General features: G+C 41.9%; 1 protein-coding gene across 4 annotated transcripts; it reads left to right on the top strand.

Moving 5' to 3' along the window:
- Positions 1 to 44,578: 44,578 nt before the first annotated feature.
- On the top strand, positions 44,579 to 114,634 carry WSCD1 (WSC domain sialate O sulfotransferase 1). Of its 4 annotated transcripts, none has more exons than XM_087926247.1 (10): positions 44,818 to 45,168; positions 45,351 to 45,444; positions 67,596 to 68,291; positions 83,799 to 83,913; positions 86,569 to 86,753; positions 90,667 to 90,788; positions 105,687 to 105,864; positions 108,606 to 108,770; positions 112,563 to 112,763; positions 113,777 to 114,634. In XM_087926247.1, the coding sequence occupies exons 3-10, from the start codon at positions 67,865 to 67,867 to the stop codon at positions 114,127 to 114,129; spliced, it is 1,746 nt and encodes a 581-aa protein (XP_087782373.1). In that variant the 5' UTR covers positions 44,818 to 45,168; positions 45,351 to 45,444; positions 67,596 to 67,864; the 3' UTR covers positions 114,130 to 114,634. The 4 variants fall into 4 exon arrangements, with proteins under 4 accessions (XP_026566080.2, XP_087782379.1, XP_087782373.1 ...); XM_087926244.1 differs by lacking the exon at positions 45,351 to 45,444 and adding an exon at positions 45,890 to 45,986; XM_026710295.2 differs by lacking the exon at positions 45,351 to 45,444 and having other exon boundaries at positions 44,579 to 45,168.
- Positions 114,635 to 144,179: the final 29,545 nt, after the last annotated feature.

Consider the following 144,179-nt stretch of genomic DNA (forward strand, 5'->3'; position numbering starts at 1 on the left):
ATTTCTTTCAGTGGGAATCCCATACATCAGGACTTCTTTCGAAACTGCTATTTTATTGTAGAAAGTTAGAACCCACCCCTCTCATAGAAGAATGAAATATTTTGAAAAATATTTTTAAAAGGCAGAATATTATTGGATGAGAAATGGAGAAACATGTTTTTTAAAGCAGCCCCCACCTTTCTTAATAGACCTCAGCAGATGTCAGCAGTTAAGAGATAAAGAGCTTATTAAAAGAAGCCAAGTATTTAGGTAGCTCTATTCATAGGCAAAAATTTCCTGCAGCAAGGTCTGAACAAAGTAGCTCTCAGCTACAATAGGAATTGTCGAAAGCTCCTTCATTGCATCATCATCATCTCAGAGCACACCAAACTTTGACCAAACTTAGCTCAGATAACCTATAGAGCCAGCTATGACCCCTACACAGCCAATAGAACACATGTTCTTGCACAGGAACAGGAAGCTCAAGTGCAAAGCCCAAGAGAAGGTATAACACCCCCACCGCGCTCAACCCCACGTGGTCAGTACCTAGAATCGCATGTGCTTGGTGGTTCTGCTTCATCAATAAATGGACCCCCTTTCCAATCAGCCTCCAGCCTCCATTTTATCTCCACTGCCTTTCTCCCAGCTTGGAACTGAACCAGATCGATATTCCTCCCACACTATATATACATTTATGTTGTGACTGGAGGGATTGACCCTGCTGGGAGTTTTGATTCTGATGCCTCTGAAGATGAAAGGTTTGAGCCTGCTGTGAATGTGGAGTCTGAGGTATCAGAGGACACAGATGTGAGCCAGGAGGATGAGAGAGTGTCGGAGAGACAGTCCTCTCCAGAACCTTCTACTTCATTCATGCCTCGGATGTCAGCAGCTGATCCACAGAATGAACCAGAGGCTTCGAGTGAGGAAGAGACTGACGGATGTTGGCTTGATGCTAGGACTAGAAGAAGATTGAAACGTCAATCACAATCTGAAAGGAGACATCAAGCCAGGCATTAATTAGAGAGACTGACACGCCCATCCAGGGGATTTAAGGAGGCGTGCTGGCTCTCAATCTTTGCTTGGAGCAAAGTGCTTTTTGGATTCGGAAGAATACATTTGAAGTGGCTGTCGTGATTTATGGACAGTTCAGACTTGCCAGACAGATTCCAGGAAGACTGCCAAGGACTGTGAAAACAGAAGCAGTTAACTCATTTGGGTCTGGTTTTGTTTTGCTTGAATATTTGAACTCTGGAACTTTGGATTCTCACCTGTGGATACAGGTGAGACATAACACATTTATATAATATAAAACTAACTTTAGAACATAAAACTTAGAATAATAGTGTTATTCTTAAGCCTGCAAAGAAAGAGTTGAAGACATAGAACATAGAAATTCAGAGTTGGAAGGATCCTTGGAGGTCTTCTAGTCTAACTCCCTGCTCAGGCAGGAGATCTTATATCATTCTAGACAGATGGCTGTCCAGTCCCTCCTTGAAAACCTCCATTGATGGAGCAGCCACAACTTCTGGAAAAAATAAAAAAGTTGCAACATCTTTTCAGAGATGTGATCCAAGCGCCTAGCTGTTTCTGCTTTTACCTTGATTGTGAATTGATCATCCTTATATTTGCCTCCTTAGTGAATATTCTTGCAAGTTACCTTGGTATATTTTGTGAGCATGTATTAATATAAACCAGCTGGAAGGGAAATACACAAATGGAAGGGCTTTCAAAAGTCTCCTTTGAAATGGCAAAGGATTTCCTCCATTACACACAAACACACATAAAAGCAGCTCCTGGCATATTCCAGGAAGAGGTTCATTAACTTTTTAGCTTTTCACTTTAAAAACTTTAGATTGGATTCATGCATTTTCTTACTTGGGCACTACTATCTTGGCCCTTGTCAATGGCCTGAATTTAATTCTGGAACAGAAGCACAGCTGGTTGAAGCCGAAGTGCTCATGGCTGGGCTATCCACCCCAAAAATCAATCTGTTTCATTCAATCTGTTGGGGAAAAAACCTTTTTTTCTAGGAGGGAGTATATCATTCTTTCTAGAATATAGTCTGTGGTTATCAAATAGTGTCCAAATTTGTGAGCAGTTTATACCTGCTAAGACCACACTTGGAATATTGCATCAAGTTTTGGTCACCACGATATAAAAAAAGATATTGAGAATCTGGAAAGAGTGCAGAGAAGAGCAACAAAAATGGTTAGGGGTCTGGAGGCAAAAACATATGAAGAACAATTGCAGAAATTGTGTATGTCTAGTTTAATGACAAGAAGGACTAAGGGTGACATTATAGCTGGGTTCCAATATCTAAGCGGCTGCCACAAAAAAGAGGAGGGGGCCAACCTACTCTCCAAAGCACCTGAAGGCAGAATGAGAAGCAATGGATAGAAAGTAATGAAGCAACCTAGAACTAAAGAGAAATTTCCTGACAGAACGATTGATCAGTGGAACTACTTGCCTCCAGAAGTTGTGAATGCTCCAACACTGGAGGCTTTTAAGAAGAGATGGGACAATCATTTGTCTGAAATGTTATAAGGTTTCCTGCTTTAGGAGGGAGTTGGACTCTTCCAACTTCGAATGTTTATATTCTATGTTGTCTTCAACTCTTTCTTTGCAGGCTTAAGTCTCTCAAATCTGCAGCTCTTTAATTCACTCTTGAACTAAATTAAAGAAATTGCATGGCACGTTTTGAAATGAGGTGAGAAGGCCAGACAGGAAGGCTGCAGAGCTATAAAAAGACATATAACCCAACACATGTGAACACAGCAAAGCAAACAAACTGATTTTTAGCACCCCCTTCCTCATGGGTACACAGGCTAACTGTCGTAAAATTAACAAATGACTTGGAACTACGACGACACAAAATCATTACAATTAATTTATTCCATAATATAGAACATCGGATTTGGGGTGGGTGGTGAACATAGTTGTTGCAAATATACACTTGAAGTCCTTTTTACTTTTTACATGCATCACATATAAAAGAAGGACAGGGTAGACATTTCATTATCTACTTTACTTTGTTTATTTATCAAATGTATATGGCCGCCCATTGCACACAAGGTGATTCTGTGCTGAGACTTAAGGGTCTTCCTTGGATTCAGCAATTGGCTTCAATTAGTTTGGCTGAAATTGGTCTTGTCTTTTCAGTTTCCCATAGGGTGGCAGGGGAAAAAAAACAACTAAAATATATGCAAATATTAAACTCTCTTATGACTTTGGGTGGGAGATCCAAGAGATGGAGCAAAATAACTCATTAAGTTTGAATAGGGCAGTAACATTAATATAATGTAATTATGTATAGCTCCCCAAAACACTGTTGCTTTTCAATGTATTCCATAGAATCATGGAATTTAATGATTGGGAGTTTTCAAATCAAAAAGTCCAACCCCTCAACAGTTCAACTTTTGATTAGGAGCCAGTGAAAGTTCATTAGAAGATGGACAGTCGTATACATATTCTAAATAAATAAACCCCTGCTTAGTGCAGGAATTCACTTCTATGTTTTATCTAGTCATCCAGCCTTAAAGTTCTTCAGGGGATAGTAATTGTGTGAAGTGATAGTACTGCACTGCATGGTAAGACCACATTTTGAATATTGGGTCCAATTTTGGTCAGATCTTGAGACTCCACAAAGAGGGCAGAAAAGGGAAACATGATTAGGGGGGCTGGAGGCTAAACCATATGATGAATGGTTGCAGGAGCTAGGTATGTTTAGTCTAATGATTTAGAGGTGACATGATAGCAATCTTCCAATATTTGAGGGGCTGTCACAGAGAGGAGCACAGAGCACTTGAGAACAAGACAAGAGGTAACGGATAGAAGCTTAACAAGGAGGAATCCAGCCTAGAATTAAGGAGAAATTTCCTGTCAGTGAGAACAATTCATCAGTGGGATTAATTGCCTCCAGAAGTTGTGGGTGCTCTAACTGTGATGACCCGTAGTCTCGCAAAATAACCCAAAATATACATTAAAGTCCGGTAAGGCCTTCAACTTAACTTCACTGTTTTATTAGGCACAGTTTAAAGTCACAAAAAGTAAATAATGAGGCAAAAAGAAAACCAAAACAAACCCCATTGACGAGACTTCTGAAGCAAGCCAAGATAATTAATCATAAACTCCAGGAAAATAACTGAGAAAAGTCCATGGGAAGAACGCCAGCAAAGATAAACCTCTTTCAAGGTGAACACTAAATTGACTCCTGCAAATTCTAACTGCACAGTTGCAAACTTATATACATAGCTCCCACCTGCAAGCCACGAGGAGGATCATGGTAATCTCCTGAGTAGACCTTGCTTTTCCCTGATCCTCTCTTCCCTGCGTGACCTAGCATGGATAGGGGATGGGCCTGGATCCTCCTCTGACTGCTCAGCTGGCCTCTGCCCTTCCCCAACCTCCTGCACCACCTCTGGAGCCACACTCCCACTCCCTGTTGGCTGTTCCTCCTCTTCCTCAGAGTCAGACTCCACCAGGGGCATGACACCAACATTGGAAGTTTTAAAGAAGAGATTGGGCAAACATTTGCCCAGAATGGTATAGGTCCGTCATGGCGAACCTATGGCACTTGTGCCACAGGTGGTACGCAGAGCCATTTGTGTCGACATGCGAGCTGCAGGCAAACTTATCTCTCTGCCCATGTGCATGCCTCACAGCTGATTTTCAGCTGGTTTGAGGCCTTTTTCAGCCTCTCAAAGGCTTGAGGAAGGCTTCTTCAGGCTTCTACAAGCTTTGTAGGCCGAAATCTAGCCTCGTTTCATCACTTCTGTTATGTCCTGAGGACTCTAGGAGTTCTCACCCAGGTCCACTCACTTTGTGTGGGCGTTATTACCCTTTTCCTCATTGGTTGATTCCCCCCAGCAGCCAGCTATAAAAGCAGGCTGCGGGGTCCAACCAGTCGCTGATTGCTGCGAGCCAGTTCCAGGCGTGGCAAGCACGGTCAGCCCTTTATTGTTATAATAAAGTATTGTTGCACTCATGCTCTGGTTCAGCCTCTCATTGCTCAAACTTAACTCTGGCGACGAAGGTGGGATGGCTACCAGAGGCACCATGCAACCGCTGAGTCACTAGTCACCAATCCGCTACCCAGAGAGAGCGATCGGCCGACTACAAGAGAAACGCTGACCGCAGCCAGAGAGAGCGGCCAGCCCGACAAAAAGAGCGAATGTTGATCCGCAGCCAGAGAGAGCGGTCTGGTTCAATAGTTAGAAGCATCTGTAGCCGCTTGTTAGCCCAGCTACGGGTAAAGCGAAGCGCTGCGAGCCGCAGTCGCTCAGTATTAGGCGCGAAATTCAAACGGGTGTCATTTGAATTTCAAACCAAGAGAGACACAGCACAGCGCTGTAGTAAGTCACTAACGCCCACGCTGGCGCGAATCTAGACACCTCCAACGGCTAACAGCCAACGTGGTTAACCCAGAGAGAAAGAGAGGATAGCAAAAAACCCTCTCCAGAGCTGATTTCACTTGCAACCCATGAGCGCCCGTTGTCCCCAGAGAGATTTTTTCCACAGGTAGCCCAGCCGCTCCCAGCACCATGAGTTCCAACCCAGTATTCCCGGCGTTCAAGCCAGACGAAGAGAAGTGGGAATCGTATAAGAACCGCTTCAACCATTACATCGATGCGGTCGGCCTGGCAGATGCGGGAGAGCATCGGAAAAATCCTATTTCCTAATCTACTGCGGAGCCACCATTTACAATACTGCCGCAGCACTCGTAGCTCCTAGAGAGTTGAAAAACGTCCCGTGGTCTGAGTTGCTTGAGATCCTCACTAACCACTACGCTCCCAGGCCTTCACAGATCGCCAGGAGGTTCACTTTTCGTATGAGGAAGCAATCGAGTAAGGAGACCATCAATCAATATATGGCCGCCCTCAGAACAGCAGCTCTGCACTGCGGGTTTGGAACATACCTGGAGGACATGCTCCTCGATCAATTAGTTTGTGGGGTCAAGGACCTCAACCTACAGAGGCGCCTTCTAGCAAAAAAGACCTCAACCTCGCACAAGCGGTCGAGGAGGCCCTGGCAGCCGAGCTGGCAATGAACTCAGCCACCGAAATACAGGGCCCAAGCGCCAAGCTGGCATCGTTCCCAGTCCATTCCGAGGAGGTAGTAGCAGAGGAAACCCTCAACGACGAAAACGATGTCCACCGCCTCGCCACGACAAACGGCCGCAGGTAGGGGGCCAAACAAGAAAACACCGGTCCACCCAAGCACATCACACTGTGCCTATCCTGTGGGGATCGCATCAAAGGGCCACCTGCAAGTTTAAAGGAGCCACCTGTAACAACTGCCATAAAAGGGGGCACATCGCGAGAGTCTGCCAAACCCTCCAAAGCGCTGCACACAGACTCCCTCCCTCGCACTCGGGACCTCAGAGGCAAGTATTAAACTGTCGCACGCACCGCCTTGCCAAGCGTACTTGCCACACTGTTAGTAAAATTTCTCTCTCGTTTCCCTAGAAGGTAAACCGTGCCTCATGGAGGTTGACACAGGGTCAGCGCTCTCAATAATTTCGTGGAACACCCTCAAGAGACTCCACCCCAGCCTATCTACCACTCGGCTTCAAAGATGCGAGTTCGGCCTGAAGGACTACCAGGGGAAGACCATTCCTGTGATCGGCAGAGGCAAGTTTTTTGTCAGTTTTAGAACTTTTAAAGGTCACCTACCTCTAGTGGTAGTTAATGGCAATTTACCCACCTTATTGGGGCTTGATTGGTTTCCCCACCTCGGCCTAGGGCTAACAGGAGTCCATGCTGTCTCAACCTTAGACACTGACTCCTTATTCGCTGATTTCGCAGATGTGTTCAGCGAAGAGCTGGGGTGTTATAACGGAACCCCCATCTCATTCACAGTTGACCCCCAGGCAGTCCCAATCAGACTAAAACCGCGTAGAGTCCCATATGCTATTCAACCAAAACTAGACGCTGAATTAGATAAACTATTAAAACAAGGGGTCATAGAGCCAACAGATTTCGCCAAGTGGGAGACGCCATCGTCACACCCTCAAAAAGATGGTAGCCTGAGAATTTGCTCGGACTACAAGACAACAATCAACAATCAATAAATATTTACAAGTTAGCGCCTACCCTGTGCCCGTCATTCAGCACTTATTGCACACATTCGAGGCCGGGCAGTATTTTCGCTAAATTGGACATGTCTCAAGCGTATCAGCAGTTCCCTGTTGATAACCAAACAGCGGAACTCCAGACCATCGTCACGCACAGGGTGCCTTCCGATGCAAGCGTCTCCAATTTGGCGTAAGTGTTGCCCCAGGGATTTTTCAGTCCCTCATGGAACGGATTTTACAGGGCCTCCCTGGTGTAGTACCCTACTTCGACGACATCTTGGTCTCGGCCAGGACAGACCCCAACTTTTCCAGAGAGTGCGAGCAGTGTTAGAGAGGTTCAGACAGCATGGCCTCAAGTTAAAAAAAAAAAAATGCGCCATTGCCACTAGACAGGTGGACTTTCTGGGTTATAAAATTGACGCCTCTGGCATTCACCCCCTGGAGTCCAAGGTCAGGGCAATCCACGAGGCTCCCACTCCAACCTCCAAAACGGAGCTGCAAGCCTTCTTGGGGCTGCTGAACTTTACGCATCCTTCTTGCCCCACAAAGCCTCAGTAGCCGAACCCCTTCACAGATTATTGGACAAACAGTCACCATGGCACTGGGGGCACAAAGAAGACCAGGCGTTTAACGCCGCCAAATCACTACTCACGTCAGAGGCGGTGCTTATCCACCGACCCTAACCTTCCTTTAGTACTGGCAGCAGACGCATCCCCTTTTGGAATTGGGGCGGTCCTTAGTCACAGACTTCCCAATGGCGCCGAGGCTCCCATCGCCTTTTTCTCAAGAACGCTCTCGGCCACGGAACGCAATTACAGCCAGATCGACAAGGAAGCCCTAGCAGCTGTTGCGGCCGTGAAAAAGTTTCACGAATTCCTTTTTGGCCATTCTTTCGAACTGGTTACGGACCATAAGCCCCTCCTGGGCCTACTGGCCGGGGACAAACAGACCCCTCAGGTCCTTTCCCCTAGAATGACAAGGTGGACACTATTCCTAGCGGCCTACTCCTACAAACTTATCCACCGCCCAGGCAAAACACTGTCCCATGCCGACGCTCTCAGTCGCTGCCCTTACCCGCTCCAGCTGAAGACCCCGCTCCTGTCAACGCCATTTTCGAGATCACCCAGTTGGACCTGCCCATCACCGCCCTTGACATCGCCGCCAAAACCAAGGCAGACCAAACGCTCGCCCAGGTGCTCGACTGGGTGAGGAGGGGTGGCCAGGTGGCATCGTTGATAACAAATTAACTCCATTTAAGACTCGCATGCAGGAGCTGTCAAGTTTGCAGGGTTGTCTACTATGGGGCACTCGAGTGGCCATTCCGACCTCGCTGCGTACCCGAGTCCTGGAGGCGTTGCATGAAGGACACCCTGGCATCGTGAGAATGAAAGCATTAGCACGCAGCTACGTATGGTGGCCGGGTCTAGACGAGGACATTGTCAATTGGGTAAGTTCCTGCAACATCTGTCAGGAATCCTGTCCTGCTCCCCCATTGCCACCCCTACCAGATGGGAGAGCGCCAGCGCCCTTGGTCTAGAATCCATATCGATCTGGCCGGCCCCTTGCATGGGAAGATGTTCCTAGTGGTCGTGGATGCTTATTCCAAATGGATTGATGTAGCACAGCTATCCACGACCACCACACTAGCAATCACCAACGCGTGTTAATGCGCCTGTTAGTTACGCACGGGCTACCCGACTCCATCGTCTCCGATAATGGCCCACAGTTCGCATCTATAGAGTTCAGCCGTTTTGCTGCCAACCTGGGCATCCGCCATATTTTCACAGCCCCATTTCACCCTGCCAGTAATGGGTTGGCGGAAAGAGCCGTCAGGACCACCAAAGAAGCCCTCGCCAGGTTCAGCAGGGATGACTGGCACCACAAACTCTCACGGTTCCTGATGAGCCAGCACTCAACCCCTGTTCAGTCACCAATAAGTCCCCAGCGGAGCTCCTGATGGGCCGGCGCCTGAGGACTGTATTGGACAGACTTCACCCACATTACTGCTCTGACTCTCCCCTTGCTTCCACTTCGGGGTTAGACATTTTATGTTACAGGAGCCTGTATTCGCGAGGAATTTCGCTGGGACCCACTATGGATGCCAGGCGTGGTCATCGCCGTCACCGGGCCAAGATCGTATAGGGTCAGGCTGGAGGATGGTCGCATCTGGAGGAGGCACATAGACCAACTGCGGAGGCGCCACAGCACCCTTGCCAGCAGAAATCCAGAATCACCAGACGAAGGGGAACTGCCTCATCCGCCTCTCAGCCTCATCGCACCCAACGTCCAGTCCGCACCAACAGCCGTTCCGGTCAGCCCGAACTCGGACAACGGCGCCCGAGAGTTGACCAGCCTGATCCAGCCCAAGGGAACTCGCCCCAGTATCCAACCCCGTGAGTCCCGAGGATGCCCAATCCGATGAGCGCGTTGGCGACACACTGCCGCTCAACCGTCACAGACTGATTCTGAACAGACAGACAATGCTCCTGAGCTGCGCCGCTCTGGGCGCCAACACAACCCCGTCTACCTCAAGGACTATGCATGTTCGCATCTGGGGGAAGGGGTGTTATGTCCTGAGGACTCTAGGAGTTCTCACCCAGGTCCACTCACTTTGTGTGGGCGTTATTACCCTTTCCTCATTGGTTGATTCCCCCAGCAGCCAGCTATAAAAGCAGGCTGCGGGGTCCAACCAGTCGCTGATTGCTGCGAGCCAGTTCCAGGCGTGGCAAGCACGGTCAGCCCTTTATTGTTATAATAAAGTATTGTTGCACTCATGCTCTGGTTCAGCCTCTCATTGCTCAAACTTAACAACTTCCTGTTTTTCTGAAAATACCGGAAGTGATGGAACAGGGTTAGTTTTCGGCCTACAAAACCTGCAGAAGCCTTCCTCAAGACTTTGGGAGGCTAAAAAAGCCTCAAACCGGCCAAAAATCAGCTGTGAGGTGCAGTGCAGGTAAGGGGGCAGCAGGGGGGTGGGATTGCATGCGCATATGTAGGGTGCATGAGGGGGTGCGCATTGCCTTCTGGGTGCTGGCACATGAGCATGAGCGTGCAAGCACACGCACAATTTTTGGCACAGGAGCCTAAAAGGTTTAGCCACCACTGGTATAGGTTCTTCTGCTTGAGTAGAGAAGTGGACTAGAAGACCTCCAAGGTCCCTTGCAACTCTGTTATTCTGTAAGTCTTAAAAGAGCCCACCACTTCCCAAAGCAAACTATTCCACCATTGGACTCCTCCTGATATTATTATTATTATTATTATTATTATTATTATTATTATTATTATTATTATTATTATTATTATTTTGTAATTAATCAAGGTCAAAGTCTCTTGTTTCTTGTCTTGCTTTCTGGAACCACTCAGAACTAAACACCGACACTGAACACTTTCTAAAAGCTCTTGAAATACTTGCAGGCAGCTACCATGTTTTCCAGCAGTGTTATCTTCCTCTTGCTAAGCATGCCTCCAGCTGTTACTTACAATTATTTTCTTCTACTCTCTCATCTTCTGTTTTGCTGTCTTCTGGACATGCTCCAGGTTGTCAACGTCTGTCCCAGATATGCAAATCCGAAACTGAGTGCTGTATTCTAAAAGCTCTACCTTAAATTAGTTTATATAAGTGCACATAGATTTCTACGTGTATTAGTTTGCATCCTGAAAGGATGTGGATTTATAAGCGTGGCCCGACTTATATGATTCAGTTCATTATTCCTCACCACTTTCAACCAAACTGTTTAACAGCACATTGGTGCCTGTAATAAAAGACAAATGCAATTTTAGGAAGTATCCAAAGACATTTTACACTTCTCAAATCATGGAAGAAATAGACTTGTGGGGCCCTTGGTGCTTCCTGAGTTTGATCATTTGCTTGCAGACATTTCATTATCTAACCGAATAACAAGTTCGGTGCTGCTGTTGTTATCTAGTTGAGTAAGGAAACATCTGCAAGATAACAATCAATTTCAGAAAGCACCAATTATTCCATTGTTTAACCTTGACCTACATATATTCTCTCCTATTAGAAATACAGCTGCTTTATTCTGCCTGGAGCAGATCCCACCCCAAGTCAAAATAATTAAAATAAGCCCAAAGAAGGGCAGTGAGGCTGATCAGGGACTGTAGACAAATGAAAAAGATTGAAGATGTAATTCTCCATGAGAAGAAAAGAGCAAGAATGGATATAATGGTATTGTTCCAAAGCACCTGAAGGCAAGATGAGAAACAATGGATGAAAACAAGGGGAGAAGCAACCTGGAATTAAGGAGAAACTTCCAAACAGTGAGAACAATTAACCAGTAGAACAGCTGGCCTTCAGAAGTTGTGGGTGCTTCATAACTGGACAGTCCCTTGTCTCAAATGGTGTAGGGTCTCCTGCTTAACGAGGGAGTTGGACTAGAAGACCTTCAAGATCCCTTCCAGCTCTATCTTGATTGATCCAAAAGACTGTTCTCTATCGCTCCACAATGCAGAGTGTGGAATAATGGATGTAAATTAGAGGAAAGCAGGTTGAACATCAGCGAACAATGTCCTAACAGTAAATCCAATCTGACAGTGAAACCAGTGGCTCAGTTGTGGGTTTGTCTTCACTGGTGGTAGTGGATAGACAGCCATCTCTCTCTGAGATGCATTTATAAGGATTGCTGTACTGAGCCGCATGACCTAGATGGCTCCTTTCACTTCTTTGATTCTATGACCAGGATCATAGAAAAATTCAGAAAAAAATACCCTCAAAAGAAGAGAAAATACTCTCAAAAGAAGAACATATGTAGTTCTAGATTGAACTGTGGAGTCCTTGGTGATCTCTGAGCTTCGTTGATCCATTTATACCTTTATTATTTGTAGAATAACTCAAGGCAACAAACATATCCAACTCACCTTCCTCCTGCTGTTTTCCCCACACCCAGAACCCTGTGAGTGGGTTGGGCTGAGAGAGAGAGTGATTTGCTCAAAGTTGACCAGCTGGCTTCCATGGCTAAAACAGATCTTGAACTCACAGTCTCTTCCTTTCTACCCTGTTTCTCCAACAATACAGCCTCCTCCAATAGGAAGTCCCAGCATGTTTTATAGGCATGAAATGAAATTAAGCCCCTCTCCCCAAATTAAGGCCGTGCTGCCTGCGTTGACCCCGATACGAAGTGCCCCACCAACGCCGAGGTCAACATCCAAGCTGTCGCCGCCCACCCACCCGAAGATGCAAGGGGGGGGGGAATTAAGTCACCCCCGAAAAGACAGCCTAGCCATTTTGGGGGGCTCAAACAAAAAAGACCCGACCTTATTATATGAGAAACATGGTAGCATGGTGGCCTCAGTGGTGCAGTGGTTAGAGAATGCAATACTTCAGGCTACTGCTGCTGACTGCCAGCTGCCTGCAATTTGGCAGTTCAAATCTCACCAGGCTCAAGATTGATTCAGCCTTCCATCCTTCTGAGGTGGGTAAAACGAGGACCCAGAATTGTTGGAGGCAACACGCTGACTCTGTAAACTGCTTAGAGAGGGCTGTAAAAGCACTGTAGAGCAGTATATAAGTCTAAGTGCTATGGCTATGATACCTTAACCACTAGACTCAACCGGCTCTCTTATTACTTGACTAGATAACATCATCAGCTTTGATAACATTATCTAGTTGGGTAATGAAGGGTCTGCAAGCCAACAACCAAGCTCAGAGAGCATCAAAGACCCTGCAGAAAATATTCCGTGTATGTTCTCTAAACACTTGTGCTTGCCTGGATGTATTTCAGTTGAGTAGGAATGTAAAAGAAAGAACTGGACTCGACATATTAACATAGCAAGGAAAAACAGGGGAAAAAAATGAAGAGCAGTATCACCACATTCCTAAAATAAACACTGAAGCATCCGGAAGATGAGATTGAAAAAGTCAGATCTATAAAGCAAACATACTTGCAAGTACATAAAAGAACACAGCTTGACATACTGCTTGCTTGAAAAATTTGGCTAGAAAACATTTGGGCAGATGCTTAATACATGTAAAAGATTTTTTTTTTAGCCTCCCCATATTCCCTTTGTGCTAGAAAGGCTCTATGCCGAAGTACAGCTGTTCATTGTACCTATTTTTAATTGAGCTGTTATGTATATAACTGCGCTGATTGATGTTTTTTGTCACCGTCCCTGATGGAAGGAGAGCTACATCGCCATTCTGCCCCGCTATGGAAGGTTTTATTGTTGATCACAGCATGCGATGTATCAACAAAACAAAACAAAACAAAAAAGGAAGTAGCAGACTTGTAGATGCAAAGAGGAATACAATTCCATTTTTGGCATATTGATTTAGGAGCTGGAAAAATGAAAAGAAAGAAAGAAAGAAAGAAAGAAAGAAAGAAAGAAAGAAAGAAAGAAAGAAAGAAAGAAAGAAAGAAAGAAAGAAAGAAAACAACAACCAGAATCTAGAACAGGGATGTCAAACTCAAGGCCTGGGGCCCACTGGGTGCTTAGATCTGGCGCACAGGGCCACCCTAGAAACAGTGAAGGATCGGCCCGTGGTGCCTGCAGCCCTCCTGAGCTCCATTTTCACTGGCAGATGGTTGCAATAGGCCATAGCAGCTGATTAGAACTAGATAAGGATCAATGGAATTCAAGAAAGGTTGGATTTAGACCATTTGTGGGAATGTAATGACTCTAGGCTGCTGACTTGCTTAACTCTCCCACCAAGCTCCGCCTGCTCTTCTCCTACAATTGGTGGCAAGATTGCTATATGCCCAAAGATGGAAAGAAGGCTACCTAACCAATATTGGAAACAAAGATTTTGAAATTAATGAAACTGTTTGAGATGGCAAAACTGACTATTTTGCTTAGAGAAAATAATTTGGTTAAATTTTATGTGGCATGGAGGCCATAGTTAGTTTTCTTGCAAGATAAAGAGACTGAATCAACTTTTGATTCTGAGATTAGATTGGGTTTGACTAGAGAAATATTGTACCTTCTTAAATATAAAGTTGTCAACATTTGATAATTTACTCTGTTAAATGAAATTACAAAAAGTACATTTTATGAATATTATTTTTTAAATATTCTGACAGTATTTTAAGATACTTTATAGATTGTTGTTATTTGTTTAAACTTAGGAAGAGGTGGTTGCATTGTTAATATATCTTTGCAGAAAGAAAAGCTTTCGTAATATTTGTTTGATGCATACTTTTTTTGTCACCTTTCTTTTTTATTCCCTTTCACCTTTATGTTAGTTTTTAAATGTTTGACGTTGAAATCTAACAAAGCTATTTTATGTGTATATCTATATAAAAGAAATGTTTCTTTTACCTCTCTCACAAGGTTAAATATTGGAGTCATCTATTAAAGTTTTTTTCCTGAGAGTTTCAATTCACAGGATGGCTTTACACAATAGGCTGTAGAATTGATTGCCATCAAAAGCAAGGACAGATATTTCTTTACTTCATTTTAAAAGGTAGTTTTATGGAGGACTGAGCGATCAGGTTGACTATTTCAGAATCATGGGCAACATCCCTTAAACTCTAGGTTCTGGGGTTCAACAGTGGAAGATGAAGATTAACAGATTAACTAGTTGGAAGGGATCTTGTAGGTCATCTAGTCCAACCCCCTGCCCAAGCAGGAGACACTACACTATTTCTGACAAATGGCAGAAGTAATACGCTGCATCTCCTTTATCTTTTATTTTCAATGTCAATCTATCCATCTCTGCACAATCCAATATTTTCTGAATTATATTTTCATCTGATGGCGTGTTCTCATTTTTCCAATATTGTGCAAATACAATTCCAATCTCTTCTTGAAAACTTCCAGTGATGAAAATCCCACAACTTCTGAAGGCAACTTCTGTTCCATTGGTTGATTGTTCTCAGTGTCAGAAAATTTCTCCTTATTTCTAGGTTGAATCTCTCTTTGATCAGTTTCCATCCAGTATTCCTTGTCTGGCCTTCAGGTGCCTTAGAAAATAGCTTGACCCCTTCCTCCTCTCTGTGGCAGCCCCTCAAGTATTGGAAGACTGCTGTTATGTCTCCCCTGTTCCATTTCTTTATAATGGAAGATCCCCTGGAAATGACACCTATCTTGATGAAAGAAATAGAACAATATGAAAAGGTGGCAGGGTTAAAAAATTAATAAAGAAAAAACAAAAGTGATAACAAAAAACTGTACAAATGAACAAAAGGAAGAACTAACAAAGAGATTAGGGATACAGGTGGTAAATAAAGTAAAATATCTGGCTGACAGCTAGGTACTCATCAATTAAAAAAGATAATTATGATAAATTAACAATCCAAATATTTAAAGACTTAGATAATTGGGCTAAATTATAAATATCTCTATTAGGTCGTATTGCAATAGTAAAAATAAATATTTTGCTAAAATTGTTCTTATTTCAGACAGTGCCAATCAAGTTGGAAAAAAGCTTTTTTGAAGAACTAAATAAACATATATCCAAATTTATATGGCAAGGGAAAAAACCCAGAATAAAATATAAATTATTACAGGATGATAGAAAGAAAGGAGGCTTTGGTCTTCCAGATTTCAAAACATACTACTATGCTGCAATAGCAACCTGGCTTAAAGGCTGGGTTAATTTGATAAATAAAAGGATCTTAACGTTCAAATTTGATCTCCAACTTGGATGGCATGCATTTATGTGGGATGGAAAGAGTAAACACCACTTGTACTTTCAAAGGCATTATATAAGGAATGTGTTACTAAATATTTAGGAAAAGATAAAAAAAATACATTACTGTAAGGCCCCACTGTGGTTATCTACAATGGAGGCAGTTACACATCCAAACATTTTAGATTTTGATAATATTGTAAGATATAAAGATCTATTACTTCAAACTGGAGAGTTAAAGGGAAGGAATCAAATACAAATTCAAGGAAAAGAGATAGCATGGCGGCCCTGTGCACAGATACAATTGCATTACAAAAAAGATAAAGAACAAGAAAATAGCTTGACCCCTTCCTGTCTGTGACAGCCCCTCAAATATTGGAAGACTGGTATTATGTCTGTTCCATTTCTTTACTAGACTAGCCATGCCCAGTTCCTGTAACTGTTCTTCATATGTTTTAGTCTCCAGTCCCCTAATCATCTTGGTTGCTCTTTTCTGCACTCATTCTAGAGTCTCAACATCTTTTTATAGTATGGTGACCAAAACTGGATGCAGTATTCTAGGTGTGGTCTTACTAAGGCTCTATAGAGTGGTATTAGTACCTCACTTGATCTTGATTGTATCCCTCTGTGAATGCAATTTAAGATTGTACTGGCTTTTGGTTTTCTTATTCTTGTTTGTGAGTATCCCAACCGCATCTGACTGGGACATCAATGTGTCATGAACCAATAGGGCTTTTGTTATATCCCATCAATGTATGTGTATGTCAAATCTGCAAGATGGCAGATGTGGCATCACAACCCATGACCCATCCCTTCTGTTCATATGGCAATGTCACCCACATTGGTGGAGTTTAATCACAATGTCACACTGGACATTTGCAAATTTTTCATCGCCTTCCAATTATCCTTAGAGGAATCAGTGCAACTACATGGGAACGGAGTCTTGGAAAGGGGTGGGTTGTGATAACAAGAAATGAATTCTGTGTGAATAATAGGATGACGCCTACTCTAGTTCATGGTTCACTTTGTAGTGCTTTTCAGTTGAGATAGTATTAGCACTTAGACATATACCATCTTACAGTCCTTTACAGCACTCTCTGGGTGGTTTACAGTGTCAGCATATTGTCCCTAACAATCTGGGTCCTCATTTACTGACCTCAGAAGGATGGGAGGTTGAACTCCAGGCTGTGAGTAGAGTTTGCCTGCAATCTGCATTCTAACCACTGTGCCATCAGGGCTCCCAGATAGGAACTGGAATCTTTTATTGGTTGTGATGAACTGCACACTTGGAGAAGCAGTGGGGGAGAATTTTGGCAACACAGAGTATTGTCAGAGAGAGTTTCAGATTAAGAGACTGCAATCGCAAATTAGATGGGGCAGGGAGGAAGAGTTTCAAGTAGCCACACCCCAGAATCAGGATATATCTAGTAAGTTAGGTTATAGCTTTAATCTGGCAAGAATCTGCCCACTCGGTGTAAGCAAAGAAAGGGCGGAACTTGATTGTACTTTGCTGTGTCATCTCTGGATTTGGGCCTGAGAGTAGCCCAAACTGAAGCTTCCACTTACTCTGATAAGCTAAGTGACCTCATAATCTGAGCCATGGTGGTGCAGTGGTTAGAGTGCAGTACTGCAGGCTGCCTGCTGGCTGTCTGCAATTTGGCAGTTCAAATCTCACCAGGCTCAAGGTTGACTCAGCCTTCCATCCTTCCGAGGTGGGTAAAAATAAGGAGCCAGATTGTTGGGTGAAATATGCTGACTCTGTAAACCGCTTAGAGTGGGCTGACAAGTACTGTGACAAATACTGTGAAGCAGTCTAAGTGCTATTGCTATTGCTATAGTGAGAGGTGGTTCAACAGTGGGACATCAGGAGTTCTGTTCCTCCACAAAGAACCATCACTAATAACATACGTTCCCATACCCAGGAGAGCATTTGGTGCATCAAAAATCCCATAAGAAAAATGGTATGTTGGATGAATGAGAAAAGCTTCCTCAAGTTCCTCACAGCCAACAGGCACACACACACACACACACACACACACACACACACACACACAACACTAGGGCTTCATGAAGATGATTCTTAAGGGCTGGAAGCCTCTATCCAGAATCTTCTCTCCTGAATTCATAACTCTATGATGGTTTGAAGTTGTCCACGAGGAAACCGCTGGCTCACTTTTTGTTCGGTGTGCTTTTATTGATTTAATCTTGAATGAAGGAGCTGTTCCATTTATGAATTGCCTGTTTTATAACATGCAATATTTTATAACATTTGTCCCAAGATACGTCCCTCTTAATCATCTAATGGCCTTTAAATATCTTTGGCTATTCCCTCCTTTTAACTTCGGGATCAATCTTTTAATTCATCACCAGAATGTATATTATTTAGCTGTTTGTTTACTCGGCTGGTTTCACAGACCATAGCAATTTTGTACTTGTCATTGTCACTTTGTGATTGCATTTCTAGCTGACATCTGAATTTGGTAAGAAGGCAGAATATAACTTCTGATAATCAAGCATTATTATTATTATTTTTTGTACTATTGGTAGGGACTGACCTGGGGTGGCTCTTGTAATCAAAATGATAGTGGAATGAAAATGCCAGCCCACGTGTGTGAAAAATGGTGTGAGAAAGATTAAAATCCATCTGGAGCTCATGGGTGGGGAGGGGGAAGTTTCCAAGCAAAACTGACAAGGCTGGATTTCTTTTGATGTATCTGTAGCTTGAGGAACCCTTGAAATAATGTGTATCTTTCTGATCGCCACATCTCAAAAGCAAACTTGTCAAGATAGAAACAATTCAGAATGGGCCAATTAAAAGAAACAAGAAGATTTGGAGAGCTCCTCTTTGTAGCTTATTAGGAAATAAATCTATGGGAATGGGAATAGAATAGAATAGAATAGAATAGAATAGAATAGAATAGAATAGAATAGAATAGAATAGAATAGAATAGAACAGAACAGAACAGAATAGAATAGCATAGCATAGCATAGCATAGAATCAAATAGAATAGAATAGAATTCTTTATTGGCCAAGTGTGATTGGACATACAAGGAATTTGTCTCGGTGTAAATGCTCTCAGTATACACAAGAGAAAATAGATAGAATTTATGATGATAGAAGACTGCAAAATTATGAATGGTAGGGAGAAATTAGAGGTCTTCTTTTTTCCTCCTTGTTTCATAACACTACTATCATCCAATGAGGTTGAAGACTGGGAGATTCTAGAACTGTGATGGGGAACCTGTGCCAGAGGTAGCATGCAGAGCCCTCTCTATAGGCATGCGAGCCATCACCCCAGCTCAGCTCCACCATGTGCGCGTATGGGATGTGTACGTTTGCTTTCATTTATGATTGTGGAGTGAATACAAAATTGAGTGGCCATTGTAAGGAAAGTATGCTGGAGTGGCGTCAATTTGGTGAGGTAGGCCAGAGTCAAATCCTACTTCAGACACATTATGCAATGATCACCATCACAGGTATAGGGTCTCCTGCTTGAACAGGGAGTTGGACTAGATGACCTCCAAAGTCCCTTCCAACTTTGTTATTCACCTCATCAGTCTTAAATACTACTACTAATAAATGATATATGATCTCTCTCTCTCTCACACACACACAAACATACCACGCAAACACTAGCAATAGCAATAGCACTTAGACTTATATACTGTTTTACAGTGCTTTACAGCCTGCTCTAAGTGGTTTACAGAGTCAGCCTATTGCCCTCAACAATCTGGGTCCTCAATTTTACCCACCTCAGAAGGAGGGAAGGCTGAGCCAACCTTGAGCCTGGTGGGATTTGAACTGCCAAATTGCAGGCAGCCGGCAGTCAGCAAAAGTAGCATTCTAACCACTGCAGCACCACTGCAGCTGCTAGCTGTGGTCTATACTTCTGACAGATTCCTTATTAGCAGATCATGCCACTTCATCCTGGGGTGTCCTCAAGAGTTTTAAATAGTGAAGTTAATGACATCAGCTGGTGAATCAAAGCCCTACTTCTTTAAATATTATTGCACATGCAATGGATAAAAATACAGGGTGAGAACCTAATTCCACAGCTGTGACTGCCAACCTGACTTTTTTTTAACCCCCCCCAGAGATCCCCGATTTCACCCACTTTGCAATCAAATGGCTCCTTCCACACTTTCCAATTCCTCCAACATTTATTTATTTATTTATTTTATTTTTATTTGTCAATTGCTTGCAAGATAATAGGTATAAGTAAAAACATAGTTATAAATACATGGATACATATAAGAAAAATAAAAAATATAAAAGAAACAATAGGACAGGGACAGGAGGCACGTTGGTGCGCTTATGCACGGCCCCTAGAGACCTCTTAGGAAAGGGGTGGGGTCAGTAGTAGACAGTCTAAGGTTAAAGTTTTTAGGGAAAAAAAAACCACAGAGTCAGGGAGAGTATTCCAGACATTGACCACTCTGTTGCTGAAGTCGTATTTCCTGCAATTTCCTTCTTATGCAGTACCAGTAGAACTCACCTTCAAACCAAAGGCGAGGGATGAGAAATGGACAGTTTTATCCATTCTGCTCCGTTGTTATTTCATGCACTCGTTCCCCCACTTATTTATGTATGTGTTTCTTCTGTTTGTGTCCCAGGTTTCTTCTCAGTTGCTACAATCCCGTTTGGTTGGCAATAAATAAAAAGAAGGTGGGATTCCATAAGGGAAAAAAAAAATCAAAAACATAAGTCATAACCAATCCAGACATCAATTAACAATGAACAGCCTGATGAAAGAGGTGAACCTTGGCTGAGCTTCGAAAGGACGGATGGGTGGAAGCCAAGTGCAATTTGAGAAAATGCATTTCAAAGTGTGAAGCGAAGCAGGAAAAGGCCACCTCCTGGGTGGCATCTCTGCCAACAAGGAATACCAGAATAACAGAGTGGGAAGGGATTTAGGGGTCCTGTAGCCCAATCCCCTGATGAGGCAGGAACTCTATACCATTTCAGACAAATAGTTGTCCAATCTCTTCTTTAACACCACCACCCACCTGCCCGTTGGAGCACCTACAGCTTCTGGTCATTCCATTGTTTTATTGTTCTCCCTGTCTAGAAATTTCTTTTTAGTTCGAGTTGGTTTTCTCCTTGTTAGTTTCCATCCACTGTTTTCGAAAATAGGTTGACCTTTCAAATATTGGAACATTGCTAGCAGGTCACCCCTCGTCCTTCTTTTCATTAGATTAGACATATCCAGTTCCTGAAAGCATTATTCGTATGTCTTAGCCTCCAGTCCCCTAAATCATCTTTGATGCTGTTCTCTCCACTCTTTCCAGAGTCTCAACATCTTTTTTTATATCGTGGTGATCAAAACTAGATTCAATATGACAAGTGTGGTCTTACCGAGGTGTTATAAAGTGGTATTAACGCTTCACATGACCTTGATTCTATCCCTCTGTTAATTCAACCTAGGACAACCTGGAACATTTTCCAAAAAAAAAACACCTTTGTCTACAAATTTCAACAGCTGGATACTGAGGTAACCATGTGGGTGGAGATGGCAGTTCCAGTGGTGAGACTGAAGCTACACCTGTTTTGTGTATACTTCAGGATCACAGGCATGCATAAAGAGCTTCAAGCATACAGTTGCATTGTTATCTTGACTTCATTTGGTTCTCCCCAACCTGTTCTGACCCACGCCCTTTTCTGACAAATCAAACACAATCCAAAGGGAACAAAAACCTGCTAATGCTTTTACAAAATAATTAGCTGTGATAAGCAGTTGCCAAACTGTGCAAGCCTTGCCAAAAGATAACAGACAAGAAATATTTTGCAATACAAAAATGTTCAAATTCAAACTCAGGATACTGGAATGTCCACAAGGCTGGAATTTCAAAATGTCTTTGCCTTCTGCAAAGTATGTTTGTTTCACAGCTGACTTTTATCTTCTTGAAGGAGGGGCCATTACTTTGCAGCCTTACTCCCGAGCTGTCGTAACTGCTCTTTCCTACAAGCAATCCTGTGCGCACATGCACTTGGGACAGGCTTCTCGGGAACCTCCTCATCACTGCTGCCAGCCCCCACAATCTCTGAAGGCAGCAGTCCACTCTCTAATGGTCCTGGCCCCTGATCTGAGTCCTCGCTCTCCTCAGCTGTCTGCACCTGCTACTGGCTAATCACAACACAACCTGATAGCTTTGGGGCAGGGAATACATGGCCGAAATAAATAAAGACATTGCTGGCAGAGGCACATGCATATGTCAACAGTGAGAGATTTTAAGCTATTATGAGGTCTCCTATGAAAGGAAGCTTACTTGCAAAGCCTTGCAGAGGAAGTTGCAAAGCATCTGATGGACAAAGTTGAATGCCAGCTTTGATTCAGGCCATGTAGAGTTGCCTGGGCCACAGAGGGAGCGGGATTGTTATCTGTGAATGGACTTAAGGAAATGGACAGGATCCTAAGGACTGTTTGCTCAGCCATCAGCTCCTTAGATCCATACTCCTCTTGGATAGTTAAGGTGCCTGCAAGCTGTTGTATAGCTGGATTCTGGTGGTGGTGAATTCTTCTTTGAAGAGTGGGTTCTTCCATCACTTCTTGAGGAGGTTAAGGGATGTAACACAGACACATCATCTAATAGCAGTGGAGAATATTTGGAAATAATCTAATCACATCCTATTTCATGGGAGAATGAACAAGAGAAAGCGTTTCACGTAGGTCAAGTTTCCACTCACTTCAGCCTCATCTTGAAGTGGAATGTCAATAAATCAAGATGGCAACCATGATCGGTCCTGGCCCTTCATCTTTCTTACATGTGACAATCATATAGTTGTGGCCAACATCTTGATTCATTTTTACCCTCCCTGAAGATGTCCTTGCTCTAGTCTAGACTGCAACTTATGACCACAGTAGAATCCGTGGTGGTATTCAAATATTTTTAGTGCCGGTTCTGTGGGCGTGGCTTGGTGGGCGTGGCAGGGGAAGGATAATGCAGAATCTCCATTTCCACCCCACTCCGGGGGAAGGATACTGCAAAATCCCCATTTCCTCCCCACCCCAGTAACCTGCTTTCCAGCTCCCTTCTCCTATGCAGGGCAACCAAAGAAGACCCAGCCAATCATCTGGGACTCCGATCAGCTGGAACTCGGGAGGCAGTGAACGATGGGAGTGGGGCCAACCAGAGGTGATATTTACCGGTTCTCCTAACTACTCAAAATTTCTGCTACCGGTTCTCCAGAACCTGTTAGAACTGGCTGAATACCACCTCTGAAAAGAACCCAACATTTCTGTTACGGAGCAAGAGAGTTGTTAAATGAATTTTGCTCCATTTTACGACCTTTCTTGCCACACATGTTAAATGAATGACCACTGTTATTAAGTTAGTCACAAGATTGTTAAGTGAGTCTGGCTTCCTTATGGACATTGCAGAAGTTCCCAAAAGAGGATCACATGACCTCCGGACTACTGCAGCCATCATGAATATAAGCCAGTTGCCAAGTGTCCAAATTTTGGTCATGTGACCATGGGGATGCTGCCACAGTGGTAAGTGTGAAAACTGGTCATAAGTCACTTTTTTTCAGTGCTGTTGTAACTTAACAGTCACTAAAGAGAGTTTTTGTAGGTCGAGGGATTACATATGCACCAGTAATTGGGTTTGTGTGGCTTAGTGGTCAGAACTTACTCATCGTCACATGTTGCCCCTGTGAATTCCTCATACTAATCCTGAAGACGGTGTTTTTATTTGGGCAGAAGAAATGCCTCGGGTTAATTTAAAGTTAAGGGTTATCGTGATGTGTGAACCAACCATTGTGGGTGCTGACAGAGTAGAGCACCGGCTAAATTTAAAAGTGAAGAGAGGCAGGGATAAGAGAAGAAGCCAGAAATCTGGTGGGCTTGTTAGCCTCTGCTTTTCCAGAATTTTTTCCTGGGAGGATCGATACCTTTGCATTCCTGCATCTCTCCTGCTTGTCTGATGTGGCACTTGCCAAATTTTGAAAGTGTGCTCTTGTTGTGAATGCAGCAGAGACATTGCAGTTGTTGCTTGGTAACTAGCTGTGACATTTCAGAGAGAGAGAAAGAGAGAAACGGAGGGAGGGAAGGAGAGGGAGAGGGAGGGAGAGAGAGAGGGAGAGAGAAACAGAGGGAGAGGGAGAAAGAGAGAGAGAGAATGCTTTTCAGTAAGCTTTCCAAACTAAGGGAGGGAAGGAGAAGGAGACAGAGGGAGAGGGAGAAGGAGAGGGGGGAGGGAGGGAGGGAGAAAGAGGGAGAGAGAGGTGGGGAAGGGAGAGGGAGAGGGAGAGGGAGGGACAGAGAGAGAGAAAGAGAAAGAGAGAGAGAGAGAGAGGGAGGAGGGGAAAGAGAGAATGCTTTTCAATAAGCTTTCCAAACTAAGGGAGGGAAGGAGAGGGAGACAGAGGGAGAGGGAGAAGGAGAGGGGGGAGGGAGGGAGAAAGAGGGAGGGGGAGAGAGAGAGAAAGAGAGAGAGAGTGGGAGGGAAGGGGAGAGAGAGAGAGAATGCTTTTCAATAAGCTTTCCAAACTAATGATCGTTGTTCTTTCAGGATCATCTTGCATATACCTTTTTAATTCTTCCTTCAGAGGCAACTACATATACTCACAACAGGGCTTAAAAAATCCTCCTTGCCTTTAGCTTTATCTGATGCAGAATCCAGATGAACTGCTTTTTAATAGAGGGTGGGAGCGAACCCTGCTTTCCTTTCTCTTTGACAGGTAAACAAGGAGTTCATATACTGTATTTGTTGTTTTCCTTTCCTCAGCTTCACCTTCGTACTTTCTATAGGGCGTTTGGATTAAGGCTCTTGCTTGTTTTCAGAATGAGTGGTTTTGAGGGAATTCTCTTGGATTTTCCTCCATCTTCCTCCATCTCCCTCGGAAATCTTTCGAACTAAAAAGAAACTTAACAAAATTCCCGTGGATATTATAGAAAGCAATATTTGTAGCTCAGGTGCTCTCTCTGAGCTTGGTGGTTTTCTTGCAGATGTTTCATTACCCTACTTAGTAATATCATTGTTGTAAAATGAGATGCAACTCACTTAACATTCAATGATTCATTCAAAGCATATTTAAACCAAAGCTTTGCCAATTTTTTCACTGGAGGACTTCACGTCATTCTACAACTTGGCTACCGATATTGTCTCTGATTTCTGAGTTCCTCTCCCCTAAATCCCTCTTTGATCACACTCTGATGGGACGTTATATCGAAGAAGGTCAAGATTTACTCATTTTCATCATGGACTGCAAGATGTAGAAGGAAGGAATTATATTGAGGATGACAGCCTCCAGCTGAATGTTAGTAAAAACCAATTAGCAACAGTCAAGGGGATATCATTGGATTTGTCCAAATGGAGCTAGAACATAGAATAACAGAGTTGGAAGGGACCTTGGCAGTCTTCTAGTCCAACCACCTGCTCAGGCAGGAAACCCTATACCATTTCAAACAAATGCTTGTTCAATCTCTTTTTAAAAACCTCCACTATTGGCACAACCAGAACATTGGGAAGCAAGTTGTTCAATTGATTGATTGTTCTCACTGTCAGGAAATTTCTCCTTAGTTTTATGTTGCTTCTCTCCTTGATTAATTCCCCCCCATTGCTTCTTGTCCTGCCCTCAGGTGCTTTGGAGAATAGCTTGACTTCTTCTTCTTTGTGGCAAATCGTCAGATATTGGAACACTGCTATCCTGTCACCCCGAGTCCTTCTTTTCATCAACTAGACATACTGTCAGCTTTGGAAGGCATATTTTATTGAGGAGCTTCCGTGCTACCACATCTTAGTGCCTGGGAATGTGGGAGGGGGGATTTCATAGAGAGGTGGAAGTTTAGGCACAACAACATTCTTCTCATAAAGTCAAGGACAAGTGACCCTGCACTGTCTCCAGTTGGGATGATGGGTGATTGGATCCTGTGATGGATTGGTGGGTGATGGGTTTTGCTTTTCAATTATGAAGGGAAAACCTGGAACTCTCAGATTTGGGTTTTCCCACATGTGCCAGTATGACTTCTTTAATAAATTCTTACTTGGATGAACATTGTTTCGGAGTGCTGAATGAAATGGGGAGTTTCATTGGAACGCTGGCACATACCCAATTCCAGCAACCATTTTTCATATATTTTAGCCTTCAGTCCCCTAAATCCACATACCTGGGAATTATTCAGGCTAAGCAATGCTGCCTTAGCCAATATGATTCTGCCTAGAGATATTATATTTTGATTAAAAATAAGAACTGCATAGACCACAAAGAAAAAGCCTTCTTAATGGCTGTTCCTATTTTATATGAAAGATGTTCACCTCCACATTACTGGTATTGTAAGACTCTTTTTAAACCAGCTCTTAATATTGAACTGTGATAGAAGGCCACTGCTATAATTTGTGTCACACGGTATGAATTTTAAATGAATTTTAATTGCGATAAGTTTGCACACTACTCAACATTGGGCAGTATATTATCATCACATTTGACTATTTGGATAAATAATAAAGAAGGAGCTGATAACTACAACGCACCATTCAAATTTGCCTTGTTTCTGTTGTGATTAATTGATCATTTCTCTCTTCTGACTCTTGATGACCTGTCTAACTGTCAATTGAATTTATTTGTTATGTCCTTTAAGATGAAGGAGGAAGACTCCCTCCCCAAAACAGGGTCATTTCTAATTAGCCCGATTTGCTCTTCTTGCCTGAAAACATTGTGGTAATTAAGTTGAAATTGACCAAGAGAGACTAATTGCCCAGTCTCTACTACTTCTCTTTCTGATGCCAGTAAGGTGGGGAATACTAACGCATGAGCCCTGACCCATGAAGGAGTCCTGCCAGATTGTTGCTGGCTCTAATTTGGAATCCGGATAGGAATTTCATTGGTGCCTCAAACACAGCAGTTCACTAATTGCTGTTGTCAAGTCCTCCTAACAAATGAGTGAGTCAGCATGTTATAGAAGGGAGGGAGGGATAGAATGACAGGGAGGGAGGAAGAAGGAAGGAAGGGAAGAAATAAAGAAAGAAAGAGGAAGGAAAGGATAGAATTACAGACAGGGAGGAAGAAGAGAGGAAAAAGAAAGGAAGGAAGGAAGGAAGGAAGAAAAGAAGAAAGAAAGAAAGAAAGAAAGAAAGAAAGAAAGAAAGAAAGAAAGAAAGAAAGAAAGAAAGAAAGAAAGAAAGAAAGAAAGAAGGAGAGAGAGAGAGAGAGAGGAAGGAAGGGGTAGAATGATAGGGAGAGAGGAAGAAGAGGAAAGAAGGAAGGGAGGAAGGAAGGAGAAAGAAAGAGGAAGGATGGGATAGAATGACAGGGAGGGAGGAAGAAGAGAGGAAGGAAGGAAGGAAGGAAGGAAGGAAGGAAGGAAGGAAGGAAGGAAGGAAGGAAGGAAGGAAAAGTTAAGGTAAGATAGATTTTAAAAGAACATCTCTGGAAAAGATGAAACACTGTACTCTTTTTATTGTGTTTCCCAGGAATGTCAATGCATCTACATTATATATAAACCTTCCCGGAATTAAAATTGGGGGACTTTGAACCACCACTCTACCAAGCCAGCTTGTTGCAGTCAGTTGATAAATCAGTGTAAGATGATTTTCCAATAGAGGCTCAAATAGCACACCTTACTGTTTCTCTTCTCTAAGTTAGGCAAAACTGGAGCCAAACTGACGTTTGAAAATTTTTCTTTGAAAATTTCCCACCCTTTCCCATTTTTTCTGGGATATGGTTATTTTTGAAACCTTTCTCAAAGGCAGGACTTCCCCTTTGGAGGTGATGGTAACACTGCTATTGGAAATGCCCACTGGGAAGGAATCCCTCTTTAATGCCTTGGCTTGGATTTCATGGAAGCACAGGAACTGTAATGACATGTGAGAATGACTTTGGGAGAAGGAGTGAAAAAAAATGCTGCCTAGGAAATGGACAGATAAGAGGAGGCATAGTCCTCAGCTGCATAAGGGATGGAGAAAGAGGCTCCAAAGGGACCCTTCCTAACTTATCAGGCTGCAAATCAGGCAGTGGGAGAGCTGGATTTTCAGACTTGCAAGATTGATGTCATATAAATATGAGTTTGTTGCCAAGCATCTGGATATCATGGGAATACTGCAACAGTCATATGCGTGAAAAATGGTCATAAGTCACTGTTTTTCAGTGCCATTGTAACTTCAAATGGTCACTAAACAAACTGTTGTAAATTGTAGACTGCCTGTATTTATTTAAACATGGACGGGCAAAAAAGCATGGGAGTGGGAGTAACTTTCGATTTCCTGCTAGCTTCCCCATTGACTTTGCTAATCATGAACACATGACCATGGAGCTGTTCAACAGCCATAACTTTGTGAGCAAAACTGATCTAACAAGGTAAAAAAATTAATTCCGCATTTTAATTAATGGGGCCAAGATTTTGGTGGTTTTTTTTACACATTGTTTAAGTTAGTGGATTTTAGTTGCCTTGGCTCAAAAATTGTTATAGAATAATGTACCGTTTGGGCCAACTTGAGGGTTTAAACAGACAAACACAATGAAGTTTTAGTAGTTATATAGACAGAGCTTTTATGATCATATTTGCACAAAGCTACTCAGATTCAACAGTTACACTTCAATGAACCAGAAGCATTATTCATGATTAAAATTTTATTATAACTGGGAATGTCCTGTTACTCTTGAGGAAAACCGAACTGTAGATAAGCACAAATCCATCTTTTTTTTCCTGTCCCCTGAAGATTATGTTCGTACTACTAATCTACTCAGGTCAATTAGAGTGACTTCAGTTCTACTCAGGTAAGTTTTTCTGGCTTATTGTGATATAGGTTAGAGTTAATGCACTCTGCAAACCCAGAAAATGTCCAAATTTAGCAATTAAGTTAAACACACTTTGCAAATGTAATCCATATGTCTCAGCTTCCAAGGTCTTGCCAATATCCTTCCTGTTATGTAAAAGCTGGATATCACATGCCCAGATTCTGTTTGACAATCAGACAGATTAATAGAGTTGGAAGGGACTTTGTAGGTCATCTAGTCCAACCCTCTGCCCAAGCAGGAGATTGTATACCATTTCTGACAGCTGGCAGTCTTCTTTTTTTAAAGTAAAGTTTTTTAAAAATTTATATATAGGTATTTTGAATACAGTGTATTGTCTGGGCATATCATTTTAGAAGAAGAAAAAGAAGAAGAAGAAGAAGAAGAAGAAGAAGAAGAAGAAGAAGAAGAAGAAGAAGAAGAAGAAGAAGAAGAAGAAGAAGAAGAAGAAGAGGAGGAGGAGGAGGAGGAGGAGGAGGAGGAGGAGGAGGAGGAGGAGGAGGAGGAGGAGGAAGAAGAAGAAGAGGTGTTACAATGTATGTTACAATTTCTCTTCTTCTTTGAGTGGTATGTAAATATGATTCATCTCTGTGTGTCCTTGCAAGTCAGAGTTAAAAACATAAGCTTGAAAACTGTAAAAGTAAATTCACAGATAGACTTGCAGCAAACCAATTAAGAAGACTCTCTTTGACATGGTTCCTTTCCTCTGTTGTTGCAAGTGAACTTATTTCTGGCTTCACAAGGAGTTTCCTAGGAACAGCACATGGATAAAGAAGGAACTGGAATCTCAAACCCTGAAACAGAACTTCCAAAGAGAGTTCCCTTTATCCTCATCAAAAATACACACACAGACACATGTGCACTAACATGTGCACACAAGAAACACAAATATTTATTTGTGACAAGGCACCTGAAAAAAAAAATGCTTATGTAAAGTGCATACTGTATGAAAATGCTAAACGAGAGAGGAAGAGAGATTAGATCAGGGAATTGTGTGCTTTACAAAGCCTGAACCTGCAGTGCAGATATTTACATGAAAAAGACAATACCAGAGAAACATAAGTTAGAAATCTTGCTCTGAGGAAACGTATATGCCACAGGCAAAAGCTATGAACACTGGGGAAAGCAACAGGAATGAATGCTAATTTTTAATAGAACTTTTAAAAAATGTAATAAAAAACCCGTGATGCAAAAGGCAACCATATTTACTGAGCTGTACTTTTTAAATCCTCCCCTTTCTGTTGGCAAAAAGTGGTTTTTATAAATGCTGGAGAATACATTCGTGTTTCATACGAAACCTTTGCGTCCTGGGTGGCATTAAAGCTCGAACTACAATAGTAACGGGATTCTTTCTAGGCACACTTAACTAGTTCAAGTAAATATTCAGCAGATACATTCAGATAAAGCTTGGTTCAATTGAACTTTGTTTTGTTGTTGTAGAATGTTTCCTAAACCTGCTTGGTTGATTGGTTGGTTTATCATTCAAACCTAGAGTATGTTATATAGGTTGTGTGAACACAGCCATTGGGCGGAAAGCATTTAAGCTGACTTCACAGGAATCCAAACTTGAATGGCTCTCTTTGGGTGGCCAGTCAAGAAATTCAGGCTGCCCAAAGAACTTGGTGGCTCGACACCATCAAAGCTGACACCAGCCAGAGAATAGAACAACTCAAAGAAGTAGTGCAAGATTGGAAGACATGAAGAGACCTGGCCCATAGAATTACCAAAAGTCAGGCATGACTGATTGGATATCTTCTCCTTCTCCTTCTTCTTCCTTTGAAAAGACATTTAGATGCCACAATTGGACTGCAGAGATGATTCCAAACTTCTCCACTTATCTGGGCAAGTTCAATCCAGTTACGTCTGAGGAACTGGCCAGGGTCCTTGAAAAGTTGGATTCTGCCATCCATGCATCAGATTTATGCAGTGGTGGGATTCAAATAATTCAACGGTTGGTTCGCCCAGGGTCAGGTTTGTCACGGGAGGTGTGGCCCATCCCTGTTCTCCAGCTCCCCCTCACGTATGGGATGAGCCTCCCGTGATGGCCAGCCTGACTTTGGTCTTTGGTGCACTGATGATGTTACCTAGTTTTGTAATGAAATGTCTGCAAGAAAACCATTAAGCTCAGATAATTCCAAGGACCCCATAAATCCCAAACTGTTCTTTTCTAGTTCCATGAAAATTGGCCATTTTCTGGACCATTTAGGGTAGAGTAACCCTGTGTTGGTGGTCATGGTGTTGAACCATTTTGCAACAGATACCTGGCCTTTCTGCATCAGTTTGTTTCCTCTTTAGTATTGAAAATCCCCTCATCTGAATTAGAGGTAGTCCTCAATTTATGATCACAATTGGATGAGTGATGTGGCTGTTAAGCGAGCCATCAAGTGACTGGACCCGATTTTATGACCAATTTTACTGCAGTCATCAAACAAATTAATTATTAAATGAATCATGCGGTCATTAAGAAAATCTGGCTTCCGCAATTGACTTTGCTTATCAGACACTGGCTGGGAAGATCAGGAACCATGATCACATGATCACAAGATCCTGAAACCTTCATAAACATGAATCTGTTGCCAGGCATCCAAATTGTGATCACAAGAGTGCAGGGAGTGGTGCAATGTTCATAATTTCAAGGACGGCTCCCTAAGCAGGGGTGGGATTTTATTGCTTTGGACCAGTTCAGATGAACCGGTAGCTCCAAGGATCAGCTGCTGTGAGCTAATTGTTTGCTCTGACGATCAGCTGTTAGGTCCACCCACCTGCCCCAGCTCTAGTCTGTGCTTTCTATCCCAGTTTTCAAGCTCAGCTGATCCACGTGGCACAGTGGATTGCCACACACCAGCTATTTAACACACAGGGATTGCTAGAGAAGGTCAGTCGCAAATGTTCCGCCTGCGTGCAAACCACGCGTTCACCGAACCGGTTGTTACACCAGTTGAATTGCATCCCTGCTCCTAAGTCACCTTCACCCCTTCCAAGGCCGTCCTAACTATGAACCATCATTAAACAAGCAGTCATAAGTTGAGGACTACCTGCAATAAAATGGAAAGTCTCTTTGATTTATTTCCTTTCCTTTTTCCTTCTTATCTTCTCTAAACTTATCACTTTGTCTTTCCTTTTAAGCTGCATTCTGTTAATTTTCCCACCCCATCTATAACTTCCCTGCCACCTATGGTATCATTTCCTTAACAACCTTTTAGTATAAAGATGTTGCTGCAGTTATCTATGGGAAGCACCAGATTGGTAGATCTGAAGGATGATAGTAGCGAGCCACCTGGGAATCAACATAAATAACTGTTTGTTTCCAATTTTTTAACACAACTCAGAGCACTTTGACTGTGTTAAGGCAAGTTGAAGGATCCATATCCAGCCAATGATATTTGGGTTACATTATAAAATAGTTGACATCTCTCTTTGTTTTGCCCCTCTAAAGAAAGGGCCCTCTCCATTTCATCTTCATTTATTTTTTCTTCATTTGATTATAGCTCCACAAAGTCAGGTCCTTATACAGACATTATACAGCTATATAAATTTTACTAAAAGTCTATTCATAAAATAGACGTTAGAGAATCAGACTACATAAACAAAAGAGCTTGCAGTGGTGCGGTGGTTAGAATGCAGTATTAATTCTGCCAACTGCCAGGGGTTCAATCCTCCCCAGCTCAAGGTTGATTCAGCCTTCCATCCTTCCGAGGTGGGTAAAATGAGGACCCAGAATGTTGGGAGCAACATGCTGACTCTGTAAACTGCTTAGAGAGGGCTGAAGTGAAGCGGTATATAAGTCTAAGTGCTACTGCTATATACAGTACAAAAACATAAACGGCAAGCACAAAACGAAACATCCAACTTTTAAAAAAACACAGTCCATTTTTGCTCTTCAATTTTCTTGTTTTTTTCCAATTTTTAAAATATATTTGCAATAAATCCATCTTTCCTTTAAACAGTGCATCGACTGGATACATATATCTTGTGCTAACAATGATAGTTTAGTACTTTTCTTACCAATATAACCACAATCACTTTCCTTTGTAAATCATTCTCTCTTACATTTGTTATCTCTATATCAATATGCACTTATTTCTCTATGTATTTATCTGCTCAGTTTGAGCTTGTTTTATTTTCCAACCTTTGATAAAATGTATCCCATATCATATAATATTTGGTTTCTTCTTTTTCTTTCATTGCCAGTGTTAATCTATTCATCTCTGCACATTCAAATATTTTCTCAATCACTGTTCCCTCTGCCAGAATTTTATCACTTTTCCAATTCTGAGCAGATGCAATCCTGCTCTTCACTTTCCTCATGGATCTATTAATCATTTATTTCCTGACAGCTAGAACAATTAATCAGTGGAATGATTATGACTTGCCTTCAGAACTTGTGAATTTTCCAACACTGGAAATTTTAAAGAAGAGATTGGACAATCTTTTGTCTGAAATGGTATAGGGTTTCCTGCCTAAGAGGGGGTTGGACTAGAAGATCTCCAAGGTCCCATCCAATGCTGTTGTTCTGAAGAACATTTCTTAGTCTGTAAATGCTATTTAAATTTTCCATTCTCTCTTCTTGTTTAAACACTAAACTGCTTTATCATCAAGTTCTGCTTTTGTAATTTAATCCATAAATGGACTTCAGTCTTTAATAAAAGACTTTGTAGTCTTTCATTGATTAGGAAAGTGTCTTTCAAATAAATAAAAAGTAAATAAATAAAAAGATCCCCCCCAAATGAGAAAAAAAATTCAAGCGTCCAAGAGAGCAACGTGGATCTGTCTGTGAAGTTCCCAAAAGCAGAAGTCAACTCAATTATCCTTTCTTTTATCTTCTCAAATGAAGTAAAGGCACTTGAGTCACCTTGTCAGAAGCAAAGCAGGATCAGTTTTGGTGTTAATGTGTGTATGGAAGATCTCAGTAGATTAGACCATCTGTAAGGTGGGACAAAGAAACACATCCCAGCAGAAGACGGCAGCAAATGATTTCTTCATTGCTACCTATACGGTTACATCAGTACAATGATGGGAAACTGAGTTCAACTCAAAGGTGACTGACTACCTTTTCTAGGCTAAACATCTTTTGCTTTCACTATCAACAGAGAAGGCTATTGAGTGAGATGTCAACTCACAAAGTATTTCTATGGTCTTTTTAGAGTTGCCAACAGAAAGGGATGGGTGAAAAGGGTTTGAAAGAGCAGTATGGCAGCTTGCAAATCGAAAATGCATTCCAAAAATAGTTCTCAAAGATAATCACTAGGTGACTGAAGTTTCTGCTACACAAAATTCTAACTGGAGAACAGGATAGATGACTTTTGGCTATGGATGTGTCTCATTGGAGAATATGAATTATGATACACCTGGGGAGGGGGAAAGCAGGGTTAAGGGTGGCAATGAATTATATCTCCAGTGCCGGACATGTTAACTCCCAATAAATCCTTCTGAAGTTTTGGAAGTTTTTGACTCAAGACTCATGATTTAATTGGGGTAACTGCCGGAATCCTGACAGCTAGTTAACTCTTGCCCATTCTCACAACCATCACACAGTTCTTGCCACTACCCTGTAACCCACACAGGCTGAAATTTAAAGCAGAACAACCCCCAAACCAATCATTTTGCTCTCTAGATATGTTTGCATGAAGTTCCCACATGTTCTTTGTTTTATATCTTGGTCCTCTTTCTTATATCAGGGTTCTCCTTCCTGCATATGGATATGGCTGTGGTTATTGCTCTCTTAGTCAATCGGTCTGAAGATGTTTCCATGGCTTGCTTCACCTCTTATAAAATCAAGAACTGAATTTTCAGCATGATCATTCAGTGTGGAGATAATTTCTCACCTAGCTGAGCTACATAATACATCACTCATTCACTCAAGTTACATTTTTAGCTTTGTACCAAGAAAAAGAAACATGTAGAAGCCCATGCTTTGATGGTGAACAACCTCTGATATTCCCATAAATACATCTATTTGTTACTTTAAAAAACCATACATGTGTTCTTTTCCATTACAATAAACCTCAGAATCAGTTATAAGGAAATTTGCATAAGGGTAAATATTTATTTTTATAACATAGTTCTCAAGGAGGGCTAGAAAATGTAGCCCATCTCATTGTATTGTTGCACACCCACACCCAAAAAGGATTCAGCTTCTAGTTTATTTACATGGATATGTTAATATAACATTTTAACCAGGTCCATTAACATCCAAATAGTTTCAATGGCACAACAACCTATGATTAATTAGTGTTAGCCTGGATTGGATCTTTGGGGTTTAACTTTTGAAATTTTGGTCAGCTTATGATTAATACTGAACAAACTCAGAAAATGGGTTAATTACAAAGTTGGGAGCTCAGGTTTTTCAGGACACAGATATCAATTGTGTCTACAATTAATAGTAACCCATCTTCAAGGTCAAAACATTCGAAGAGAAAGTTAAGAGAAAGGCCGGGAAAAAAAATTAAGAAAAGGAATCTGTACGTCTCTATTGAAAAGAATTCTCTCCGTTCTGGAATGGAAGTAAGAATGCTTGAAAGAATAAAATGACTACCAGTAATAGCAATATAAATCTCTGGTAGGCATCACTGTCATTTATCTCTAAGCAATAAGACAGCACTTCTCAAGATGCCCTTCATTTCTCCAAAGCTCTGGATTTACAAGGACCTTCTGTTTCCAAGATTCTTCCCCTTGAGCCTCAGAGAATAATTTCAGGAGCTTCCATGGAATGGTAACCAACATCCCAAGTCACCAATGCCATCATTTGACTGAAACCTCTAACTTCTAGTGTCAGCTCTTGAGAGACACCTCAAGTGTCCAGTGCCATCCTCCATCTGAAACACCTAGCTTTCTGACTATCTTCTGACAGCTGAAGTCTTCAGAGCCCCGGACTGACATTCCAAATCCCCAATGCTATCTTCTAACTTACACCTCAAGCATCTGGTGTTATCTCCTGTGGGACACCTCAATCTTCTTCCCGTGCCACCTTTCACAAAACTGGTTGACCTGGAGGTGGTTCAGTGTAGAAAGCTTCAAAGTTGAGGGAAAGAGGGAATGGACTAGCATTGCTGATAAACCCACCCTCAAGGCAGGAAGCAACCTCTTTCCGCTCTTGTTGTTTATAAATAATTTACTTCCACCTGCTCAGAATTATAAATTGCAATGGGATTATACACACACAGTGGCTATAAAGGAAAAACGAATATGTATATCAGTCTGAATATATGTTGTTGATATCAGCGTATGAGATGCTGGCATTTCAAATTCATCCTTTCCAGCTTGGGGCAATGGAAAATTCATCCGTGGAATGGATTCTTTTTTCTTCCTCAGCAACAAATGAGGATCTATAGGCCTATTTTGGGTTGAGAGTGCATTTTATTTGTTCCAAGACCCTACATAATGGGTTTTGTAATGCCCCTAAGCAGAAAATCCCTAGGTATTTATTTTTGTGAGCATTTGTATGCATACCCTGAATGTGTCACTACATTGCATCTGTTTTCCGGCTGGTAGGATTTAGGTAACATATGTTGGCTTGTAGACAGACTCTAGATCAGAAACCCTTAGCTTGCATGGAATAACAGAATAACAGAATTGGAAAGGGTCTTGGAGGTCTCCTAGTCCGAACCCCAGCTCAAACAGGAGATCCTACATCATTTCAGAAAAATGGCTGTCCAATCTCTTCTTAAAACTCTCCAGTGATGGAGCACCCACAACTTATGGAGAGGCCACTGATTAATTGTTCTGTCAGGAAATTTCTCCTTAGTTCTAGGTTGTATCTCTCCCTGATTAGTTTCTTGCTTCTTATCCTGCCTTAAAGTGCTTTGGAGAATGGGTTGATTCCCCCCCCCCCCACTCTTCATGGCAGCCTCTTAGATATTGAAACACTCCTGGCATCCCAATATGATAGCCTTAGGTATCATGTCACTCCCAACCTTTCTTTTCTTAAAACTGGACATACCCAATTCCTACAAACTGTTCTTCATATACTTTAACCTCCAGCTAAATACATAGTGCTTATGGCACACAGGATAAAAACCTGTCCCCAATGAACAATACAGTCCTTATGGTTAGTAGGGAATGTAGCACACTACTAAATTTAGGGGTCTGAGTTACCTGTTAAAAATTCAATTTCACTGGGAAGCAGAGGTCAATATTTATAGGCTGATTGGGGATGAACATGGTATATATACTGTAGAAGATTGCAGCTTGGAAGATAAGAGGATAAAATGGTAAAGAACACAAATTAACCAATGAAATGAAAGAAAACAGGTATGTCGTATGTTTGTCAGGCTAAAACAAGAATGGATGCAAGAGAATTTAATAATGCTCTCTGAACTTGTGCAAAGGAATTAATGAACAGGTGTGTGGAAGTGAAGTTATAGGCATAATTATGAATGAAAGGAGTAAAATGAATCTGAGAAAGCATGAATTGATGTTATTTAGATGTTATTTGGGGGCACAACGACTCAGCAGTTGAAGATGCTGAGCTGGAGAGCTGGAGAGCTGATAGCCCGTGTTTGAGACCTGAGTTCCATGTAATGGGTTGAGCTCCTGATACTGGCTTCAGCTCCTGCCCATCTACCAGTTCAAAAGCATGCAAATGAGAGTAGATAAATAGGTACCATGGGAAGGTAACAATGTTCCGTGCCCTTTTAGTGTATAGCCAGGCTGGCCACACGACCAAAAAACAGAGATGAGCACCGTGCACTTAAATCAGTCATGACCAATAGGAAAACCTTTATCTCAGGGGTGTCAAACTCATGTCATCACGGCGGCATCACGTGACATATTGGGACTTCCCCCCCCCTTCATTAAGCTGGCATGGGTGTGGATTTCCAGGGTGGCCCCACGAGCCAGATCTAAGCACCCCACAGGCCGGATCCAGCCCATGGGACTTTGAGTTTGACACCCCTGCACAGTACAGGTGCCTACCTTTTAAGTGGACAGCTAGATGACTTTCATAACTCCTACATAGGAGCCATGGTGACGCAGTGGTTAGAATGCAGTATTGCAGGTTAATTCTGCCAACTGTCAGCAATTTGATCCTGGCTGGCTCAAGGTTGACTCCATCTGCCATCCTTTCGAGGTTGTTGGGGGGTAATATGCTGACTCTGTAAAATTGCTTAGTGAGGGCTGTAAAGCACTGTGAAGAAGCATATAAGGCTATTGCTATAACTTTGGAGACTTTGCTAGGGGAATATACATCTGGCTTACATTCCTGGCATTCTTTTAGGAACATCCCTGCCATGACTTGAGAGGTGGTGGTGGTTGGTGGGGAGGTTTTACTCCTAAGAACACGTCATAATGTGCTTCGCAATCATCATGAAACTTTCATATATATTCCTGTGCATGGCTTGTTCATTGGCAAAAATAAGTGCAAGCTTGCAAGGTCTGAAGTAATCATTATAGATATGGAAGATTTGTTGCAAAATGGTTAAGACATACTTTGCAGTGGCTATTGCCAGAACACAGTGTAAGTGTTTTCATTATTAACAACTCGTTCATTTATTATAAATCAATACTCTGGCTCTCCTGCTCAGAGTATATTTGAGCAATGTGAGGTGATATATTTTCCTTCCTTCCTTCCTTCCTTCCTTCCTTCCTTCCTTCCTTCCTTCCTTCCTTCCTTCCTTCCTTCCTTCCTTCCTTCCTTCCTTCCTCCTTCCCTCCCTCCTTTCTTTCCTGAGTATTACTTCTTTCCTTGGCCAGTGCATTATTGATTAACAACTGTAGTCTGTCTTCCTTCCTTCCTTCCTTCCTTCCTTCCTTCCTTCCTTCCTTCCTTCCTTCCTTCCTTCCTTCCTTCCTTTCTTTCTTTCTTTCTTTCTTTCTTTCTTTCTTTCTTTCTTTCTTTCTTTCTCTTTCTCTCTTTCCCTCTCCCTCTCTCTCTCTTTGTTACTCTTTCTTTCTCTCTCTCCTTCCTTCCTTCCTTCCTTCCTTCCTTCCTTCCTTCCTTCCTTCCTTCCTTCCTTCCTCCCTCCCTCCCTCCCTCCCTCCCTTCCTTCCTTCCTTCCTTCCTTCCTTCCTCAGAGTTATTGAACAGTCAAGTTTTCACCATTGACTTAAATAACCATCTGTGTCCCCTCTGAGCTTTTGATATAGTAATAAAAAAGCAAAATTCAGCCATGACATGAGTTTCCAAATCATAAGTAGGCTTGCATAAGCAAAATGAGGAGCACATCCCAAAATGAATTTCTACCTACCCCCATTTTTTCTGCACGAACCTGATTAGATTTAAAAAATGCACGGCACCCCTGCCCACCTCAAATTTGCATGCTACTATCTCAATTCACATTTTGAAAATTTATCCTTGCCTTGGAGACCCCCCAATTCCTTTCTTCACAAATTGGGAATAGAATTTAGAGGCCCCTGCTCTAATATTTCCTTTTAAAGCTGAACTCCCAATCTGCAGGTTACAGGCTGCAGAGGGAAATGCAGATTTTATGACTGAACAACTACATTGACTCCACAAAGATGATTAGGGGACTGGAGACTAAAACATATAAAGTACGGTTGCTGGAATTGGCTATGCCTAGTTTAAGGAAATAGAAGTCTTCCAATATCTCAGGGGCCGCCCCAAAGAAGAGGGAGTCAAGCTATTCTCCAAAGCACCTGAGGGCAGGACAAGAAGCAATGGATGGAAACTAACCAAGGAGAGAAGTAACCTAGAACTAAGAAGAAGTTTCCTGACAGAACAGTTAATCAGTGGAACAACTTGCCTCCAGAAGTTGTGAATTCTCCAACACTGAACATTTTTAAGCCATTGGTCTGAAATTATATAGGGGGTTGGACTAGAAGACCTCCAAGGTCCCTTCCAACTCTGTTGTTCTATTCCATTCCATTCCATTCTATTCCTATTTCTATTCATATATTATTTTCATGTTTGTTTGTTTCCTTTTGGATGATTCAGATCATCTCAGTGTATTGTGGTACACACACAAACCAGATTCTTTTTTTTTTTATGATGTGCAGTTGTATGTTAGCTCTCTAGAATCCTTGGGTTCCACACAACCTCCTTTAAATGGAGTTTATAATTATAGGAAATTAAAGAAAATATTCGCCCTAAAATGTTAAGTGGTACACAAAGATTTGATTTTACACATAAAAGGGGCTGAGATTTTAAAAAAAATAAGGATTTTTTTATAGGAAAAACCCAAGAGCATCAACATCAATGATCCACCCATCCCTACCCATCTACTGTACATACACACAATTTTCAGGAATTTTTTTTTAAAGTACAGAAATCAACACTCATTAAATTCATACACCTGACAACATCATTACTTTGTAATTCCCATCATGAGATTTTATAAACATCCCTGCAGAAATTTCTTGCAAGAGAATTTTGGATGTAGAGCAATCATAAATGTAAAGATGGATGCAGGTGTGTGGCAAGGCAGGGAAAGAAGATGGAATAACCAGTCTTCCAACCCACTCCACCTTCATTCTGGAAATGTCTTCTGAGAGTTAGAATCAACTTACCTTTTTTAAAAAAATATAAGGACTAAAACTCATTGTCCTCCCAAGCCAAATCTACAACATTGGCTGGAATTATATTATCCAAGCGCCGTTCGGTATAGAAATCCAGACCTTTTTTTTGCCACGGTCAAAAAAGCGAATACAATCCTTGTTTGTATAAACAGAGGCATAGAATCAAAATCTTGTGAAGTATTAGTACCAGCGGTGGTATGTTACTGGTTCAGACTGGTTTGGCCAAACCAGTAGTAAAAAACAAAACAAAAACGACAATCAGCTGAGAGGAAAAAGAAGAGAAAAGCGCAGGATTGACCCTCCCCTGCGCTTTTCTCTTCTTTATTCTCTCAGCTGATTGGCGCTCCAGGTCTCAGCTGATGGTGGGAAAAGCTGTGAGCTGGCGCCCACCAAGCCACGCCCACCAAACCAGTGGTAAAACAATTTGAATCCCACCGCTGAATCCTGCATCCAGTTTTGCTCATCACATTACAAAAAGGGTTTCAAAAAAGATGTTGCACATTAGCCACGCCCACCCTAATTTTAGCGAGGGGGAAAAAAAGTCAAGATGTGTCACATGACAACAATGTGCCGCCGTGAGTTTGACACCCCTGGTGCACAGTCCTGAGTTGGAGGTTAGGCTAGAAGACCTCCAAGTTCCCTTCCAACTTTATTATGTTCCGGGTTTTTATGGATTTCCTTGAAATGGCATTTCTGAAGTTCTATTTTACAGAATCACAGAACTATTCCTGGAAGTTTTTCTAGTCCAATTGCTGGCTCAGTGCAGGATTCACTAAAATGTCTCTGAGATGACCGTCCAAACCTCTAGCAGGACAATCTGTTCTTTTGGTTGACAGCTCAGAAGTTCTCTTGATATCTAACTATATCGCTTGCCTGGCTTTCTCTTCTCAAGGCTTCTAGGTAACTCAATAGCTAGTAGAACTTACTAAGAATGGGAAAATCTATCTGGCTTTCGATGCGTTTTCCTTTCATAGCCTACATTTGTTTCACGTCTTTTTGTGTTTTTGCATCCATCTGAGCATTTTTTTTTAATTAAATGTCATCATGAATTTTTTATGTCGTTTTGTCTGCAGTCCTTTTCATATAGGCTTTTTCGAGACAAGTTTCCTCATACACATATTTTATATAGAGTTTTTCTTACTGTATATGTTTTTGCAAAATAATTTATCCGATACTTGACCTTTCAAATGCCATTTTCTCTAGTGTGTCATTAAATGTATCCCTTGATTGAAAAACTACATCACAAAGTTCAGAACTGAATGACCATTGTAGAAAAATTATATATACCACACTTGCAACATTTGAGGGATTTGTTTAGAAGGTATAAAGTAAGGGTCCCCAGGCTTGGCAACCTTAAGGCTTGGGGATTTTAACTCCCAGAATTCTCCAGCCAGCATAGCTATAGATATATAGTTAGCATAGCTGGCTGGAGAATTCTGGGAGTTAAAGTCCCCAAGTCTTAAAGTTGTCAAGTTTGGAGACCTCTGGTATAAAGCACGGTGGTCCAAAGAAGATTTTCTTCAATCTCTCCAATTTCTCATTTGAAAAAGGTGAAGATTTCCTCTGTCCAGTCATGTCCAACTCTAGGGGGCGATGCTCATCACTATTTCCCAGGTGAGGGAACTAGCATTGTCAAAAGACGCTTCAGTGGCCAATGCAACTATTCGCCGAGGCATACGAAATGCTATTATTTTCCCACCAAAGTAGTTACTTATCTCCTCACATTTGCATGTTTCTGAACTGCTAGGTTGGCAGGAGCTGGGCCAAGGACAGAAAGCTCACCCCATCACACCATGCTTGGGTCTTGAACTGCCCACCTTCTGGTCCTCAGGCCCAGTGTCTTAACCACTAGGCCACTTTAGCCTTCCCTAACTCAAATAACCCTAACATTTGTGTATCTCAATTCCCAGAAGTCTCAATAATGAAGAGTTCTGAAACAGGAAACCCACATTCATTTGGAGGCAATGCTAACCTAGAAATGTATGTTTGATCACATTTTTTTAAAAAAAGAACTAATATTAGAAAAGATGTAAAAATAACTTTAAAAACAAAATACGGAAGAAAGCAATATTGACAGGACCATTTGAATGTTTAGCGTTCCTGGTGAGTTGAGTTCTGAAATCTCTTAAGAGGACAGAAAAGATCTTTTGAGCTGAAGCCTTTAAAAAAATAAATTGGTGGTCTTGAAAGATTTAGTCCATTTAATATTTTCTGTTCTTGCTATACACAAGAAACCACAGGAATATAGAACAGCGATCGGTACAACTATGCTGTGTTTCAAAGGAGCCCTTTGAATTAATGAATCTTCCATCTCTGCATTTGTTCAAAGCATGTCCAATGGTAGCAAAACATTAATGGTGGTGTGTAACTTGGATCCAAGATGATTAAAAGGGGCTTTGGTTCACATGTTCCACAGCCTCCTTTTGTTCAGAATATAGGGATGGGTCAAATCAGAGGTAGCATTCAGCAGGTTCTGACCAGTTCTGGAGAACCGGTAGCAGAAATTTTGAGTAGTTTGGAGAACCAGGAAATACCACCTCTGACTGGCCCCGCCCCCATCTATTCTCTGCCTCCCGTTGAGTCCCAGCTGATCGGCTGGGACTTCTTTGGTTGCCCTGCACAGGAGAACGGAGCTGGAAAGCAGGTTATTAGGGTGGGGAGGGAATGGGGATTTTATACTATCTCTCCCCTGCCACGCCCACCAAGCCATACCCACCAAGCCACGCCCACAGAATCGGTAGTAAAAAAAATGTGAATCCCATCACTGAGTGATTCACTTAACAAGCATGATAAGAAAGGATGTAAAATGGGGCCAAATTCACTTAACAAGTGACTCCCTTAGTATCAGAAATTATTCTGTTATTATCTCACTTTTTTTTTCCTAACTGAACTGCTGTGATGAATTGGATCCCTCCGAGGTTCTGAGAACATGGTATTTCTAACCCGATCATTGTGGCTGATATAGAGAAAAAGCTGCCCAGTTCCAGCTTAGCTTTTAAATGAATCTCTGAATGCCGGGGTAATCAACCATGCTTAAAAGTCTGAATTAGATTGGTGGTCATTTCTCACTGAGTGCTCTCCCCTTTAAAACACTGGGATCTTAAGAACTCAGCTATTATGTTCAGTTAGTGCAGTTGGCTAAGAGTGTAAAGGTTTGTTTATTTATTGGTTTTCCTTAAAAGCAACGTGTTTCTCCCTCCCATGTTTCTTCATAAACAAGACAGAAAGAATTTGAGATTAAAAGACTATGAAAGTGGGAAGAAGTGGAACGGATACATTTCCTCACCCAACACTTTTTATTAAGAAAGCTTTTCTCTTATCACACCAGAAACTGCGATTTACTCCTCCTATTGAGCAACAGACAATACTGTCAGTTCGTTTTGAGTTCTTCATTTGGTTCACCACAATGTCTGTTTCTGCCCGCTGCCTACCAATTTTGGGGGAGGAGGGGGGAAGAGAAAAGAAGCAATCACGTGTATATTAGCATACAATCTTTGCATAACTTTCCAGAAGCCACCCCATTCTTTCCCCACATTTCCCCACAATAAACCACATTGGTGTATACTTTATGTATTCAGGTCTGTCCATCTGTCCATCCATTTATCTCTCTCCCAGATGTACATGTTCTGTGTGTATATTTTGAATTGTGCATTAAGTTGGGATTTCTGAAGGGTATAGATTTTGGCACTTTAAAAAAAAAAACATTGGCAAACCCACTATTTCTCTAGAAAAAAACCCATATTTGGGTTTTTCATTCTGCTGTACGCATCCCTCTTCTTCTCTAAACATTAGAAAAATTCGTTTGCCATACCAGTTAAAGTACCTTTCAACAAATCTTCACCCCTTATCCTCCCACTTTTTGAAATAAAGAAATCACTTTTAGTTTAATGTCAATTCATGGATCAAATAAAACTTTTAGAACTTAACACAGCAGGGTCTTTCCTTCCTTCCTTCCTTCCTTCCTTCCTTCCTTCCTTCCTTCCTTCCTTCCTTCCTTCCTTCCTTCCTTCCTTCCTTCCTTCCCTCCCTTCCCTTCCCTTCCCTTCCCTTCCCTTCCCTTTCCTTTCCTTCTCCTCCTTAACCTTTCTTTCTTTCCTTCCCCTCCCTCCCATTCCTTCCCTTCCCTTCTCTTCCCCTCCCCTACCCTTCCTTCCTCTTCCCTTCCTCTCTGTATCCTTCCTTCCCTTCCCCTCCCTACCCTTTCCTTCCCCTCTATACTCTTCCTTCCCTTCCCTTCCCTTCCCCACTGTACTCTTCCTTCCCCTCCCTCCCATTCCTTCTCCTCCCCCACCCTTCCTTCCTCCCCTTCCTTCCTTTCTCTTCCCTTCCTCTCTGTATCCTTCCTTCCTTCCCTTCCCCTCCCTACCCTTTCCTTCCCCTCTGTACTCTTTCTTCCTTCCTTCCCTTCCCTTCCTCCCTTCCCTTCCCCACTGTACTCTTCCTTCCCGTCCCTACCCTTCCTCCTGTACCCTTCTTTCCTTCCTTCCTTCCTGCCTCCCATCCATCCTTCCTCTCTCTTACCTACCTACCTACCTACCTACCTACCTACCTACCCTCCTCTTCCCTACAAATGGTTTCAAGTAATGAAATATTTAAATATGTGCTTTTTCTGCTCTATTTGAGTTGGAGGTTAAGCAGCTCCTGTAGCTGTTTGTTTGCACTTGTTTGAAGGAATTCATCCAGAGCTGTATAGAGCAACGGCGGTGAAATTGTGGGGGGTTTTTTTTATAAAAAAAAAGAGGAGGAGGAGGAGGGCTTCCCAGTTGATATGGCATCCGATCAGTCTCCCAGGGCTGCTCCCACGGGGTCGCTCTTCTTTACCCCGCAGCCTCCGCAGAGAAGATCGCCAAAAAAAAAAAAAAAAAAAAAAGAGCGCAACCTCCCGAAGCGACGCGGCTGATATTTTTCGCATCCCGGCTTGTCGTTTTGGGAAACCGTGGTCGAGTGAGTCACTTAGGACCCCGGAGAGCTTTCAAGCCAGTGCAGGAACAAAAGCTGGGTGCCCACTGAGCATGTGCACAACCGAGTCTGCTCGCTCTTAAGGCTCGGTTAGTTACTGATATAAACAGCTGAAGGGATTCAAAGGCTGAGTTTCGAGACCCAGCCAGAGCCGCCGGAGCGGAGAATGCGGGTGGATTACAGCTTCTGCGGGCTTCCACCGGGCTGGCAGAAGAAGAAGGATTAAGTCAAGGGCACCTCCGAAAGATCTGCTGGTTTTTTGTTTTTTGTTTGTTTTCCCCCGACGCTGAGTTCCAGTTTGAGGCTGCCTGCTTTGCCAGGGACTTTTCTCGCTTGCAGAATCGGAGTTTGGAATATTGTTTTCCAGAGGTGAGTCTTTTTCCTCCTTCCTTTCTTCCTGGCACATTCCTATAGCCTCCACTGCTTGACTCGGGACCGGAGAACTTTTCCGGGCTTCCTTCGCCAACAGATTTCTTTCTTTCTTACCCCCCACCCCCACTGCCCCCCAGCCTTGAGGGATTGCGTGTCTCTTTATTTTTTATTTAATACAGGAGGAAGCATCTCTCACGGAAGGATAAAAACCATCGGGGGCTCAAATTCCAAATGTGAGGGGAGAGGAGACGGACGCGGCGGTCTCACGAAGAGGTTGGATCGTTAGTGGATCAGAATCAGAATAGATCTGGAAGAGGGACCCTTGGAGGTCTTCTAGTCCAGCCCCCTGCTCAAGAAGGAGATGGGTTTCATCTCTCGTACGTAGGACACCAAGGGAGGGTTTGGAAGGACCAATTTGTATCTGGGTCTATTGCCCAAAGAGGAGGTTTGTCTGATCAGGTTTCCGAGGGGAAAAAAAACAAACAAAACATCAGGTAGAATCCGCTTTCTCTTCCAAGCACCCTTCTTGATGCCCAGATATATTTCCCAAGACTTTATAAATAGCGTCTTTCGCTTTGGGGGCTCGATTGCTGGAGGGGAATGTCTGCTGGCATTTTGGGTGCTTTCAACTTTCAAGCCTTTTTCAAAGATGTGTCCTCTCACGCTGGAGAGAGCTGCTTCTCTGAAATTGGTGTTATGCAAAGCTTTTTTTTTCTAGGGGTTCTCTCTTCGGGAGAGAAACTTATTCCTTCATCTCCGAAATTCCTATTAGCTTGCCAGGAAGTATTTCCCAAACAGTTCCAGGAAGATCCAAAGTGAGAGTATTATTCTTATTCTTATTATTTTAAAAGCTCTGTTTTCCTTAAATTTGATAAGAATTCTTCAGCGGTCTTCCTTCCCCTTTTTAATGTTGATATAAAAGACAATAGAGCACAGATGGTCATAAGTATACCGAAATACACGCACACATCAAAGCTCAAGTTTATTTCTGTAAACACAGAGTTTAAATCTTGTGCTAGAGCATATTTTTCACACCATAATCTTCAAATGTTGTGATTGACTCACCATGGATCGTTGTAAGACTGCAGGAAGCAAGCATAGAGTTCTACTTTAGAAGGGAGGAAGGAAGGAAGGAATTCTTCCCTTCCACTTCAATCAATCTCTTATCTTTATTTCTCCAGGGTAACAGCAATGTTCTTGAAAGTAATTCCAAGAATATCTTTCCTTCACCAAACCTCCCTTTTCCAATGAAACCCTGACTATGATGAATATAGAAATCTCAAATTGTTCTTGATGGTAGTACCCATGGCCAGTGCAGGTTCAGTTTGATGTAGTACAGTACCGTGTTTATTTACTGCTTTTCACCATCTCCTTGGGCATCCTTGCAATTTCTTGCATTTCCACGGGGGTATCTGCCTTCCTTCCACTGTTCTGCTCCACATATTCTCCATAGCCCCTGCTTGCCCTATGCCACTTCAGTATCTATTGGGTGCATCAAGGCTTGCCTGTTCATGCAGCTGAATGTTAGCTTTTGATCCTCAGAAGAAGGAAAAAGGGTGCAAACAAAGCCACTTAGGTCATTAAACGGAGAGGCTGTTATTACTCAAGACAAATTGAAATCAAATTGGGTTCCCCAAGAGGACATAGGTCCACCAATAACGATTCTTTCTAAAGGCTCTAGGACGTTAAGGATGTTAAGAGCAATAATTGCCTATTTCCTTTAGAACAGAAAGATACAGTCCACCAGTACAGTCTGAGTCATAGCACGGCTGGTGGAAATATACAGGATGTCCTCAAAACTTTTTATACAAAACAACATGTGCTTGAGAAAGGGGTAGTAGGCACACATCCTTTCCTGGGAGGGGGGGTGAGGGAGGAAGGAAGCCGGGTGATAGTTGCATGAATAAAAAAAAAACAATTATGAAGAAACAGCATGCCAAGCAAAGTGTATATTAGGAAACTTTGTGTACAAAGATATTTTGGGGAAATTGCATAGAAAAAGGTGGCCCGATTTGATGCGCACGTACGGGATAGGGATCGGTGCAGGTATGGATTCAAGCAGGAAGATAAGGAGAGAATAATAAGTAAATATACAAAATCTGACTCAAAAGGTATTTGCAATAAACCCAATGTCCCTGTGTCAAGAGTCAAAGGGAGCATGATCATAACCAAATGTGATTTGCCAAATAGTTAAGTAACCAGTAGGTTAACTGTGTAGAGCAGTGTTTTAAGATCGTATCTGGAATACTGCATCCAGTTTGACACCATATTATAAAAATGTAGAAATTCTGGAAAAAGTGCAGGAAAGAGCAATAAAGGTGATTGGGGGGCTGGAGGCTAATGCGTATGAAGAACGGTTGCAGGAACTGGGTATGTCTAGTCTAATGAAAAGAAGGACCAGGGGAGACATGATAGCAGTGTTCTAAAAATTTGAGGGGATGTCACAAAGAAGAGGGGATCAACCTATTCTCCAACGCACTTGAAGGCAGGACAAGAAGCAATGATTGGAAGCTGGTTAGAGAGAGACCCCGACCTAGAACTCAGGAGAAACTTCCTGACAGTGAGAACAATTAACCAGTGGAACTGCTTGCCTTTAGAAACTGTGCGAGTTCCATCACTGGAGGCTTTTAAGAAGAGACTGAACACCGACTTGTCTGGCATGGTGTAGGGTCTCTTTCTTGAACAAGGGGTAGAATAATGATGCGAGGTTGAATTTGGGCCAGTCACTGGGACCAGAGAGAGAGTGGATTACAGGTAATCCTTGACTTACAGCCGTTCATTTAGTGACCGTTCAAAGTTACAAGAGCACTGAAAAAATGTGACCATTTTTCAAAGATACGACCTTTGCAGCATCCCTACGATCGTAGGGATCAAAATTTGGATGCTTGGGAACTGGTTCATATTGATGACTTGTTGTTGTATCCCAAGGTGATCCCCTTTTGTGAAGCCAGATTCACGAAACAACTGTCAACTGGCTTACTAACTTATCAACTCCAGTAATGGGGCAAGACCCATTTAACAAGTGTCTCACTTAACCACCTAAGTTTTGGGCTCAGTTGTGGTCATAAGTCGAGGACTACCTGTATTTAGCCTTCCACTCTTTTTTAAATCCTGGTTGAGTTTCCTCTTTGCAACCTTGCGGAGCTTCTTGCAACTCTCTTCTAATTTTGTTCGCTTGTATCTTTCCCTTTCTGTACTACTGATGTTCATAAAATACATTAAAATGAAATAAATATTGCTCCTGCCCATCAGATAAAAGCTAAATTTTTGACCGCCACTGTAATCGGATTTTTCTTAAGAAGAAAAAGACCTGGATGTTTAAAGATGGGTTTCTTTGCCCATTGTTAAAGCATTATGTATGCCTCAGTCATGCTCAGTCAGGAGTGCCAGCTTGGTGCAGTGATTAAAGGTACCAGGTTAGCAACTGGGAGGTTGGGAATTCTAGCAACTCGGAGGTTGGGAGTTCTAGCCCTCTCTTAGACACAAAGCCAGCTGGGAAGAAATGATGGGAAAAATCACATTCTGCCTAGAAAGCTACAGAAACCTCTCCATGTAATCATTAGGTGTCAAGATTACAGGCAGTTCTTGGCTCACAACTGAATCATTTGTGACTCAGCCAAAGTTAAGATAGACCTTTAAAAAAGCTATCCTTGAAGTTATGACTGCTACCCAGAGGTGGTGTTCAGCAGGTTCTGACCAGTTCTGGAGAACCAGTAGCGGAAATTTTCAGTAGTTTGGAGAACCGGCAAATCCCACCTCTGACTGGCCCCGCCCCCATCTCTTCTCTGCCTCCCGAGTCCCAGCTGATTGGCTGGGTCTCCTTTTGTTGCCCTGCACAGGAGAACGGAGCTGGAAAGCAGATTAGTGGAGTAGGGAGGGAATGGGATTTTACAGTATACTTCAAAGTTAAGATAGACTTTTTCAAAAGCTACTTATGATCCATCCATGAAGTTACAACTGCTTACCCCCTCCCTATAGTCACGTGATTATATTTTGGACACTTGGCTCACATTTATGATTAGTTGTAGCATCCTACAGACATGTAACTGCAGTTTGCAAATTTATTTTATTTTTTTACCAATTTCTGGGAAAAACCTGCCCGTTCGGAAGAATGGATTTGCTGAATGACCAGGGGATTGGCTTAAGAACCATGGTGACTTTCTATGACGTGGTAAAAACCAGTGGTAAAACTGAGTCCAGTCATGTGATGCCTCAACTTACGACAGCAATGACTTGCAGCCAAAATTCTGGCCCCAGGTTGTGGTTGTAAGTCGAGGATAACCTGTAACTTGAAGGCGCCAAAACGTATAAGAACATTAAAATGTTCAATCAAGGTAAAACTAAAGCAACTAAAAGCTGTGTAGCAAATCCTGCAATATTCTGAGATGGGATATGAGGGCTAATTTAGCTCTGCTCTAACCCGATGGGAGATTTGGACTTGCAACATTGATGCCCGTGTTCCCAAGTAAAACAGACAAGAAACATGACTAGATGAGCTAACTCTTATGTTAAGTCTGAAAGTACAAATCTCCCACTGTCTCCTTTACATCCTGAAAAGTTAGGGAGGCTCATTTCTGAGTCTCTTTCTTTACCCATTATGCAGCTGCAGGCTATGCCCTCATTATCTGACCATTCTCTAGACAGCATGCTGGCTGGGGAATTCTGGGAATTGAATGTCTATGGAGATTCTCAGTCATCCAGCTCACAGTTGTCCTAAAGGTGCTTTTTTTCCAGGAGACAACTGGACTTTTTTGTTTTTCCTTTGACGCTATTTGGCTTCTCATCCAACAAGCATGTTCCACTCTGATGGATTGGTGGGGAATGGAAGGATTTATTCAGCTGGTCATTTGCATTCTTTTAGCGAGTTGTTGAGGCCACCTGTGTCATCAGGATCACCTGAGTAGTGCAAATGGCTGTGGAGCCTTGTTGGAACTGTTGAAAGGACTGTGTTGTGGACTGGAGATAGGTGATGTCCTATCCCTCCTCCTCTGTTTGGAGAGGGCTTCTTTGACCCTTTTTAGGGAATTGAAGTCCATACTTGCCAAGATTGAGAAAGACTGATGTAGAGAATTCTTCTGAGTATGTGCAGAATACTTCTATACAACTGAATAGTAGAGTTGGAAGGGAACTTAGAGGTCTTCTAGTTCAACCTCCCTGCTCAGGGAGGAAACGCTGTTATCATTTCAGACAAATGGTTGTCCAATCTCTTCTTCAAAACTTCCAGTGTTGGAGCATTCACAACATCTGAAGGCAACTTGTTCCACCAACTAATTGTTCTAACCCTCATTCATGCTAGGTGAGAGCTGTCAGTGGTCACTCAACATGCATGGGGGAAAGTTTGGTGCCTCTCTGAAATCTTGTTTCTGTTTAATGTGTAACTCTTGCATAACGAAATGATGCCAGATTCATGGTGTGATGATAAAGTCAGGAAGTATAGCTTTCTGTTGTTTTGCCTGCCACCCACGCTGTCCAACTTCGGGTGATTCATATTTTTCCCAGGTTTTAAATGAGGCGTTCTTTAAGGCTAGGATGATGAAAAATGCATTGATGTTACTTTCACTTATTTAAAAAAAAAATGACACAATTCCAGAAACAGCTTTTATTTATTCTGGGAATAGAAAACCTGAGTGGACATCATCAGATCCTCAGTGGGACTAACATTGTCAAACCTTGTTGGTACTTACAGAAATGTACAGGGCCCTTACTCTTTTGCAGTTGTCACACAGACCAGCATTTCTTAACCTTGGAAACTTTTAAGATGTGTAGACTTCATCTCCCAGAATTGAAGTGAAGCTGGCATAGGCTGAGAGGCTGGGCATGGTGACACTTCCTGGAGATTTTAAGATAGGAATGATAGCTTATGTATTATGGGAATAGTCCAAAACATATGGAAAAATTGCCTCTGTGTTTAATTTAAACTGTTAGCTTTTTCTTTAAGAACAAACAGGTCCAGTTGTCTCCTAAAAAAGCATCTTTGGGACAACCATGACCTGGATGACGGAGAATCTCTGCAGACTTTTATCTAGATCGGTGTCTCCCAATCCCAGCAACTTTAACATGTGCAGACTTTTAAGTCCCAGAATTCTCTAGCCAGCATGTTGGGAGTTGAAGTCCACACATCTTAAAGTTGCTGAGGTTGTGAAACAGGGATCTAGACATTTAATACGAGGAAAAACAAATCGATCCCTTGTGCCTTTAGTGACCTCCCTTGACAGCCATTTCCCACTGCTTTTATTGACCAGTCATTAAAACAAGTTTGGGTGATACATCACTCGTGTTAAAAACAAAGTAAAATAAGCCATCGCAATTTCTGTTGGAAGAATCGGAGAAAAGCAACTCTGCAATATATGGGGGAAGCCTTTGGTCAATCCCAGTTTGTAGAAACACGCTGGATTATCAAACTGTTGTCATTCCTCAACATGGTGATTCTGAATGTGGTGTAAAAATGTATATAGGTTAAATGTGATCAAAATGATAAAAAAATAATGGCCAATCGTTGTCTCCCTTCCTGGTTGACAGGGAATAGGTTTTGTTACCCAACTAAATAACATCTTCAGTGTTATTCAGCACTGAAGATATTACTCTAATCAGATAACAAAATGTCTTCAAGCAAACAAGTCCAGAGAGCAACAGGAATTCCATAGACTAGAATCTCTCTAGCGTTTTAAAAATGTTCAGCTTAGCCTGAATCTCACTATTTACTTTCTTTGAATAATGAAATGCCTCATTCATTCACAGCATGGACTGTAGGATTCTTCTCCAAGGTCTCTCTGCCTTTTGTAGAGTTTCCTGGATTGATCATGTGACCAAACAACCTCACAGGTGGCACATGAACCTGCTTAGTCTTAAAGAAGAGAAAAGATGGAGGGATCTTTGGTTCTTTTAAGAAATAAAATGCAAGATTAAAATCCCCATTGCATATGAACATTTAAGTGTTTTTCCCTCTTGTGAATTCCTTGATGCTCTCTGAGCTTGGTTGTTCACCTACAGATATTTAGTTACCTGATCAGGTAACATAATCAGTGCTAATGAGTGTGGTGTTTGCTCCTGAGTAATATACACTGCTCAAAAAAATAAAGGGAACACTTAAACAACACAATGTATCTCCAAGTCAATCACACTTCTGTGAAATCAAACTGTCCACTTAGGGAGCAACACTGATTGACAATCAATTTCACATGCTGTTGTGCAAATGGAATAGACAACAGGTGGAAAGCATAGGCAGTTAGCAAGACATCCCCAATAAAGGAGTGGTTTTGCAGGTGGTGACCACAGACCACTTCTCAGTTCCTATGCTTTCTGGCTGATGGTTTGGTCACTTTTGAATGCTGGCGGTGCTTTCACTCTAGTGGTAGCATGAGATGGAGTCTACAACCCACACAATGGCACATCAGGATGGCACATCAATGCAAGCTGTGGCAAGAAGGTTTGCTGTGTCTGTCAGCGTAGTGTCCAGAGCATGGAGGCACTACCAGGAGACAGGCCAGTACATCAGGAGATGTGGGGGAGGCCGTAGGAGAGCAACAACCCAGCATCAGGACCGCTACCTCCACCTTTGTGCAAGAGGGACAGGAGGAGCACTGTCAGAGTCCTGCAAAATTACCTCCAGTGGGCCACAGATGTGCATGTGGCTGTTCAAATGGTCAGAAACAGACTCCATGAGGGTGGTATGAGGGCCTGACGTCCACAGGTGGGGGTTGTACTTACAGCCCAACACCGTGCAGGACGTTTGGCATTTGCCAGAGAACACCAAGATTGGCAAATTCGCCACTGCCGCCCTGTGCTCTTCACATATGAAAGCAGGTTCACACTGAGCACATGTGACAGACGTGACAGGGTCTGGAGACGCCGCGGAGAACGTTCTTCTGCCTGCAACATCCTCCAGCATGACCGGTTTGGCAGTGGGTCAGTAATGATGTGGGGTGGCATTTCTTCAGGGGGCCGCACAGCCCTCCATGTGCTCATTAGAGGTAGCCTGACTGCCATTAGGTACCAAGATGAGATCCTCAGACCCCTCGTGAGACCATATGCTGGTGTCGTTGGCCCTGGGTTCCTCCTAATGCATGACAATGTTAGACCTCATATGGCCGGATTGTGTCAGCAGTTCCTGCAAGGCGAAGGCATTGATGCTATGGACTGGCCCACCCGTGCCCCAGACCTGAATCCAATTGAGCATATCTGGGACATCCTGTCTTGCTCCATCCACCAACGCCACATTGCACCACAGACTGTCCAGGAGTTGGGAGATGCTTTAGTCCAGGTGTGGGAGGAGATCCCTCAGGAGACCATCTGCCACCTCATCAGGAGCATGCCCAGGCATTGTAGAGAGATCAGACAGGCACGTGGAGGCCACACACACTACTGAGCCTCATTTTGAGTTGTTTTAAGGACATTACATCAAAGTTGGATCAGCCTGTAGTGTTTTTTTTTTTCACTTTAATTTTGAGTGAAACTCCAAATCTAAATCTCCATGGGTTGCTAAATTTGATTTCCATTGATAATTTTTGTGTGATTGTCAGCACATTCAACTATGTAATGAACAAAGTATTTAATGAGAATATTTCATTCATTCAGATCTAGGATGTCTTATTTTTGTGTTCCCTTTATTTTTTTGAGCAGTGTCTAATAGTTTGCCCTGTTGGTGTTGGTGGTAGTGTGGTTTTCCCCTTGGTGTTTTTCTGATTAAGCTATTATTTTCTGCTTGACTGCTTGCAAACTCCTGAATATAAACAGGAAGCACTGATGATGTTACCTCGCCTGGCAATGAAACATCTGCAAGCAAACAAACAAGCTTAGAGAGCACCAAGGACCCCACAGCTGGATTATGAACTACAAATATTCCCTTCTAAGTTTTTTCTTTCTTTCCTGGATCTGGTTATTTTACACTAAGAATGGGAGGAAATGCTTGTTTGGAAAACAGCCAATATGGGCCAGATTGATATCAATCCAAAACTTTCTTGTTGCTATCTATGGCTACTTTAATGTACAGTATGTGAAACTCTTCAATTATTCTTGACAACTCTCTGTTGTGTGCCTTCTGGAGTAACCTATTGTTAGCCAAGTTGACCTTTCTATTAATAACTGCTCTGTTTATAGGTGTTTATTGGAGCTTCCTTACTAGTGACACTTTTACTGCAGTTATTCCAAATTTAGAGGGTGGTAGTGGGAAGGGATTGTAATGGAATAAGTTGCTTTCCATAATGACAGTTGTTTTGAGCCAAAATAAATGTGCAGTTAATTTATGCTGGAACAGTGTTAAAATAAACTAATGGAGCTGAGCAGTTTTCTGACCACAATGTAGAATTCATTGCATTTGGAAACAAGCGGAAGGAGGAAGAAATATTTCAGATGAACTCAATTGGAACTTGTCATTTCAGTTATTAAATGTTCTTCTGCAAGACAGAAATCCCCATTTCTTCTGACAGGAGGATTGTTCAATATTAGATATTTATAAGTTATATTTTTTAATCCCACCTTTATTACTTTATAAGTAACTGATGAATGTACCTAATACTCCTTCCTCTGTCTATTTTCCCCACAACAATAATTCTATGAGGTGAGTTGGGCTGAGAGAGAGTGACTAGGCCAAATTTATCCAGCCTGCTTTCATGCTTAAGGTGGAATTAGAACTCACAGTCCTAGTTCCTAGATCAGTACCTGAACCAGTGCACTAAACTGGCTCTCTACTATACTTGCTGTGCTTCACTGCTATGCAGTGACAGACTGCCATGAACTCTGGGGAGGAGGAATGAAAGGGTGAAATGTTTGGGAAATAGAAAGTAGAAACTGTACTTGTTTAAGACTTGGCCTCAAGGTCACCCAGCTGGAAGAAGGAAGGAGCTGCATTCCAACCTGTGCTTGGACTGACCATTATGAAAACATCTTGCATGAACTGGATTGATTGCACTGGGATGGACAATGAGAGACAGTAAAGGGGGGGAGAGTAGAACTCAGGGATTTTGGTGCACAATTCTCAGTTGTGGCTATGCAATGCTGCAGTATAAACATGATCTCTAATAAAGCTGAGCCTCGGTGGCACAGCGGTTAGAGTGCAGTACTGCAGGTTACTTCTGCTGACTGCTGGCTGCCTGCAATTTGGCAGTTCAAATCCCACCAGATTCAAGGTTGACTCAGCCGTCCATCCTTCTGAGGTGAGTAAAATGAGGATCCATATTGTTGGAGGCAATATGCTGACTCTGTAAACCGCTTAGAGAGGGCTGTAAAGCACTGTAAATGGGGCCAAGGATCGCTTTTATTAGAGGTTCAAACTGTTGGATATCCTGACACTCTCTTCAATCAATATGTCAACGTTCCAACCGACGAACCAAGCTTGGTGACACCAACTAAAGCAAGCCCTTTCGAAATCCTCAGATGACCGAATGCAAGACTTTATTGAGTACATCATTTCGGCACCGATGAAGGCAAAACCAGCTCTACCTAATTCCTGCACAAACCCACTTAGTTACAATATGGATTTCCCCCTCCCCCTATTAGTGTAGGTCACATTGTCCAATTGAGTGCCATTGTATTGTTATGAGAAGAAGTCTCTGGTTTGGGCAAGCACCTGCCAATGTGTCCTTGGTTCTCATGGCTCTTCTTGAAGTCTGGGACCTGCATTCCACTTCACCCCCAGCCCCCGGCTCTTTGGCAAGTTGAGAAGTGTTAATAGTTTGCAACAGCATAAGTGTGCTTCAAGCTTGACACTATATACCTGACTGTTGCACCTTAGTGATGTATTTATTTCTAATTGAAGGCGATTGTTCCGATGATCTAGTTTATCTTGGCTTAAGGCTAAATAATTGCATCCCAAGAATAAATGAATTTGACCATGAGTCATTATCAAAAGGGATGCGAATTTGAATAGCTGCCTCAGGTTATTTCTTCCACACAAAAAATTAAACTGTTTGGGAAAAGCTGGACAAATATGCTCTGCATATTTCTGCACTTTCTTCCTTGAACAGGGTGCCATCATCACATTTTTCCTGTAATGGTGAAAATCTCACCAAGAAAAATCAGCAGATTGGAGAAGATGAGGATCTGTTCCAAATGCAAAACACAAGCAGAAGAGAGGAGTTTCAGTTTTAGTTTCACAGCAGCATCCAGCTTTAATACAGAACAGTTGAGTTAAGCCACGCCCAGACTCCTTGCTGTCTCCTTGCTCACACAGCAAATACTGTTTCAGTTTCCAAACTGCCCTCAACTCTCACACACACTGACAGGACACTAGTCAGATGAATACCGATGGATGCTGGTAGGCAGAGGCAGATTTTTTTTTCTTATTTTCCTCCCAAAATCTAATCCCGACCACATAGTTTTGTGCATGACGCAAGTAGGATATACAGAGAGGAAATATGTTTGTAAATGATAAGGGGAAAAAAAAGACTGTTCTTCTCTATAAATTTGTTCTAAACCCTTTATCTGGTTGCAGAGCTATCTGACCTAACATTTCAAAGGAAGGACGTAAAATGGCATTTGACAAGCTATCTGCTCAAAATCAGTATGAACGATTAACTTTACTACTAAGTAGTCGTTCTTAACATCATCTTTAGTTTGGGAGTTGAAGTCCATACCTCTTTCAGTCACCAAGTTTGAAAAACAGAACAGAATAACAGTTGAAAGGGACCTTGTAGTCCAACCCCGCTGTTCAAACAGAGAACCTTGTATCATTTCAAACAAGTGGCTGTCCAGTCGCTTCTTAAAAGCCTCAAGTAATGAAGCACCTCACAACTTCTGAAGGCAAGTCTTTCCACAGATTGATTGTTCTCACTGTTAGGAAATTTCTCCTTAGTTCTTGATTGCTTCTCTCCTTGATTAATTTCCATCCATTGCTTCTTGTCTTTTGGTGCTTTGGAAAATAGGTTGACCCTCTTCTTTGTGGCAGCCTCTCAAATATTGGAGCACTGCTGGTGTGCATTGCTATTCCTTCTTTTCAATAGACTAGATATACCCAATTCCTGCAACCGTTCTTCATATGTTTTTTTATATTTTTATAAATTTTCATTCCTAGACATTTTTGAATAATGGTGCATTGGCAGAGCATTATTTACAAATAAAACAGGACCAACATATGTGGGTAATAAATCTCAACATTCAAACTAATCGCAATAGTAATGGTATAATAACAATTCTAATAGTATAACCAAAAGAGTTGATCTAGGTTACTTCTTAATTTCATTTTTATCAATTACTACATTTATATGTATTTACCTCTTTACTTTCAATATATATATTCATCTTCACAGTCTTACTTTCGCTAATTTCTACCTCTTTTCTCCATCCATTCATAAAATTTATTCCATGTCTGAAAGTATTTTGAATCATCTTTATCTTTAATTTTTAAAGTTAATCTATCCATTTCAGCAAAGTCCCAAATTTTTCTAATTATAACCTCGTCTGGTGGAGTATTCATATTTTTCCAGTATTTAGCAGTAATCCTTGCTGCCATCAATATGGCACTAAATATGTGGTTGCTTTGTCAAAATCCTAAAAACCTAAACCTAAACAGTACGTTTCTGGTTTAAACTCAATATTTTGTTCAGTTATCATTTCCAGCCATTTATGTATATTCTCCCAATATTTTCTTGCTTTATTGCATGTCCACCACATATGGTAATAGGTGCCTGCGACCTGGTTGTATTTCCAACATTTAGCAGATAGTTCTTCATATGTTTTAACCCCCAGGACTCGAATCAGGCTTGTTGCTCTTCACTCAACATCTTTTTTATAAAGTGGTGACCAAAACTGGGTGCAATATTCCAGGTGTGGTCTTAAAACACTGCTCTACACCCTCTGTTTTGTCTTGGACACAGCTAAGATTAAGAGTACTACACTCCTCTGCTTGCAACAGAATACCCTACACCACTAGGCTTGAGATTTTGGGCTTGGACAATTTAGAACTATGCTGCCTACAGTTGAACTTAAGCAAAGTACACAAAATTATCTGCTACAACGTTCTACCAGTCAATGACTACTTTAGCTTTAACGGTAACAATGCAAGAGCACGCAACAGATACAGACTTAATGTAAACCACTCCAAACTTGATTGCAGAAAGTACATTTGCAACAGAGTGGTTAATGCCTTGTATGCACTACCTGACTCTATTATTACATCCTCAATCCCTCACTCCTTTACCCTCAAACTAACTGCTATTGACCTCACCCCATTCCTAAGAGGTTTGTAAGAGGTGTGCATAAGTGCATAATCGTGCCTACCATCTCTGTCCTATTGTCCCCAATTATTCATACCTATTTCCTGTATTCATACTTATGTTTATTCTTATTTCTATTATCTCAGGGGTGGGATTCAATTTTTTTAACAACCAGTTCTATGGGCGTGGCTTGGTGGGTGTGGCTTGGTAATATGATTGTCTGGGCGTGGCCAACTCAACATCACTCACATCGAGGCACACATCTCCTCACCTGGCCTCTCGTGACTGTGGGGATGCTGCAATAGTTATAAATGTGAAAAATGGTTATAAGTCATTTTTTTTCAGTGCCATTGTAACTTTGAATGGGTCACTCCACACAAGCAAAGTACCAGCAAAGGAAAGGAAAAAAAAAACTCCAGAGAAGTTCCAGAGACAGGAAGTCTAATCCTGCCAAGAATGTAATAAGGGTTAAGGGAGAGGCAGTTTCTGTAAGCAACATCAGAATGTTTCCTTCCTGCCTTCCTTACAGGATTAGGCCAGTAATTTCTTCTAACAACCGGTTCTCCAAACTGCTTAGAATGTTAACAACCAGTTCTAGTGAAGAGGTGTGAACCTGTAGAATCCTACCCCTGTATTATCTTGTAAGCGATTGACAAATCAAAATAAATGAATAGATAAATAAGATTAACCGTACCACTAGGAAGAGAAAAGCTACTGTCACAGCCTATTGAGGAACAGGTAGCCCATAACTTACAACTATTCCTCACTTTTTTCAGTGCCTAAAACACGAATAGTTCTAAATTGAGGACTGTGTGTATATGCATAGATTTGAAAGGGTGGAGAATTCGAGTATATGCATAAAATTAGAAAGCTTCCTTCTGCTCTAGACTTCTAAGAAACCTCAGAAGTCTTGCAAGCTTGAGGGTTGTCACTGGGCTTTTTTTTTTAGTATTTAGTATTTATTTGATTTGTCAATTGCTTACAAGATAATAGGTATAAGTATATACATAGTTATGAATACATGAAATGAGTACATATAAGAAAAATAAAAGAAACAATAGGACAGGGACAGTAGGCACGTTGGTGTGCTTATGCACGCCCCCTACAGACCTCTTAGGAAAGGGGTGAGGTCAATAGTAGACAGTCTAAGGTTAAAGTTTTTGGGGTTTGGGGTAGAAACCACAGAATCAGGAAGAGTATTCCAAACATTGACCACTCTGTTGCTGAAGTCATATTTTCTGCAGTCAAGTTTGGTGTGGTTAACCTTGAGTTTGTATCTATTGTATGCTCTTGTATTGTTATGATTGAAGCTGAAGTATTCATTTGCAGGTAGGACATTGCAATGTATGATTTTATATACTATATTTAGATCATACTGGAGGTGGCATAGTTTTAGGTTTTCTAGGTCTAGAGTTTCAAGTCTGGTGGCATAAGGTATTCTACAATGAGTAGAGGAGCGGAGAATTCTTCTTGTGAAATATTTCTGGAGTTTTTCAATTGTGTTAATATCAGATACATGATATGGGTTCCAGACTGATGAGCTGTATTGAAGTATAGGTCTAGCAAATGTTTTGTATGCTCTAGTTAGTAGTGTGATATTACCAGAGAAGAAGCTATGTGGGATTAGATTAACAACTTTTAATGCCTTTTTGGCTATGTAGTTACAGTGGGCTCTAGCACTTAGATCATTTGAGATGAGTACTCCAAGGTCCTTGACAGTTTGGATCCTCAACAAGGTCTTGACTATTCAGCCTGTATTTTATTTTTTGCTTTTTTTTTTGCCAATATGTAGGATAGAGCGTTTATTCATTGAGATTTGAAGTTGCCATTTGATTGACCATTCTGATACATAGTCAAGGTCTTTTTGGAGGGTGGTAGTATTCTCTGTGGTGTTGAATAGCTTTACATCATGAATAGCTTTACATCATCAGCAAAGAAAATGCAGTTGCTCTTAATATGATCAAAGAGGTCATTTATGTAGAGTATGAAGAGAGTTGGTCCTAAAACACTGCCTTGGGGGACACCACTATTGACAGGTGCAGAATTTGATAGGACGCTCCCAATTTTGACTATTTGTTGTCTATTTGACAGGAATGCTTCTATTCAGTTATGTAGGTGTCCAGAGATACCCTAATATTTTAGTTTTAGGAGTAGTTTGTCGTGTATCACTGAATCAAAGGCTTTACAGAAGTCTATGTAGATTGCGTCTATTGCTTTGCTCTGATTGAGTTGTGTAGTCCATATGTTTTTGCTGTGTAAGAGTTGCAGATTGCAGGATAGTTTTATTTTTTTTTTGAAACCAAATTGTTTATTAGAGAGTATGTTGTTTATCTCTAAGTGGAGGATAATGGATTGGTTAATAATTGATTCCATGACTTTACAGGTGACGCAGCGTAAGGAGATTGGTCTGTAATTTTCAACTAGGCTGGGGTCTCCCTTTTTGAAGATGTGGATGACCGTGGCTTGTGACCATAGTTTTGGCAAGGAGCTGGTCCTGAAATATTTTTCAAAGAATTATGCTTAGAGGTTTGGCTATGGCAGTGGGTAGCTTTTTTAAGAAGTAGGCACATATTCTGTCCGGTCCAATAGATAGGGATGGTTTTAGATTGCACATTGCTTTTTCAACATTGTCTTCTGTAAAATCGATATGTATTAGATCATTGTAGTTGTCTGTGGTTCGACTAGGAAGTACTGGGCATGATCCATTGCTGTTTACAAATACTCAGCCAAATAATGTGTTAAAGAGGTTTGCTTTGTTGGTGTCATCGTTGCAGTCTTTGCCATTAAGTCCTTTCAAGGGTGGGATGGACCTTGATTCTTTTAGTTTGTTGTTTACAAAATTGTAGAACGCATGGGTGGAATTTGTGTGTAGAAGGTTTTCCTCTTGTTTAATGTGATAATTAGTGCATTCAGTTTTTATCTGGTGGCATAGATTTTTGTATCAGCTTTTGAAGTTGGCAACATGACCAGATTTGTTTTTTCGCCAAAGTAATCTCTTTTTGGATTGAAACATCCTTATTGTTATAGGTTATCTGTTTTTCCTGGTTTTGGGAGTTGTTATTGGTACATATAGTTTGATGGCTCTTTTGATTACTAGTAAGAATATGTTGTAATGGTCTTCAACAGTATTGCATCCAGGGAATAGAAATTGCAAATCAAGGAAGAGAGATAGTTGATTGTAAGATCATAGTTTCCTTTTTTGAAGTTATAATTGGGGATTTTGTTGGGATGACTTTTGTGTGGACGTATGTTGAGACAAAAGTCAATCATGTTGTGGTCACTGTTGGAAAACAGTTCTTTAATTTGTATTCCATAAACTGAATTCAAACTATTGCGGAAGATGAGATAGAGGCAGTTGTTAAACCTTGTATTGTTGGTTACTAGTTGTTCCAGTCCCAGATTTGTACAGCATTGTAGATTGCATTTATGGGTTAATATGAGGTAGATTGAAGTCACCAAGAAAGATAAAAGCATGTGGGCAGGATGTTGCTCATCTTAGTAGTGAATTTAGCTTGTTTACATGTTCGATGTCATAATCAGGGGCTCTGTAACATAGTAAGAACTGAAATGTGATATTTAAGGTCAATTCACAGATAATGGTCTCAGGAAGAGCAGGCTCTTGGGTAACTTGGATGTTTTTTAGATGTAAGGACTTTTTATAGAAGATAGCAATACCACCTGCTCTATGGATTTCACAATAGGATCAGTAAACATGATAGTCTCGTACTGAGGTAATGGAGTCAGGGAGAGATGCGTTGAGCCATGTTTCACAGGAAAATATGATGTCGAATTTAGCCGTATTTAGTAAGAGGAGAAATTCAGGTATTTTATTTACAAGGCTTCTTGCATTGAGTAGCTTGCATTTAAGGCCAGTTGTTATTTGAATTGAGGTAGTTGGGGGCATGCGTGCCTAGTCTTGGGTGATGGTGGATTGGTTGAAGAAGGTTTGGATGCTTAGTTGTGGGTTGTGTGACTTTCTTTTGATACAGTCTGCACAGTAATCAATGTACAGGTCCTTCTCTCCATTGTCTAGATGATTTTTGAGTTCTGTGCATAGTATACGGGAGCGGGCATGTTGCTGTAAGGTTCTTTATTGACCAAGTATGATTAGACACACAAGGAATTTGTCTCCAGTGCATAATCTCTCAGTGTACATCCAAGCAACAAGTGATAAATCATGATCATAATCATAAATACAATCCTCATAAATCATAAGATACAACACTCAATGATAGTCATAGGATACTAAATAAGTGATCAACATAAATCATACTAGGATACTAAATAAAAACAATATAAATCATGTGATACAAACAAAGTTATACTCATAAGATGCTAAGGAAGTAGGTAATAGGAAACATGATAAGGATAATAGTAATACAGTCCAACTAGGTAGTTTGACATCCCAGGGCATAAGATAGTGTTGTGAAAATTAGTTGTTTAGCAGATCAATTGCATGGGGAAAAATTGTCCTTGTTTTCTAGGTGTTTTGGGGTGCAATACCCATTAGTATCACTTTGAGGGAAGAAGTTGAAAGAGTTTATGGCCAGGATGTGTGGAATCTAGATATTTTCACAGCCCTCTTTCTGACTAGTACAGGTCTTCAGTGGAAGGCAGGCTGGTTGTAATTGTTCTTTTTTTCCCCTGCAGTATTATCCGTTGAAGTCTGCCTCTGTCTTGTTTGGATGCTGTGGCAAACCAGACAATTACAGAGGTGCAAATGACAGAGTCAAGCAGTCACCAACAATGATAAAATAAATAATTTTATCAGCAATTTTGTAAACCTGTATCAGCAGCCATGATCAAATAAATAATTTTATCACAATCAAATAAATAATTTTATCAGCAATGATAATAAAAGAATGATTGGATTAGATTACAGGTAGCCCTTGATTTAGGACTAGTGGTTAGCGACCATTTGAAGTTATGATGAACCTCCCCTGAGGTACTTACGACCTGGTTCTGAGGGCTGCGCCATATGTGGTCATGAGACTGCATGTCAGCTTTTTGGCAACCAGCTCGCATTTATACAGAGAACAGATAATCAGATTGGGAGGGATCTTGTAGGTCATCTAGTCCAACTCCACACCCAAGCGGGAGACCCTACACTATTTCTGACAAATGGCAGTCCAATCTCTTCTTGAAAGTCTCAAGTGATGGCGCTCCCACAACTTCCGAGGGCAACTTCTGTTCCATTGGTTGATTGTTCTCACTGTCAGAAAGTTTCTCCTTATTTCCAGGTTGAATCTCTCCTTGTTCAGTTTCCATCCATTATTCCTTGTCTGGCCTACAGGAGCTTTAGAAAATAGCTTGACCCCTTCCTCTCTGTGGCAGCCCCTCAAATATTGGAAGACTGCTACCATGTCTCCCCTGGTCCTTCTCTTCACTAGACTAGCCGTGCCCAGTTTCTGTAACCATTCATCGTATGTTTTAGTCTCCAGTCCCCTAATCATCCTGGTTGCTCTTCTCTGTAGTTTTTCTAGAGTCTCAACATCTTTTTATAGTGTGGTGATCAAAACTACATGTACTGGCTAGGTGTGGTCTTCTTACAAAGGCTTTATAGAGTGGTATTAGTATTTCACTTTATGGCTGTTTTGCAATGACTTATGATTGCTCCTTACACTTACAACCATTGCAGCATCTCTGTGATCATGTGATCAGAATGTGGATGTTCAGGAACCAGCGTGAGTTTATGACAGTTGAAGTATCCCAGGATCACAGGATCTCCATTTTTGACTTTCTCAGCTGGCTGCCAATAAGCACAGTCAATGGGGAAGCCAGATTCTCTTAACAACTGTCTGATTCACTTAACAACCATGATGATGCACTTAACAACTATGGTAGAAAGGTCATAACAATCAGAAATGACTCACTTCCAATCACCTCGCTTAACGACAGATGTTCCGATCCTAACTGTGGTTATAAATTGAGGATTACCTATACCATGGCCAGGTCTTTCTATTTTAAACACAAGCCACTCAACCTTTTGATACTTGATTTGATTTTTGTTGTCTCTAGAAACAAAAGCACCTTTGAGACAATCATGACCTGGATGACTGACGATCTCCACAGACATTGATCTTGGGTAGTTTATTTGATCATTGGAGCTGACACAAACATTCAGAAACTATTCCTTGAAAATCAAGACCACAGGAAAAATCCCAGAGGGGAAAATAATAGTTTTAAAAGTGCCTTTGGTAGGGATTATGGGCACTTATTTTGTTGATTTAGGAAGCTATGCAGAATTGGACTTAGTTTGTAATTGGCTGAGCGCCCATCCAAAAATCCCCATAGGTTAGTCTGGGAATTTGAAAAACAGCTTAGAGAAAGGCCATGGCAAACCTATATTATTTCCAAGAAAACTATATGGATTCAATTATCATTAACTAGGCACACGGGCATATTTATTACTTTAGGAATGGATAAATCAGTCTAGTTCCAGTTTGTGTCAGTATTACATAAGGTCAAACATAAAACTCTTTTTCATAGAGTTTTCAAAGATAGCATGAACATCTGTATTTACTCTCTAAACGTAGATTTACTCTCTAAAATTTGCATTTCCCCTAAAGTTCTCTTTTTATCAGTATTTGCCTAAAATATATGTGCTTGTGCACATTTTCTTCTAGAAAAAAGTGAAATGGAAAATGTGGAGGAATGTGAAATATGGATAACTATATTCTGATTTATGAATCCTGGGAATGCAAATTAGCTGCTTTAAAAGAAGAACACACAGTCAACAGCCCCATCTGAGACTTGGTTGCAGTTCAGAGCTCCTGAAAAAACTGGCAGTGATGTAATTTTAATGTTCCAGAAGGGGATAATTGTTAAATACATGGGGAACAATCTTTTCAACTCTATTCAATTAATTTTGCTAAGTTTTAATTAGGCTTTAATTTAAATTAAGTTTTAACTTTTTCTTGGCTGGCCCACCCAAAATCCAAGGATATTTTCATTGAAAATAGGGTTATGTAGCAAGTTTTAAAATAGGGTCTGAATTCATTTCTGCATGGTTCCATTTTAGACACTGAAATCAATATAGAGTAGGGTAGAGTAGAGTAGAATAGAATAAGAAAATAAGAATTAGAATTAGAATTGAATATTCTTTATTGGTGAAGTGTGATTGGACACACAAGTAATTTGTCCTGGGTGCGTAAGTTCTCTATACATACAAACATCAAAGTAATATAATCATAAGATATCAATTGGAGAAGGTTGTAGGAAAGATGAAAAGGATAATAGCAATATTTAGTATTTATTATTTATTTGATTTTTCAGTTGCTTACAAGATAATAGGTATAAGTATATACATAGTTATGAATACATGAAATGGGTACATATAAGAAAAATAAAAAACAATAGGACAGGGACAGTAGGCACTATTGGTGTGCTTATGCACGCCCCCTACAGACCTCTTAGGAAGGGGGTGAGGTCAATAGAACACAGTCTAAGGTTAAAGTTTTTGGGGTTTGGGGAAGAAACCACAGAGTCAGGTAGAGTATTCCAAACATTGACCATTTTGTTGCTGAAGTCGTATTTTCTGCAGTCAAGTTTGATGCAGTTAACCTTGAGTTTGTATCTATTGCGTGCTCTTGTATTGTTATGATTATATGATATATGATGAATGAATGAATACTTATAAGATATATATATATATATATATATATATATCTTTGGTTGTTCGGGTTTTCTCCCGCGTAAGATCGAAGTATCTAGGCAACGTTTCGATGAAGTCTCATTCATCATCTTCAGGCTTCTGTCTTCGGCTCTTGCTTCTCTCTGAGACTTCATCGAAACGTTGCCTAGATACTTCGAATCTTACGTGGGAGAAAACCCGAACAACCAAAGATCCACATACAAATACCCGCGAGAACCTCAGAAAACATATATATATATATATGTGTGTGTGTGTGTGTGTGTGTGTGTGTGTGTGTGTGTGTGATAAGTATTCATTTGCAGGTAGGACATTGCAATGTATGATTTTATATACCATACTTAGATCAGACCGGAGGCGGCATAGTTCCAGATTTTCTAGGTCTAGAGTTTCAAGTCTGGTGGCATAAGGTATTCTACAATGAGTAGAGGAGCGGAGAACTCTTGTTGTGAAATATTTCTGGACTTTTTCAGTTGTGTTAATATCAGATACATGATATGGGTTCCAGACTGATGAGCTGTATTGAAGTATAGGTCTAGCAAATGTTTTGTATGCTCTAGTTAGTAGATAGATATTACCAGAGAAGAAGCTATGTGGGATTAGATTAACAACTTTTAATGCCTTTTTGGCTATGTAGTTACAGTGGGCTCTAGCACTTAGATCATTTGAGATGAGTACTCCAAGATCCTTGACAAAGTTTGGATCCTCAACCAGGTCTTGACTATTTAATTTATATGTTATTTTCTGATTTTTTCTGCCAATATGTAAGACAGAGCATCTATTAATTGAGATTTGAAGTTGCCATTTGATTGACCATTCTGATACATAGTCAAGGTCTTTTTGGAGGGTTGTAGTATTGTCTGTGGTGTTGAGTAGCTTTACATCATCAGCGAAGAGAATGCAGTTGCTCTTGATATGATCATGGGTAAATACCCTGAGACATAAGGCAATACTGTAGTAATTAGCTATTCATTGGAATGATGGCACAAGGAAAAAAAACTGTGTCTAGTTGTTTTTGTATGCAATGCCCTATAGTGGAGTCCCGAGGGGAGGAGTTGAAGCAGTTTTTGTCCAGGATGTGAGTGGTCTGCAGATATTTTCTCAGCCCCTCTTTCTGAGTCAGGCAATATACAGGTCCTCAATGGAAGGCAGGTTAGTTGCAATTGTTTTTTCTGCAGTCCTAACTATCTGTTGGAGGCTGTGCTTGTCTTGTTTGGTTGCTGTGCTAAACCGGACAGCTATAGAAGTGCAATTCAATATTCAGACAGAGTCAATAATTCCTCTGTAGATCTGTATCAGCAGCTCCTTGGGCAGTCTGAGCTTTCTGAGTTCACAGCTGCCAAAAGAACAATTTTTTTTTTATCCTCCCAAACTTTCTCAGAGTGAACTCAGGGGTGAAAATCAGAGAAAGCAGAAGGAACAATGAGCTGAAAGTCTCTGTTTTGTTTCTCTCTCCTACCCTACGTCTCATCCAGCATTTGTGAAGGATTATTGTTTTACAGACTCTGATAGAAACAGACTGCGGTAAATTACAGATTAGGTTTCAGCTAAAGAGGAATAGAACGGATTAGGAGGGATACAAATTGATAAACCGGAACTGAACAGATTGTGCTTTCTTATTGCAGATCTGAGGAACCGAGTCTTTGAAGTGTGACCGGCCACGATCGAGGAAAATGCTTGTGAATGGTTGACTGGATGTTCTTGGTCCTCTAAAACCTCCTCCGTGCAGAGAACTATGGCGACAAGGCTGGCGGTGATTGCAGAAGGAAGCGCAGTTGAGACAGGAAAGAGTCTGAGATAATCGGACGAACTCATGGGAGGCCCTAGCCAGAAGCCAATGTGTGGCTTCAAAGCTGTTCTAAAGGCTTGAGTGGCTCAGTTTCCCAGGAAGGGTATGGCCAAATCCTTTTTCAGACCACAAAAGTTTCTTCGGAGGACCCAGTTTCTGCTCTTTTTCCTCACGGCTGCTTATTTGATGGCTGGTAGCCTTCTCCTCCTGCAGCGATCTCGCTTGGTTCTGCAGCAGGGCTCCCGAGCGTCCTCCAGGAATCAGGGCCTACCCATTGCTGAGACTTTGCTGGGGGATGCCAATGGAGAAAGCAGACCAGTTCAGATGCCTCGCTTGACTTCTAAGCTTCTTGTGAACATGCAGACAGTGTATGGATCCAACCTGGACCAGAAAGATGGACCGCGGTGGTTGATCTCCAGAAACTCTGAATTGAGACAGTTACGGAGGCGGTGGTTTCTCCGATTTGTAAATGACCAAGAACCTGTTCCGGCTTCTGGAGCAAAAACACCGAAGCACACCTCCAAAAGCAAAGGTAAATCTGGTTTTGAAGTTTGCACTAGATTTTGCAGATGTATTTTGGAAAGGAGACGTAGATACCTTGAAATATCTCCTGTGGGTATTATTAATTATTAATTATATTATATTGTATTATAATTATTATTTATTACTATGATGATGATGATGCCCCACCTTTCTGCTTATCAAAGTGCACCAGGCAGTTTACAATAGCATGAAGTAGAAAATATTTTTTAAACATGCCACCAAGATATCAACAAAGAGACGCTATTAAATGAATATTTAATAGCTGCTACGGTGATGGTGATGATGACAGGAAACCCAAAATGAGCAAAGCATTTCATTTGTGCTCACTTTTCCTTTGAGTGGCTCATAATTCACCATCTGTCATTCTACCTTCACAATACCCCTGTGAGATAAGGTAGGTTAAATGATGGTTAGCAACCGATCAACCTTATAAGTAGGTAGACCAGGAAACTGTTTCCACAAGATGACTAGAACTATATTTTATTGTGATAGCTTGTAGTAACAGATTCTTGCAAATTTGCCCCACTTCTCTCTTCCTATCCTATGTACCATAGGTCAGCACCTCTCAACTGTGTCAACTTGAAGATGTGGGGTCTTCAACTCCTAGGATTTCCTAGCCACCAGGTTGTGAGTTGGAGACTGTACATTGTAGAGCTGCCCAGGATGAGAAATTATGCCTAGAGAATGTGGGAACCAGTCTCATTCACACACACATACACACACACACACACACACATACACACACACACCAGGCTTAATGCATGTATCTTTTCCATCTGTGGTTGTCCTGGGAGCTTAGGGAAATAATGATAGTAAATAAAATACATAGTCAAAGCCTTACCTACTCTGCATTATATCTTTTCCTTTTCCAAGATGGGCAGCTATATGAATTGACGAATGAGAAAGAAAGAAAGAAAGAAAGAAAGAAAGAAAGAAAGAAAGAAAGAAAGAAAGAAAGAAAGAAAGAAAGAAAGCCAATTCAAGGACATGCTTTTTATGAATTGACTAATACATATATGAATTAATTAATGAATCAATACATGAATACCCATTCAGACAAATGCCTTTATGAAATGACTAATATATATTAATGAGTGAGCGAGCGAGTGAGCGAATGCCCATTCCTGGAAATACCTGTTGTGTGTCAATTGGCAATGAGAGATAATGCCCAAGGCCCAAACATGGCAAAGGGCTCAGCCAAAATATTGTTGAGTATGGGAAATCTAATCTGATCCAAAGAGAAGGCAAGGAGAAGAGTGCAATTGAAACCTTGCCTCGTTAGCATGTCCATTGTTGTTACATGCATGCAGAAGGCAGGTTCTTGATTCTGCTCTCACGCTCACATCTTCCCTCTTTTGAGTACCTCCCTGCAATGGTTGCATATTTAAGCACCATCTTTAGCCACAGTAGAGCCATGGTTTGCAATTGCTTTCCTCCAGAATGCTTTTTCTTTCTATTTCCCAAATTAGGCAATAGCTTAGTCATTTCCTGGTGGTCTCTCATCCCAGCATTAACCAATCCCAACTGTTAAGCACCAGGAAAATCAGGAGATCCAGACAGTTCAAATGGGTATAAATGAGAGCTGTGGTGGCACAGTAGTTAGAATGCAGTATTGCAGACTAATTTTGCCAACTGCCAACAGTTCAGTTCTCAACAGCTCAAGGTTGAGTCTGTCTTCCACCCTTCCAAAGTCAGTAAAATGAGGACCCAGATTATTGGAGGCAATATGGTGATTCTGCTTAGAGAGGGCTATAAAGCATGGTGAGGGGGTATGTAAGTCTAAAGTGCTATTGCTATAAAGCAGGGGTGGGATTCCACCAGTATAACAACCAGTTCAGCGATCGCATGCTCCATGCATGTGCTCTGCATTTAAAAAAGCCCTAATTCTTACTTTCTACAGGAGTCCCTGTGAATAAAACAGTTGAGGCACAGCAAACCACTCTGCCGCATGAATCAGCTGTGTACTAACAAAAGGGAATAAAGTACAGGAAAGAGCAAGGTCAGGCGGGCGGGCCCACATCAATTTGCTGCCAGCTGATATTCGGAGTAAGGTGTTCAGATAATAGATAATCAGAGCTGAAAGGGACCTTGTAGGTCATCTAGTCCAGGGGTCTCCACCCTTGGCAACTTTAAGACTTGTGGACCAACTCGCAGCTTTGCGGGCTGAGGAATTCTGGGGGTTGAAGTCCACAAGTCTTAAAGTTGCCAAGGTTGGAGACCCCTGATCCAATCCAACACCCTGCCCAAGCAGGAGACCCTACACCATTTCTGACAGATGGGAGTCCAATCTCTTATTTATTTATTTTATTTTATTTATTTGATTTGCCAATTGCTTACAAGATAATAGGTATAAGTATATACATAGTTATGAATACATGAAATGGGTACATATAAGAAAAATAAAAGAAACAATAGGATAGGGACGGTAGGCACGTTGGTGTGCTTATGCACGCCCCCTACAGACCTCTTAGGAAAGGGGTGAGGTCAATAGTAGACAGTCTAAGGTTAAAGTTTTTGGGGTTTGGGGAAGAAACTACAGAGTCAGGTAGAGTATTCCAGACATTGACCACTCTGTTGCTGAAGTCGTATTTCCTGCAATCAAGTTTGGTGCGGTTAACCTTGAGTTCGTATCTATTGTGTGCTCTTCTGTTGTTAGGGTTGAAGCTGAAGTATTCATTGACAGGTAGGACATTGCAATGTATGATTTTATATACCATACTTCGATCAGACCGAAGATGGAGTAATTCAAGGTTTTCTATGTCTAGAATTTCAAGTCTGGTAGCATAAGGTATTCTACAAGGAGTAGAGGAGTGGAGAACTCTTCTTGTGAAATATTTCTGGACTTTCTCAACTGTGTTAATATCAGATACGTAATGTGGGTTCCAGACTGATGAGCTGTATTCGAGTATTGGTCTAGCAAATGTTTTGTATGCTCTAGTTAGTAGTGTGATATTACCAGAGAAAAAGCTACGTAGGATTAGGTTAACAACTAACTCTTAATGCCTTTTTGGCTATGTAGTTACAGTGGGCTCTAGCACTTAGATCATTTGAGATGGGTATTCCAAAGTCCTTTACAGAGCTTGGATCATCAACAAGATCTTGACTATTCAGCTTGTATTTTATTTTCTGATTTTTTTTTGCCAATATGTAAGACAGAGCATTTATTTGTTGAGATTTGAAGTTGCCATTTGTTTGACCATTCTGATACATAGTCAAGATCTTTTTGAAGGGTAGCAGTATTGTCTGTGGTATTGAACAGCTTTACATCATCAGCGAAGAGAACGCAGTTGCTCTTAATATGATCACAGAGGTCATTTATGTAGAGTATAAAGAGAGTTGGTCCTAGAACACTGCCTTGGGGGACACCACTATTGACAGGTACAGAATTTGATAGGACACTCCCAATTTTGACCATTTGTTGTCTGTTTGACAGGAATGCTTCTATCCAGTTATGCAGTTGTCCAGAGATACCATAAGATTTTAGTTTTAGGAGTAGTTTGTCATGTACCACTGAATCAAACACTTTACAGAAGTCTATGTAGATTGCATCTATTGTTTTCCCTTATCGAGTTGTGTAGTCCATATGTTTTTGCAGTGTAAGAGTTGCAGATTACAGGATAGTTTTTTCCTGAAACCAAATTGTTTATTGGAGAGTATGTTGTTTATCTTTCAGTGGAGGATAATGGATTGGTTAATAATTGATTCCATGACTTTACAGGTGATGCAGCATAAGGAGATTGGTCTGTAATTTTCAACTAGGCTGGGGTCTCCCTTTTTGAAGATGGGGATGACCATGGCTTGTGACCATAGGTTTGGCAAGGAGCTGGTCTTGAAAGATTTTTCAAAGAATTATGCTTAGAGGTTCATCTATGGCAGCGGGTATCTTTTTTAAGAAGTAGGCAGATACTCCATCCAGTCCAATAGATAGAGATGGTTTTAGATTGCGCAGTGCTTTTTCAACATTGTCTTCTGTAAAATTGATATGTATTAGATCATCGTAGTTTTCTGTGGTTCGACTAGGAAATACTGGGCATGATCCATTGCTGTTTACAAATACTGAACCAAAGAATGTGTTAAAGAGGTTGGCTTTAATGGTGTCGTCGTTGCAGTCTTTACCATTAGGTCCTATCAGGGGTGGGATGGACCTTGAGTCTTTTAGTTTGTTGTTTACAAAATTGTAAAAAGCGCGGGTGGAATTGGTACATAGAAGGTTTTCCTCTTATTTAATGTGATAATTGGTGCATTCAGTCTTTATCTTCTTGAAAGCCTCCAGTGATGAAGCTCCCACAACTTCCGAAGGCAACTTCTCTTCCACTGTTTGATTGTTCTCACTGTCAGGAAGTTTCTCCTTATTCTCAGGTTGAATCTCTCCTTGTTCAGTTTCCATCCATAATTCCTCGTCTGGCTCTCTGTGTCAGCCCCTAAAATATTGGAAGACTGGTATCATGTCTCCCCTGGTCCTTTTCTTCCCTAGACTAGCCATGCCCAGCTCCTGTAGTTTAGTTTACTTTATTGTCATTGCACCTCATACAACGAAATCAAACACCATCTTTAGTGCACATCATGACCATGAAAATAAACACAAACACAAATCCTTCACATTCTATACAATTGAATTGAAGACCCCTGATATTGCATTAATATTGCACTATACAGTAGAATTCAAAAGAGTTACTGCCCTGGGTTAGAAGCTGTTTTTCAGCCTATTTGTCCTTGTTTTTATTATTCTGTACCATCTGCCAGATGGTAATAGTTCAATAAAAGGGTGCCCAGGATGAGATGGATCTTTGAGAATCTTTTGAACTTTCTTAAGGCAGCGGGAGCTATAAAGCTCTTCCAAAGAGGGGAGAGAGCAACCAATGATCTTCTGGGCAATGACATTAACCCTCTGAAGTGCTTTCCTATCTGCCCCTGTGCAATTGGCAAACCATACAGAGGTGCACTAAGTTAAGATACTCTCTATGGAGCAGCGATAGAAGGTCACCAGCAGTTTTTCATTCAGTTGCTGTTTCCTGAGAAGTCTCGGGTCATATAACCTCTGCTGGGCCCTTTTGACCAGGGCTGCAATGTGGGTGCCCCAGGTCAGGTCCTTTTTTAGGGCCAGAAACTTAAAACTAGCCACTTGCTCCACTCCACTGTAACCATTCATCATATGTTTCAGTCTTCACCCGAACCTGTCTGAACCGGTAGAATCCCACCCCTGCTATAAAGATTTGTTGTAAATGTAAGCCATCTACAAGGATCAGCAGGAGATCAGAAGAGAAGGAAGTCAAGGTGGGCTGAACGTAGATCTCTTGTGGGCACATTCATGACTTCCCTCAGAATCAGCCTGGTCATCTCTTACACCAACTCTGTTTAGCTTTTTGTATGGCCTCCTAGGTGAGCCAGAGGGTAAAGTCAACACAGGTGCGAGCATCTATGTGAGCACTGAAGGTAGCCAGGAGATGAGGCTCAAAATATCAGAGCAGGCCGTAATATAAAAGCCTTAAGAAGCCTTTTGTAATATTACAGATGGTCCTTTACTTACAACCATTCATTTACTGACTATTCAATGTTACAACATCATTCAAAAAATGACTTGTAACCATTTTTATACTTATGACTGTTGTAGCACCCCCCATGGTCATTTGATCAAAATTTGGACTGGCAAGTATTATGGTTGCAGTGTCCTTGAGTCATGCAATAGCAATCGATTTATACTTATATACCACTTCATAGTGCTTTACAAGTGATTTATAGAGTCAGCATATTGCTCTCAATAATCTGGCTCCTTATTTTACCCACTTCGGAAGGATGGAAGGCTCAGCTGATTTTGTGAGGATCGAACTGCTGGAAGTCAGCAGAGTTAGCCTGCAATGCTGCATTTGTGTTTCTAACCGAACAACTGCAGTGATTCACTTAACAACTGTGGCAAGAAAGGTCTCAAAATGGGGCAAAACTCTCTTAACAAATGTCTTGCTTAGCAACAAATCTTTTGTGCTCAACTGTGGTCATAGATCAAAAAGTACCTGTCATCTTAATTAAAAACTGTTAGTTAAAGCAGGTGTCTGTGTTCCAAGTAATGCATCTGCCAAAAGCAGAACTCTGAGGTAGGTAGATTCCTCAAAGAACATGTTTATTGGATACAACATATCGGCACAGTTAGTGAAAACCAACTCCAAAAGTTCCCACAGTTTTAGACTAATTAAAAGAACAAATAGTTCACACCCCAAATGTCACCGGTTACATTGTCCAATGTAAGTAGCTGGGAGGCGGCTTGGTCCCTCCTCTCTTCCTTCAACTGCCACCTCTTAGGATGACCTTGATTCCCACAAGATAACTTTTTGTTTTGACTGTTAGCCAGTCTATCTACCTCCTCCTCCCTTCTCTGCTTCGGAGTTCGTGGCAACTATGAGGCAGCAAAAGATGGCTTCAGCCAGGTTCCCTTCAGAGTTGATAGCAGGAGGAAAAGAGGTTAAACCACAATATTCTATTTATCTCACAATGCAACAACAACCTGAGGAAGCCCAGATGGCTTTGAATCTGCAGCTGCAGAGGATGAAAAAAAGCTCTCTAAACCTGCCTCAGAGAAACTCCCACCTTCTTAACAGCTTATTGTGGGTGTCTGTTCACAGCTTGTGAACTTCCTAATTGCATGTTTGGAAAGTGCCAATGTTCACCTCTTTAGAAGAAACATACAATTCACCTTGTCTCAACATTTTAATTTAAGAGTTCTAGCTTTTCCTCCTATTTCACTGATTTTTTTTCTTCTTTCCTTACCCCTGTCCCAAAGGGAGAGTGATGTAGATTCTATTGGCTATTTTTAGCAAAAAGAAAAAAGGAGGGGAAAAAGCTGAAGATTGTTTGATTTATTTTGGATCCATCTGTGAAAAGCTTTCGTTCAGAGACTGAACAGGAGACGTGGAATAATGGAGGGAAAAAAAGAAGAAGAAAGCAAAGCATCCATTTAAGTCTAAAAAGCTTGTGTATGGAAGTGATCATGGATGTGGTGTATATCAGAAAAGGTCAGGTTGGTAGCTGTAATTATTCAAAGCTGCCATCTTGATTTTCTTGATTCTGTTCCCTGTAAAGGAACACCAAATTGACTTAGGCAATCTGTTATGTCCCTGGAACTTGCCAAAGTCCCCACCCAGGTCCGTGCATGCTGCGGGGGCGTTTGCTGCCCCTCATTGGCTGGCCTCCCTCGACAGCCGGCTATAAAAGCCGGCTGCAGGGTTCGGCCAGCCGCTGTTGCTGTGAGCCTGCTCCAGGCAAGGCTAACACGTTCAGTCCTTTATTACTTTAATAAAGTCTTGTTGCATCCATGCCTGGTCTAGCCTCTCATTGCTCAATCTACAACACTGGCGACGAGGATGGGATGGCTACCAGAGGCAATCCGCAACAGCTGAAATCACTCAATTGCTGAGCCGCAGCCACGCCGCCGGAGAGCTCGGTCAGCAAAAGCGAAGGAAAAGCGTCTGGCAGCTTAGTTAGCAAGCTACAGGGAAAGTGAAGCGCTGCGAGCTGCAGCCGCTCAGCCCAAAAAGAGCGCAAAATTCAAGCGGCTGTTGTTTGAATTCGAGTCGGAATACAGCGGTGCTGCCATTCCGGGAGTCTCTGGCGCCAGCACAGGGCGCGAGATTCAAATCACTGTCAGCTGCGGTCAGCCATTACACGCCTCACGCTCTCCAGGGCGCGAAATTCAAATAACGCTGCCAGCGGCCGTTGCAGCCTGAGCCATAGTGTAACCCAGAAAGAACAGAGAGATTCTGTGTAACCTCTCAAGAGCTGTAGTCACTAGCCTGGCAAAAGCACAAAGGGCCATTTGTCGTCCCAGAGATCTCACAGCAGTGTAACCTGCAGAAGTTCTCAACATGAACTCCAACCCAGCCTTCCCACCGTTCAAGCCTGATGAAGAAAAGTGGGAATCATACAAAAATCGTTTTAACCACTACATCGATGCCATTGGTCTGGCTGATGCTGGGAGCACAGAAAGAAGTCATTCTTCCTCAGTTATTGCGGAGCCATCGTTTTTGATACCGCCACAGCACTCGTTGCTCCACGTGAGTTAAAGAATGTCCCCTGGGCAGAATTGCTGGAGATCCTCACCAATCATTACTCCCCAGGCCCTCACAGATCGCGAGGCGTTTCACCTTCCGGATGAGGAAGCAAGCGGAAAAGGAAACCGTCAACCAGTATATGGCCGCCTTGAGGACTGCAGCTCTCCACTGCGGGTTGGGAACTATTTAGATGACATGCTCCTCGACCAGCTCGTCTGCGGGTCAAAGACCTTCACCTCCAGAGGCGACTACTTGCCAGGAAGGATCTCAACCTCTCCCAGGCCGTCGAGGGAAGCCTTGGCTGCAGAACTGGCAACCCAGTCAGCCACCGAAATTCAAGGTCCCATTCCCAAAGAAAGCTGTGCCACCATTCACTCAGAAGAGGTGGTCAACGAAGATGATCCCAACGATCAAACAGACATCCACTGCCTCGCTCAGGCCAAACAACCACAGGTAGGAAACAGGCAAGAAAGCAACAGTGCACCCAAACACATCATCCTGTGCCTATCCTGTGGCGGACCTCACTCAGAGAGCTTCGTGCAAATTCAAGGTGCCATCTGCAACAATTGCCACAAAAAGGCCACATCGCCAGAGTCTGCCAGGCAGCGCACAACTCAGCACAAAGGTTCTTTCCTTTTCCCATTCGGGACCCCAAAGGCAAGTACTAAATTGTCACACTTGCTACCATGCTAACCACACCTGTCATTCTATTAGTAAAATCACACTCTCCATTTTATTAGAAGGTAAACCTTGTCGTATGGAGGTTGATACGGGGTCAGCGCTCTCAATCATCTCTTGGAGCACTCTCAAGAAAATCCAGCCCAGACTATCCAGAAACCAGCTCCAGAAGTGCCAGATCACCTTGAGGGACTATCAGGGAAGGACTTCCAGTACTCGGCAAAGGCAAGTTCCTGGTTAATTTTAAAGCTTTCAAAGGCCACCTGCCTCTAGTGGTAGTTAACGGCAACCTCCCTAGTCTCTTGGGGCTTGATTGGTTCCCCTACCTCGGCCTAGGGTTAACAGGAGTCCATGCTGTCTCAGCTTCTGACACTGACTCCTTATTCACTGACTACTCAGACATATTCAGCGATGAGTTAGGGTGTTATAATGGTACCCCATCTCATTTGCAGTTGACCCCCAAGCGGTCCCACTCCGGCTGAAACCTCATAGAGTCCCATTCGCCATTCGGCCTAAACTGGGCGCAGAGCTGGATAAATTATTAAAGCAGGGGGTCATTGAGCCGAGCAGACTTTGCCAAATGGGAGGCATGCCAATTGTCACACCCTAAAAAAGGACGGCAGTCTGAGAATTTGTTCGGATTACAAAACAACAATTAACCGCTTTCTACAAGTTAGCGCTTACCCTGGTCATTCAACATTTATTGCATACCTTTGAGCCTGGCAACATTTTTGCCAAATTGGACATGTCTCAAGCGTATCAACAGTTCCCTGTTGACAACCAAACAGCCGAACTGCAAACTATTGTGACCCACAGGGGTGCCTTCCGGTGCAGGCGTCTCCAGTTTGGCGTAAGTGTTGCCCGGGCATCTTCAATCCCTCATGGAGCGTATATTTCAGGGCCTCCCAGGCGTAGTGCCCTACTTCGGCGACATATTGGTCTCGGCCAGGGACAAGCCCCAACTCTTCCAGAGAGTCAGAGCAGTGTTAGACAGGTTCAGACAGCATGGCCTCAAATTAAAAAGGGAGAAATGTGCCATTGCCACTAAACAGGTGGACTTTCTGGGCTATAGAATTGATGCCTCAGGCATTTACCCCCTAGAATCCAAGGTCAAGGCAATCCATGAGGCACCCACGCCAACCACTAAAGCCGAGCTACAAGCCTTTTTGGGATTATTGAACTTTTATGCGTCATTCCTGCCTCACAAAGCATCAATAGCAGAGCCTTTACACAGGCTCTTAGATAAAAAATCACCTTGGCACTGGAGACACAAGGAAGACACCGCTTTTCACGCAGTCAAATCACTGCTCACATCAGGCCGGTCCTTATTCAATTTGACCCACACCTCCCATTGGTACTAGCAGCGGATGCATCCCCTTTTGGGATTGGGCCGTAAGCCATAGACTACCCAACGGCTCCGAGGCACCAATTGCTTTCTTTTCCAGAGCGCTCTCAGCAACAGAGCGTAACTATAGTCAAATCGACAAGGAGGCTTTGCCGCAGTGGCAGTGTAAAGAAATTTCATGAATTCCTTTTTGGCCACAACTTGAACTAATCACGGATCACAAGCCTCTCCTGGGTCTTCTGTTGGGAGACAAGCAGACTCCCCAAGTGTTGTCTCCAAGAATGACGAGGTGGACCTTGTTCCTGGCGGCTTACTCGTACAAGCTCATCCACCGCCCAGGGAAAAGCGTTAAGCCCACGAGAGCGCCCTCAGCCGCTGCCCTCTGCCAGCTCCAGCTGAGGACCCGGCCCGGTCCATGCCATCTTCGATGTCACCAAGCTCGACCTTCCTGTCACCGCTCTCGACATACGCCACCAAATCCAAGACGGACAAAACAATCGCCCAGGTACTGGACTGGGTGAGGAGGGAGTGGCGGGCTCTAACCTCGCAGGCGAATTCACACCTTTTAAGACCCGTCAACAGGAACTATCTAGCTTACAGGGCTGCCTGTTGTGGGGCACCCGAGTTGTCATTCCGGCCTTGCTTCGCACACACCAGTCTTAGAGGCGCTACCACGAGGGCCACCCGGGCATTGTCCGGATGAGGCGTTAGCTCGGAGTTACGTCTGGTGGCCTGGCTTGGGCAGCGGCGACATGCGTCAAGTGGGTAAGCTCTTGCCAACCCTGTCAGGAATCCAGACCATCCCCTCCAGTCACCACCCCCACAAAGTGGGAGAGCGCCAGCGCGCCTTGGTCAAAGGCTACACATTGACTTAGCGGGACCAATACACGGCAAAACCTTCTTGGTGGTCGTAGATTCACATTTCTAAATGGATAGATGTGGCCCAACTATCCACGACCACCATGCAAAGCGGTTACCAAAGCTCTGACCCGCCTATTAAATAACACACACGGGCTACCAGATACCATAGTTTCGGATAATGGCCCCCAGTTTGCCTCAACAGAGTTTAGCCGCTTTGCTACCAATCTTGGCATTCGACACATCTTCATGGCCCCCTTTCATCCTGCCAGCGGACTGGCGGAGAGAGCCGTTAGATCCACAAAAGAAGCGTTAGCCAGATTCAGCAAAGAAGATTGGCATCACAGACTCTCCGCTTCTTGCTAAGCCAACACTCAACCCCTTGCATGGTCACCAACAAATCCCCAGCTGAACTTCTGATGGGTGACGCCTAAGAACTGTGTTGGATAGGCTCCACCCTCACTATTGCCCTGACACCCCTCTCGCTTCAATGACGGGGGTCAGAGATTTTGTCTTGCAGGAACATGTCTTTGCAAGGAACTATGCCGGAAACCCACTTTGGATTCCAGGAATGATAGTAGCCATCAGCGGCCCCAGGTCGTGCCCGAGTCCAGCTGGAAGACGGCCGCATCTGGAAGAGGCACCTGGACCAGCTAAGGAAGCGACAGGGGTACCCTCGCCAGTGCCGGATTAGGGGGGCTCAGGTCGGCCCCCAGGTGCCTCTCCAAACTCTCTCATCGAAGACCATGCCAGAGGCTCTTCGCCACCATCACCCGAGCCAAGGAGCAGGCAGTAGACCGGGACTGCCCGATGGGTCCTCCACCTGAACCAGCAGATGGGGCCACGACATCGCCGGCCAGTAGCACTGCACGGTACCAGCGCAGACCTCAGAGCGAGGCTGCACCCCATCACCAACCCTACCGGTTTCTCGAACTCTGAGACACTTGGTAACTCACCGAATTCACGACGCTGGGCGCCAGCACAGACACGCCAGCTTATTTAAATGACTATGCGTGTTCGCATCTGGGGGAAAGGGTGTTATGTCCCTGGAACTTGCCAAAGTCCCCACCCAGGTCTGTGCATGCTGCGGGGTTTGCTGCCCCTCATTGGCTGGCCTCCTCGACAGCCGGCTATAAAGCCGGCTGCAGGGTTCGGCCAGCCGCTGTTCGCTGAGCCTGCTCCAGGCAAGGCTAACACGTTCAGTCCTTTATTACTTTAATAAAGTCTTGTTGCATCCATGCCCTGGTCTAGCCTCTCATTGCTCAATCTACAACACAATCGGTTAACATGATGTTGCTTTATACCAGGGGTATCCAACCTTGGCAAGTTTACGACATTTGGATTCAACTCCCAGAATTCCCTAACCAGCTATTCAGGTTGTTGAACTAAACAATCACCCAGATTTCATCTAACTGGCTAATTCTATGATGGCTTGAAGGTGGGAGTTTCTCTGAGGCAGGTTTAGAGAGCTTTTTTTCATCCTCTGCAGCTGCAGATTCAAAGCCATCTGGGGGGTGATTCCTCCCCTGTAAGCCACGCAACCTACAAGTTGCTCTCTTCTCCATTCCTCCCTATGTGCCCTAGGATGAAGAGGGGTTAGGCCTGGGTCTTCCTCTGAACTCTCTCTCCCTTGTTCTATCTCTTCCCTGCTCTGCCCAGCTGGACTTTGCCCTTCCCCAGCCTCCTCCCCAACCAACTGAGCCACACTCTCACTCCCTGTCAGCTGTTCGTCTTCCTCCTCAGATTCAAACTCTGACAGGGGTGTAACAAGGGGATTTTTTCCCCCACTAGCGTAAAAGTTCCTCTTGTGTTTGCATAGGTCGTACATAATTAAAAATCGTTTCATCTCCTTTCACAAGAAATGAAATAAATGGCTAGTCTTCATTGCTCCAGGTATGCCTTTTTTTCTATCTTGTTCTCTCTACATTTGCCTGACAGTGTGCAAGATTGAATTCAGCAGCTTTATCAAAGAGATGCAAACTTGATGGTTTCATTTTAATTTTGCATTACAGAAGGAGGGGGTCAGTGCAGAGAATGAAGGAAGATTGGCTTTAAATAAATGTTGCGTTGCTTGAAGATTTACCAAGTAGGATGTCAAAGTCAGAGAAACTCAGGAAAACATGCCTTAATAAGGCCAGAAGAAATTATATATCACTTTTGCTTTCTAGCCCTGGTTCTGGTCTTTTTTTTTTCTTGTTTCTCTGATTAATGCAAAAGTCTGCCTAGAATCAGGGAATATTATTCTAATGTGTTTTGTGAATATATCCTTACAATCACAAAGTGGAAGTTTGTAAGCAGGGCTAGAAGGCTCATCATTTTCCACTGTTGCTATCACACCTCCAGAGACAATTCTGGACTGTGATCCTCCATGAATTCTACTGTTCTTCTTTGAAAGTCACCTAAGGTGGCAGCTGTCCCTGCCATTTCCAAATTATTTCTGCATTATGTAAATATGTCCTAATTTTATTCGGTTACAGCTCCACCCTCAGTATGTTTTAGAGCAAGTACTTGAGTTCTGTTAATATTCAATAAATAATGATATTACGTGTGAGAATTGAAAAATAAATTCTCATTGCTTTTCAGGAGACAAAGAAGAAGCAAAGGGGGGGGGGCATGGTGCAGGTAGTCCTTGACTTACAACCACAAATTGACCCCAAAATTTCTGCTGCTAAGTGTGATGACCCGGGGTGTGGCACAAAAATAACAAAGTCACAAAAGTAGATAAATTCCCTTTAATCAGGGGTGGGATTCTACAGGTTCGCACCTATTTGCTAGAACTTAGAACATTCTAAGCAGTTTGGAGAACCAGTTGTTAGAAGAAATTACTGGCCTAATCCTGTAAGGAAGGCAGGAAGGAAACATTCTGGTGTTGCTTACAGAAACTGCCTCTCCGTTAACCCTTTTTACATTCTTGGCAGGACTAGACTTCCTGTCTCAGGAACTTCTCTTGAGTTTTTTTCCCCTCCTTTGCTGGTACTTTGCTTGTGTGGAGTGACCATTCAAAGTTACAATGGCACTGAAAAAAGTGACTTATGACCATTTTTCACACTTACGGCTGTTGCAACATCCCCACAGTCACGAGAGGCCAGGTAAGGAGATGCTTGCCTCGATGTGAGTGATGTTGAGTTGGCCACACCCAGCCAATAACATGACCACCAAGCCATGCCCACAGGTTTTTTTGTTAAAAAAATTGAATCCCACCGCTGCCTTTAATACCTCCAACTTGGCCCCCGGTATACAGTTATCCTCATCTGGAGATCAAACTCTTCCAAAAACAGTCTACAAAGGGAAGAAATGCAGTCCGAACCCAAAGTACAGATAAATTAGAAATAAAAAAACCAACACAAACCACGCTGAAGTGATTAACACGACAGGCCAGGATAATAAATTGCAGACTTCCAAAAGATAATGAAGCACACAAAGTTGGGAGGACGCCAAAACCCAGATAAGCCTCGACAAAGATAATGCAGCAGGTGCTGTGTGCAAATGCCCTTCTTATATCCTGTTCTCCCAGATGCAACTAATGAAAGTGATCAGGGCCCTTTTCTCTCCCATAAGCCACGTTGCTCCATTCTCCATTCCTCCTTGCATGCCCTAGGATGAAGAGGGGTGGGCCTGGGTCTTCCTCTGAATGCCCAGCCGGACTGTGCCCTTCCCCACTTTCTTCCACAGCCACCAGAGCCACACTCCCACTCACTGTCAGTTGCTCAATCTTCCGCTCAGAATCAGACTCCAACAAAGGCACGACACTAAACAAGACAGTTGTTCAGCAAGTTTTTCCCCATTGTACAATTTTTCTTGCCACATTCGTTAAGTGAATCACTGCAGTTGCTAAGTGAATTTGGCTTCCCCATTAAATTTGCTTGTCAGAAGGTCACAAAAGGTGATCCCGTAACCCTACACTGCAACTGTCATAAATATGTGTCAGTTGCCATGTCTCTGAAATTTGATCATATGACCACAGGGATGCTGCAATGGTCGTAAATGTGAAAAATGGTCATAAGTCACTTTTTTCAGTTCCACTGCAACTTCGAATGATTACTAAATGAATGATTGTGAGCCAAGGACTACTAATAAAAGTGCTACACATTTTCTTACATGAAGCTTAGTTCTTAGTCATGTTTTATTGGTTCTTCCTGGCAGAATGGGAGGCTACAGCTATTATAGGAGAGGAATCCAAGCAGTGGTGCGATTCAACCGGTGTAACAACCGGTTCGGTGATCACATATACCATTTTAAAAAGCCCATTTTCAGCTATAACACATACCTTCCACTGCAGCCCCGGTGAGTAAAACAGCTGAGGCGCGGCAAAACCACTCTACCACACAAATCAGCTGTGCACCAAAACAAGGAAATAAAGCACAGGAAAGAACCCGGGTGGATGGGTGGGGCCAAATGATCACTGGAATTACCGGTTCGCCCGAACCTGTCTGAACTAGTAGAATCCCACCCCTGAATACAAGGCTACAGGCTGTTCTTTAAAAGGAGAATGCTAGGTTGTTGTGGTGGTTTTTCTCTGTTCAATTCTTTTCTCAAGATTATTTTTAACTGTCGGTTGTATTTTTATATGCTGAAGGCACTTATATTGGCTGCTTTGCTGACGACTCAAGAAAAAGGACATTGAAAGGAGCTGTGTTCTTTGACTTGAGAAAAATGACAATTTCCCATTGCCAAGAAGCCTGCGCAGAGAGGTAAAAAAATTAATAAGAGAAAGGGTATTTTATTTCTTCTGCATGGTGTTGCTCTTAAAGTTTTCAGGACAGGAATGGCCAAGTCCATCTAACATGAATTGGTCCTTCTTTTATACATACCATACCATTGCATGCTGAGTCTCTCTCTCTCCCTCCCTCTCCCTCTCTCCCTCCCTCTCTCTCTCTCCCTCCCTCTCCCCCCTCTCTCCTCCCCTCCCTCCCTCTCTCCCTCCCTCCCTCCCTCCCTCCCTCCCTCTCTCTCTCTCTCTCTCTCTCTCTCTCTCTCTCTCTCTCTCTCTATATATATATATATATATATATATATATATATATATGTTTTCTGAGGTTCTCGTAGGTATTTGTATGTGGATCTTTGGTTGTTGGGTTTTCTCCCGCGTAAGATTCGAATCTTACGGGAGAAAACAACAACAAAGATCCATATATATATATATATATATTCAGCATGAAATGGTATGTGAGAATGACCTTGGGAGACAAAAGGAAGGGCTACAGCCAAGGGAACAGTCAGATAAGAGGCACCTGAGTCCCCAGAAGGGATGAGAACATGGCAAATGTCTCAGAAGGGACTCCCCTTAGTTTCTTGGACTGTAAAGGTGAGGGGAGAGAGATGTGCTTTCATTCTTGCAAAAAAAAAAATCTGTTAATGTAGCCTTACAATAAAGATATGGGCAGTATTTATTGATGTGCTTGTTGTTCAGACTACCTCACAAGACTGATATCCAAGTTTGAAAGTATATCTCTCCCCACCCCCCACCCCTCACCTTTACAACTGAAGAAACTAGAGAGGGTCCCTTCTGAGGGTATTTGCCATACCTCAGTTCTTTCAGTGGGTTTAGCAGCTGCTTGTTTGATTTGTTTCTGTCTCCCAAGATTATTCCCCAATATACTATAGACTCAGTGGTGGGATTCAAATCGTTTAACAACCGGTTCACCCAGGATCAGGTTGGCTGTTATGGGAGGCGTGGCCCATCCCTCCAGCTCCACCGAGCAGGTGGGATGAGCCTCCCACGATGGCCAACCTCACCCTGGGGGAATCAGTTGTTAAATTACACTGCCCCCCTGCCCCCCACCCCCACTATTAAAGTGGATTCAAGTGCTGCGCTGCAGTGGAGAAATGGGGAACAAAATGGCTGGCTAGCACAGGGGAAGGAGGAGGAGCAGGGAGAAGAAAGAGGGAAAGTGGCCCGCTCCTTCCCTGACGCCGGCTGCTCCGTTGCCCATTTCTCCATTGCAGTGCAACACAGTGCCTAGGATCCGCTTTGATAGTGGGGAGGCAAGTAATTTAACAAGCACTTTGCCCAAATCGGTGAGAACTAGCTGAATCCCACCACTGTATATACTATACTACTATTATATTATAAATACTATATAGACTGGAAAACTAGTTGACCAGGATGGTATAAGGTGTCCTTGGGCAGAGTGTTAGATGAAGAGGTCTCTTCCTAATTCTCTTCCAGCCCTATGATTCTCTGTTCTATATTCTATTACCCAGCAGCATTAGGTCAACAGCATCAAAAGAGTGAGTAGGATTGAGCCCTACAAGTTGCAAGTTTGGCCACTGTCTGACAAACAATGCTGGTAGACCAGATGGTCCTTGGCTTGATCCAGGAGAGTCAGAATATTAGAATAACAGAGTTGGAAAAGATCTGGGAGGTCTTCAACTCCTTGCTCAAGCAGGAGATACTATCCCATTTCAAACAAGTGGCTTTCCTGTCTCTTCTTAACGGCATGGGTGGGATTCTACCGCTTCAGCCCGGTTCTATAGAATCGGTAGCTCTGAAGAGCAGCTAACACCAAACCGGTTCTCTCTGAAGATCTTCTTTTATTCGGTTGGGCCCACCGGCCTGCCCAGGCTCTAGGCTGTCCTTTATTCTTACCTTAGTTGCTTTGCCTGGCACAGCTGAGTGCCGCGCGTCAGCAGGAGATGGTGATTGCTTGCAGGATAAGTTGCTTTGCAAGTACTATGCATGCACGTGCAGCACACGCTCACCGAACCAGTTGTTAATGCCGGTAGGATCCCACCCCTGCTTAAAAGCCTCCAGTGATAGAGCACCCACAACTTCTGGTGGCAAGCTGTTCCACTTGTTAATTGTCCTCCCCGATAGGAAGATTCTCCTTAATTCCAGGTTGCTTCTCTCCTTGATTAGTTTCCACCCATTGTTTCTTGTCTTGCCCTCCGGTGCTTTGGAGAATAAATTGACCCCTTCTTTGTGGCAGCCCCTCAAATGTTGGATTACTGCTATTATGTGACCCCCTAGTCGTTTTTTTCTCCAGACTAGCTAAACCCAAATCCTGCAACCGTCCTGCATACGTTTAAGTCTCCAGTCCTTTAATCATCCTAGTTGCTCTTCTCTGCTCTTTTTCCAAAGTCTCAACATCTTTTTTTATAATGTGCTGTATTTCAAATGTGGCCTTTACAAAGGACTTTACAAAGAGTCCTTGGAGTCTCTACCTTTCCTTGTTCAACTTTTCTCCTTCCAGTTTCCCCTTGATTTCATCCATTTCATACCACCATTTCCCAAGATACCCCCCCCACCCCACCCCGCCTTCTCCTGTTGAATATCACTCAATATTTGGTTCTGGTATAGGTTGCAATGATGATCTAAGAAGAATTTTGTTTTTGTTTTTGCCCAGGGCTTATAAATATGCTGGCTTGGCATACGGAGCAGAATGCTATTGTGGAAACCAGCTGCCAGTGAATATTGCAAAGCAGGAAGAGTGCAACAATGAGTGTAAAGGGGAGAAAAGGACCATCTGTGGAGGTATCAACAGGCTGTCTGTTTACCAGGTGGAGGAATCAGGGGCAGGGCTTAAACGACGTAAGTGATGTAAGCTTCTTAAGTGAGTATTTGTTCCCAATAGGGATGGGCAACAGAATGCATGTATTGTTTTCTGTTTGACTGTTTATTCGATGTTGATGGATAAGCGGGGATAAGCAGTAAGTAAGTAGATAAGCAAGGAATTAATACCAGACAAACAATGAAGCAGAAGGCTTTATGGGCGGGACCCGAAAATACTTTTAAATCTCTACTATGGGTCCAGGAGATGGAACTAGGAAATTGATGGGATTACATTTTGAACTCTATATTCACCTGATTAGTACAATTCTAGGTTGTCTCTTTGCTGATGTTCACATCAACTCATGGTGTGATATGGAAGGACCCTACAGACATATAGATTAGGACTTTCTACAACTGACTTTGTTGTGGGGTTCTTAGCTCCTGTCCTATCTGTAGTCCATCATTAAGGGACCAAACAAGAGAAAAAAAATGGAGTATAATGAGTAAGAGTTGTTAATTTGGCAATGAAAAAAAAAAGTCAGGGTAAACTTTGTTCATCTTTTTTGTTTTTGAAGGAAAGACAACATTTCATTTTTCATCCTTTTCTAGTTATCCTGTTATGAGTGGGAGATAACATATCTTAAATATCTGATTCATTCTTATTTTGCTCAAATATATAGCTCCCTATGCATGTCATTTGTGGAGAAGGAATGCTAACATTGTTCCCGCTGCTAATAAAAAGGATTTTTAACCTGCAGAATTTAACCTGCTTCTTGGCCAATTGCAAAATTTGCATCGGTGCTTCTTCAAGTACAAATGCAGCCTAGGGTTTATTGACTGATTTTATTATTTGTTCCCAGAATTGGGGGTGTTTGAGTGGAAAGAGGGAGCACAAGTAGTCCTTGACTTACAACCATTCATTTAGTGGCCGTTTGAAGTTTCAATGGCACTGAAAAATGAGACTTATGATGATTTTTCATATTTACGATCATTTCAGCATCCCCATGGTCACGTGATCAAAATTCAGATGCTTGGCAACTGACTCATATTTATGATGATCGCAGTGTCCCAGGGTCCTCTGATCACCTTTTGCAACCTTCTCACAAACAAAGTCAACGGGGAAGCAAGATTCACTTAACAACCATGTTACTAATTTAACAACAGCAGTGATTCACTAAACACCTGTGACAAGAAACTCTATTCCCCTTTTTTATGAAAAAAAAGAAAAAGAAAAAGAAGAAAAAGAGTATTATAAAATATGGGATTTATTCTATCAATGGTTAGATAGAATAACCATTATACTTCCATACAGTAGCAGTGATATGTTACAGCTGATTATTTTTGAATAAATTATAACACGAATAAAAATTAGTAAGAATTGAGATTTGCTCTAAAGGATAATATGGAATTGAAATTCAAGTCTAATGATGGTACAATAATAATATAATATGATATGGAAAGTGAATCAATGCAATATGAATGTAAATTTAAGAGGTAAAGACTATAGATATTGTGCATAAGACACATGTACCAACCGACTGTATAACTGAAACAAGGTGTTATTTGTTGTTTTACGTTTATGTTTGTTGTTAAAAATAAAAGAAACTTTTTATAAAAAAAGAAAAACTCTATTCCTGAAGCTTTCAAAATTATGATGGATACCAATTTGGCTCTGAGAAATGCCTAAGTAAAAAGGCATTATTATTGATTAAAAGAGCTGGACCATTTAATTGATTAATTGGGAGGAAGATTAAGTGATTGGCATTTACTATCTTATTCTGATTGACTTAGACATAAAGACTGAAATATTCAGTGGAACGTAATCAAAAAATTTCTGGCTGAAGAATTGCAACCTCTGCATTTTTCTTAAAATGTGCCCCAATTAATTAATTTTTTTTTTTTAGTAAATTGCTCTTAATCGTGGTACTTACAGATTCTGCAAAGTATATCATCCAAAAAGGTACTTTCTCATTCTGGCTGACTCTTCTGTCCTGATGGGGCAGAGAATGCATTTTTGTCATCTTTCATATGCAGATTTAATCAAGATTAATTGGTTCATCACATAAAAATCAGTTGCTTAAGAATTTTCTAATAAGGGAGTTGCCATCTCCTGAATCCCTCCTGTTCTCTAATGAAACCAGGACTTTGTGAACATTTCATTTAAAAACCTAGTGATCAAGATGAATGTGATGTCTTTGTAGGTTTCCTTTTGTTTTCTGTTGAAAATAGAGAAGCTCGGGTTCTTCGACGTTCCCCCTTTAAAGGACAGAAGTCAAAATGAAATACAGATTGTCCTCGATTTAAAACTATTCATTTAGGGACTGTTCAAGTTACAACTGCGCTGAAAAAGTGACTCATAATTGTTTTTCACACTTATGACCGTTGCAACATCCCTGTGGTCACATGATCAAAATTTGGATGCTTGGCAACTGGCATGTATTTATGACGGTTGCCGTGTCCTGGGGTCACGTGATCCCCTTTTGGGACTTTCTGAGAAGCCAGGTCAAGGGGGAAGCCAGGTTCACTTAACAACCGTGTGATGAATTGAACACCTGCAACGATTCACTTAATAACTGTGTCAAGAAAGGTTGCAAAAATGGGGTAAATATTACCTAACAACTGTCTAACTTAGTAACATAAATTTTGGGCTCAATTGTGGCCATAAGTCAAGAACTATCTGTATACAACATTATCCCTATGTACAATCCATGCAGAGGTGGCATTCAGCGGTTCTGACCAGTTCTGGAGAACCCATAGAGGAAATTTTGAGTAGTTTGGAAAGACCACCTCTGACTGGCCCCACCCCCATCTGGTCTCTGCCTCCCAAGTCCTAGCTGATTGGCTAGGTCTTCTTTTGTTGTCCTGCACAGGAGACCAGAGCTGGAAAGCAGGTTAGTGGGGTGGGGAGGGAATGGGATTTTGCAGTAACCTTCCCCTGCCATGTCCACCAAGCCACACCACGCCCACCAAGCCACGGTAGTAAAAATGTTTGAATCCCACCACTGAATCCATGGCTTCCCCCTTCATTAAAGTCTCCTAGCTTTCAAGGCTCTTTGGCAAATCTTCATAGGTATTTTATTTTTTGTAACTGAATGTTATTCAAACTTTTGGAAAGTTTTGGATCCCTCTGGATTTAGCTGTTTTTATTTCTGATCATCACAGTATCCCAAAGGTGTTCTTTTTTTCAAAAGGCAACTGTCCTTTCTTTCTTTTTCCTTGAAGACATTTTGCTTCTCATCCAACAAGCTTCTTCAGTTCTAAAGAACTGTTTCTCAGATGAAAAGCGAAACATCTTCAAGGAAAAAAAACAAAGTCCAGCTGCTTCTTGATAAAAAGAACCTTTGGGACAACTATGTCCTGGATGACCGAGTATCTTCATAGACAGATCATCACAGTAGAGCTCTATTTAGTATTTGAACATTGAAATAACCTTCCTGCTTATGAAAAGGAATAAAGAAATGTTTTGTGTAAAAAAAATAAACCCTTCCCCTCCAGACACACCAGACACAAATACACAGGAGGCTTCTTGAAGCTCTTTTTGCAAATCATTGAAATTCGAGGTCTCTCCTGGAAAGGGAACAATTTTGGAGATTTTTTTTTTAATGAAGAGTTTTTCAAAGCCTTGCAGGGGAGAATTAGGAGGAAGGAACAGAATAGATGAGATATTTGCACAGAAGAAAATAGCATTATTTCCCTCAAAGGAAGGGGATCATTTCAAATCAAGCTTTTTACAAGCAGATAGGGCCAAGCTAGAAATCAGGAATTGTGAGTAGGCTTCACAGAAACTAGATTAATTTCCTCTCTCCCTCCCTCCCTCCCTTTCTCTCCCTCTCTCTTCCCCTTCCCTCTCCCTGTGAAAGTATGTGTGTGTGCTTGTGTACATTCCTTGTGGTGATGGGAGGTTTTCCTGGTTTCTATTACTGAAGAGCAAACTTCTTGTTTTTCTTTGCAGGGCAAAATATTATCTATCGAGGATGTTTTAAAGTACCAGAAAATTTAACAAACATCTTGCCAGCTTCGTTAATACATTCCAATTTGACAGTGGAGATGTGCTCTGAATTTTGCTCCAAAAAGGTAAGAATTCCTTTTCCTTATCCTCTTTTCCTTCCTTCCTTCCTTCCTTCCTTCCTTCCTTCCTTCCTTCCTTCCTTCCTTCCTTCCTTCCTAGTTTAATATATTATTATGGTTGGTCACACAGTTGGATGTTGTTTAATAAGATATTGATGCAGGATGTAAGCTGTTCCAAGTACAGTTAATCTTTGACTTACAACAGATCATTTAATGACCATTCAAATTTAGAACATTAATGGGGAAAAAAAGTGACTTATGACCGTTTTTCACACTTATGATCTTTTTTCACACATGAATGTTTTTCACGCTTATGACTATTGCAGCATCCCCATGGATACCCCATGATCAAAATTCAGATGCTTGGCAACTGATTCATATTTATGACGTTGCAGTGTCCTGGGGTCATGCGATCACCTTTTGCAACCTTCTGACAAGCAAAGTCTATGAGGAAGTCAGATCCACTTAACAATCATGTTACTAACTTACCAACTGCAGTGATTCACTTAACAACTGTGGCAAGAAAGTCATAAAACTGGGCACAAACCTTAACAAATGTTTCACTTAGCAACCGAAATTTGGGGCTCAGGTGTGATCGTAAGTTGAAGACTACCTGTAAAGCTGCCTTTTGCAATTGATCAATGGTGATTTTGTCAATGCCAGTGGTATCCAAGATGTTTTGGAACTGCAACCAAGGCTGCTATTACTACTGGCGTTATTTTTGCTTTTTATTGTCACAGTTGTTCTCCCTCTGTTTGCAAGTCTGTATGTTGTGTGATTTTTCTCCAGTTCTTTGTATTCCATTCCATTCCACTGTCTCCAGGAAGTGCAACATCCACTAGACAGACATTGATAAGTCTGGGTGGTTATGTGGCAGGTGCTTGTCTGCTTGAAGTCTAAAATCCCAGAGCACTTTAGCTTCTTCATTTCATATTACTTCATCTATCCGTGAATCCATCAGTTCTTGCTTTCTGACAAGAACTATTTCCTGGAGATTTCCTGTGCATCGTTGTTGCTACTTTGTCATGCCATTGTTTGTAGTCACCCTGTGTGATCTTCTTGCACTAGCTAACCAGATGGTCGGTTTCCTCAGCCTTTTTACAGAGGCGATATTTCCTGTCTCTTGTGCTCTTCTCAATTCTGGCTTTGTATGCATTTGTCCTTAAGACTTGGTCTTGTGGAGCTAAAATTAGCTCCTCTGTTTCTTTCTTCAACTTTCTGGCTCTTACCCATTGCCAGTCCTTTTTGTTACCTGTTTTTCCTGCTAGTTTTTTTTTTTTTAATGTACTGGCCATGTAATACTTTGTCATTATTATTATTATATAATATGAAATCACAACCTCAAGTTCTTTAGCTCATGTTGGCCTTCAAAAGCATAGAGTAGCAATAGCAATAGCACTTCACAGCCCTCTCTAAACGGTTTACAGAGTTAGCATATTGCCCCCAACAATCTGGGCCCTCATTTTACTGACCTTGGAAGGATGGAAGGCTGAGTCAACCATGAGCCGGTGAGAATTGAACTGCTAAACTGTTGGCAGCCAGCAGTCAGCAGAAGTAGCCTGCAATACTGCATTCTAACCACTGCACCATCACGGTTCAAGAACCTAGGATTTCATTATGTAACAGTGTAGTGTGTATGTACGTGTATATATACATGTATATCTGTATTTGTGTGTGTGTGTTTATAGACACATACACGCACACACATATACACTGTAAATTCCACCTTTATTATTTTTACAAATAACTCAAGATGGGAAACATATCCAACATAGCTTTCTCCTCCTATTTTCCCCACAACAACTCTATGAGGTGGATTGGGCTGGGAGAAAGGTCACCCAGTGGCTTACATGGCGAAGCACCTTAGATATTGGAAGACTGCTATCATGTCATCCCCCGACCTTTTTTTCATTAAACTAGACATACCCAATTCCTGCAAATGTTTTTTTTTTGCACATTTTAGCCTCCGGGGTCCTAACCAGAGATGGTATTCAGCAGGTTCTGACCAGTTCTGGAGAACCAGTAGTAGAAATTTTGAGTAGTTCAGATAATCAGCAAATACCACTTCTGACTGGAGATTTTACAATATCCTTCCCCTGCCACGCCCACCAAGCCACACCCACCGAACCAGTAGTAAAAAAAAAATTGAATCCCACCACTGGTCCTAACCATCTTTCTTGCTCTTCTTTGCACTCGTTTTAGATTCTCAAGATTTTTTTTTTTTATATCGTGGCAATCCAAACTGGATGCAGCATTCCAGGTGTCTTACCAAAGCATTATAGAGTGATATTAACACTTTATCCCTCTGTTAATGCGAAGTCCTAGGGCAGATATAATACATCAATATCTCTATGGAGATGTAATGCATAGTGAACAGTCATTAGCTTTCTTGTTTTTTGATCCAAATCGTTCAGTTCAGCCTGTGTCATGTTAATAATTCCAGCAGCATATTGTGTCACAGCTTTGGCCCAGATATTGATGGCTTTGATAGTATTTCCCCATTCATTTTTGTCTTTAGCACTTTTCTCATTCTTTAGATATATTTGTCATTAATTACTTTTTTAATTTGTCATGCTTGATATTATCCAACTATAAAATGCTCAGATACTTGTTGGCTTCAGATTGATGGCGCCTAATGGTTTGGCCATTTAGCATTTCAACTGCATTATTGTTCATGATTTATTTCTACTGTGGCATTTTTCTCTGGGCCATTATTATTACTACAGAACATTTCAATTTTCCTATATTTTCTGCTACAAAATTACAGCAACCTATGCCCCCATTCCTTGACAAATGAGATCAAATAAGGGTCTTGGGATATATATATGAAAGAGGTTTGTAAGTCCTGGGTCTTCAGATTCCTAACTTCTCATAGGTAGGGGTTTCTGATATAGAAAATATATCTGTCATTGATGTTAAGATGATTACAAAGATGATTAGGGGACTGGAGCTTAAACACATGAACGGTTGCAGGAATTGGGTTTGTCTAATGAGAGAGAAAAAATTCTAGGGTGAGAGCAATATTATGGGGCTGCCACAAAGAAGAGGGAGTCAAACTATTCTCCAAAGTACCTGAAGGCAGGACAAGAAGCAATGGATGAAAACTAATCAAGGAGAGAAGCAGCTTAGAACCAAGGAGGAATTTCCTAACAGTGAGAACAATTAATCGGTGGAAAAACTTGCCTGCAGAAGTTGTGGGTGCCTCCAACAGCAGAGGTTTTTAAGAAGAGATTGGACAACCATTTGTCTGAAATGGTATAGGATCTCTTGCTTGAGCAGAGAGTTGGACTAGAAGACCTCCAAGAGTCCTTTCCAACTCTGTTCTTCTGAAGAAGACATCCAGCCCCCTTCTTACACTTATAGGCCTGTGCAATTAATTTTAGAATCACTAATTCTTTGTAACTTCAATTGTTCTTATATTTATAATTGTTTCTATTTTTTTGTTCTTATTACTTTGTAAGCCACCCAGAGTTACATTGCACAGCGAGATGGGCAATGTATGCATTAGATGGATAGATAGATAGACAGACAGACAGACAGACAGACAGACAGATAGGTCTTTGGGGTCCGCTTCACCTCCAGTCAGGAGTGGGATTCATCCAGTTTGCACCACTTCAGGAGAACTGGTTGCTAACTTTCTGAGCAGTTTGGTGAACTGGTTGTTGGAAGAAATCGTTAGGGCAGAGAGCCGGTTGTTAAATTATTTGAATCCCACCACTGCCTCCAGTATTGTTTCCATGATAACATAAATTGTTAACATTTCTCTTTATTGTTTATGTAAAAGCAAAAAGTGAGTTTGTTCCTGCTGTGATTTATTTTGAACATGTTTAATGTCAGATCATGGCTTTGTCTGTGAGAAAATGATGCTGTATTTCAAAGTGGAAAACAAAAGGCAAAACCAAGCATTTGGAGTAACACACATCTGCTTGCCTGTGGCTGAATAGGGTGACAGCCCCAAAGAAGCCTTCATCACGTCTATCAAAATGTCAAGGCAGATCATTGTAACAAGTTCTGTTTTTAACCCCAATTCCTCTTCTCTGCCCTGGGGAGTCCTTCTGGGCGCAGTCAAAATATCAAAATGGCAATTGCACTAAAAAAAATATGTATTTGTTTTATGCAACACACACACAAACACACACACACACACACACACACACACACGCACACACACAGAAAAGTAGGCCAGATTTTAATCATGTGGGTTTTGATCACCATCTTTTTTGACCCTTCAAATACCCCTAAGCAGATAACTAATCTCTGCAAAGAGGATTAAATAACAAAAGGATTAATAAAACTTGAGTGCGGTTAGTTCCAATTTTATGAGGTTCCAGGAATTTTAATAAGGCTGGGGTTAAGAAGGTCAGAGTCCTATTGGGAGAAATTGAGGATGGGGGTTATGCAGGCAGGCCTCAACTTATGACCAGGGTTGGGCTTCAAAAATTTTAGCACAGGGCTCTCTGCCTGGTTGCTGGATGGGCGTGGTCATGGTGGGCGTGGTCAAACTGGCCTCCTGCACTATAGTGGTGGGGGGCGTTTTTGTCCTCCCCGGGCTCCGGAGGCTTTTTTTGAGCCTCCGGGAGCGCGAAAACGGCCTCCCCGGGCTCCAAAGGCTCTCTGGAGGCTGGAAACGGGCCCATTTCCGGCCTCCCTGAACTTCCAGGAGGCCCGTTTTTCACCCTCCCAGAGCCTCTGCGCATGCCCTGCACTTACCTGCATCCAAAACGGGCCACATGGGAACTCCTGGGAGAGGCAGGGTGGGGTGAGTGGGGCCAGCCAGGAGTGGGATTTGGGGGTTCTCTGAACTGCAGAATCTTAGCTAGGGGCTCTCCTGAACCCCTGAAAACCCCCAGCAGCCCCACTCCGGCTTCTGACCATTCATTCAACAATCCAGAGTTTCCTCCACCCCCTGGAGCTCCCATGATCAGCATAATGATTGCAAGGGGAGAACCGGAATTGCATTGGTGCCTTGCTTAATGACAACGACAATTTAATGGGCTCCATTGTGATCCTAAGTCGAGAGCCACCTGTAGGAATTTTGCATTCCAAACATTTTGGGCGCAAAGCATCTCTTTTGAGGAGGAAACAATTGTCCTGAGTTTGAAACAGGTTGTTTTGCCCCTGATAGAAATATTTTCATAGTGAGCATAAGACATTTCCAGTTAATCTATTTTGAATTGGAAGTGGGGCTGTTTTGGAGTTTAAAACACCTCCAGGATGTCCTGAATAGTGTCAGAAACCCACTGAGATGTCCAAAGAATCCATTCAGAACTCAAAATCAGTGTGCTATCAATTTTAGATGTCTTGCTACACTCTTGAAAGGCCTAATTTTGAGCAAAGGCAACAGTAGAGCTGCAGTGGCACAGTGGTTAGAAGGCAGTATTGCAGACTAACTCTGCCCACTGCCAGGAGTTCGATCCTGACTGGATCAAGGTTGACTCAGCATTCTATCCTTTCAGGATTGGTAAAATGAGTACCCACATTGTTGGGAGCAATATACTGACATTGTAAACCACCCAGAGAGAACTGGGGAACTGCATATAACAAAGAACTGTAAAGAACTGTGGAACAGCATATAAGTTTTAAGTGCTATTGCTATAGAAAGAAGAGGTGTCATATGGGCAGAGGTGGGATTCCAATTTTTTAACAACCGGTTCTGTGGGCGTGGCTTAGTTGGTGGGTGTGGCTCGGTGGTCATGTGACTGGGTGGACACAGCTTGGTGGTCATGTGACTGGCTGGGCATGGCCAACTCAATATCACTCACATCGAGGCATGCATCTCCTCGCCTAGCCTCTCGTGACTGTGGGGATGCTGCAACAGTCCTAAGTATGAAAAACAGTCATAAGTCACTTTTTTCAGTGCCATTGTAACTTTGAATGGTCATTCCACACAAACAAAGTACCAGCAAAAGAGGGGAAAAAACTCCAGAGAGGTTCCAGAGACAGGAAGTCTTGTCCTGCCAAGAATGTAATAAGGCTTAACGGAGAGGCAGTTTCTGTAAGCAACCCCAGAATGTTTCCTTCCTGCCTTCCTTACAGGATTAGGCCAGTAATTTCTTCTAACAACTGATTCTCTGGACTGCTTAGGATGTTAACAACAGGTTCTAGCGAATAGGTGCGAACTGGTAGAATCTCACCCCTGCATATGGGGAAAGATCAAGTCAGTTTTCCATTTTTGCTAAATGTAGGGCACAAAATAACAACTTTACGTTATAAGGAGGCAGGGTCTAAATAAACATTAGGAAACACACCCCCAGTGTTAAGAACAAGTGAACCACCAATTTTGGAGGTGAGCACCACTTTGATGCATGTGCTTTTCTGTAGGAGGTGCTTTAATCTGTGCTCTTGTTTCAGTAAAAAGTTGAACCTCATGACCTAAATACAGGGAGAGATTAACCTGGAAATAAAGAGAAACTTTCTGACAGTGAGAACAATCAACCAATGGAACAGCTTGCCCTCGGAAGTTGTGAGAGCGCCATCACTTGAGACTTTCAAGAACAGATTGGACTACCATTTGTCAGAAATGGTATAGGGTCTCCCGCTTGGGTGGGGGGTTGGACTAGATGACCTACAAGGTCCCTTCCAACTCTGATTATCTGTTAACTATCTGTTAAGGTAGTCCTCGATTTCCGACGAAAACTGAGCCCCAAATTTCTGTTGCTAAGCAAGGCAGTTCTTAAGTGAGTCTTGCCCCATTTACAACCATTCTTGCCACATTTGTTAAACGAATCACTGCAGTTGTTAAGTTAGTAACGTGATTGTTAAGTGAATCTGGCTTCCCCATTGACTTTGTTTGTCAGAAGATTACAAAATGACCCTGGGACACCGCAACTGTCATCAATACATTCTAGTTGCCAAATGTCTGAATTTTGATCACGTGCCCATGGGGACCTTGCAACGGTCGTAAGTGTGAAAAGCAGTCATAAGTCACTTTTTTCATTGCCCTTGTAACTTCGAGATGTCACTAAATGAACTGTTGTAAGTCAACAACTACCTGCAGTCTCTTCCAACTCAATGGTGGTGTTCAAACATTATTCTTAACCTCGTTACTAAATTAACCCGTTTTCTGGATTTGTGCTACACACTGGACCATTATCCAGCCAATAAGTTAGATAATGGGCTAAGCCACAGAAAAGTCAGTTATGGGTCAATACTAACCAAACTTAGCCTATCGTGCAAAGGCAGCAGCAAGCTTTTCTACAGAGATTAGTGGTGTTGTGTATCCAGAAGGTACAATTTAGCAGTCCAAATCACAGCTCTGTCCTGCTCAGATAAACCTCACTGTTTTCCTTAGACGTCATCTCTATGAAGGAAAAGGAAAATATGCTAATACCTTTCTCTTAGAAAGTGGATTTTTTACATGTAATCAAGCTAAATTTATTTCTAGCCTGTTAAAATGGACTAATGAGAGCCACAGTTTTCTCCCCCGCCATGATTTTAACCTAAAGGGGAAGTCAGAAGGGGACAGTTTGAACCCAATTATGTTGACAACTCTTTAATGCCTTGTCATGCTGATGGAACATTAGAAAAAAGCCTTAGGGGATCTTCATAAATTACCTCATTTGGAGGGGATCATTACCTAGAGAGCCTGGGCTCTCTTTAGCATTGGATCCTTTTCATCAGGCACATTTAGGGTAGTTGAGAGCTGCTGCCTGCTTTGAACTGACCTTCTGTTTTGCACAGATAGGAGAAAGAATAGACTTATTCTTTCCTGATGCCCTGATCCACAAAGGTGATCACATCTTCTCAGCCATAAGACTCACCGGATCGCAAGGCTTCCTTTCAAGTCCACACAGATTTTATTTATTTAATTTGTATCCCACCTTTGAGTGGCGTGGTGGCCTAGAAGTGGAGTTCTTGCTTCACAGTCAGGAAGCTGTGAGTTCGATCGTAGGTAGCAGCAGATATTTTTTTCTCTGGGCTCATTTTTTTCTATTTTTTTTCTCTGGTCTGCTCTGAACTATCCATAGGTGTCAGGGAGGTCAGCTGGCCAGTAAATGTTCAGCCCCATTTAGTCGCTCGACTCCACCTCGATGTAAAGGATTACAGGGAAAAAAATGTATCCCACCTGTATTATTTTTACAAATATCTCAAGGTGGCAAATGTATTCAACATATCCAAACTCTGCTTTTATTTGCATCACAATAACAAAGTGGGTCAGATGCAGCCTTGAGTTTGACACCCCTGAATTAGGGCTTATTTTCAAGGAAATGTGGTAAATGTGTCCATCAGGCTGACAATGTTAATTGGGGCGTATTCTTGGGGTAGGGCCCATATTACGAGCATCCTGAAAAAATATTTTCTGGCTGCGTCTTATTTTGGGAAAAACACAGTACTAGCCACCTTTTGGCATCTGTTTCTATTGCTTTCAGTTTTTATCAAGCTCTTTTCCAATAACTCTTTGCCTTCACAATATGGACCCAAAGTATTTAAACTTTAGCTTTATTACTACTGCCATCCAATTTTACTTTGTCTGGCACTGAATGATTTGTTCTTCTTGGTATCCAAGGCATTCTTTACAATCTTTTCTAGTACCTCAATTCAAAGACATCCATCACTGTCTCTGTTCACTCTTTCTAATAATGTAATGTTTACACTCCTTTGCCACAATTGGGAGAACCACAGCATGACAATAGGTACAGGTACTCCTTCAATTATGACCACAATTAAGCCCAAAATTTCTTTTGGAAAGCAACACCATTATTAAGTGATTTTTTTTAACCATTTTATGAACATTCCTGCCATGGTTTTTCAGTGAATCACTGCAGTTGTTAAATTAGTAACACGGTTATCAAGTGAGTCTGGCTTCCCCATTGATTTTGCTTGTCAGAAGGCCGCAAAAACTGATCCCATGACCCTGGAAAAGTGCAACCATCATAAATATGATCCAGCACCTGACATGGCTTCAGGCGCTCCTGTCGCCGCCTTCCCTTTGCCTTCGAAGGTAAAGCCAATTATTTTAAAAATGATGCCCTACTACAACAAAGCCTCCCCTGCCCGAGAGGGCAGTCCAACCCCACATGGGGAGGCGAATCTCCCGGGGCCACAGCACAGGATCAGCCCACCCCGGGAGAAGCACCCAGCCACCATCCCTGCCTGGCGCCGGGCAGAGCACGAAGAGCTTCGCCTGGGGCACCCAGCATAGCTGACAGGCAGGCCCTCCTGCCCAGTGGCAGAGCTCTCACCAAGTCGCTGGGCCCTCCGCTCATCCCACCAGGGCCGCGCCGGAGCCATGTGGGCTGGGCAGATCTGGGAAAGTGAGCCACGGGTGCACACCCGCCTGCCAAGCGAAAGAGCCGGGCCGCCCCAAGCTTGGCTTCCTTCCCAAGTCCCTCCAGCCTGAACCCGAAAGGGCCACCGGGAGAGGCTGCCTGAGGCAGTGATAGCACCCACCCATCTGTGGACAGGGAGGCAAGGCGACGGCCTGCGCTGCATCTCCTCTGAGCTGAGCCCCGCCGAGTCAGCGCCTCTGCCTGATGCCCATTCCGCTGCAGTGTTTGGAGTTGCCAGCGCATTTGGAGATGTGTTGGGACGGGGACGGGCTGGGCGAAGGGTGGAAAGGATGGGGGACTTCGGGCTCTCTCCGCCGGCCAGGGAAGCAGTGCTGCCATCACCTCGCCTCCTGTCCACGGACGGGTGGGCGCTATCACTGCCTTAGGCAGCCTCTCTCGGTGGCCCCTTCGGGTTCGCGCTGGAGGGACTTGGGAAGGAAACCAAGCTCAGGTCGGCCCGACACTTTTGCTTGGCAGGCGGGCGCGCACCCGCAGCTCACTTTCCTGGCTCTGCCCAGCCCACACAGCTCAGGTGTGACCCTGGCGGGATGAGCGGAGGGTCCAGCGGGGAGGCGCTCACTGCCTTGGTGAGAGCTCTGCTGCCAGGCCTGTCTGTCAGCTGTGCTGGGCGCCCCAGGCGGAGCTCTTCAAGCTCTGCCAGGCGCCAGGCAGGGATGGCGGCTGGGCACTTCTCCCGAGGTGGGCCGATCCTGCGCTGTGGCCCTGGGAGATTCACCTCCTCATGTGGGGTTGGGCTGCCCTCTCGGGGAGGCTTTGGGGAGGCTTTGTTGTAGTAGGGTGTCATTTTAAAAATAATTGGCTTTACATTCGAAGGCAAAGGGAAGGCTGCGATAGGAGCACCTGAGGCCAAGTGTCTCTGCAGAGCTCCAGTTGCAGGGAGGAGCCCTGACTGGCCACATGTGGCTGCGCCAAACACTGCGACGTTGCTCTAATGCCGCGGCAGCAAGGGAGAAGGGAAAGCAATGGTGGCGGAAGGTCTCCGGATACAAAGTGCCCCACCAACGCTGAGGTCAACATCCAAGCTGTCGCCATCTGCCCACCCGAGGATGCAAGGGGGCGGAATTAAGTCATCCCCGAAAAGATGGTCTAGCTGTTTTTTCAGGGGTCAAAAAAAAAAAAAAAGGCCCCTTATTTTGTGAGAAACATGGTAGTTTTTTTATTAAACATAACGTTTAAAAACATTGAACATGGTGAAGTCATTTTGACATAACTTTTGATTCTCATTCTAATATAATACAAGTATATACATTCTTATATACATTTGCTCATATATATATATATATATACACACACACACACACACACACACACACACACACATTTAATCATGCTTACATTATGACCTCTAACATCCTTAGTCTTATTTTAGTCTCATAGTCTCAGTTATCCCTTTTCTTATTTGAATCATCTGATTATTAAGGGCCTTGAAGTCATTGTTGACTCCTAATCACCATATAGATACACTTTCCCACAAATGATCTATTCTAACCTGATTTTTCAGGTCTTCCAATGGCATACTCATCGCCACAGTTATATTCTAACTATAGGTCAAATTAATTACTATCATTCAAGATTCATTTCCTGCTCATCATCCAAATTTTATAATAAGCTGTTGAACTAGTTTGTTATATCCATGTTTTTAAACACTAGGCATAATTAGTTGTAATCCATCCAAAAGACTTGAAATAATCAATCAAAAGTAGGCATATTTTTGAATTTCCCTTGCTTGTTCTATTATCCATCAGATGCTAAGCAATATGATCCCTTTCTTTTCTGAATTCAGCTTTTATCCCTGACAATTCTCATTCTGTGAAGTCTGTTTTGTAAAACCCTGAGGATTATTTTATAAGCATTTGCAAGATGTGCAATTGTATAATTTTGGCATTGCCCCCCCATCATTAAATACAGATCAGTAAAAATTATTCTCATCTCTAGCACAGGTATTTATTCAAATACCTTCAACCGTTTTACAAACACACATTCTTTCCTTAGATAAAAATGTAGGTTTAATGCAAATCAGAACAAGCACATAGAGTGGATTTATGAATAGATACAAGTCAGGGAGAAAGGAATTAGACTTGAATATTTTTTTCTGGAATCGTAATGATTACTTTGACCTATTTACAGATGTATGCATCTTTAATACATTGTTTTGTGTCAAAATGAATATCTGAGGACAGATTGCTGCTGCTGTCGTGTCTGACCCAGTGGTGGGATTCGATTTTTTTTTTTTACTACCGGTTCTGTGGGCATGGCTTGGTTGACATGGTAGGGGAAGGATACTGTAAAATCTCCAGTCAGAGGTGGGATTTCCCGGTTCTCCGAACTACTCAAAATTTCCGCTATCGGTTCTCCAGAACTGGTCAGAACCTGCTAGATACCACCTCTGGTCTGACCCATCGTGACCCCATGGACAACGTTCCTCCAGGCCTTCCTGTCTTCTACCATCTTCTGGAGTCTATTTAAGCTCACGCCTGCTGCTTCAGTGACTCCATCCAGTTACCTCATTCTCTGTCGTCTCCTTCTTCTATTGCCTTCAATCTTTCCCAGCATTAGGCTCTTCTCCAGTGAGTCCTTCCTTCTCATTAGGTGCCCTAAGTATTTGAGTTTCATCTTCAGGATCTGGCCTTCTAAAGAGCAGTCATATCTTTTTGGCTTTTGGTACTTTCCATAGGATTGTCTATGGGGAGGACAGATATTTTACGACTAATTTATAAACTCTATCCTTCATGTGATGGCTGGGGTTGGTCTCATTGAACTCAATGGGGTTTACTTCAGAGTAGATACACTGTACATTGTGTTAGATTGCACAATTTAGAGTTTTGGTCAGTTGATGGTGTCATCGAATTATGCAGCAGCTGTCCAGATGAAGTTGGAGCCACTAACACAAACTTGTAATCTTTTATATACATAAATATATTGAACATACAAACTTACAGCAGTATTTGTCATCATCCAGAAAGAAAAAAACCCACAAGATAGTCAGAAATGCAGAAACATCATGACGTAAATTAAACAGTACAGGTAGTCCTCGACTTGCAGCAGTTCATTTAGTGACCATTTGAAGTTACAATGGCACCGATAAAAGTGACTTATGACCGTTTTTCACACTTACGACCTTTTCAGCACCCTCATGATCATGTGATTTACATTTGGTTGCTTGAAAACTGGTTCATATTTATGATAGTTGCAGTTTCCTAGGTTCATATGATCCCCTTTTGCAACCTTCTGAACAAGCAAAGTGAATGGGGAAGCCAGATTTCACTTAACAACCGTGTTATTAACGTGAATGATAGAGGTGAAGCTCTCGCCTCACAATCGGGATGCTGTGAGTTCAAACCTAGGTAGAGGCAGATATTTCTCTCTTTGGGCACAACGCACTCCGCATTGGCGATAGGAAGGACATTCGGCCAGTAAACACTAAACTGCATTCAGCTGTCTTGACTCCATCCCGATGCAAGGGATTACAGGGTCATTAAAAGACCAAAAAAATACAAAACCCAACCCTGTGTTACTAATGTAACAACTGCAATAGTTCATTAATAACTGTGGCAAGAAAAATTGTAAAATGGGACAAAACTCACTTAACAAATGTCTCACTTAGCAACATAAATTTCGGGCTCAATAGTGGTCATAAGTTGAGGACTACCTGTATACAGAACACACAGAAAAGGAAAGGGAAAAGGGAAAGTCCCCCTTTACACCCACATCAAACAATCATAGCATAGATTGCAACAGTCAGCATTCTCTAATTAATCAACTACAACTTTGTGTTCTGGCCTCGTGTACACTTTAATGTTCCAGCTACTAAATTCAATATCCTCCCAGACAGCCTCATTAATCCTCTTCATCTGACACCAGCTTTCCCCAAAGGCTCCAACACGTTGAAAATGAAGTTCAAAAGAGCGCAGAACTTAATTTCCGTCATTAGGGTAGCTTCTTCCCTGCTTAATGTTCAGAAAGTCCCTCAGGATTTAGGTTACGTTGGAAGGACGTTTCGATCCCCACCATGGATGAATGGCTGCAAAAGTTGATGGAGTTGGCAGCGATGGGTAATCTGACTGTTTTGATCGGAGAAAAGAAAATAAGCCCTTCTGTTTCTGCCTTGTGCTTGAGGTAGAAAGCAATGAAACTTTGACTTCGGATTTTACCAATGAGATAGATTGGTTGCTATAGAAATGGTTAGTTTGTACCGGGGTGGGATGCAAAATTTTTAACTACTAGTTCTGTGGGTCTGGCTAGGTGGACGTGGCTAGGTGGACGTAGCCAGGTGGTCATGGGAATGAGGTTTTTTTGCCTCCTGGGCCTTAGGGAAGCCTCCTGGGAGCAAAACTGGGGCGGAGGGTGCTGCGCGGGGCCCCCTGCACCCCGTTTTTGCTCCCAGGAGGCTTCCCTGAGGCCCAGGAGGCAAAATAATAATAATAATAATTTTTTGCCTCCTGGGCCTCAGGGAACCTCCTGGGCAAAGCAGTACAACCACGAGGTGGGGGATCAGCTGTGCCGCACGATTTAGATTAGCTAGAAAGCAAGAAATCCCATGATTTCCTGCTTTCTAAATAATCTAAATCACGCAGCACAGCTGATCTTCAGAAAACATCCGATCAGTGGGGGAAAAAAAAAAAAAGGAAACACCTTGACCTTCGGAGACAACCAGTTCACACCCAGCTGTATCTTTGCAGCTACCAGTTCGCCTGAACTGGGCCGAACCGGTAGAATCCCACCCTTGGTTTGTACTACTATTTAAAAGTAAAAAGTTGAGGATGGATGTTAATGCCTTACTGTACTGCACCAGAGGGAGTCAGATGTCAACCCCGCCTTTTTTTTCTTTTTCCCTTCTTTTCAACACTTCTCTCTTCCCTTTTCCCTCCCTTTTGCTTCCAACTATTTTGTTTATGTGGTTTTGTATTTTATAAGATAATAAAACACTATTAAAAAAAGAAATAAAAAATGAGGAAAAAGGGGGGATCTGGTTATGTCACTAGGGTTGGGAAAGGCTCCCCTATTGTGGATAATACTGAAAATAGTTTTAGATTTCTTTTCATGCCACCTTTATTATTTTTATAAATAATAAACTCAAGGAAGTGAACATACCCAATGCTCCTCCCTTCTCCTATTTTTCCCACAACAACAACTCTGTGAGAGGAATAGGGCTGAGAGAAAGTGACTGGCACAAAGTCACCCAGGCAGCTTTCATGCCTCAGGCAGGATTAGAACTCACAGTCCCCTCATGATTGGCCCAAAGTCACCCACCTGGTGTTCATGCTTAAGGCAGGACTAGAACTCACGGACTTCCAGTTTCCACCCTGGTGCCTTAAAACACTAGACCAAACTGGCTCTCTCTATGTGGTAGATATGTGGTAACTGTAATTCTCTTTTTATGGTTTGCATACTCCATTTTTAAATGATTTTTAAATTATTAACCATTTTATTGTCAATATTTGTATAATGATTGTTTTTATATTGTGGTTTTATTTGATTGTTGAATGCTACCCAGTGGTAATAGTGGTGACATAGGTGGCTATATAAATTGGGTAAATAAATTGGGTATCTAATATTTACTGATGTTTACCACTATGGATGACAGCCTGATTTTCTTCACTTTCTTCCTGATTAGGAATTCCCTTTGGCAGTTATTAGAAAGCCTCAGTGCCATTGTGGCTTTGCAACAATTAATTTCCCGCTGCATAATAGTTCTGACAGATCATTTTGCAGCAGGCTTGAAAATGTCAAAGGTACGGCTGAAGTTTCAAATACAGGAGACCATCACTTTGTTTATCAAACTCCAGTCCAAGGTAAGGAGAGAGTCCATTGAGACTTACATTGCTCATACTCATATCATCTATCATCATATTAATATTTATATAGTAAATACACATGCAGACAAACACACAGGGATTGAGGAAAGAAGACAGAAATTTACTGTGTTTCAACAACATTCTAGAGCAATGTTTCCCAACTATAGCCATTTTAGAAGTATGGAGTTCAATTTCCAGAACATCCCAGCCGGCATCGTCGTAAGGTGTCCACTAAATAAGAAATGTGTCATTAAATAAGAGTCGTGGTGGCGCAGTGGTTAGAATGAAGTATTGCAGGCTGACTCTGCTCACTGCCAGGAGTTCGATCCTGACCAGCTCAAGGTTGACTCAGCCTTTCATCCTTTTAAGGTCAGTAAAATGAGGGCCCAGATTGTTGGGGGCAATTTGCTGACTTTGTAAATCACTTAGAGGGGGCTATAAAGCATTATGAAGTGGTATATAAGACCAAGTGCTATTGCTATTGTCATTCTGGGATTTGAAGTCCACGCATCTTAAAATGGCTAAGATTGTGGTTAAGCACTGATCTAGACTAACACTTTCATATTTCAACTTCCAGAATTGTCACCAATGATCAACCTGGCTGGATATTAATTTTATTCCATGAACTAAAGTTCTGGAGATTGCCTGTCTTTTGTCATTTCCCCTTATTACCACCCTTGCAAACAAACAGGGATAGATAGATAGATAGATAGATAGATAGATAGATAGATAGACAGACAGACAGACAGACAGACAGAAAGACAGATAGATATGCAACACAAATAGAAAAAGGTGAACCTTGCATTGTGGACATCACCACACATTTCATCATGTTCACCTCCTTATGGTTAGGAATGGTTTGTTTCTAGAGGTCCTGCCCTCTTTTTAGAGTACAATTTAACATACCATTATAAGAGTATCCAAGAGCTTATAATGGTGATGTTGGGTGAGACAGAATTCAAATTGCTCTGTTGTAGCAGTTCCTATCCTGAATGGGACCAGAAGATCCAGTTTCAAATCTGACATGTGCTAGAGAAATTGGATGGCTTCGGGACAGTCTCTCCCTCTCTTAGGGCAACCATCTTTGTGAAGTTGTGGTGGAATTTGGCATTGAGGAGAGGTGGAAAATGAAACAGTTGACTCCCTTGTTGGGAGGAAGAGGCTGATGGTAGATCCTCCTTAAATCTTTGCAGTATTTATCTAGTAGTTGTGCAGTGAGTGCTTTAATCTGGCAAGATTCTTGCCTATAGGCAAGCAGTAATAAATATACCACTCTGATCAGTTCATTGTGTCGTTTTTGGTTCCTTATGCCTGATAATTATGGGCTTAACATTGAAGAAAAAAGGTTTTGTTTTTTACTATGATAAACTTCTGGAAGAAAGGCTAAATCTTTCTTCCTAGAGTCTAAATCTAATACGTAAATAAACTCTCATCCTTATACTCTATTTTGTTCCCCTGTGTTTTTAATGCTGTTTTCAGAAGGTTCACAGGTTTTTTTTAACTGTTTCTTTTTCTCTGGTTGAGCTGCATTCATTTCATGGTTTCAGAGCTTCTGAGCATTTCCCCTTGAAACTGTGTCTTATCAATGTTCATCTTCTTTAATGTTGCCTTTAGCAGTGAAAGATAAACCACAGTCTGTTGGTTTGTGTCCCTGTGTGTCCAAGTGTGAACACATTCATCTGTAAAAAGAGCTCCAACTGTGTTTGCTAAAAAAAATTTTTTTTTAAAGGGAGATTTGCAAATTCCAGTTTCCCCATTGTTACATCAGCCCTTTGACCAATAGCCCCTGAAACAAAATGATTTATTTATTTATGAGATTTATATGCCATCCATCTTTCTGTCATGTGACTGTGAGCGGCTCAAGTAGAATAAAAATCATGGAGAAAGAAAGAATGAATAAAAGAGAAAGAAAGAAAGAAAGAAAGAAAGAAAGAAAGAAAGAAAGAAAGAAAGAAAGAAAGAAAGAAAGAAAGAAAGAAAGAAAGAAAGAAAAAGAAAGAAAATAAATTTCCTTGAAGAAAGATAGGCTATAAATTTACTAAGTAGTAAATAGATATAAATAATTCTCAACATTTTAAAAATAAGCAATATTTTCTATAGAGTCCAAATGGATTCACACAATACATCTAATTTGGCTTCATACCACATAACTGCTCACTTTACATAGCATGTTACACCCCAAAAAACAAATCACAGTTTAACAAATCTGGCTTGGTTCATCCAGCATCTCAAGACAGAATTGGGTACCACAAACCTGAGTGCACAAGTATAGAGTAGGTGACACCTGGCTCAACAGTAGTAACTGTGAGAGGGACTTTGGAGTCCTAGTGCGCAAACACTTCAATATGACTCAACAGTGTGCTACAGCTGCCGGAAGAGCCAATGCAGTTTTAGGCTGCAATAATAGAAAGATAGAATCAAGATCTCGTGAAGTGTTAATACCATTTTATAATGCTGGACAGTGAGAACAATAAACAATGGAAGGGCTTGCTTTCAGAAGTTGTGGGTGCCCCAACACTGGAGGTTTTTTAAAAAAGAGATTAGACAACCATTTGTCTGAAATGATACAGGGTTTCCTGCTTGACTAGAGAGTTTGACTAGACAACCTCCAAAATCCCTTCCAACTATGTCATTCTGCTATTCTACGACAGTATTAGTAAAAAAGCAACTTAATAAGTAATGGGAGGAGCTATTTTGATTTGACTGTGGTCAAATATGTCATCTATATTTGCTTGCAGATACCCGTTGTATTGACCGCAATTTTCTCCCCACCAAATCAAAAGCCCTTGTTGCTTTGTCGAGCTTCCCAGGAGCTGGAAACACGTGGGTTCGCCATTTGATAGAGCATGCCACAGGAGTCTACACAGGGAGCTATTACTTTGATGGAACTCTGTATAATAAAGGTATGTGTTGACTCTTGGCTGGATGAAGCTGTGGATTCGAAGCAGGCAATCTTTTGGAAGTCAGTGGACAACATAAACTATGGAGCCATGTGGTGGGTGAAAGTCTGTAGAAATTCTCAGTCATCCAGGTCATGGTTGTCCCAAAGGCGCTTTTTTCAGGAGGCAACTGGACTTCCTTGTTTTTTCTTTGAAGACGTTTTGCTTCTCTTCCAAGAAGCTTCGTCAGCTCTGACAGGATGGTGGGGAATGGAAGGATTTATATTCCTTGCAGACAGTTGGTCATTTGCATCCTTTTAGAGGGTGACTGAAGCACTTGGAGGTTTATCTGTATCCTCAGGGTCACCTGAGTAATGCTCCTGGTTGCTGTAGTCTGCATTTTTTCTCTGGAAATCCCATACTATTCCAAGGATGTTCATCCCAAATTGTATAGCTAAAAGTCTGTAGAGATTCTCAGTCATCCAGGTCATGGTTGCCCTAAAAGTGCTTTTTTAGGAGGCAGCGGGACTTCCTTATTTTTCCTTTGAAGATGTTTCGCTTCTCTTCCAAGAAGCTTCTTCATATATAAATCCTTCCATTCCCCACTATCCTGTCAGAGCTGAAGAAGCTTCTTGGATGAGAAGTGAAACACCTTCAGAGAAAACAAGGAAGTCCACTTGCCTCCTGAAAAAGCATCTTTGGGACATGTGGTAGGTGATTTTCCAAAATGGCTGCCACAATTGTTGCCCATCTCCAAGTGTCTGTTAAGGGGCAAAACCACTCTATATTACCTCCTCTAAATTTCCACCATGGTCTCTACCACCTTGGCTTACTTTTGGTTTGCAAGCTGGACAATTGCTACTATCTTCTAGATCTTTTGAGACGACAGCTACCAGAATTTCAAGGAAATTGATAATTATGATAACTATGGGCCCAATTACATTAGCTAAGATGTTCTAAATTCCTGTTATCTATCCTGTATAATGGATGTATATGCTTTGAGAATTATTTGAAAGAGATGCTTCTGAAAGCATGGGTTCAAAAGTTTCTCTTTGAAACAGCTCCTTCTTTTTAGACTTCTACATGACCCTGAAAAATGTCAAATGCTAAATATTGCTACAGCTAGCTCATAAAAGACACAGCTATTATGATTTTGACATTAAAATGGTTATATCTTTTATCTGAGCCTGAAGTAAGAATGGCTGCATTAATGAATCATATTAGAGGCATGGTTGCTTTTACCTGGCCTGTGGTGAGATGGGTAGCAAATAATTTTTTTAAAATTAAATTAAAATAATAAAATAAAATAAAGGTAGGGTTGCTTTTATGAATTGACTAATTAAAGTAATGAGGTTTTCAGTTTGAAGAGATGTATCCTTGTACCCTGCTCATTCTTAAAAACCTCTTTCAAATTCCTCCTTAGACCAAACCCAAGATTGTGTGTTCTCAATGTGATCACCCCTCTCTTTGGTTTCAGTTTTTGAGACTGCATTTATTTAATTCCCCATTCCCCATAACATGCTTATATTGCTAAATAATGCTCACCAATTATACTATGCAAGCATATAATTAGAATCTTTAGATATTTAAATGATCAAGTCCAGGTGCAATTCAAGGTGTTGGTTATTACCTTTAAATGGCTCCAGGTTACTTGAGGAACTGTCTCACCCCAATGGCACCGGCCTGCCCTACCTGCCCTGGCAGAGAGGGCATACTGCAAATCCCATCGACCAAGGAATTTTGGCTGGTGGGAGCCAGGAAAGGAGGCTGGGAGCGAGATCAAGTGAGGTACTAATACCACTCTATAAAGCCTTAGTAAGTCCACACCTAGAGTACTCCATCCAGTTTTAGTCACCACATTATAAAAAAGATGTAGAGACTCTAGAAAAAGTACAGAGAAGAGCAACCAGGATGATTAGGGGACTAGAGACTGAATCATATGAAGAACAGTTGCAGGAACTGGGCATGGCTAGTCTAGTGAAGAGAAGGACCAGGGGAGACAGGATAGCAGTCTTCCAATATTTGAGGGGCTGCCACAGACAGGAAGGGGTCATGCTGTTTTCCAAGGCACCCAAAGGCCAGACAAGGAATAATGGATGGAAATTGAACAAGAAGAGATTTAACCTGGAAATAAGGAGAAACTTTCTGGCAGTGAGAACAATCAACCAGTGGAACAGAAGTTGCCTTCGGAAGTTGTGCGAACGCCATCACTTGAGACCTTCAAGAAGAGATTGGACTGCCATTTGTCAGAAATGGTGTAGGGTCTCCTGCTTGGGTGGGAGGTGGGTGGATTAGATAACCTACAATGTTCCTTCCAACTTTGATTATCTATTTATCTGTTTAAGGAGCCTTCTTTGTCATGGCTCCTGCCCTTTGGAATATCTTACCCCCTGTGGTAACATTGGCTCTCACTCTACTGACTGTCAGGATTCAGACCAATGCCCTAATGAAATTGACCTGATAGACCTAATAAACTGACCTAATAGAGTTAACATTGGCCTTCCATAAAGGCCTTAAGATCTGACTCTGTCTGCTGGGTAGGGACCTCAGTGGAGGAGTATCACACTGGAGATGGTTGATTAATTAACCTGTCTCACCTCCTTTCCTCCCCCAATCTGGCTCTCTCCTTCTCTGTCATCTCTGAAGCGAACCTGACTGAAGCCATCTTGTGCTGCCTCACAGTCTCCACGAAGCCTGAGAGGGGGAAGGGAGGGGGGGAAGTAGATAGCCCAGCTAACAGTCAAAACAAAACAATTTCCTCTAGGAACCAAGGTCATTGTAACAGGTGGCTGGTGAAGGAGGAGAGAAACCAGCCAGCTATATTCATTGGACAATTTGACTGATATACACTGGAAAGGGGGGAGGTTTTATTATTTTAATTAAATGAAAACCATGGAAACGTTTAGAGTTGGTTTTCACCAGCTGTGCCCATATGATGTATCCAATAAATACATTTGAGGAATCCACCTGCCTTGGAGTTCTGCTTTCATTGGGTGCATTACTCGGAATGCTGACATTCCCATCTCGTAACTGTGATTTGACTTCGATGATGTTTTCATTTTATTGTATCAGGAATATTTATCTTTGGTGATTTAAATATATTTATGCTGTAACCCAACCACACGATGGGCAGCAAATACATTTAATTAATTAATTAATTAATTCAGAATGAAAATTAATTTAAATCATAGACAATTAAGGTAAAGGTAAAGGTTCCTCTTGCACATATGTGCTAGTCGTCTCTGGCTCTAGGGGCTGGTGCTCATCTCCATCACGAAGCCGAAGAGCCAGCGCTGTCAAAAGATGTCTCCTTGGTCATGAGTAAATGTCAAAGACACATGGAATGCTGTTACCTTCCCACCAAAGTGGTCCCTATTTTTCTACTTGCATTTTTACATGCTTTTAAACTGTTACGTTGGCAAAAGCTGGGACAAGTAATGGGAGCTCACCCTGTTACATGGCACTAGGGATTCAAACCGCCAACCTTTCTGATCGACAAGCTCAGTGTCTTAGCCTCTGAGCCACCACGTCCCTTTAGACAATTAAACACACGCCATTTTTAATAACCAAGCTTTTAATGACTACTTTTAATGTCAACTTCACTTTGCTCTGTGAATGGAAACTCAGATAACAACAAAAAAGACTTGACCTGGAACACCACCTGATGACAATGACATCATTTATAGGTGAACTATTTCAGATGATTTCAATATGTGGGGAGGAATTACAGAGAAGAAGGTATTTTCTCACGAAACATGTATCGGAGACTTTTTAAGACTCTGACAATAGTAACCCCAGTCTTTACTTCCTGCCCAGGTTTCAAAGGAGAAAAAGACCACTGGAGAAGCAGAAGAACTATTTGTGTCAAAACACACGAAAGTGGCAGAAAGGAAATTGAAATGTTTGATGCAGCCATCTTACTAATACGCAACCCATACAAATCGTTGGTGGCAGAATTCAACCGGAAGTGTGCTGGCCATCTTGGATATGCCACAGACCAGAACTGGAAAAGTAAAGGTAACTAGGATAGTGAGTTCTCTTGTGATCATTTTGGCCCTGGGAATATTTCTTCCTACCATGGAAGGATTGGGGTAAGTTTTGGATGGCAACAGAGAAGAGACAGTTAGAACCACTGCCAAATCAGCCCATAACCTCTCTCAGCAACTTCCTCAGATGATTAATTCATTATGGGATGAGAATGTCAAGGGTTTCAATGTGAGAGAGTAGCAATTGTTTTTTTGCCCACAGATAAATTGGGAGCTGCTATCACTTTTAACATAGATTGGACCTCATTGAATCCTTCCCATGAGTAACACTTGAAGGCAAGGGTGTCAAGCTTGATTTCATTGAAGGCCATATCAGGGTTGTGTTTGACCTTGAGGGAGCAAGGGTGTATGTGGTGGGCATAGTCAGCTTGACGTCACTCGTGTCGGAGGCGCCTGTGGTGGTCTGAGTGCTCTGCCAGCAAAAACAGTCTCCCAAGTCCTGTTTTCGGCTGGGACAGCCTCCTGCAACTCTACCAGTGAAAACGGAGCTCAGGAGGGCTGCGGCTCCATTTTCACTGGCAGAGGCACCTCGAGCTGGTCTTTTATTGTTTCCAGGGCGGCCCCATGGGCCATATCTATGCAACCCGTGGGCTCAATCCAGCCTGAGGACCTTGAGTTTGACACCCCTGCTTTAAGCAAATCCTTCCAGACACGTGGGGCCACTGCAGAAAAGGCCATCTCTCTTGGGTTAGCCAGCCGAACAGCTTTATTTCAAATGTTATTTCTACTTTTCTATAGCTGCCTACTATAGGAGAAGAGCAGGCAAAACTTGGGGCAGAATCAAGTGAGTAATCAGCCTAGAATCATGATGTTCCCAGAAAGGGTCCAACTCTAGCCCCTCTTGAATTCTGTTTACTCTTATCTAGTCCCAATCTAGTGCTGACAGTTAGTTGACTAGATTTAAGAAGATGCAAGAGATTATTTTTTCTGCACAGTGCTCTAAAAAGCCATATAAAACATCTTTATTGTCTTTCTCGACCCCAGAATGGCCTGATTTTGTAAACAGCTATGCTTCCTGGTGGGCCTCTCATGTGCTTGACTGGCTTAAATACGGCAAACATCTCCTCGTGGTTCATTATGAAGACTTAGAAGAAGCCCTTCTTCCCAAGCTGAAAGAAATGGTTGGATTTCTGAACATCACAGTGACTTACGACCGGCTCCTCTGCGTTGAAAACAACCGAGATGGGAATTTCAAGCGGTCGGGAGCCAAGCAGAAAGGGTTTGAACCCTTCACAAAGGAAATGAAAGAAGTGATAGATCCGTTTATTGTGATAGTGGACAAAGCCCTACGTGAGAGGAACTTTACTGGGCTGCCAAAAACGTATTTGCGCAGATGATGCCCTGCAGCCAGCTTGCTGCATTGTTAAAGAAAGACCGAATAATGAAATTAAAGAAAAGGCCAGGATTTTATAGCATTTAAAAAGCAAGATTTGCACAGAGTCTGCTGATGAATGCAAATTCTTAAGACTTGGACAGTCTTCAGGGTACTAAGTGCTATGAAAGGCAAGCAATGAAGGATGGAAATTAGGTTATAAACCGAGGCAAAAGCCATTAGCATCTCTGCCTGTGTGTGTCCTTCTCTCTATAAATGGCTACGAATTTTAACATTTTTGTGCACTGCTAATTCTGGGAAATGTGGCTGGGGGCGGGAAGCAACAGTGTCCTTTCTCTTATCCTTACTGCCTACTAGCAATATTTTCTCAAGAGTATCAAACATTTTTATAGAGGTTTTTGGCAATTCAAATGTGTATTTTTCCCCTGGGGTTTTGGTGTGTTGGTTCTTTTGTTTCAAAACTCATCCTGATAAATATTTTTAGTGAAGCAAGTTAATGGGAAAAACAATAATTGTCTCTGTCTTTTTTCCCCCTGCCACGTCATACGGGATATGATACATGAAAATATTGCAGTGCTTCTTGCTATTTCTTATTTACAGGATAATCCCAAATGTGTGTGCTTAGTTGTAAGCAGGGGTGGACTCCACATACTGTAACAACCGGTTTGTCTAGTGCAGAAACGAAAATATGTGTGTGTGAGTACATGTCCCCTTTGTGTGCACCCATGCACTTCATGTGCGTGCACATCATCTGCGCTTGCACATGGCTGCAAAAATGGGGATTTCCTGCGTGTGGCAGCCGTGGTGAGTAGAGTGGGAAAGGTGCGGAACTCAGCTAGGTTGCAGGGGCGGGGCAAGCGAGTCAGTTTTATAGGACAGGATAGCACTGGGGCGGAGGGGCGGGCCCAGCCAGTGGTCAGAACTACCGGTACAGGCGAGCCGGTCTTAAATGGCGGTAGCCCACCACTGATTGTAAGACTTGACAATTACAATGGGATTTACATATGAATTTGAATATGAATATGGATTTACAAATATAATGGGAAGTACAGTGGGATTTATATATGAAGAACGGTTACAGAAACTGGGCATGGCTAGTCTAGTAAAGAAAAGGATAGCAGAGTTCCAATATTTGAGGGGCTGCCACAGAGGGGAAGGGGTCAAGCTATTTTCCAAACCCCCTGAAGGCCAGACAAGGAATAATGGATGGAAACTGAACAAGGAGAGGTTCAACCTGGAAATAAGGAGCAACTTTCTGACAGTGAGAACAATCAACCAATGGAACAGAAATTGCCTTCAGAAGTTGTGGGAATGCCATCACTTGAGACTTTCAAGAAGAGATTGGACTGCCGTTTGTCAGAAATGCTGTAGGGTCTCCTGCTTGGGCAGAGGGTTGGACTAGATGATCTACAAGGTCCCTTCCAACTCTGTTACTTCCAGGTAAGTGTGTTGGGGATTATAGGTTTAGGGATGAAATTAATTTGGTGGAAATTATTTTCATAAACTTTATTTCTTTAATTGGTTTATAATAACAATTCCAGAAACAGTGCAAACACAATGCCTTTCTGGCCCTTAAATAATTAAATAAGAGGAGTGTATTCGGCTTTGTTTGGGTATTTTCCCACATCATGGTAGTTGTGCTTTTAAAGTTGTAGCAACATTTCGGCAGAATCTCATCTGCCATCATCAGGCTTCTGTATTGTGTTTGTCTGTGAGTCAGACTTTTACAGTGGTTTCAGTTTTAAATTTGGGGCTAGCCTACTGCTGTGCCAGAATGGTAGGCTAGCCCCTTTATTCAGGCCTAAACTGAATAAAGGTGTATAAGGACATGCTACTCACCTGCAATATCCCCCAGATGGGTTGAGATGGCAGCTGAAAAACTGTGAGTGGTTTCTCTAAATGGAAGATGGAGGCTTGAATGATCTCACTTCCCTTCTCTTTCCCATCAATGCTTGTAACAGAAAATGATGAACAAGAAAAGTAAGTAATAATCCCTAAACACTTCTTTATGAAGGGAGCATTTTGGCTACTTTGGCCAGCAAGGTCAGAGTTGCCAAGCTTATTTATAACCTAACTCAGGGGTCTTCAGACTTGACACTTGTGGACTTCAACTCCCAGAATTCCTCCTCTAGTCACATTAGCTCAGGAATTCTGGGAGTTGAAGTCCACAAGTCTTAAACTTGCCAAGTTTGAAGACCCTTGACCTAACTAAATAGAAAGAAACTAACCCTCTCCTGCCAGAACAGTAAAAGCTTTGGGGATAGAATAATACCCAAGAGGTCAAGCTAAAGACTAGGCCTAATTCTATTCTGAGATCAATTAAGGATATCTAAGTACTGCCAATTGCTTAGGCTCTTGTTCTATATTGAGAAATAACAGAGAAATGAAATGCAGAAGATGCAAACATTAAGAAGTACCAAATTGACAATGGCCGTTTGCAAAACAGAACATACAAAACCCTTGCAGTAGGCCGTACAAACCATATTGCCAAGGTATCAGAAGGAGAAGTAATTCAACAAATTTAATAAAAATTAAAAAGAGTATATTTTCACTATTTAAAATGTGGTTCAAACAGCAAATATAATGCTTGTGGAAACCAATAATCCAAAATATAGTAGGATTTTCAACTCAGATATTGTAGTTTTTCCCTGTGTTGCCATAAAGGTTTAGGGAATCTTTGATTATGAAGCATGAACTTCAACTCCCAGAATTCCCCAGCCAGCATAAACAACACACTGTTATAAACTGTCTATAATTCTGATCCTTATTCGGTCTAGGAAAGATGGCTTCAATATTTTTGAACAAGGTGCATACCAAAGGAAAACATGATTCTTCCTGTGAAAATGTGACAGAATTTATCTCAAGTTTTTTGCATCACCATCTAGTAGCTCAAAGGCTTCTGCTTTTGAAAGGTACATTAAAGAGACGTATCCTGCAACTGTTGGAACTACTGGAGGGATATGGATTCAAATGGATGCTATGCGCTGGTCTTGGAAACAGGGGTGTGGATTGAGATGCTTATGTTGTTGTATGAAGCAGCTTCAAGACCAGAAGTGGTATTCAGCAGGTTCTGACCAGTTCTGGAGAATTGATAGCAAAAATTTTGCATAGTTTGGAGAACTGGCAAATACCACCTTTGACTGGCCCCGCCCCCATCTATTCTCTGCCTCCCGAGTCCCAGCTGATTGGCTGGGTCTTCTTTTGTTGCCTTGCACAGGAGAACGGAGCTGGAAAGCAGGTTAGTGGGGTTGGGAGGGAATGGGATTTTGCACACCCCAGGAATGGGGTGGAAATGGAGATATTACCTTATCCTACCCCTGCCACGCCCACCAAACCATACCCACCAAGCCAAGCCATGCCCACAGAACCGGTAGTAAAACATTCTGAATCCCACTTTTCAAGACTTGCCCTAACTGGATTGCAAAGAAGAAAATATCTGAGTGATTGTCCCAAAGGTGCTTTTTCAAGAGGCAGCTGGACTTTTTGGGTTTTGACTGAATTTTCTAGATAAAATGTGCAGAGAGTAAGCAGCTACTTCTGTTCTGGAAATGAAAGTGAAAAACAGGTTTTCAATGATCTATAACAGGGGTCTCCAAACTTGGTGACTTTAAGACTTGTGGACTTCAACTCCCAGAATTCCCAAAGCCAGACAAGAAGTAATGGATGGAAAGTTATCAAGGAGAGATCCAACCTAGAAATAAGGAGACATTTCCTGACAGTAAGAATAATCTAGACTCTAGACAAAGTACAGACAAGAGCAACCAGGATGATTAGGGGACTGGAGACTAAAACATACGACGAATGGTTACAGGAATTGGGCCTGGCTCGTCTAGTGAAGAGAAGGGCCAGGGGAGACAGGATAGCAGTCTTCCAATATTTGAGGGGCTGCCACAGAGAGGAGGAAGGGGTCAAGTTATTCTCCAAAGCACCTGAAGGCCAGACAAGGAATAATGGGTGGAAACTGAACAAGGAGAGGTTCAACCTGGAAATAAGGAGCAACTTTCGGACAGTGAGAACAATCAACCAATGGAACAGAAGTTGCCCTCGGAAGTTGTGGGAGCGCCATCACTTGAGACTTTCAAAAAGAGATCGGACTGCCATTTGTCAGAAATGGTGTAGGGTCTCCCGCTTGGGCGGGGGGTTGGATTAGATTACTTATAAGGTCCCTTCCAACTTTGATTATCTGTTATCTGTTATCCGTTAATCAATAATCAGTGGAACGGTTTATTTCCAGAAGTTGTGGGTGCTCCATCACTGGAGGATTTTAAGAAGAAACTGGACAGCCATTTGTATGGAATGATATAGGATCCCTTGCGTGAACTGGGGTTAGGTTAGAAGACTTCCAAGGTCCCTTCCTCCCTATTATTCTACATTCTATGATCTAGATAAATAAAATAGGTGGAGTAGATGCTGGAGACAAAGCCTTTCCTAAAAGTTCCTTCAGCTTTTGCAGTGGTTGAATCTCTTAACGTTTTCAACCAGTTTCTAACTCAATCAATCCTTTTATGAAGGTCACAGGCTTTCAGAAATTTCCCAGCACCGAGGTGCCAAAGTTAAAAGCATGAATCTCAGTATAACCAAATTATCCACCAGACACTGGCAAATAAAATGATCAGCCAGCTCAGTGACCCAGGGACAAAACGTAGCCCTTCTGCATGCTTTTTCATGCAGAAGACTGAAATTTAGCGATTGCTTCAGTAATACTCGTCTTTGTTTTCCACAAAAAGGAACATTAGAAACCATTGCAAGCCATCTGTCAGGGCATTTTGCCATGTCAGAGGCGAGAAATCTTACCCACTTTTCTACTTTTAAAAAGAAAAAAAGAAACACGAAAGAGGAAAGAGCTGACTTAATTATTCCACTAGCCTATCTTTTTTATTCATCTTTGCTGTGTTAATCAATCCCTTTAAAGATAGTGCTGTCAAATCACGAACTCGGCTGCCTGTCCAACACATCTCCAGTAACAACAGTGCTCAAAGACTCAAATCCGTGCCCCAATTAATCCTCATTCAATGCGATGGGAAAGAATTGGCTTTAGAAATGCTTTCAAAAGGAGAAGAGGATTCCAGAGGAATTGGAGGTTGGGGGGGTGGCCTGTGGTGCCATTGAAGTTAACTTAGGGACCGCAGCCAAGAAACTCAGTGAGTGTCTTCCCAGCTTTCATTGCAAATCGTCTCTCTCTATTTTTCTACATTTCCCCTCATTCTCACAGAAAAATCTTAAGGGGAGGAAGGCACTCCTTCCCAGGTTCCTCCTGAGATCTGGCTTGTCTCCAAGTGCCCCACCGCCTAAGTCTTGTTCAGTCCAGTGAATGTCACGACCGCAGTTGAAAAATCCTTCGAAAAATTGTGAATCACCTTCCTGTGGCAGAAATGCTCATTAAGGGAGATGCTTTCTACTACACAAGTCCGATTGATTTGTTCAACGGAAGAAAAGAAAGGCAATAAAGACTTATTGGCTGAATTATCTTCCTCCTTTCTCTAATGCTAAGGGGAATGTTCAATTTTTTTAAAAAAAATATTGACTTCTTTCATTTCAATGAACTCTGCTTTTTTTATGCCTCTTTTTAGTCCCACACCAATGTTAAAATCAGCTTTTAAGTTTGGGGTGATACTCTCTCTCTCTCTCTCTCTCTCTCCCTCTCCCTCTCCCTCTTCCTCTCTTATCTATCATATCTGTCTGTCTATCATCTATCATATCTATCATCTATCTATTATATCTGTCCATCCTTTCTCTCTCATATCTCTCATATCTGTCTGTCTATCATCTCTCTCTCTCTCTCTCTCTCTCTCTCTCTCTCTCTCTCTCTATCATCTAAGGTGGTGTGATAGCACAGTGGCTAAAGACACTGAACTTGTCAGGTGGAAAACTGACAGCCCAGGTTCGAGACCTGAACACCGTGCAATGTGGTGAGCTCTTGTTACTTGTCCTAGCTCCTGCCCACCTAGCAGTTCAAAAGCATCAAATGCAAGTAGTTTAAAAGGTACCAATTCAGTGGGAAGGTAGCAGCATTCCATATGCCTCTAGCATATAGCCATGCTAGCCACATGACCACAGACAACATTAGCAACGTTAGCTTATTTATTTATTTATTTATCATGGCTGCCCATCTCAAATTCCTACTGAGTGGCTACCCATAGACAAAAACACTGTAAAACACATGACAATAAAAACATAAACAGCAGCCGAGCTAGCACAGGTTTGATACCTAGTACAGTAGAGAAACAGATACTCCTTTCAATGAGGAAAAACATGAGGCAAATGGCAGTGTTAATTAAAACTTGTCTGTGGAAAAAGCTCCTTTTTTTATCTCTCTCTCGTGTCCCCGGATTGCTTGAGAATTTCTTGAGATTTTTTTCTGGCAGTGTTTTGAATTTATGTTATGGTTTTATTAGTCATGATGTCTGCAGCTTGTCCAATGAAAAACTGTACAAAAGAGATGGTTTGCATCCATCAAAGAAAGAGACTGAGTTACTTGGCATTAAATTCACAGATTTCCTGGATAAACATTTAAACTGAACAACAGGGACAGAGAATTAATGGATTCAGAACATTTCTGCCCCCAGCAACCTAAAACTAATAAGGATACCAGTACATGCAAAATAGATGTTTGTGCAGGTAAGATTATCAACCTTGATGCCAACCCAAACCAAGCACTTAATAGTGAGTGCCATACCATGTGCACTAATCAAACAGGTGGCAAGAAAGTAGGGGCAGACAGGCACAACACAGATTATGTAGACAGTAAACACAGTGTCAGACATAAAGATCTCAAGTGCCTATATACAAATGCACAAAGTCTGGGAAACAAACAGGGTGAACTCGAACTACGAATACATGAAGGTAAATAAAGTATGATATAGTTGGAATAACAGAAACTTGGTGGGATGAAATCCATGACTGGAACATACTGGTAGAAGGATACAAACTATTAAAAAAAACAGGCCCCATAAAAGAGGAGGTGGAGTTGCACTGTATGTAAAGGACCACTATATTGCTACAGAAATGCATGAAACCAAAGATGAAAACCTCCTAGAATGCATATGGGTCAATATAAAAGAAAAAAAGAATGACACGGCCATAGGTGTATATTATAGGCCACCCAATCAAGCAGAAAATATAGATGTCCTTTTTGCCAGCCAACTAACAAACATATGCAGGAAACACACAATAGTAATGGGAAACTTCAATTATTCTGATATCAATTGGAAAACTAATTCTGCACCAAGTGAGATATCAAATAAGTTCCTAACCAACCTACCTGTCAACTTTGTTGTCCAAAAGGTAGAGGGTGAAACTAGAGGGACAGCCATACTGGACTTAATTCTTACAAACAGAGAAGAAGTGATAGAGGGAGTTGAAACTGCAGGAACCTTGGGTGAGAGTGACCATGCCACACTAGAATTCAACATAACACAAACACAAGCAACAGAACATAATGACACCAGAGTCTTGGATTTTAAAAGAGCTGATTTCAATAAACTCAGAGAGAACTTGGGAAAGATTCCATGGATGAAAATCCTAAAGGGGAAAACAACTCAAGAATCTTGGGAAACTCTAAAAAGTATGATCATAGAAGCCCAGACCAGCACAATACCACTGAGAAAGAAAAACAAGAAATCCAAGAAGAAACCAGCATGGCTGCACAAAGATCTCTCTGGCAAATTGAAAGAAAAAAAGGACAAGTACAAAAATATGGAAAGAAGGACATACAACTAAGGCAGAATATCAGTAGACAGCCAGAATCTGCAAAGACGAAGTCAGGATAGCAAAGGCTCAGAAGGAACAAAGACTTGCAACAAAAGTCAAAGATAATAAAAAAAGTTTATTCCAACATATAAATAGCAAGAAAAAAATCAAGGAAACAGTCGGTCCACTAAAGAGAGAAGATAGCAAGGAAGTAACAGGCAACAGAGAGAAAGCAGAACTGTTTAATTCATTCTTTGCATCTGTCTTCATGCAAAGAGAAACTATAGCTCAACCCACCAAAAACATAACTGTAAAAGACAGACCAGAAATAAAGGTTAAAATAAGCAAAAAAATAGTAAGAGAACACCTGTCTGACCTTGATGAAAACAAATCACCGGGCCTGATGGATTATATCCCAGAGTTTTAAAGGAGCTGGCAGAGGTCAACTCAGAACCACTGCACCATATCTTTCAAAAATCCTGGAGCACCGGGGAAGTACCAGAGGACTGGAAAAGAGCTGATGTGGTTCCCATCTTCAAAAAGGAAAAAAAACAGACCCAGGAAACTATAGACCAATCAGCCTAACACTAATACCTGGGAAGATACTGGAAAAGATAATAAAAAAACAAATCTGCCAATATCTAGAAACAAGTAAAGTAATAACTAGCAGTCAGCACGGGGTTGTTAAAAACAGATCATGCCAAACCAATCTTATTTCATTCTTCAACACAGTGACTAAATTAGTAGACCAGCAAAATACTGTGGACATAATATATTTAGATTTCAGCAAGGCATTTGACAAAGTAGACCACAACCTACTTCTTAGTAAGCTAGAAATAAGTGGAATAGATAGCACCACCACTAGATGGACTCGCAACTGGCTGGCAAACTACTCAACGAGTAGTCCTTAATGGGTCTAAGTCTACATGAAGGGAAGTAAGCAATGGGGTGCCACAAGGTTCCGTCTTAGGCCCAGGACTCTTCAATATCTTCATTAATGACATAGATGAGGAAATAGAAGGGTAACTTAACAAATTTGCAGATGATACTAAGCTGGTAGGAATAGCTAACACCCAAGAAGATAGGCTCATCCAGATAGCTCTTGATAGACTAGAACACTGGGCCATATCTAACAAAATGAAATTCAATGTAGAGAAAAGTAAAGTCCTACACCTAGGCAAGAAAAACCAAAAGTACACCTACAGACTGGGTGAAACCAGGCTTAATAGCAGTAACTGTGAGAGGGATCTTGGAGTCTTAGTGGACAACCAACTAAATATGAGCCAGCAGTGTGCAGCAGCAGCCAAAAAAGCTAATGCAATCCTAAATTGTATTAACAGAGGGATCAATCAATCAAGATCAGGGGAAGTACTAATACCACTCTATAAAGCCTTAGTAAGACCAGTACCTAGAGTACTGCATCCAGTTTTGGTCACCACATTATAAAAAAGATGTTGAGACTCTAGAAAAAGTACAGAGAAGAGCAACCAGGATGATTAGGGGACCAGAGGCTAAAACATACAACGAACGGTTGCAGGAACTGGGCTTGGCTAGTCTAGAGAAGAGAAGGACCAGGGGAGACATGAAAGTGGTCTTCCAATATTTGAGGGGCTGCCACAGAGTGGAAGGGGTCAAGCTATTTTCTAAAGCTCCTATAGGCCAGACAAGGAACGATGGATGGAAACTGAACAAGGAGAGGTTTAACCTGGAAACAAGGAGAAACTTTCTGACAGTGAGAACAATCAACCAATGGAACAGCTTGCCTCGGAAGTTGTGGGAGTGCCATCACTTGAGACTTTCAAGAAGAGATTGGATTGCCATTTGTTAGAAATGGTGTAGGGTCTCCTGCTTGGGCGGGGGGTTGGACTCGACCTACAAGGTCCCTTCCAATTCTGATTATCTGTTATCTGCTTTCAGGCAGAATTTATTCGTTAAATTTATTTGATGCCCATCTTGCTGTGGGGATACTCTGGACAGCTTACCACATGAAAACAGGAAAAAAATGATTAAAAATATCAACAGCAAAGGAATAAAATAATAAACAATGTGAGTGCAATAACATGAAATTAAAAAGATGGGTGGAAGGGGAGTGGGTGAAGTCAGTTAATTAGTCCAGCAGAATATGCCACTGTTTATTTTCTGCTGCATGTCTCTCCATATAAAGTTTATTATTTTATTTAATATGCTATCTGATCATTATCTCAAATTAGGATACCACATAATGCAAAATACAGTAATTTAAAATAATGCAGTATAGCTGGCCCACAGCTTATTATCACAATTGGGACCAGCTAAGCCAAGTAGTTGTTAAGAGAGTCACACCCGATTTCACATGTTTTGCCATGGCTGTTAAGGGAATCGCTGCAGTCGCGAAGTGAGTCACATGGTCGTTAAATCAATCTGGCTTCCCCAGTTGACCTCCTTTGTCAGAGGCTGGCTGGGAAGGTCCAAATTGCAGCCCCAGCAGGCTACAACTGTTGTAAATACAACTCAGTTCCCAAGCATCTGAATTTTGATCAGGCAATGTGGAGATACTGGGACAGTCATAAGAGATAACAGATGATCAGAGTTGGGAGGGACCTTCTAGGTCATCTAGTCCAACCCCCTGCCCAAGTAGGAGACCCTGCACCATTTCTGACAAATGGCAATTCAATCTCTTGAAAATTTCAAGTGATGACGTTCCCACAACTTCCGAGGGCAACTTCTGTTCCATTGGTTGATTGTTCTCACTGTCAGAAAATTTCTCCTTATTTCCAGGTTAAATCCCTCCTTGTTCAGTTTCCATCTGTTGTTCCTTGTCTGGCCTACAGGTGCTTTATAAATTGCTTGACCCCTTCCTCTCTGTGGCAGCCCCTCAAATATTGGAAGACTGCTATCATGTTTCCCCTGATCCTTTTCTTCACTAGACTAGCCATGCCCAGTTCCTGCAACCATTCATCGTATGTTTTAGTCTCCAGTCCCCTAATCATCCTGGTTGCTCTCTGTACTTTTTCTAGAGTCTCAACATCTTTTTTATAGTGTGGTGACCAAAACTGGATGGAGTACTGTTGGTGTGGTCTTACTAAGGCTTTACAGAGTGGTATTAATACCTCCCTTGATCTTGATTGTATCCCTTTGTTAATGCAATTTAGGATTGCATTAGCTTTTTTGGCAGCTGCAGCACACTGCTGGCTCATATTTAATTGTTTGTCCATTAGGACTCCAAGATCCCTCTCACAATTTCTGCTATTAACTACTATTAACTATAAATGGAAGGATTGTTTCTCAGTGCCATTGTAAGTTTGAATGCACCCAGGCCAGCATAGATTAACTCCAAGGTTAACATCAGATCAACAATCAAGCAAACAATATCCCAATCAAGAAACTGTCAGCCCTGAAGCCATTTTGGGGTGAAACCATTTTGGGAGCATCTTCAGGAGCAAGGCCATAGCCAGGCTGTTTGGAGCTGGGAGAACATGAGGGGTGGGGGGAGACAGAGGTAGCTGGGGGATGTATAGCCAAAATAACATTCTTTCCCATGGGAACCAAGGACGTCTTACAAGGTGTTGGAGAGGCATGGACAAAAGCCAGCTGGAGCTGGAACTGCAACCTGATTGTGTGGGATTGTCCTGAGAGGCAAGAACTTTGGGTTTTGATTTGGGTGGGGAAAACCTCAGGTCCTTCAGAGTCAAGTTTTCCCCAGCTGTGCCAATATGACATTCCTAATAAATTCATACTTTGAGGAAACTACAGGTCTCAGAGTTTTGATTACTTTGGGTTTGTTACTTGGAACCTTGACCCAAACTGCCAAAGAAGCCGACAGTAAACAGTCCAGCCAAAGAATATAAGATCACCCCCACCAACACTGTTGGGGAAAACCATCAGAATGTAAACTGACAGCAAACCACACTCCTTACTAGCACTGATGATGTTAAATAGTTTGGGTAGTGAAACGTCTGCAAGAAAACCAAGCAAGCTCAGAGAGCACCAAGGACCCCTCACAAGTTCAGATGGTCTCTGTGGGATTCGTTGTCTAGTTTTGAAAGAAACAATAACCAGCCAAAACTTCCAATAGAGAACATTGGTAGTCTTATTCTTCAGTTTGCAATGAGGGTGTATTACCACACACTCGCAGGTACAGCGGACACAGTCTCTAAATCATCAATATGTTTGCCTTATATTCTCTGTTGCTATTACATCTTTCCCTCCCACCTTTTCCTCATTGGTTTAGTATTCATGCCATCACAACCTATCCGAAACATCTAAGTGAATACATTAACTCTGCCCCTGATTACATCTCTCATTACTCTAACTCTATCGCCCCCTGCCCTTATTTATGAATTACCTTTTATGGTCCTAGTTCCTAGGGGTTGTGTGATGACCCAGAGTGTAACACAAATGGAAGAAAATCCAAAAGCTAAATAAATGTCCTTTAATGCCTCCAACTTGGCCCCACTGTTCAATAATTCTCAGTTGGAGATAAAACTTACTCAAAAATAGTCAAAAGAAAGCAATACAGTCCAAACTTAATGAGGAGATAAAGGTGAAATAAAAAACCAAAACAAACTACAATGAAGGAAATTCCACAAGAGACTAAGATAAGTAATTACCAACTTCAAGGAGATAACAAGGCACAGTCTGTTGGAAGGATGCCAACCAAGGTAACTTCAGCCCAAAATAAAACATGCTTTGCTTCTGGCAACGTTGTGTTTTAACCTCTCTCTTATATAGTATTTTCCCCAGCTGCAACCAATGAGGGGGATCATGGCCGCTTCCTCTCTCGTAAGCCAAGTTGTTTCCTTCTCCGTTCCTCCTTGCATGTCCCAGGATGAAGAGGGGATGGGCCTGGTTCTTCCTCTGACTGCCCAGCCAGCTTCTGCCCTTCCCCAGCCTCCTCCACAACTTCCAGAGCCACACCTCCACTCCCTGTTGGCTGTTGCTCCTCTCCCTCAGAGTCTGACTCTAACAAGGGCATGATAGGTTGTCTCTAGAGCAGGGGTGTCAAACTTGATTTCATTGAGGGCCACATCAGGGTTGTATTTGACCTCAGGGGCATGGTGTGCCCATGGGGGGGGGCGGCATGGCCAGCTTGATGTTACTCGTGTTGGGGCTGCCTGTGTAGCCCGAGCTCTCTGCCAGTGAAAACAGGCTCCCAAGGTCCATGTTTGGCTGCGACGGCCTCCTGCACCCTTCTACCAGTGAAAACGGAGCTTGGGGTGTCTGCGCGCAGTCCTTGCAAGCTCTGTTTTGGGCCACAACAGCCTCCTGCAGCCCTTGGCTGGTGAAAATGGACCTCAAAGGGGGAGGGGCTGTGCGGCCCTTGCGAGCTCCATTTTCAGCTGCGACGGCATCCTGCAACCCTCTGCCAGTGAAAATAAAGTTCATGGGACCACACGCACCTATAAGCTCCATTTTCCCTGTCAGAGGGCTGCAGGAGACTGTCATGGCCAAAAACAGAGTTTCCAAGGAGCTCACTACAGGCTGGTCCTTCGCTGTTTCCAAGGTAGCCCCACAGGCCAGATCTAAGCACCAAGAAAGCCCACGGACCTTGAGTTTGGCACACCTGCTCTAGAGTAGCTATTATATCAGCAAATCCTGGTTAAGACCAGTTACTAGCAAAGCAAAGGCTTTTCTGGATACAATTCTCAAGCTTCAGCCTAGCTCATGAGATTAGAAACATATATAATATATTTTCTTCACAGGCTAGCATGTCTTCTTACAGTTCTGTAAAAACAATAGCTTCTGTTTTCCACAGTCTCTAAATGAATGACTGTAAGTTGAGAACTATACCTGTACAAACAATACAGAAACAAATGTCCAATAGAAGAATACCAACATTAACAGATCAAAATCCAATAAGAGGACCACTAATCACTCTAGTCCAAGATCTAAAGGAAGAACCCAACTTTATGGTGTCAATACGGTCCAGATGGGGCAATATGGCACTCAGGAGGAGTTAAAATCATTCCTGACAATAGTTACTATGACACTGAAGACCCACATCCTGGATCTTATCAGGTTACACCATTTGTGTGATTCAACAGCCTTGTTGTGCTTTGAGTCCAGTTAGTTAAATGCTGTTGAATCATATACGATGTACAGAAAGCAAAGGGGTCTTTAGGTAAACCAGACCCTATGTCACAAAGGGCTTTTTAGAATCATAGAATCATAGGGCTGGAAGGGAACTTGGAGGTCTTCTAGTCCAACCTTCTGCTCAAGATAGGAGCTTATACCATCCCAGTCAAATGGTTGTCTAGTTTATTGTTGAAAACCTCCAGTGATCGTTCTCAGAAAAATTTTCCTTACTTCTAGTTTGGCTCTCTCTTTAAGAAGCTTCTCCAGTTTCAAATCTTAGATTTGAAACCGGAGTTTTTTTTATTGGGAATCTTACCAGATACATACAGTAAAGACTTGAAATATCTGATTGTAAATGTATTAACAGCGGCTAGGATTGTATTCGCTAAAAATTGGAAAAATGAGAAAATACCATCGCAGGAAGAAATTATTAAGAAAATATTGGAATGTGCTGAGATGAGTAGATTGACATTTGAAATTAGAGAGCAAGAGGATAAACAATTCTATAAAATTTGGGACCTTTTCTATCAATGGTTGGATGATAAAATACAATAATAGAATATTTAGAATGTTAGATAATAAGGAATATCTTTGTTTTTTCTTTTTCTTTTGTTATTTGACATCATATCTATAAAGTGTTTTTAGGATAGATTTGGTATGATTATATGATTTGTTATAGAATAAACTACCTAAATTATAGTTATCTCATAAAGTATGAATGAATAAAATCATAGTCAAATGATTTTCTAATAGTGATACGAGGATATATAAGTTTGGATTGATAATATGAGTTATTATGTAATGTAACTGTAATTGAGTCTACGAAATGAATGCACAAAACTGATGAACCAACCGACACACTGCTTGTATATATGTATGGAAGAGAGCTGATGTTTTTATGTTTTGTTTGTTTTTTAAAAAACCAATAAAATTGTTTTAAAAAAAAAAGAAGAAGCTTCTACTCATTAGTTTTTGTCCTGCCCTTTTGGAGAATTGGAGAATAAGTTAATTAATCCCCACTTCTCTGTGACAGCCCCTTGAATTCTGGAAGACAGTTATCATGGTTCCCCTAATCTTTCCCTTCGATAGGCTAGGCATACCCTCAACTGTTCATCATATGATTTAGTCTCCAGACCCTTATCATCTTTTTTTATCTTCTCTGAACCCTTTCTTTCTTTCTTTCTTTCTTTCTTTCTTTCTTTCTTTCTTTCTTTCTTTCTTTCTTTCTTTCTTTCTTTCTTTCTTTCTTTTGTAATAATTACTATTCTGAATGTTTATGGAGATTCTCAGTCATCCAGATCATGGCTCCCAAAGGTGCTTTTTTAATTACTCACTAAAAGAGTGCAAATGACCAGCTGTTTGCAGGGAGTTTAAATCCTTCCATTCCTCACCATCCAGTCAGAGCTGAAGAAGCTTCTTGGATGAGAAGCAAAACTTCTTCAAAGAAAAACCAGAAAGTCCAGTTGCCTCATGAAAAAAAGCACTTTGGGGACACTCTTCTGATTAGTACCCAAAAGCCTTATTGTAACCCACGCATCAGTCCGAAACAAAATTTTGGACCTGGTATGCAACTCATAAAACAAAAGTATTATGTGGGCATAATTTCGTATGCACATAACTTTTTTTCTCCCATTTCCATTTTTCCCGTGCCCATCTGTTTTTCTCCAAAAGTGTTCCAAACATATCTTCTGGCATTTCGTCCACTGGAGCAACTCAGAGAACTGAGAAGCATTCCAGATCAATTCACAGCAAAAGGCTACAAACAGGAGTAACCCTCCCCAAGGCCCTTCTCACTTACCCATTCTGAGCCCCCTGGAGATTTGCCTTATAATGGATTTAGATATAAAAGAGCTGGCCTTCTAAAAACATCAATGAAAAGCAATTGAAAATGGATGACTCCCTTCATTATAAAAGTGCTGGAAGCCCTATTTGTTAAAACACAACTTAGCTTTTAAGGAACATGCCCCCAAATTATTTAGAGTTTCCTTCAAATGTTCACTTATTACACGGTTCCATTTCAACTCCCATAAATCTGCCGTCTTAACCAAAACACCCTTTTTAAAAGTGCACATTTTAAAATGTGACTAAATATACGATGTGTGTACGGCTAGGCACACACAGACCTCTTTCCTTTAAATCAAACTTGAATTTTAGTGACTCGAGGACATGGTTTGGATAGCTCTGGCAAAAATGTAAGAGCATTTTTGCTGCAGTCTTTTTCTGTGATTTGCTTTTTATGATTATTATTTTCCAGTCTAATGCCTTGTATATCCCAGCCCAGACCTGATGAAATTCTCTTGACATATTTGCTTGTGTAATTTTCAAGACCTCCAGTGTTCCCAACTTCTGGAGGCAAGTCATTCCACTGGCTAATTGTTCTAACTGTCATTAATTTAATTTTTTTAAATTAATGTCGGCATATGTTAAACACAAAGAACTTCAGTGGGATTTTTACACACACAAAAAAAACCAAAATAATTTATGGCTGATTAAGCTTACATACGTACAAGTAGTCCTTGACTTAGGACTACAATGGTGCCCCTAATTTCTTATGTGAAGTGAGACATTTTGTCATGTGAGTTTTGCTCCATTTAACAACCTTTCTTGCTACATTTGTTAAGTGAATGACTGCAGTTGTTAAATTAGTAACAAGGTTTTTCAATGAATGTGGCTTCCCCACTGACTTTGGTTGTCAGAAGGTCTCAAAAGATGATCATATGATCCCGGGACACTGCAACCATCATAAATATGAACCAGCTGTCAAGTGTTCAAATTTTGATTATGTAACTATGGGGATGCTGCAACAGTCTTAAGTATGAAACAACAGTCATAAGTCACTTTTTTCAGTGCTGTTGTAACTTTGAACAGTCAGAAAACAAACCTAACTGAATTGGGGATTACCTATATTTGACCAAATCCATCTTGAATGGAGTAGAGAAGAGTGGAATGGAGTGGAACGGAACGGAACGGAACGGAATGGAATGGAAAAGAATAGGAATAGGAATAAGAATGGAATGGAATGGAATGGAAAGGAATAGAAAGAGGAAGAGGAAGAGGAAGAGGAAGAGGAAGAGGAAGAGGAAGAGGAATGGAATGGGAAGGGATGGGATGGGACGGGACAGGACAGGAATAGGAATAGGAATAGTAATGGAATGGAATGGAATGGAATGGAATGGAATGGAATGGGACGGGACGGGACGGGACGGGACAAGACAGGACTGGGAATGGGAATGGGAATGGGAATATGAATAGGAATGGAATGGAATGGGACAGGATGGGACGGGACGGAATAGGAATAGGAATAAGAATAGGAATAGGAATGGAATGGGACGGGACGGGACGGGACGGGATGGGACAGGACTGGGACTGGGACTGGGACTGGGAATGGGACTGGGAATAGGAATAGGAATAGGAATGAAATGGAATGGGACGGGACAGAATAGGAATAGGAATAGAACAGAACAACAGAACAGAATAACATTGTTTGAAGGGACCTTGGAGGTCTTCCAGTCCAACCCCCTGCTCAGGCAGGAAACCCTATACATTTCAGACAAGTGGCTGTCCAAAGACCTCCAGTGTTCACAACTCCTGGAGGCAAGTCATTCCACTGGCTAATAATTATGTCAGAAAATTTCATCTTAGTTCTAGGTTGCTTCTCTCTTTGATTACTTTCCACACATTGCTTCTTGGCTTTATGAATGATTCTTTATGAATTATTTAAACATTGAAAGAATTACGATCACAAGTAGTCTTCTACTTACCACCTTAACTGGAACTGGTGAATTGCACCTGATTTCACAACCATCTTGCCATGGTTGTTACGTGATTCATTGCATTTATTAAATGAATCATATAGTTGTTAAGCTAATCCAGCTTTTCCCCATCAACTTTGCTTGCCGGAAGCCAACTAGGAAAGTTGCAAATGATGATCACATGACTCTGGGATGCAACCATCATTGTAAATGCATGCCCATTGTCAAGTGCCCAAATTTTGATCATGTGACCGTGGGGAATATTGCCAATGTCATAATGCAAGGGCTAGTTGTAAGTAACCATTTTTTCAGTGTCCTTGTAACTTCTAACAGTCACTAAAGGTATTATTGTAAGTCAAGGGCTGCCATTATTACAGATGGCCCTCATAAATGCAATGAATGCAAGAGTGAGATTCAGTGGGTTCGGACTGGTTTGAGCAAACTAGATGTTAAATTTACATCTGGTTCGCTGAACTGGTAGTTGAACCACCCCCTCCCTCCCCTCCCCTCCCAGGACTCTCCACGTGGCCCGTTTTAGATGCAGATAAGTGGGAGGATGAAAAATGGGACTTCCGGAAGTCCAGAAACGGGCCTGTTTCTGGCTTACGGAGGGTCTTCAGACCCTGGGGAGGCCATTTTCACCCTCCCAGAAGCTCAAGGGAAGCCTCCGGACTCTGGGGAAGGTGAAAATCGGCCCTCCCGGAAGTTCCAGAAGTCCAGAAACAGGCCTGTTTCCAGCTTTCGGAGGGCTTCTGGACCCCAGGGGAGGCCATTTTCACCCTCCTGAGGGAAGCCTCCAAACCCCAGGGAAGGCAAACAATGGCCGTCCCGGAAGTTCCGGTAGGCCATGTCCACCATGGCAACGCCCGCTCAGCAACCGGGCAGCAAACCAGTTGCTGGGATTTTTGAATCCCACCCTTGAATGAATGGATATAAGTCACTCTTTTTTCAATGCTTTTGTAACTTTGAAGGATCACTAAATGAATGGTTGTAAGTTGAAAACTTTCCTGATGTGATTTGCACAGTAGAGCAAGAGCCCAAGGAAGCACAATTTGCATTCTAGAATCCATTTTAATTTTTAAAGCCATATGCAAGGCATCTGTTCAAATAGTCTGGCCCTTTTCTGAGCTGCTATGATGCAACAGAAAATGGAGGAAAGAATGAGTTAAATGATCTGGGGCATGATTTTTCTACTTTCCCTAACTTGCAGATGGTGTGTGAGACAGTTTTCCCACTTCCAAGGTGCAATCAGTTCTCCAGGAACCTGCAGACTCTCTGGCTTCTCGTGTTATCCCTAAGCTCCGATGAGGGCCTTACACAAGAATTCTCAGGATAATTTTTCAGATTAATGTCCCAAACATTCATTGTGCTAAAAGCGCAATGAATGTTTGGGACATTCTATTTGCTCAGGCAGGAGAAACCAAGGGGGCCTGGTCTGTTGGTTTTCAGAAAACTGTCTACTATTGACCTCACCCCTTTCCTAAGAGGTCTGTAGGGGGCGTGCACAAGCGCACCAACGTGCCTACTGTCCCTGTCTTACTGTTTCTTTTATTTTTCTTATATGTACCCATTTCATATATTCATAAATATGTATATACTTATATGTATTATCTTGTAAGCGATTGACAAATGAAAATAAATAAATAAAACTTTTAAACCAATGAACAAAAAACCAGCCATCATCTAGTAGCCAAAGCAAGTAACGTTTTCTTTCTTTCTTTCTTTCTTTCTTTCTTTCTTTCTTTCTTTCTTTCTTTCTTTCTTTCTTTCTTTCTTTCTTTCTTTCTTTCTTTCTTCCTTCCTTCCTTCCTCCCTCCCTCCCTCCCTCCCTCCCTCCCACCCTCCCTTTCTTCCTCCCTCCCTTCCTTTTCAAACCAAATCTTATCATTATCTAATTTCACAGGTATAGTCAAAGTCAACATAGCCATTGAAACCTGGGATATATTATCATCCTAATAATATAGTCAATTATTTATGAAATAAATAAATAATAATAAACTTCATTAATACATTTCATTACGATCTACACATTTGCAATGGACCTTTCCCTCTTTTTCTTCTCTTAAAGGGATAGATAGATAGATAGATAGATAGATAGATAGATAGATAGATAGATAGATAGATAGATGATAGATAGATAGACAGATGAGAGATAGGTAATAAATAGATATAGATAGTTAGAAGATAGATGATGGATAGATAGATGATAGATAGATATAGAATATAGAACCTGAATATCTTAAATCTTATATTGAATGTGTATAACTTTCACATGATATACAACTGGAGGACTGGAGCCAGATGTCTGGAAACCTGTCACCTCTTGGAGAGGTAGCAAGAGGAGAAGGGTCCATAAAAATTCCAGCTCTGAAAGATACTCCCTGGGAAACTCTTCTAAGATATGTTCCCAGAAAAGGGGGTGAGGAATTAACATGTTGGTTCTTTGTTTGGCTAAATCCACATCAGAATAAGGGGAGGGGTTCTAACTCCCTTTATCTATTACTGTATGCCTGGAAGCATCTTAGATTCTGCTTTGACTAGTACCAGGATCACTTCCTTTCAATAAAGAATTCCTTTTGAAGTACCTAGCTTTCAGAAGTTCATTCTTTTCAGTTGAAGTGGAAAAGTCCGGTGCTTACACACAGTGCATACACACATACACTAACATCTACATATTGCAAATAACTGCACATGCCTACCAACACGAAAGATATGCACCCAAATACACACAACTTACAGCACAATGTAATTTGTGCACGTAAAGATGTGCTATGTAACTCAAGACTAATAAAATAAAGACGATTTTAAAAGATATCCTCCTGACAGATTGATCTTGGTAAAACAAGGTCAAAAGTAAATTATAAGCAATGCTCTTAAGGAGTTGGAAGGACCTGGCTAGATAAATGTTCTAAGTGAAAGAAGCAATAACTCAGTTTTCTATATTTGAACATCTCATTATATTCCATGCCAGTGAAAGACATATTAGTTTCTTGAGAGGTGACACTGAGGAGGCTGTCCTATTCTGTGGAGGTTAATATAACCAGAATTGCTCTGTTTTAAGAGTGAATATTAGATCTCCATAGAAATTGGTTTAATGGGAAATTAATAAAGCAGGGCCAAAACATCATGAAGATTAAAGAGGAAGACTTACCCTACGGGAAGGAGAAGGCCTGGAGTTCAAATTTCTTCCTTAGGGTGGAGAACTTATTCTCACATCCTGGAACATATGCTAAATTGGTCCCAGAATCATTCTGTGAAGGAGATGGGTGGTCAGAATTTGATAAATAAAAATGAATGAGTGAATACTGTTGAATGGGTTGCTTCTTCTTCCAGATCTCCTCCTCCTCCTCCTCCTCCTCCTCCTCTCCTACTATTGGGAAAGTTAAGGAAATTCAGCATACCTTGATTTTAAGCAGGATAGTTTTGGTGAAGGTCTAGATAGACAAGGCTCAGTGTTCTTCTGAAATTCTCAAACAAATTTGTAGGTATAGGAATTAGGTGGCTGATTTTTCTCTACATCACTTCAACAGAAGAGAAAGTTTTCTATAATTTTCTGAGGACAGAAGTCCCCACACAACATTTGAAAGCCCCAACTCTAATATTAAAAAAGTCCTTCACAAAATTTTATTATATGGTAACTGCAGTAACATTATTAGATGCACCAAGATGGAGAGATTCAGAAAAAACTATGGTTGTTGATGATGTCAGAATTTGTGAAATGAAGAATTTAACTTGTCTGATTAAGTATTAATATTCAAATACATTTCAACAACTACATTTATTAGTTACACTTTTTTGAGTTTTTGCTGAAAATGTGGGGGGAGGGTGATTTATATGGACCCGAGGATTAGAAAAGACAAAATATGGGAAGAATGAAACCATGAGGTAACCTTAAAGAATAGGAGTGATGATCAGTTTATTTGTAACTGCTGTAAAGAAGATTGGAAGTTGCTTCTTTATTATTTTTATTTTCTCTTTATCTATTCACCAGTTTTCTCATTTTTCTATTTCTTAAATTTATACCATTTTTACTTCTGTATAAAACTCTTCAATAAAAAAATAATGTTTAAAAAAGTCCTTCACAAGATTAGGCGTGTAGCAAGGCTGGGCTCCGGTCCTTTCTAAGAATTTGCAAAACAGGAGAAAGAGGGAGCGAGGGAGGAAAAGGAAGGAAGAAGAAAGAAGGGAGGGAGAAAGGGAGGGAAGGAGAGGAGGAGAGAAGGTGGGAGTGGAGGAGAAAGGAGAGGACATGGAGAGGAGGGGAGAGGGTGGGAGGTGAAGAAAGGAAGGAAGGAAGGAAGGAAGGAAGGAAGGAAGGAAGGAAGGAAGGAAGGAAGGAAGGAAGGAAGGAAGGAAGGAAGGAAGGAAAAGGTAGGGAAGGAGAAAAAGAAAGAAGAAAGAAAAGATGGATGATTGAGAGGAGAAAAAATATCTTGTAACACTATACCACTTCTCAACATTGGGAAGTTGGTTTTGTATTTTTAATTTTTCTTCTATTCCATTTCCCTTTTTGTTACATGGATTCAGCCCAGAACTGCACTCCTGATTTCTAACTTTATTAGCATTTTTAATGTTTAATCAGAACTTTGTTGCCCTCTGGAAAAACATTCCAGTGCCATCATAATAGTGGATCGAAGAGGCAGGAAATGTTTCATTTTTTATTCTTTTGAAGATTTAAGGCAAGGAACTTCACTTTTTTATTTTTCAGTAGAGAGAATAGCAGTCATCTTACTAGTTCTGTGGGCATGGCTTGGCTTGGTGGGCGTGGCAGGGGAAGGATACTGTAAAATCCCCATTCCCTCCCAACCCCACTAACCTGCTTTCCTGCTCCATTCTCCTGTGCAGGGCAACAAAAGAAGATCCAGCCAATCAGCTGGGACTCGAGAGGCAGAGAAGAGATGGGGGCGGGGCCAGTCAGAGGTGGTACTTGCTGGTTCTCCAAACTACTCAAAATTTCCGTGACTGGTTCTCCAGAACTGGTCAGAACCTGCTGAATACCAGCTCTGATCTTACATCTTACTTCTTGCATATTTAATTTTATTATTATTATTGACAGTCTGCTGTCAATACGATCTTAACCTACAGTTCAGTAAATGAAGCATGCTATGGAAACAGCCTTCCTCACAGGGACTTCAAAGTAACAGCCCTGATTTTTCCCCACTAGGTTCATGAATATACTATCCTGAAAACAATTTTTTAAAGGCACAAGTTATTAATTCCAGAATTGGAGTGTGCATAGTTTGACTCATATATCAGTTAATTCATGTACATCTTGCAAATCCTATCCTAGAACAATTTTTGTGGTTGGAGAGATGAATTATCACTTTAGGCAAAGAAGCTCATATTTTTTCCCTTTTCACTATGATACTTTTTACTTGAGCATTGCAAAAACACATTTTATATGATCATATGCACAAAATATTGATTTGCATATAATGCATATGCATTCTATGCTTGGTGCTCTCTGAGCTTGGTTATTTGCCTGCAGACGTTTTATTTCCCAACTAAGTAACATCATCAATGCAATAGAATGCATTATGCATTAAATATACAGTATATATCCAAAGGGTTATTAGCAAGCACAGTTATAATGTGGGAAATTAAACAAAAGGTTATAGAGCAGAGTGTATGGCATGAATATTGAATTCCTGTAGCAATGTCCCTCTCTTTCTTTCTTTCTTTCTTTCTTTCTTTCTTTCTTTCTTTCTTTCTTTCTTTCTTTCTTTCTTTCTTTCTTCCTTCCTTCCTTCCTTCCTTCCTTCCTTCCTTCCTTCCTTCCTTCCTCCTTTCTTCCTCCAACCCTCTTCCTTCCTTCCTTCCTTCCTTCCTTCCTTCCTTCCTTCCTTCCTTCCTTCCTTCTTTCCCTCTCTCCCTCCCTCCCTCCCTCCTTCCTTCCTTATCAAACCAAATCTGGGCATTACTTAATTTCTCAGGCTGTTAGTCACAGCCAACATAGCTTTTGGAGCTGGGAAAATATTATTATCCTAATAACATAGTCCTTACTTTGAGGGAGATGTTCTTACTTAATTAAACCTAATTAAACAAATGGTTGTAAGTCGAAGACTATCTGTAGTCTATTTGGAGGAACCTACCTCATAGTTCACGGCATGATATGCAGATGAAACCTACTGATAGACAACATTTGTAGCTCAAGGTTGAGCTGTGGGGTCCTTGGTTCACTGACGTAAATTACAAATATTCTCCTCAATTGGTAGGTATTCATTATTCAGCATTTTCATTAGTAAGTACTGATGATGTTATGTAGTTTGGTAACGAAACATCCACAAGAAACTAACAAAGCTCAGAGGACCTTCTGCATGATACTTAATTTTATATCACCCCTGCAGTTGGTTTTGATGTTTTTGGGCTTGGCTAGTCTAGTGAAGAGAAGGACCAGGGGAGACATAATAGCGGTCTTCCAATATTTGAGGGGCTGCCACAGAGAGGAGGAAGGGGTAAAGCTATTTTCCAAAGCACCTGAAGGCTAGACAAGGAATAATGGATGGAAACTGAACAAGGAGAGATTTAACCTGGAAATAAGGAGAAACTTTCTGACAGTGAGAACAATCAACCCATGGAACAGAAGTTGCCCACAGAAGTTGTAGGAGCACCATCACTTGAGAATTTGGACTCTCTCTCTCTTGGTCCAGATCTTTGGTGTGGCACCCATTACAGAAAAGATCAGAGAAGGCCGGCTCCACTGGTATGGACATGTCCAGACAGCAGCACCTTCCACTGTGGCCAAGACTGTCTACCAACTAGAAGTCAATGGCTGACAATGTCACAGACGTACAAAACAGAGATGGCAAGACACCATCAACAAACCAGTGGTGGTATTCAACTGGTTCTGCCCGGTTCTGGAGAGCCGGTAGGAGCGATGAGCAGCGGAGACCAAACCGGTTCTCTCCACTGCTCTGCTGGCTCTGCTGTTGGGCCCACCTGCCTGCCCAGGCTCCCCTACTCACTTTTATCCACTGAATTTGAAGTGCAGCTGCTTTGCACGGCACAGAAGAGTGCTGCGCTGCAGCTGCTGAAGCGACCGGGATTGTGCAGGCTTGCAGGAGGCGAGTTAGAATGCCTCTGCTCCTGCACAAAAGCCACGCCCACTGAACCATTGGAAAAACATTTGAATCCCACCACTGCAACTAACGTATGCAAGCCTCTGGCTTGCACCCTGGAGATGTAGCTGAATGCACAGAGTGGTGTTCAATGATCTGAAAAGTGGACCCTGCATCTGTGGGAATATGCTAGGAAGAAGAAGAAGAAGAAGAAGAAGAAGAAGAAGAAGAAGAAGAAGAAGAAGAAGAAGAAGAAGAAGAAGAAGAAGAAGAAGAAGAAGAAGAAGAAGAAGAAGAAGAAGAAGAAGAAGAAGAAGAAGAAGAAGAAGAAGAAGAAGAAGAAGAAGAAGAAGAAGAACAGGTGTATACTTATGTATGTATATAGCATGTGCATATGTGTGTTATGTATGTGTTTGGGTAGATATATTCTTTTGAGAGCAGACAACACAATTTCATTTTTAATGTGGGCTGGTGTGCTTGCAGTAAAAAAAATGACAAAGTTCTCTCTTCTCTTGCATCTTATATCATCTTATACCTTATATCATCTTGTCTTGTCTTCTCTTGTCTTGTCTTCTCTTGTCTTGACTTCTCTTGTCTTGTCATATCATGTCATCATATCATATCATATTATATTATTATTACTTTGTAAGAATTAAAGCATCCAAGAATATGTGAACATAGTCACACAAAAAAGAGCATTTTATTAAAATAGGAAAAAGTAACATATTAGCATGGGAAAAGACATCCCAGAGGGTTTGTTTTGAAAAGATACAATTTCACCTAAGTTGAAACTTCTTAACTTGCACAGTAGGATAAACTTTTTGTTATTCAGCCTGAGGAAATTCCTATCTTGCAGTGAGTTACAGCAGAGTTGGTTGCTATGGGAAAACCTCAGCCTTCCATTCTCACAAGGGTTATGCTCAAAATGTAGGCTAAATTAAGGAAGGTAAAGCCGTGTTACTTTGCCCGTGTGACAGTACAGGTAGTCCTGGATTTACAACAGTTCATTTAGCGACCGTTTTGAACTTACAACGGCACTGAAAAAAGTGACTTAAGACCATTTTTTCACACTTACAACCATTGCAGCATCTCCTAAGTCATGTGATCCAAATTCAGACACGTGGCAACTGACTAATATTTATGATGGTTGCCCGGGGGTTATGTGATCCCCTTTTGTGACTTTCTGACAAGCAAGGTCAGTGGGGAAGCCAGATTTATTTAACAACCGTGTTTCTAGCTTTCCAACTGCAGTGATTCATTTAACAACTGTGGCAGGAGAGGTTGTAAAATGGGGCAAAATTCACTTAAGTCTTGCTTAGTGACAGAAATTTTGGGCTCCATTGTGGTCATAAGTTGAGGGTTATTTCTACTACAAAACCCACCCTATGTGGCCCTCAGCATGCTCAATTGTGGAAAGCTTGCATGGGGGGAAGAACCAGGATGAGAGACCTATGAAAATGTAGGCCAGAGATCTCCAAACTTGACAACTTTGAGACTTGTGGACTTCAACTCCCAGAATTCAATCCAAACTTGGCAACTTCTGGGAGTTGAAGTCCACAAGTCTTAAAGTTGCCAAGTTTGGGGAACCCTGATGTAGGTTCTTTTTTGCCAGATCAAAATACAATTCTGTGACTCATGGTGGATTTTCAAGAGCTCAATTTAGTCAATCAAAGAAATCTTCATGGGACTTCCACGAGAAGAAAACATTGTGTAGCTATTAGTGGCATCTGCAGCAAATCACAATGGTGGCAAAATGAAGACACATGTGACAACATCAGCACGCAACATCTAAAAGCAGGATGTAACTCCTGGCATTTTTTAAAAAAATGTTTTAATGTTATTGTTAAGTTTGAGCAATGAGAGGCTGAACCAGAGCATGAGTGCAACAGTACTTTATTTTACAAATAAAGGGCTGACCGTGCTTGCCAAGCCTGGAACTGGCTCGCAGCAATCAGCAACCAGTTGGACCCCGCAGCCTGCTTTTATAGCTGGCTGCTGGGGAGAACCAACCAATGGGAATGGGGGAATATCGCCCACACAAAGTGAGTGGACCTGAGTGAGAACTCCTTGAGTCCTCAGGACATAACAGTTATTGTGATGGTTTTACATTATTGTCAGTTGCCTAGAATTGTGGAGGTTTAAATCAACCAACCAATTTGCATAATGACATCATGATCTATGAGTTGTCCTTTGCCTATGGCAGGCACCCATTTTTAAAGTCCTCAAATGCTTGATGGATTGAGGAATAGAAACCCAACATCAGGCCAACAGAAGAATGACTATCATCTTGTTAGATTTTCAAAATTAATTAGGCCCTGAGGATGCCTGACTAAAGTTCTGAGAAGCCTGGTCTTTCTGACAATCACCATTAAAATTATATGGGGAAAATATACAAGAATAGTATTTGTCAAATGGTGAATGAGAAAAGAAAAAGGAGATATATGCTTTAAAAAAAATCAAAGTTACAGTGACAGTCACAGGCTCACATTAAAGATAGAATTAAAACCACCACCTTCACCACCTCCTCCTCCTCCTCCTCCTCCTCCTCCTCCTCCTCCTCCTCCTCCTCCTCCTCCTCCTCCTCCTCTCTCTCCTCTTCTTCTTCTTCTTCTTCTTCTTCTTCTTCTTCTTCTTCTTCTTCTTCTTCTTCTTCTTCTTCTTCTTCTTCTTCTTCTTCTTCTTCTTCTTCTTCTTCTTCCTCTTCCTCTTCCTCTTCCTCTTCCTCTTCTTCCTCCGCCTCCTCCGCCTCCTCCGCCTCCTCCACCTCCACCTCCACCTCCACCTCCTCCACCTCCTTAATGAACATCCAGTAGTTCAATGATTAAAGAACATTCAATGATAGCAACCTTCCAGTATTTGAGGGTCCGTCACAGAGAAGAGGAGGGGGGTTCAATCTGTTCACCAAAGCCCCTGAGAGCAGGACAAGACGTAACAAGTGGAAGTTTATCAAAGAGAGATCCAACTTAAAATTAAGGAGGAATTTTCTCATAGTGAGAACAATTAATTGGTGGAATGGCTTATCTCCAGAAGTTATGCACCATCACTGGAGGTTTCAAGAAAATACTGGATAACCATTTGTGCAGAATGGTATAGGGCAGTGGTGGCTAACCTTTTTCGGTTCCTGTGCCGATAATTACGTGTGCCAGCACCTAGAAGGCAATGCGTGCTGCCCCCCAATCAGCTGTCAGGAGGCGGCGTGTACGCATGCACAGTGGGGCTCTTCCGGGCGACCTCTTGCACACTGAGGGAAATGGCTCTGTGTGCCACTTCCAGTATGCATGGCATAGGTTCACCAACACAGGTATGGGGTCTTCCACTCGAGCAGGGGGTTGGACTAGAAGACCTTCAAGATCCCTTCCAACTCTGTTATTCTTTATTCTATGTTCAATGTACCTTGATGTTAAGCAAGGATGGTTTTGGCAAATGTCTAGATAGGTGATCTTTGTGATGATGATTGTAATGATTTTCATTTTCACAATATTTATTAATAAGGCTTTCTATAATATCAAAAAGAACCATAAATAAAAATGGTTTTTGAAAAATTTATTTGTTCTTTTTGATTCTTGCTCACCATTTGCCGATAACTTCCCACTAATTTGAGGTGGAAAATCCATGAAAACTGTACATTTCTTCTGAAATGTATAGATCTCAATAGTAGATCATAGTCTATCTGACACAATCCTTATTCAATGTAGGGATTAAAGAAATAGTTGGTACACATATAGACTGGGTGAAACCAGGCTCAATAGCAGTAGCTCTGAGAAGGATCTTGGAGTCTTAGTGGACAACCAGCTAAATATGAGCCAGCAGTGTGCAGCAACTGCCAAAAAAGCTAATGCAATCCTACAGTAAGTTGCATTAACAGAGGGATACAATCAAGATTAAGGGACGTACTAATCCCACTCTATAAAGCCTTAGTAAGACCATACCTAGAGTACTGCGTCCAGTTTTGTTTACCACATTATTAAAAGATATGTTGAGACTCTAGAAAAAGTACAAAGAGCAACCAGGATGATTAGGGGACTGGAGGCTAAAACATACAATGAACAGTTGCAGGAACTGGGCTTGGCTAGTCTAGTAAAGAGAAGGACCAGGGGAGACATGATAGCAGTCTTCCAATATCTGAGGGGCTGCCACAGGGTGGAAGGGGTCAAGCTATTTTCTAAGGCACACAAAGGCCAGACAAGGAATAATGGATGGAAACTGAACAAGGAGAGATTTAACCTGGAAATAAGGAGAAACTTTCTGACAGTGAGAACAATCAACCCATGGAACAGAAGTTGCCCTTGGAAGTTGTGGGAGCGCCATCACTTGAGAATTTCAAGAAGAGACTGGACTGCCATTTGTCAGAAATGGTGTAGGGTCTCCCGCTTGGGTGGGAGGTTGGACTAGATGACCTAGAAGGTCCCTTCCAACTCTGATTATCTGTTACCTGTTAATTGACCTGTTGATCTCTTCAAGTGAGAGAAGAAATAAAGTTATTTCTTCTGTGAGAGGAGAAATAAAGTTGGAATTGACCTGTTGATCTTTTCAAATGGATAAAAACAGCAGCAGCATGCTGTCACATTATGAGGGTCATCCTTTTTGAGTATGTGTGCAGTGTCATTGATCAAGGCTGATCAATTGATCAAAAAAAAAAAGAGTATTTAGAGACCAGCCTGAGCGCCTCCACCCTACAAGTCAGCAGTGAAGTTCTAGTGAAGACCAATTCCATTCCGTTACTTGGGATCCTATCTACAAAATGTCAAAGACAAAGTCCGTAGAAGAGTGTACAAAGCATGGAGAGTACTGATGTGCTGGGTGATCAATGACACGTGCCAATCCATTTCAAATCAAGACAAGGCATTAAACAGTGGTGCATCCGGCACTTCTATATGGTGCTGAGTACTGGCCAGTCACCAAATGCTCTGCCATTTATAAGCCATGGAGATGCACATGCTCCGTCGGTCATTACTCATTTCTCTCCCTGATCATGTCCACAATGACAGCATTTGGAAGCAAATGGGGACCGTGCCAATCAGTCATAAGCCATTTTTTTCAGTGGCATTGCAACTTTGAGCAGTCACTAAATAGAATAGAATAACAGAGTTGGAAGGGACCTTGGGGGTCTTCTAGTCCAACCCTCTGCTTAGGCAGGAAACCCTACATCACTTCAGACAAATGGTTATTCAATCTCTTCTTAAAAGCTTCCGGTGTTGGAGCATTCACAACCTCTGGAGGGAAGTTGTTCCATTGATTAATTGTTCTGACTGTCAGGAAATTTCTCCTTAGCTCTAGGTTGCTTCTCTCCTTCATTAGTTTCCACCCAATATCAGAGAAAATACGGGAGAAATGCCTACCGTGGTATGTTCATGTTCTAAGACCAACACCCCACTTCATCGCCATTGTCTACATCACTTTCCACTTCAATATAGACGGCAAGCACCTGCATGAAAGACTGAAGGAAGGATGGCAAGATGTAATCAATGTGGATATGAAAAAATGCCCAGTTGGACCCAGAT

This window comes from Pseudonaja textilis, chromosome 1, assembly GCF_049901715.1.
Source record: "Pseudonaja textilis isolate UNSWEBS1 chromosome 1, rPseTex1.2, whole genome shotgun sequence".
In the NCBI taxonomy this organism is placed as follows: Eukaryota; Metazoa; Chordata; class Lepidosauria; order Squamata; family Elapidae; genus Pseudonaja; species Pseudonaja textilis.

Coding starts and splice junctions, on each gene's coding strand:
- WSCD1 (XM_026710295.2), top strand. CDS start 67,865: ATGGCCAAATCCTTTTTCAGACCACAAAAGTTTCTTCGGAGGACCCAG. Junction 105,865..108,605: donor TTATCAAACTCCAGTCCAAG/GTAAGGAGAGAG, acceptor ATTTGCTTGCAG/ATACCCGTTGTATTGACCGC. Junction 108,771..112,562: donor TGGAACTCTGTATAATAAAG/GTATGTGTTGAC, acceptor CTTCCTGCCCAG/GTTTCAAAGGAGAAAAAGAC.